General features: G+C 33.3%; 4 protein-coding genes across 5 annotated transcripts; 2 read left to right on the top strand and 2 right to left on the bottom strand.

Annotated features, from left to right (window-relative positions):
• The first annotated feature begins 5,874 nt into the window (after nucleotides 1-5,874).
• Nucleotides 5,875-48,961, top strand: LOC115444686 (RYamide receptor). Its single transcript, XM_030170556.2, has 11 exons — nucleotides 5,875-6,554; nucleotides 18,297-18,388; nucleotides 19,320-19,522; nucleotides 25,297-25,445; nucleotides 38,928-39,049; nucleotides 40,559-40,653; nucleotides 42,256-42,381; nucleotides 47,668-47,768; nucleotides 47,976-48,066; nucleotides 48,331-48,408; nucleotides 48,483-48,961. Exons 1-11 carry the CDS (start codon nucleotides 6,544-6,546, stop codon nucleotides 48,858-48,860), a joined length of 1,446 nt encoding a protein of 481 aa, XP_030026416.1. The 5' UTR covers nucleotides 5,875-6,543; the 3' UTR covers nucleotides 48,861-48,961.
• Nucleotides 48,962-49,968: 1,007 nt separating this feature from the next.
• On the bottom strand, nucleotides 49,969-64,336 carry LOC115444685 (glutamine synthetase 2 cytoplasmic). The gene is made up of 9 exons (XM_030170555.2): nucleotides 64,117-64,336; nucleotides 63,466-63,525; nucleotides 62,333-62,506; nucleotides 61,006-61,167; nucleotides 58,212-58,425; nucleotides 56,823-56,895; nucleotides 56,258-56,442; nucleotides 54,255-54,394; nucleotides 49,969-50,168 (listed from the first exon to the last, which is right to left on the bottom strand). The coding sequence occupies exons 2-9, from the start codon at nucleotides 63,494-63,496 to the stop codon at nucleotides 50,020-50,022; spliced, it is 1,128 nt and encodes a 375-aa protein (XP_030026415.1). The 5' UTR covers nucleotides 63,497-63,525; nucleotides 64,117-64,336; the 3' UTR covers nucleotides 49,969-50,019.
• A 22-nt stretch (nucleotides 64,337-64,358) lies between these two features.
• On the top strand, nucleotides 64,359-74,245 carry LOC115444684. 2 transcript variants are annotated; one of them, XM_030170552.2, is made up of 6 exons: nucleotides 64,359-65,989; nucleotides 66,352-66,574; nucleotides 67,827-67,956; nucleotides 70,513-70,614; nucleotides 72,302-72,443; nucleotides 74,047-74,245. In XM_030170552.2, the coding sequence occupies exons 1-6, from the start codon at nucleotides 64,727-64,729 to the stop codon at nucleotides 74,167-74,169; spliced, it is 1,983 nt and encodes a 660-aa protein (XP_030026412.1). In that variant the 5' UTR covers nucleotides 64,359-64,726; the 3' UTR covers nucleotides 74,170-74,245. The 2 variants fall into 2 exon arrangements, with proteins under 2 accessions (XP_030026412.1, XP_030026414.1); XM_030170554.2 differs by lacking the exon at nucleotides 70,513-70,614.
• A 5,628-nt stretch (nucleotides 74,246-79,873) lies between these two features.
• LOC115444680 (tryptase) lies at nucleotides 79,874-111,759 on the bottom strand. Its single transcript, XM_030170549.2, has 12 exons — nucleotides 111,616-111,759; nucleotides 98,556-98,662; nucleotides 98,109-98,202; nucleotides 97,693-97,825; nucleotides 97,307-97,361; nucleotides 97,024-97,133; nucleotides 96,218-96,339; nucleotides 93,780-94,003; nucleotides 92,606-92,808; nucleotides 89,742-89,898; nucleotides 87,320-87,478; nucleotides 79,874-80,316 (listed from the first exon to the last, which is right to left on the bottom strand). Exons 2-12 carry the CDS (start codon nucleotides 98,619-98,621, stop codon nucleotides 80,200-80,202), a joined length of 1,440 nt encoding a protein of 479 aa, XP_030026409.1. The 5' UTR covers nucleotides 98,622-98,662; nucleotides 111,616-111,759; the 3' UTR covers nucleotides 79,874-80,199.
• Nucleotides 111,760-122,555: the final 10,796 nt, after the last annotated feature.

Raw genomic sequence — 122,555 nt, 5'->3', positions numbered from 1 at the left:
ATGTGTGTATTCTTTGTGAATTAGCGCTTGCTTTAACGGTGAAGGAAAACATCGTAAGGAAACCTGCATACCTAAGAAATTCTCTATAGGAATTTTCGAGGGTGTGTGAAGTTTACCAATCCGCAGTAGGCCAGCGTGGTGGACTAAGGCCTAATCCCTCTCAGTAGTAGAGGAGTCCCGTGCCCAACAGTGGGACAGTATATAATACAGGGCTGATATTATATTATATTATGTTGTGTATCGTGTAAAAGCACTGGGAATTATACATCAATAAAATTAGCTACGTACAATTATATACCTAAACTACACTATTATTACTAAATTAAGTCTATAATCTCATTAATATTTAATAGAAAATAAAGTAGTAAAACAAATAATATAATTAACTTATCTCTTATTACTGCCTAGCTGGGCTCCATGCGATATCTTATTCCTATCCAGACATGGGTATTTATACTACTCCAAATTTTAAAATATTTTTGAAAACCAGCCATTTCAGAAAAATATTCAAAATTAGTTTTTAACAACTTTAACGCATTTTCACCACCCAAATAACCATTTTTAAATAACTGTAATGTTATATACATTCACTTTACGCCGACCTATCTTTATTTTATTTGGGTATTTCTGCTTTAATAAATCTATCCTCAAACACAAAGCATTATAATTTTCAGAACTTTGTTTGGTATTCAATTCAATTTAATCATTTATCAAACAGGTCAATCGCAAATAATTACGTAGTTATTATTCCTAAACGTACCTACAATTCACAATAGATTGTATGTATGCATTTTGACATGGACGTAATTTGATCGGAGCGTGTGCAGAGAAACAATCATTTATTATACTAAATTTAAATTCACGTTGTTACTGGCTGTGTGCATGGTGCTATTAATAGTTTCCATAGAATATTATAAGCCTTTTAGGTGATGAAGTTTCAAACATTATAATTCTCATATGTTTTTCTTTAAAAGCGGCGATAGCCTAGTTGGGTGTGGAACGGACTGCCGAGACGAATGTCCGCAGGTTCAAATCCCAAGGGCACACACCTCTGACTTTTCTAAAATCATGCGTGTATTCTTTGTGAATTTATCGTTCGCTTTAACGGTGAAGGAAAACATCGTGAGGAAACCTGCACATCTGAGAAGTTCTCTATAGGAATTTCGAAGGTGCGTGAAGTCTACCAATCCGCACTAGGCCAGCGTGGTGGACTAAGGCCTAATCCCTCTCAGTAGTAGAGGAGGCCCGTGCTCAGCGGTGGGCAAGTAAATAATACAGGGCTTATTATTATTATTATATGTTTTTCGGGCGTGATAAATCTAATTATAATTAAGTACTTCATGGCACATAATCTATAGCAAAAAATATTATGAAAAGTACTTATGAAGAGTTTAAATTGCACATTTTTATTTGAAACTAAGTCAAGCTTGCAGCTTCGCCCGCGTGAATGAGTTTTCCGGGATAAAATCCCTTCTATATATTTTCCCGGAATAAAATAGCCTATGCCCTTCAGACGTTCTCAAACTATTTTCTCGAATTCCATTCGGAAGTTTAAGGCTAACGCGGTCAAACAGACAGCCGCGGCAAGGGGTTTATTTGTTTTATAATATATATGCACTCTAAAGTTAATTAAACACTGTTAATTTATTATAAACGTTAACTAAGTGTAATAATGAATAAAAACTGATAATAAAAGATGTATTTATTTTTTTATTGTGATAATAACCTTTAAATTTAAATATTATTCAGTGCCAATAAAACACTACGTATCTGCCGATAGCAAGTCCCAGTTATATGTAAATAATAACCTCAATTGACACCTTTACATATACGGAAACTACATATTAAGTTGTACTTTTGTTAATTTTATGAGATTTTGTAATTAAGTTCGTAAGTATTTAATTTCATATCATGCATATTACTACTTTCATCTACCTAAAATGGAGAATATTCCTGTCATTTTCATAAATTTATAATGTTACATTATTTTATTATAAATGCTATTTCTACTTTTCTATTTGCTACAGAGTTTCTATGCAAACCCAAGATTGTGAGAATAATAATTTAAATAATTTCCACGACAACTGTAAAGAAAAAATTCTAACGTAAAAATAAAAATGGGAGGATCTAAAAATTTTGTAAGATGTAAACTCTAAAATCGTTTGACGTATTTATATGAAATTTGGAAAACGGAGAGACTATGTCCGGAATCAGTATATATGTATAATACTTTTATCCCATTAATTTGCTCCAGGAGTACCTAAAAATTTTAATTTTATTTTTCGAGAGAAGTCGCTATGTTCGACGATTTACGGACTTTTGCAGTAGTAAAGGTTTATCACGTGAGCAAAACCGCTAGTAAACCTAGTATTTCATAAATTTTATAACTGACGTTTACAGTTTAATTATAGATTTATCAATAAATATCTAACATCTATGTCTCAAACGACTTCCTCTTATTCATTATACATACAAAATAATTAAATTAAAGCTGTAACATAATTTGAACTTCAATTATTTTCCGAAATATAATATAAATTATTTATGGTTACATGTTGTATTATATTCTCTACTATTATCCTTGATAGGCAATTAACTAGTTAACTGAATTGATGACGTCCGCCCAAGTAATGGCCGTGTGTTTGAAATAAAATAAAAAGGTACAAGATATTATTTATTTTACCAGCTTTCTCTACAGAATGTGATTATGTACTGCGTACTATTTTACAATAAAGTAGCTTTATTAAGCTTTGTACGTCAAATTTTTAATAAAATCATGGCTGAAAGCTTTCTCAAAACCTACTTAAGATTAATTGTAGAGAGAGATTCAATTAAATAAAATTAAGAATCAGTGAACAGATTACGAAGATTCGCGTTCGTTGCACTAACTTTTATTGTACAATACGCGATTTTTCTGAAATTAGCTACATTTATAATGAAAGCATTATAATTACCGGACTATAATCGAACGTACCAGCAAACGCAGAGTTACAATTTCGCCTACAGTTAGTCAGACGAACTCTAAACAGGTACTCAGGAACGCGCTGAATGCATGCTGCTTCTTACAGCTTGGTCTATACTAGTAATCGTTAGGGCAGAACTATCTTCAGCAATGGTCTTCCATCTTAATCGAATATCTAGTGTCGAGGTTTATTATAATATGAGGTATAACCAATCAAAAGGTATTTAGTTCCATATAGAAAATTATATGGTATATTTCTCGCATCGTATACGAAGCACTACGAAGTTTCAAAAATTTTTTCTTTTAGTATACGTATAAAAATCTTATATTCTATTGTTGGTATTCGCAAGCTGTCTCTTTTTATTGTATCGTGGATAAATAATATTGCCTCTCTACGATGGGTTGGGTCAAAGGTCACAGGTATCTTCCGAGTCTGCGAGTTAATATTGAAGGTATAATTTTTATATTTCCTACTTTCCATATTTTATGTAACGAGAATATGTTTTTGATTGATATTCGGTATATTACATAACTAGCTTTTGCCCGCGGCTCCGCCCGCGTTATAAAGTTTTTCGGGCTAAAGTATTCCATTATAAAAGTCACGCTATATATTTTCCCGGAAGTCTATGTTCTTCCCAGGGTCTCAAACTGTCTCCATACGATATTTCATCATAATACGTTGGTTAGTTTTTGAGTTTAACACGTTCAGGCAAACGGATGCAGCGGGGGACTTTGTTTTATAATATTTTTTGTAGAACTATTTAAGAGGAACAATCCCGTCATACATCATTGTTGCATAACTTTAACCTTTTACGCAGCACACGCAACGGAAGCTCTCAAAACTAATACATTTCCCCCGTTTTTGCAACATGTTTCATTACTGCTCCGCTCCTATTGGTCATAGCGTGATGATGTATAGCCTATAGCACTCCGCGAACAAAGAGCTATCCAACACTAAAATAATTTTTCAGTTCGAACCGGTAGTTCCTGAGATTAGCGCGTTCAAACAAACAAACAAACAAACTCTTCAGCTTTATATAATAGTATAGATATGAAAAACATATATAAATGAATATGCACGAATCTTTTATGTAGAGCAGACAAAACATATTTACAAATTCATATCATACTTTGATCATTAAAATGACAAAAGAAGGTTCAGATATATCGAAGTTTCCACGATAATGGTGCAACTGATATTGAAAGCTTAAATCCACATACTAGACGTACATTATTTGATCTTTTGTCAGTAAGAATTTCAATCAGTAGAAAATTTTCCGAAACTAAATTAAATTCGTATTCTTTTATTAGATAGGTACTAGATTTTTCAAATAATTGACTTGCCTTATATAATTAACGATAAAATAGCTTATTGAACGTTCTAAGAATAAAAAAATAATAAGATCTAAAAGCAAATTGATTTAATTCAGTCAACAAGAATCAATCTACCTATACTAGGTAAATGCTATTCAGTCAGATTCCAGTGAATGCTTCCATGAGTTGAAATTATAGTCAACGATTACGAGTGTTAATTTGAAAACCAACCTTTAATTAATCGTTTGTAATTTCTTGGAATTGAACTAATTGAAAATAGGAGTAGGAAGAAAATTCAATACAATGTCTATTCAAACGGAATAGTTTAAAATAAACGACTATGAAACGCTCGTGCCAACTAAATCTAATTAAATGTGTGAAGCAATCATATCCATTTAGAATTTTGTGATGAAAATACCGCAGAATAAATTTATAAATTCTATTAGTTGTAAATCAATAAAAAATAATATATACTAACATATATTTAATATAAGTTCCTAATTATAAAGGTTCTCCCTCTTTTGAAATTTAGCCTGCCCCGACAGGGTTTATGATTATGTCACGAGTCTATTAAAAAGTAACTCTTTTATATAAAATAATTGTGGAGTGCAATAAACTTTGAGTTTAAATTAGATGAACGTTAGACTCCATAGTTTTTGCATAAATCAACTATATGTTTTAAATAATTTCAGATGTTTGTTATTCGATTATCCTAAATTTTGTTGAAAAATTTTGCTTCCATATAATATAATTATGATTTTGAATCGTCGAGTAAATGGTATCCATCAATTATTTATATAACATATTAATTATACCTTGAAATATGTGCTTATGGAATATAATAGATATGATCTATTATACACATCGCAATAATTATTATAAATGATAGAAACACTCGGGTGTTATGATGTTCGCACAAAAATCACAAACACCGCTGTTGTAGATCTGGAAATCAATCCAAGGTAAAATTTATTAAATTATTATGGAAAGAAAATAGAATAAATATATTATAGCTCAGGGCCTACAATAGAGCGAGTGGATCATTGATAGTAAGAAATACTTGCCACTGATGAAAGCCTCAACCTCAACCTTTGAGAAAGAAGGGGAGATTTTGGGTAGAAGAGGACATGGGTTTCTAACAATCACCGCTCATTCGACACGGAATAGAAATTATTACTTCGCATCGGTTTTCTATGTGGCAGGTTTACCACTCAGACCACAACGGGCTATTTTCGCACAGTCAAAGTTAAATAGAGCGCATTCTACCACAATAAATTAAAAACTTTATATCCGACCATTTTGAAAGCTATAGATACGAACAATATCTATACAAAAGAACTTATTTTAAGTAAGAACCTTTAAATCACGTATATTATGTAAATGATGAACAAAACAAAAATTAATAACATTGGACACTATTAAATTAATGTGATATTTCTTTCGACTGCCGTACTGTGTCCATTGTAACACAATTAGCGTCAATGTGTGCAAGCTAATGGACATGTCTACACGGCAAGTTGACAAATAATATTTCATGAGACGTGCAGGGGGTAGGTGTAGAGCGTTGTGTAGCAGAGCCGTGAGCGAGCCGAGCGCGCCGCGCGTCTTTTGTAGCGTGTAGCCATTCGGCTCCGACTGCGCGACGCGGCGAACCGCTTCCGCCGCACCACCACTCCTGAAAACTTTGTCTCGCGCGTAATATTTGTGCGATACGTAAAAATAAACGCATCGAGATATAAATGTACAAAATATTTTATAGTAATCAATGTATGACATAGTGTAATTTTTAGGTACATTTCTAAAAACTCTGCGCCAATAATTAAATTAAAATTATAGTATTATTAAATTACATATTAATAATAAAGTGCTAATTAGTAACCTGTTCGCCGTCGGTAATCGCTAACACACCGGAGTGATGTGTCCAACATATTGTTAAGATAAATAAACCTCATATCAAATGTTTTACGAGCATAAACATGTCATTCAAAGTGAAGTGATATATAAAAATACCAAGTAAAGTTTACAGAAGTAATTTCTATGTGAAGGTTAAAAAATCAGTAAGTGCGCAATGTCAACTTTGGGAGCGGGGACAAGAGTGCTAATCGTTTTGCAAACAAGCTGTAAAGCGGCGGCGAGCTGTGTATGCTCGTTGTGTGTCGTGTGCATTAGCATTGTGACCTAAGAAGGCATTAGTGAACAAAGAACAGATACAGTACTTATCAAACGCCAACATTCTGTTCCGAATCGCAACATCCGCCTTCTACATCATGGACACCAGGTATTTACATATATTCACCTTATCTTTATTATATAAACCACATTTCATTTTGAAGCCATAAACAAATTCAGCAAGGTAATAATGTGTACACACGTATGAAGATAATTTTTTATATTTTCGTATTTTGCGAAAGTTTTTTTAATACACTGCGGTAGAATATTCTTTATGTATACAAACGCAATATCACCGTCACGATACAAAGTCCAATTGGAATATACCAAGTTATTTAGGTTCTTTTTGAAGATGGAAACCATTATGTTTTCTGGAGTTCATCGTGAAATGCACGGTGTGAAGAGTCCTATTTATATCACACGCCTCGTAGGCAAGGCTATATGCATTCTTCATAATCAGACATTGCTACGTCAAGTTCATAAAGCTTCGTTCACATTACAACCCTTTTAATATTTTTTTGTTACCTTTAAAGCCGGTGTTTTAAAGACTTAATCTTATCCTATGTTCTAAACATGATATAACATAAAGGATCCCTTGCTTTATGCCTTAGATTATAATGTAAAATAATAAATGTTTCTAATATAAAATTATGGGAAAATCTGGTCCATATGTGGCTTCATAAGTAATTGGTTCTTAAATTGAGAACTCGTAGAAGTCCTTATACAAATAATTAATTTTATGTTTTCTCAACCAATCAATTTTTATAAAGTATCATGTTAAAGTAAAAACTATATTATTGAAACTCAATGAAATATTGATTATATACAGTTACAGTATATCGTTTAATATTAAACTAGCGATGCACCCGGCTTCTTACGGATAGCAGAGCATAGGATTATGCCTAAGTTTTTTTCTATCCTAGTGTCTCACAGCGCTTAGTATCTCGGCTTATATAGTATTAGTGGGCGACCGCGGACAGCGCGTGACCTCTTGGATGTACATATTTTCTCTCTTCTAGTTTTATTTATTCGATAACTTCAAATTATCAAAGTTAATTATATGGTGTTAAGAGTTTATAATATACACGAAATAGTTTAAGTAAATAACTTATTTAATTTGGTAAGGATTTATTTTAGAATCCGTCTTAATAGCTTTTCAATTACCCATATGCCATTGCGGACTTTTCTGTAGATATAAAATAGTAACTATTTCATAATACATTATTGTTATAATCAAATGGATGAGGCAGCATTTTCAATGAAAGCTCCCAGTCGGCTTGATTTTCCCACAACGTCAATAATCATCAGCATATTTCATCTATTTACACAAAACTGTGATTAATTATACACATAAAATTTCTTTTAATCACTACATCTATTGGTGAATGCGTATGAAATTCAATTAGGTAGTTTTTGAGTTTATTACATTCAGACTAGCCGATACTCAAACACGGCCGGAGACTCTGTTTTATAATATGATGTGATATAAATAGTAATAATAATATGAGCGCTGTATTATATACTGTCCCATTGTTGGGCACGGGCCTCCTCTACTACTGAGAGGGAATAGGCCTTAGGCCACCACGCTGGCCTAGTACGGGTTGGTAGACTTCACACACCCTCGAAAATTCCTAATTGAGAATTTCTCATGTATGCAGGTTTCCTCACGATGTTTTCCTTCACCGTTAAAGCAAGCGATAATTCACAAAGAATACACACATATTTTTTTAGAAGAGTCAGTGGTGTGTGGTCTTAGAATTTGAACCTGCGGACATTCGTCTCGACAGTCCGTTCCACAACCAACTAGGCTAACGCCGCTTAATGATATGATATACTTCAAAGAAAATACTAACATGAGTTCTTTGAAAGCAATATTTTAAGTACCTTTTATATCATTTTTGGTGTTTATAGCAATAAACATTTAAACAACTAAAGGCGAATTAAGTACACATTGTTACGTCATAAGCAGTTCGTTGTTACGCATGAAAAACATTTTCTGAAATAAAATTCCCTTGTTCATTTTCTAGGGTAAATTTATTTGTGCACATAAAATCCGCGTCTTTCAGCAGTATGTTATATACCAACAAAATACACACATCACGTCTTTATCTCCGAAGGGGTAGGCAGAGGAGCACCTTTAACTCTGGTAGCAACCTAAAACACCTAAACATCAAAATGTCTACGATTTCACTTATATTAGGAAAGACTTAAAATACTGAGATTGCTTCACCTTCTTTGGCTTTCCTTGTTCATGTTAAATACAGAAAGCAAGAATTAGTATTGGGACAATACGAGAATCACATATACAATGAAAAGGAGCAATAATATAAAAATATATCACAATTATATCTATGTGGCAACAATTGAAAGAAAGTATTTTTACGTTGAAAACTTTGCTCTTACTAAAATATATTCCATACATATATGAGCTCACGCCTTTATCCTAGAGGGGTTAGGCAGGGACGTAACTAGTGCACACACATGTATCCGATCTTATATCTGAACCGTAATAGGTGGCGAGCCTATCGCCGTAATTATTGCACATAAATACCACAGCAAATCAGATAAGCAACTCAATTTAATTCTGAATACAATATTTTTTTTTTTATTAAAGCAACCCAAATTATGTTTAAAAAAACGTGGAGAAATTGTCTGATACAAATTAAATGATTCTGTAAAAAATATTATAACTAACATTTAGAAAAGAGTTATTGAAACGTAGATTTTTTCATTTATGTGACTGGATTCTATGTTATATGAAACAAAAGTAAAATAATAAACAGATACACATATTTTCAGTATCATAAAATAGGTCTTACAACTTCCTGAATATAATATTAAATTCCAAAAATGTTATAAATCACCAGATCTCAAAGCTTTCATTAGTGATTAATTAAAAGCAATTAACTAAGTAGGTAGCGGCGACAGGTTAAGATGAAGAAGAAAAAAGCTTTGAAGGAAAATTTTCCTAGTGACAGGAAAATAATTCCAACTGAAATTAAAGCGTTGCGTTATTTAGTTTTGCAAATTATTTATTGTTTCATAAGCAAATACATCTCAGCACAAAGACGTATATAATAAAACAAGCATTTTATGATGTATGCCATGTCAGAACAAAACATTGTGAATTTGCAATATGTTTTATCCAAACAATTACTGCTTATATGTATTGTTGCCATAAATATTTGTCAATTTCTTGCAAGATCATACCAAAACACAACTAAATGAGATTCTCAAAAATGTTTACGACTGTAGTTTGGGAGATAACTTTATTGATGTTTTTACGGCTTTGTATAAAAACAAAGAAATAGAATGGAATTGTTTTTCAAGGCGTGACTAATAATAATATAAAGACTGTTAATACTTGTTAATTGGATATCACTTTTTGTTTGTTATCTTTCATTCGTTGTGATACCATAGACCCTCGCGAGTATTATTTTAATAGCTATTCGTGAAATTTAAGACTATTTTTAAAATCAAATTATCGATTTTATTTTAACAGTAAAAATACAATATGATTATTGTAAATACTATATAATGAATAGCGAATGGACTAAACTTCACCTTCTCTAACTCTACTTTTAAAATTCGGTTGTCACATTAATCACAAGTGATAGAATACATTTTAAAATAATTTATTTAGTAGCAGATGTAATAATAACACAATTTAGCAATAACGAAATTCAATGTCACTAGTAAAATGTGAGAACGAGAAAAATCTGTATTTGCGTTCACAAGCACTTTCCAACCAAATAACTACGATTAGCAATCGTAGAATTGATATTTTTGTGTTGAGTTATTGTTTAATGAATACTATATTATTTGAAAATAACTTCTATATTATAAAGTCTCCCATTTGCCCCTACGTAACACCATTGTGGGATCACTTCGGCGCAGCATAACACTTTTCTAAAGTGTTGCGGACAACATTGATTTTATTTAACAACCAGTTTCCACCTGACGTCAACCGCAATTTAAATCTATTTTTATTATAAAATTAATAGTAATTGTTAGTTCTGGTAGAACTTATGACTTCAACATATTACTTCTGGTAGAAGTAGGGTCGAAAGAAAATATTTAATAAATTGTTTTATAAATAGAAATAGTGACTCCTACGGGATTAAGCTAATTTTATAATTAGATGCCAAATTAATTGGACGAGTGTATTTGTCCCAGCCGCATAACTAATAATTATATTTGCTAAATTCGTATCAGTTCCCCCGTGAAGTTTAATTGCGTACGCTTATTACTCGCTCTAATCAGCAGAATATTCCTATTTTCTAGAGACCACATCTCAATAATAACGTGCAAGATGGAAAGTGACAGGAAAAAATATGTTCTATAATAGCATTGTTGGATATGCTTTAAGGCGTTGGCTAAATAACAAATTTAGAACATACCCGAAGTCCTTGGTAATCTATACAATAATTGCTTCGATAAAAGTTCTGTCTTTCGAACACTTCCGCAATGTGGAAGCCGACAGCTAATTTCGCTTTTACTTTTGTAGCTGTCGCTCAAATTCTTATTAAATAAAAAGAAATGTAAAGCATTTTTGGGCTTCTTATTTATTTGATATATAAGTCGCTTTTAATCTACAAGATTACGCCAGCCAGATTCTGTAGGCTCATAAATAGAAAATACATTTAAATGAAAATATTTGAAATGTTCCGAAGTTGTCTACAAAGAGCTTTCTATAACAGTTGTAGTGACGTTTTAAACAGTATGGAAAAGCTTATACTCTAATAAATATGGTAACCAATAAAACCCGCTCTAGTTCACAAAACTTAGGTAGTCTTAGACAAATTAATTCCAATAGTATATACGTTTTTATGCTCTAGTATATTTTAATAACTAACAGACGCCTAACAAACATGGCATACCAATAAGAGTTACTAACAAGAATAACTCAAGCATAACACACGCGGTAAAAATACCAGGAATCATTTTATAGCCCTTTCATAAAGTGAATAGTAGATAATAAACTTCAAAGCGTTTTTTATTTATACTATATACTATTGTTTAATGAAATATGCTACTTTTTTTTTGTGTTTAAATAATCTCACATTTTCTTGCTGTTGTAATTAAGAAATTACTGTTTTAATATAGTTATTTAAAGAATGTTAGCGTCGTTACGAGTTAACAACCAGGTAAATGGTTAAAATATATAAGCTGAATATTATAGTCTAGTCCAGGTTCCTGCTGCAGCCAAAACTTTGTTCCTTTCAAGTGTTTATTTTAGTTATGCCTCTCGCAAATATGAGAAAGACTACAGGTACAATCAGTAACAAAAGTAGCTGAACAAATTCAAAACTTCAAAACGGTTTTATATATTTATTTCAATCGAAATATTCTCTTTTCTTTATCTGTAGTTTATGTTACGGAAGAAAAAACAATTGTTTGTACCGACACAAAGGTTAAGGGCGATTAGAAATTTTAAATTTATTCAGCTACTTTTGTGGCTGACTGTACTTTACGACTGTATCTTTAAGTAGTAGTTGACCTTTCCAAACGTATGACAATATTAGAAAAAAACGTATGGTACACATTTGTAACTTCATTTTTTTGTTATTAATTTCTTTACATATTAGCGCGTGTAAAGGCGAATAACTGACGGTAAGGCTAGTCCATAAATTTAAGGTCGCGCAGCGGGCGATGGAGCGAGCTATGCTAGGTGTCTCTCTCGCGGATAAAATCAGAAATGAGGTTATCCGTGAGAGAACCAAAGTAACGGACATAGCTCGGAAAATAAGCAAGCTGAACTGGCAGTGGGCTGGCCATATCTGTCATAGGACCGATGGCCGCTGAAGCAGACGAGTCCTAGAGTGGAGACCGCGTCTCGGTAAGTGTAGCGTAGGACGACCTCCAACCCGCTGGTCCGACGATATTCGTAGGATCGCCGGTAGACGCTGGATGAGGAGAGCGGAGGACCGAACAGCGTGGCGCGCTTTAGGGGAGGCCTATGTTCAGCAGTGGACAGCTGTAGGCTGATGATGATGATGATGATGATGAAGGCGAATATTGCTCTTTCATTTCCTAGAAACCAACGAGATTCGAGAATATGAATTATTACGTAGATATCGCATTTAGTTGCTAGTCCTAGTTAATTTATCCCATTGAGCCGGCAATATACTGCTAAAACTGTGCCTTCCCTACATTTTTCCTGACAATATACTTCTTTTGAGTCAGCGTTTTGTAAGCAATGCGCCCGAAAACTGATCTTATGCCTTTACAATACAGTTTACAGTCGATTGCAAATGTGACGCTAGCTTATATTGTTTTGTATAGATTTTGAAGCAACAGCTTCCAATTTGACATTATTACAAACTTTTCTTTCTAAATATAAATGTAATAATTTCATTTGCTCATTTACTATTTAAAAATTGAGAACATTAACGAAACAGCATTCAAACAAACAACAATGTTAGCATTAATTTTATAACACTAACTCCAGGCGGGGTGAAATGGATTTTATATCTCCATACTGACATCCAAGATAAACATACTATAAAAAATGTTTCGGATTCAGATGAGCAGAATGCCAAACTAAACAAATAAAGTTTTCTACGAATGAAGAAGTGGAAACATGAAGAAATCATGAACTTGAAGACGTATAATTATGGTGTCTACTGTCTAGGTAATAGAATATAACATTATCTCGCGGCCTAGACTCGAAATCTTTGTAACATTATTTATACTAAAGTTTGTGAAGAAGTTCGGATGTTTAGATATTAATAAGGAAGGAATCGTCAATCGCTGAAGGGATTTTGATAAATATATCCATGATCCTCTATTTATTTTGGCTCTGTAGAATGCTACTATTATAACTCAATTATGTCATGAATATCATATCAAAGAAAATTATAGAAGCAATCATGGATGCCAACTGTTCCCATTTGTTCTGGCCATGTTCACTAGCATCTACAGCCCAAACAGGAATATTAAAAGTGTTGAAAATAATTATATATTTTTAAATATATTTTATTATCTTATTTCCTATGTTCAATAATTTGTAAAGTTGTGGATTTTAATTTATTATGCGTAAAAAACGTCGTAAATATGTGTCATGTCATCATAGTGCGAAATACAATCATAATACATCACGGTACGCTACCGCATGATCTATGAACATCAATGTTGTTATAAATAAGTCTCATGTATTCGCAGACTATAAATTTTATTAGTTCTACAGAATTTTTATGAATGCCATTAATGTTGTTTTTGTATTTATGTGAATGAGCAAATGTCAATTGGTGTAAAATTTATTTCTACCGTATTAAGATGTCAGATATTACGCTTCATTTTTAAAACAGACGCGTCAATGTTACTCCATTGTAACTGATGGTAAGTGGAGCGGTTAGCAAGTAGAATGACGATGAACGTTAGATGCTTATCCAACCAGTCGGTATATTTATATTGGCATATTATACTAAATCGAATATACAAAGGCTGATCCCGAAGTCCAATAAAGTTACACGAGTATGTGGTGGTGCAGGTGGGTGGTATCTGGACGTATACAAATATCCCATTTCCTGCGCACGTAAATTTAATTCCATTTTTCCCACTACAGTCTTTCTAATAAATCAAATTTATGTATAACGCTACATGCAGCTGCCTGTCAGGTACTGCATTGTTACGCTGTGCACTAAAGCGGGGTGGACCAGTACAGAGCAGGGGTAATAAATAATAGCAAGTAGAACGTTAAAAAAATCTCGTCCATTTCCCATCCGCCCAGCTTCGGCCATCGCTTCGTGTTGAGGTTCGATTTTTGTACTCCATTCTACTCGCTCTATCCATTTATTTACGCTTTGTAAATACGAATTGTAATTCAATGTTGCGATCTGTGTTCGATTCTTAAATAAATACTTTTTTTTTATTCTGTGTAGTTTGATCTAAAAGTAGTGGTCCATTGTCAAGCCTTCACTACTATAATTATTTATTACTTGAGCAATGGAAATTGATAAATGAAACAATATGTAAGGAAAATCTAAATGAAAGCAGAATTATATTATATCTTTACTTCATAACATCTCAATCAAACATGAGGAGCCAGTCCATTAACATTTGGCTTTGTAACTACTTAGAGACTACAGAAAAGATCATCCATAACGTCGATATAACTACATTTGTAATAAATCGAAGCGTGAGATACCTATTCGCCGTTATTAGATATTATGACACATGTTTACATATCGTGTTATATGTATGTAAAAAGTCTGGATATGTTGCTTATTCTTTCGTTCTTAACACTAATAAAAGGCCATGAATATATCAAATATATATTTGATTATTTTATTGTGAATCTTTATTCGTTTGCTGTATACAATAAAATAAATACAATATTACGTAAACATCTAATCTTACATTTGCCGATACAAATTTGATTTACCTTTTTATGATAAAGGATTTGACTTTAGTACAACCAATATGAGTACACATAACTCAGCAATGATTTATATAACTTTACCATATTATGTTGAATATGGTAAGCCATTTAGATCGGGCAGATTTTTTTCTTCAAGTTTTGCATAATAATACATTTCGGAAATAAGAAGCAATTTTAATGATACATTCTTAAAGGTTCGAGCAACTATGCCCGATTTGGGGAACAAACCGAAAATAATACCGTCCTCTTTCCTAGTATACTGCTGCTAAGCCTATAAGGCGAATCAACTTACACTGTGTAAAAGCGAATACGCGTTTTCTCAACTAACAATACACATAAGATACACAAAATTATTAACATATACGTGCAATTCACGAGTTGTAGTTAAACGTCACTGTGGAATTTTATTGGGATGAGCACACAATTGCCAGGTTAATAAATAAAAAAAATATATAATCAATGATAACTGAAATTTATTTTTTATGTATATTCAGATATGATAATCCTGTACATTTATGAATAGGCGATTTACGTGGATGGATCGGAACGAGGCAATAAATAAAATGCTATTTGAAACTTCTAGCTAGTTGATAACTTTTCCTAATGCGACAGATCGTCTGGACAAATACAACTTAGTCAATAACTGAGGCCACCACTGTTTAGTCCATTTCTCCCATGAAGCCGTGTTTATACATTATCGTGTAAGCATCAGGACTATTTTCACGATATTTTAGTAAACTGATTTGCTCGATTTTTACTTATAGAAAATTTTAAAAGTTATAAGCGTAACAATAAGATTTAGCAGAAGCTATTTAGAGTGAAGGTGTTCCTTAATAATTTTGTTTACTTCAAATTCTTTTACACGCGGATTCGTAGGCGTACCTAATCCTACCTTATTATTCGTACAATTTATATCCAGTGTTCTCTCGGATTATCCTTGTAATATTCTTAGTAAACGATTTGAGAGCTTTCACTTAATTTTGTTGTTTATTGTGATAGAATATATTATTATATAACTATTCACATTTCATAGAGTGAGCGATTCTTTGTAGGTAAATGCACAAAAATTTGGAACATAATAGGGACAGTGTAAAAAATATGGCTAATCGGCAAATTATATTAATGTAATGGTACCTATACTATGTAAAATAAGTTTTATTTTATAAAAATAGAAGCCACGTAAGTGACTCCATGTACGCTGAAATTTATCAATTTTTTTTAATTTGGTCAATTTTGAAGTTTTGCGTGTGTCGTTTTTATTCGCCATTTGCTTACTATAGTTTAATTTTACTGTATGAATAATAAACCTACATGAAAATCCGTTAACTATTTTTCGTAAAGGGTAAACTTTAGAAAATATTGAACAATTTATTAGAAGCGTTGTGGAATTCATTAAATAGTATTGTTCCTCTTACATCAAAAGCCCTTGATGATTTAACGTGCGTCCAAAATAAAACACGTCGGCTGAAAACTATAAAGATCAAATCGTTGGTGATATTTTTAGTTTTATCGCACAGCTGATTGTGGCGTATAAAAGAACATAATCTATACTATACCATACAACGATTATCATATTAATCATTGAGTTTGAACGATATCGGAAAGGTTCATTTTCATAAGTTTTTTATTAGCTTTCGCTTTTCATTTACCATATGACTTGCATATTTTAATATAAATTCTTTTATAAGTTGTTTTCAACGAAAGTCATCTTATATTAAAAAAATCATATACGAGAATAGACGGTTCGACAACCGCAAAAAATATTACATGTTGTACAATATGGCGTGTATTTACCACTTTCGGAGGGGTTAAAGAGCGTTTAAAATGACATTAGGTATTTATCAGTGCTGCATTTGTTTTTCAGAATATAATAGCATCAATATCTTTTGTGTCTTTTCACATTCATAATTTCTAAATAGTTTGTTTACGTCGCTTGTATGTTAAGTGCTGCACCTCTGACGGCTGTGAAAATGTTTATAAAATTTGAAGTAAGTGGAATAGTCTTTTATGCCGTGGATTAAGAATGTACCAACCCTCTGGCAGCTACGGTTTGATTTCCAGACTAATAAAACACATATTTTAGTACATCAGAAGAAGCTAGCGCGTTGTTTAAAATATATATGCATCAATGAATCAGTCTCTTTTTCACTAATAAGATTACGTTGTCAGCATTATATGGATTAGGATACGATGGGACTGACATGTCACCTTTGGATAAAAGCCCCTAAATAAAAATAGAAAAAAAAAAGCATATTTTGGTAGATTGCGAATATTTATATATGTATTGTGAAATATATCTAGTAGCTTTTATAATTCTACGACACAATACCTATAACTCAGTAAGGATTCATATAAGATCTTCCATTTATTGAAGTCAATTTGCCAAACAAAAGAGGTATATAGTAAAATAAGAAAGAATTCTAATTGAGTAACATAAGTAACTAACGATGGACTGTTTTAACGTTCGTGTAAAACTATTGTTGTTAGTTTTTCATAGAAAGAAATAAAGTGACAAACTTGTCGTTGTTTTTTTAGTAAGTCTCACATTTTATTAAGTTTTGCCATTTTTGTCAACTAACTTTGATCATCCGAACAGAAAATACAAATTACACGAAATCTGCGACATTGCATCAAAACCATATTTAATGGAGTTTCTTGCTCAGTTGCAGAAATAAATTGCTTTTTAAAAGGTAATAGCAGTTTTTATCAAGTTCTTTACTGAAGCAGATGTTTTATTTTGGGCTGTGACTTCTACATTTTAGTTTTATAAATCGTTTAGCCAAGGTCCCTTACAAAAGAAATTATCTCCTTTGTCAAAAGAATAACTTAAACATCTTGATAACTTATACATCGTTTCTACCACTAATATTTATTTTATCTCTAAGGAAAATTTAATTTTTCAAGTAAGATGAGCCGTTTTATTTAAATATTTGTAATCTTACCATAATCTACGTATTTATAGGCATGGTTTTGTGTAGATAGTTAATGTAGATTATCAAAATTCATAGAAACTTAATTAATTTTTGAAAGTTATACAGTTACTGTAATGGAAGTAATTGAAAGCAACAGTTGGATTTTATTCGTCATTGTTTTATTTATGTTGTGGACGAAAATTACTAATCAGTGATTACTAATATTATAACTACATTAGTACCTAATTTTGAATCACGATAAAAGTAACAAGTTATAAGTTATTTCCCTTGGTGTACTATAATCCTTTTTTTTATGTTCCCATAAAGGATATTGTATGCAATATGCATCAAGATTGTAGTAATTAATTTAATAGTTGTATAATTATATTTAAATTAATATCTTAAAATACCTGTAGGAAATAGCCCCTTAACTACATACCTTGGTGAGTAGATACATTACACTTAATGTTTGTTAGGTGCAGTTACAAACTTTTGAAGCGGCCAGGATTTCCACGTGGAGGGATCACCAAGAGTTAATTGATTAAATTTGTTGCAGTACGAGTAATTCCACGCAAGACGATGATGCGGACTGGTCACGGAACTCCACCTTAGATCTTGTACAGAATGGCTCGGCTAATGATACTTACGGTACGTAATTTAAATATTAACTTCGTTTTAAGGGGTAGACAGAAATGCATCACACTTACTTTTCATCCAGTATTCTATTTCATTCGGTTGTATCTTTCCAATAGGAATCTCAATTTATTGTCTTATTTCAAAGGGGTTTGTGTTAATTTAAAAAGTAGTGTTTGAAAATACTTCACTACGGGATACGACTCCGTCACATAAAAAAGGATCTCCGGAATAAAAGTCCCATTATGTAGATACTTTCCCAGGATAAATACTAGTCTTTAGATTAATCATTATTTATCTGTGAGCTAAATTCCAGTCAAATCCGTTCAGCGGTTTCTGCTATCACTTGTAACAAACGTCTTCACAACCTTTGAATTTCTATTTTTTAAGCAGTAACTAAGATATTATACCTTTAAAAGCTGGGGACATTGATTAACGACCGTTTTCACTTAGTTCGGCTAGCCTTCACGAGCTCGGGACTCCTAATGATGAAATACAAATCAAAACGATGCAGGCAAAGCTTAAGTAGGGCGACTGTTTTGCATCCCTTTGATCTCCGTTGCTTGTAATTAGAGGTAACCATAAAATAATGGATAAAGCGGAAGTAAATGTTTGATCATTTCATTAATTGATTCCTGATTTTAAAACTTTATAATTCCTTTTTCTAATTACCATACATTTGTTACTTTTTACTTATGTGGTAAAGGCGAAGTTTGTCAATTTCTTTCGAAGTTTGAATGTATTAAAATTTCGAAAAACTGAAATACCTGAATGGGTTTGAAAAAAAATTATAACACAAATAAATATTGTTCTGAATTAATGCATAGACTACTGTTTATCCCTGAAAACTATATATCGGACCTTTTATAGCTGAATGATCTATCACGCAAGCAAAGATCTGAGCAACACCTGATAATTAAAATAATACGAATTTAATTTGTTTCAGATACATTATACCCGGTGCCGACGGGGATGATAGTACTGCTTTCTTTCTTATACGGATCTATCTCAGTGCTAGCAGTAGTCGGCAACTTCTTAGTGATGTGGGTAGTAGCGACATCAAGGCGGATGCAGAGCGTCACCAATTGTTACATAGCAAATTTAGCATTAGCTGACATCGTCATAGGATTATTCGCGATACCATTCCAAGTAAGTAGAATTACATGACAACACAAATTCAATTCTTACTGTTCAATCAATCGAGTATAAAATTGCAAAATTACAACTAAAATCATTTTTTGTTAATTGTTAATATTATTAAAATTATACGTCCACTTCATCCATTATGACACGGGCGATAACCTACTTGGGAGTGGAACAGAATCCCGAGTTAAACATCCGCAGGTTCAAAACCCAAGGGCAGGAACTTCTGCCTTTTCTATAGGTAGAGTAAAGAGTTATGTGTGTATTATTTATGAATTATCGGAGGAAAACATTATAAGGAAATCTGCATATCTGAGAAGACATACGAATTTAGAAGTCTATCTAATTAAGAGTCTGCCAACAAGCACTAGGCTAGTGTGTTCGACTTAGGCGTCAAACCCCACAATACTAGAGAAAGCTCGTTCCCAGCAATGGACAGTATATATATACATATAATACACGGTTGATATTAATATCTATGAAAAATCTATTGTCATGGAAAAGATTTGCCTATTATTTTATGTCTGAGCGCGTGCGTAAATATCATGTCCCAAGAGGGTCAGAAAATAGATCTTTATTTTTATCTCAAATTATATGTTCTCAGTAAGAAAACGTTACGAGATATAAATATTTTTCATGGCATGGTTCTTGACTATGAACATAGGCTGATATAATAAACATAACAAGAACTACAAAAAAATACACAATACGCCTTTATCGGCGAAGCGTAGAAAGGTAAACAGAGGACAAACCAGGGCACCCACTTTTCATCATGTGTATTTCGTCCCTTGATGTGACAGGAAGGCGAACCTATTGACATATAGGAGTCAAATTCCTGTACCTGATCCAGGATTCAAAACTGGGACCTCAGAGTGGCAGTTGCAGCACGTACGCATTACAACTAATTCACCCAGGCAGTTGAATAACTCAAGTCAGTTATTATCAACTATTAATACTTACTTTAACGACATTGACGGCAATTTATAACAAAGTAGCACAAATAGAATCGCTAATAATTTTACAGAATATATATTATAATATATACCCTTTAGATTTCTTAAGAAATTTCTCTTTCACTCTCTGCATACACGAATGAGTAACATGCCCGTTCCAATAACTGGTCAGTCGAAACTTAACCTGCGTGAAGTTTCAAGTACATGAAGCTGATAAAATTATAACAGGTCGTTTATTATTGATTCCGAAAATACACCTGTTTGGTTTCCACCGTCTCACAACTTACCCAAGTTGAGTGAGCATTATCGTTCTTTAGCTTTCTATTGACGTCGTTTTGTTATCGCTCGGCTCCAGACACGTGAAACGTAAAATCATATTAATTTGGTTTATACATAAAAGATTTTGGAACGTTTTTGTGAGATTTATTGAATTATAACGATGCTAACATATTCAAGCTTAAAATAAATCTTAGGTGCATGTTATTAAGTATCTGTTTCATTTTACAAATTTCCTGCAAAGCTATTAATGTCCATCGACACGCTTAATTGAATACTGACATGAACATGACATTTTTTAAACGGTCAACAATTGTTCAATTCAATGTTTGGGTTGTATCGTCTCAGTAATATTTAAATTACGAAAAGAATTATTTTAATTCCTAAATACACGTACACCGGAAATAATGAGTGACCCAATTAATCAGTTAGATATGTATATAGACATTCCTCAAGTCATATTTATCTTTACCGTCAATAACTATGTCATTTATCTCCTATAATGTGTAGAAAGAAAGAGGAAGTACCATTTACTTCCTATTATGTGTCCATACACATGACAGATTATATGAAAACCATTTCCATCTAATTACTCTTCCACTGATGAATGACGCTGATAATCATTATATATACAATGATTCCTACAAACACTAGTGTGGTATATTATGCTAAGTCCATTTTATATTTGTAATGAAAATATGTGTATAAGGAACAATCTTTTATTAATTACATAATATCATTGAACAAAATATTTGTTTTACCTAATACCTACAAATAACTACCTATATAAGAAACAATGTGCATACATATTAGTTTAATTGAATTACTACAATGATTATTGTTATTGCAAATTTGATATTACAGCAGCAAAAATATATCGTAACTTAAAAAAACGTGCGATAAACATAAACCTTGTTAAAGTAAATTAACACACATGCAAAAACAAAACTGCAAATGCTTTTAACAAAATCTTTTGTCACCCTACAATTAACAGAGATTCACACGTTGTTGTAGTTAAATTAAATAATACCTCATCTTACAAAACCTCTCGCCCGATAATACACTGCACGCTCGCTTGTTCGCAAAATGTCGACGGCAAATTGTAAACTGTCTCGTCTCTTTGTGTATCGTCCGGTTCTGGAGCTCGAGAGCGTGTACATATTCTCGATCATAGCCAGGTTAATTAAATTATGTTGGACCTGCGATAATAAATACAGGAGTTAAACGAGAGAAGCAAACGTTACCAAACAATGTTAGTGTATTAAATTTCTGTAAGCACTCGAGGTATTTCGTAAAGTTACGAACTTTAGAATATGCCAACAGCTACACGAAGTGGATTTTCAATTATGACTATTATCTCGTCACGTTGTTTGCACCAATCATTTCCACGTATATTTATTGCTGTTGTGGGTTCCTTTTGTAGTATTTAGTTGTTATCAGTACTGTCAATACAACTGATTCTATTGTGGCTTATATGAGAAAATTGGTTATTCAGAAACCCATAGAAGCTGAGTTATCATTGAATCACATTGAACCTCATATATATTGAAATACTAGCTTCCGCCCGCAGCTTCGCCCGCGTGGATTTCGGGTTTCAAAAATGGAGAAGGTGCTCAATTTGTCGGGATGTTTTTTTAATTTATGGTGGTATGCAGGTGGTCCGATTGTCCGGTCAGGGTCTGATGATGGGATCCTGGTGAAATTGAAGGAACTTTTAACCATTAAGGTTGCACACGAAATGACGGAAGCTTAAAAATGGAGTAACTTCTCCCGTTTTCCCAACATTTTCCATCACTGCTATGCTCCTATTAATTGTAGCGTGATGAAAAGTATACTATAACCAGCTCAGGAGTATGAAAAATAATTGTACCAAGTTAAGTTAAAATCCGTCGAGTAGTTTTTGTTTCTATAACGGTTATACAGACAGACAGACAAAAATTTTACTAATTGCATTTTTGGCATCAGTATCGATCCCTAATCACCCCCAGTTATTTTGGAAATATATTTCATGCATAGATATGCAAAAGTAGCTCAAAAATTGCCCATAACGAAAACATGCATTTTAAAGTAAAACAAAAGAAATAATATCGTGAAGCCAACCAAATAACTAATGATATATTAAATTTTGTGACTGTTCAATTTAGTCGGGTCCGCGATATCACTTTTGTTGAGTTTCAGAACGCGACATTACATTATTATATTCTGTGCTCCAACGCACACTGCTTTGATGTTAGGAACACACCTACATTGCTTAGACAACAGTGAACTTTATACAATAGCAATAAAGCTCAAATTGACTCTACGTATTAGTTAGAAAACGTTTGTATGGGAAATAGAAAAATGCTGTTTTCAGGATTTTCCCGGCAATTATTCGAATTTTTCTCACCTTTTAAACCTTCCCTAGACCTCCACGAATAATTCAAGACCAAGATAAGATAAATCCGTTCAGCCGTTCTCGAGTTTTAGCGAGACTAACGAACAGCAATTCATTTTTATATATATAGATAAAGAAATAACAACGATCTATTAGTCACAGTCGCAACATAAACAAACACACTGTACTTTAATTACAAATAATAATTAAAAATGGCTGGTCGCGGCTGTGACCGGTAGGTGAGCACTCAGCATAATGTTGCGATGTGGTGCAAACTACAACACAACGCTGTTTTTCAGTAGTCACCTTAAGTGACGTATCGACAGGTCCACAGGACAAGGTAAACCAATTAACAAGAATAATAAAATATAAAAAAATAAAATTTATTTCAGGTACGCGAAATGAGCCGTCGAACAACTTCATTTTAATATATTAGCATCAGGGCAGATATTATAGATACATTACGTGTCACTGGTTTTACCTTAGTTCGGGATGGCGGGTAAAGCTACATTACTTGCTAGTTTTGACACAGCGTTATAAGTCATGTCAGAACTCCCCTATATAGCGACGTTTAGCAATGAAGGTCGATGCCTTAATATTTTAATATATTCTGGAAACCTGTAAAGCAAATTCAAATGCAAATTACAAGGATTTAGCCGGATTTTCTATTTATTGTTTAGTAAATTTTGAAATTTGATGTGATTTTGAAACCCTAAAGTATTTCTTAAGTAATTGGGAAATCATATTTGTAAATGATAGAATAGCTGTGTACATTTCTTAACAACAAGGACAGTCGCCACGAACGCATTTATATCGCTGTCTCACAAAAACAACGTAAAGTAATCAGTTCTCCTGATGAAATTAACCAAGAGTGCAAGGAAATTCCCTTTACTTGGGTTTTTACTTGAATTCTAGTAATAAAAGAAGTCGCTGCTCCTCTTTCTTTGATATTTATATTTAGCAAACAATGCACCTACATTTTACCATTTTCTATAACGAATGTAAAAAACATTTACTCTTAATCGAGACAGATTTTAACTAACTCTAAAGTTTTAAAAATGTATGTTTGTATTGGAGATGTTGGCAAACATTTTAGAGAAGACGATCACAATTCTATAGAGGATTTGGGCACCTGGCTAAACTACTACTAGGTCTACGTCTATGATACGGGTACAGTGTTTGCTACATTGAACAATAAATAATTCTATTGCCCATTATTTATGCGGAAGAAATTATCTAATGAATCGAATAAAGTGAACGATTGGTTACAACGAGTATGCAAATAGCGCTCACCGCCGTCACCGTTTGTATTAATCAACGCCAGTCAAAAAACAACAAATAAATCTCCACGTCACGCGGTGAGATTAACCAAATACGATTAATCTCAGTGTGTGACGGATTAACGATTTAGAACAGCATCGTTTAATTTGTTAGGTCATATGAACGCTGAATATGAGTTAATTTCAGACAGCAAAAAACTCTGAATATAAATAATAATAATAATATCAGCCCTGTATAATATACTTGCCCACTGCTGAGCACGGGCCTCCTCTAATACTGAGAGGGATTAGGCCTTAGTCCACCACGCTGGCCTAGTGCGGATTGGTAGACTTCACACACCTTCGAAATTCCTATAGAGAACTTCTCTGATGTGCAGGTTTCCTTCGATGTTTTCCTTCACCGTTAAAGCGAACGATAAATTCACAAAGAATGATGACATGATTTTAATCTGATCTGAATATACATATATATACCTTCGAAAATTGGTCAATATGTCTATATAATATTTTAATGCTGAGGGAATCATTAATAAGAAACTAAATGAAAAAAGTATTGTCATATTGTTTTAGAACCTAATTGGGCTAGATTTTTGATAGATATCAGTTGGTCGTCATTAGGATGGAGGAATATTTTGATTGAAATGCAATGAAAAGTAAAGTTATGTAAATATATGGATGTTTGTAATTTACACTAAACAGACTGACCTTTACCATCAAACCTGAAGCCGAATCTGCTGTCTTGAAAACTAAATCCCTTATCTACAGACACTACAGAACAGATACAGAACTATTTCCCAGAAAATGGATCCATTTTGGTATTTTATTTACTTCAACAGATCCACTTTAGCTAGTTTTACAAGCAACTACAATGTGTATTATATTTACTATCTTTTACAGTTTCAAGCGGCTCTTCTACAACGATGGCTCCTGCCGCACTTTATGTGCCCCTTCTGTCCGTTCGTGCAAGCGCTGAGCGTGAACGTAAGCGTGTTCACTCTCACAGCCATAGCCGTCGATAGACACAGAGCCATCATCACACCTCTCAGGTAAGTGTTCAAAATTAATGACATATTGAAAAATAACCTAAAACCTGAATACTATAATCATAATCAACAAGTGTTGATACAGATAATAGGGGAACTGAAATTTATTTGATTATATTTTTATTAGAAAATAATATAGGTATTAGGTAGAATCATAAATACATAGGGCGCGATAGGTGCAAGATAGGGATAGCATGTTAGCGTAGCTCGTGGATCATTCATAAGATTACGGAGTTTTTTGAAAAAAAAACAACATATTTTTAACAATTCGTAATAATTAATAGGCATAAATTAACATTGTCTTATTTTAGTCTATTAAAAATCAAGAGCGTGGTAGAGGCCTTGTGTTATTTCATTAACACAACGTAGATGTATATGTTGAGACAATATTGTCTTAAAAGATTAGTCTGTGGCTTTTATCGATAATGACGTTAGCAGACGAAAACAAATAAAATCGAAATGGTGTAACGTAGTTATATCAAATTACTCAAATAAATCGCACAATACTCGTATAGCGCGGTATTTGGTGAACCATAAAACGTTAAAATCCGAAGTGGATCCATCGTAAACTTTTGTGTTTATTTATAGAGAATATAACGAGACTAGTCTCGGAGTCTCTACTCTCGTGTAGGGAACAAAATAATAGGATTCTTAGGTAGCCTAGTCAATAAAGCGGAGCCACGAAATATAAACCAATAAGAAGATTTTAATCCATGTGACGTGTGGATAATATTTCGTATTTCTGTGCGCCTACGATGCACTGAGCGTTGATGGAGTTAAGTCCCGACTACAATCTCAGAGTTTATCAGCTGGGGAAAAAACTATGTTCTAGTCTAGTGCTATCATAACATTAATTAAAGCTATTTCGTGCAAGTAAAATAAGTTTGTTTTTGCACTTATCTTAACCAAATTAGCCGCATAAATAAAATGTAATTTTTTTTCTGCATTGTTATAGACAAAAATATTTATACATAGTAAAATTTTAAGATATGCAATAAATCTAAAACATTTTTAAGCATGTTATTTCAAAGAATAATAATGTATATACCGCCTTAGAAACAATCTCAATATAAATATAAATACAGTGATTATCTTGCTACGAGTATGCTAAGATTTAAGGCGAGAGGAATCTAAATAAAACATTAAATAACTTTAAACAGTAATATTATGATCAGTATATACAATAAATCGTTTATTAAGCCTCATATTGTATTTTCTATAAAAAACGCATCTATAAAAAGAGAATTGAAAGTAAATATTCCTTCCTAGTAATTATAAAATAGCTTGGGTGTCTTCATCTATTTAAATATTCAATATCATTTTAGCAGACGTTTCGATATAAACTTGTATTCTAGCATCAGTAATTTTATATTTCAATTCATGATATACAGTAAAATATTTCGTATAGTACTAGCTTTCGAACGAAATCAAATGCGGTCAAGATTTTACGTTTGTATATTTTTAGAACGCAAATCAAAAATGATTCAGTAAAATTACTTTCACAGACTTCCGACGACATGTTTACTAATAAATCATGTTAACATCCATACAGTATTGACTTGGAAAAATTAGTACACGGAATATTTATACTGTTTGGTAAACATACGTGTTTTCATACCGGATTGTAATGTTGCATGGAACGGAATCACACCAGACACAAATATTGTATACATTTATTCATACTTGGTGCAGTGATCCTATGAGATACTCAAACTGATTTATGAGGAACATAATATTCTTCTGTTTATTTTTGATGTTTATATCTTAGTTAGTAGGTGACTAGTGACTTTCTTTAAAATTTTAAATGAACAGATTGATTCGGGGTTGCAAAAACATCCCCGATGTTTAGTCGCAGAACGGAATTAGAATTTGGCCGCTTCAATAATCTTCCTCAGACTATAAGATTTTATTAGATTCCTTGAAAAAATACTTTATGGTTATTATTATGTAACATTAGGTTTTGCTCACGGCTGCGGCTCACTGCGCTCACGCGGAGTGGTTTTTCTACGAAACTCCTCAAATCATTGTAGTTGTCCATAGCACCATCAGTACGAAGACCCATCTATGTAGCCCCATCTATTTAAAGAAATTAGATTAGAAGTGTTTTCTCCAGGTGCATATTACCGGGTTTAAAAGTAGCCTACATGCTAATCCAGAACATGGTCTGTCCGTATGCAAAATAGCCAAATGGGTTCAGGGGCGTCTGTGCTTACTTCTACTAAAGACATCGAAACATTTTTATAAAGTTTCGCATTTTAAACACCAGTAAAATTAGATAAGATATTATTATAAAGCGTATGTACTAGGCTAGGTGCTAGTAATATTTAGATTTCTATCAATTCATTTAGTTTAACGTTTTCAAACACTGCTTTCCAACACTCAACGACTGTTAATGCCTGTTGAAACTGATTTATATGATTTCTAAGCATCGAAAGAATTTGCATATTTTCTTTACAATTTTAATATTGTAAGTGTTGCAATTTTGCCATATTCTCGCTGGCAAACTAAGGCTTTGTGTATAATGACTACTACGTACCTAAAATACACTATATCAATTGGTAAACACTTACTGAGTTCACCCATAAAAATTATATTCACATTATATGACATATTTAAGAAGGAACAATATGAAAAACAGACTTTCGTAAACGGTTCTAAGCTCACGTCCTTAACGAAAGCATGTTACATATGACAATAGAAGCATTCCGGTTATTTATTACTGCCTAAATCTGCGATATTAAAAGTTGAAGCGCCCATCATAATAGTTCAAGAAGGGTCATTTATTGCGAAACTTTTTTTCATATCCCGAAGATCTCATGTGTTATTAATAGCTGAATATTTGTAGAAATATGTTGGTATTCTAGAAAATTTGTTTATCTTAGGAGAATTTAGTATATTTTGATTTCGGTAGATATATTATTGGAAAATGAAAACTAATACGCGTGTCGAATTTAGGTTATGAAAAAATACAATATGTAGTATATTCAAGCTAAATATTAAAGATTCATGTAGTTAAGTGTATGTAGCAGAGTCCTTGATAAAAACAAACTTTAGAGTTTTGCTAAAAATATAACTGTCAGGCGTTTTGCTAAGGAAACAAATGTTATTTATTTAAGGTACTGCGCAAATTATTTCAACTTTATATAACAAAATTACGACATTCAAGACGACAGCAGCCTGTCAAAATTGTTTTCACACAATCACTATGAACGCCGCGTTGCTTGCAAAATCGGCAACGTTGACAAATTCAGCTTTAGCGAAAAACAAATATGTTTCAACTTTGCTGCACATACCTACTGACAACTTTAGTAGTTTTCATGAGTTCGGAGTATTGACCAAAGATTATAAATACGAATAGTTGCGACATTTCTATTTATTTTATGCTAATTTAAACTGTAGTTGGCTCTGATTAAGCGAAAATGTAGAATTTACCAAAATATTTATAACACGGAGTGATTATTGAAACTTACATTGTCGCAAATTGACTCAAAATTGGGGAAAATATCCAACCGAAAAGAATTGACTCGAGATAAGTTCTAACGTTCTAGGTAAGAGTGATCCAATCATTTATTATTAAAAGCGGTAGGTATACAACAAGAAAATATACATCTAAGTAATTATATGCTATTTATAACTTTTTGTAGTAAGTATGTTAATTGAAATTTACTGTTGTAAATAGAGGTACTTACGAGTCTCTTTTCATCGTAAGTATTATTCTATTGTTCTACTTTTAAATTTTACATTTGTGTACAGCCAGATCTGTTCGGCCGCATGCCAAAAAGTATGTAGGCCACATTTGTAAATATGGAGTTTATTTTAAATAGGTACCTATAGATAATATTTTTTTACATCTATAATAATATAAAGATAGTTCTATAAGCGGAGACGTGCCACGCTACTTTACCTAATCACTTACAGATGAATAGACAAATCACAGGAGAGTATAACGTACAATTGGAAAGACGCTCTCCTTCAATTTTATTATTTGTTTAAGTTCTTTTGTGCGTGTACTTTATGCAATTACTAATACAAGACAGTATTACCGTATTTATAGGGAAATAATGTAGGTAAACGGAAATAAAATACGTAAAATAAATTTAATAATTGAACTTCATTATTCGATCAAACATTTTCTTTCTTGTTCTTAATATTATTACAAATCCGAAATTTTCTGAAAATGTTTGGATATGTGTTAGAAGTAAACTCAAGCTGAACGGATTTGGAAGAGAGAACACACATTTAGAACGGCAAAACTCGGGAAGATAAAAACTTTTGAAAGCGCGTACTTTCATGGACATCATTTATGAAAGAACCTACTTAATGAACTGCTATTATATTATTTTCATGCACACATAATCCTTACACTTCCATTCTGAATGTCAGTACCTAAGTAAGTATTGGTATCTCCTTCCCCCCATATTAATAACCCAGGAGAGGGCAGTATAGAGAAACGATTAAGGGGATAAAATAATTGCAGAGAGACAGACGTGACACGTCCTAATGATCGATATCTCGCTCGGGGGTTAATTTGTCGATATTAATGTTGGACATATGAGTAGATAAGTTACGACATAGTAATGACGTACACAACTAACAATACGCCCGTATACTGAGACTAGCCAAATATCTCATTCAACACGACCCTAAGGAATATACTATCACCTTTTTTATTTGGACCTTACTACATTTATTACTCATAAATGTTTACTTCGAGAGTATTACCCCCTGGTTTACTCTGCATTTATTGTCAGGTAAAGAGTAATTTAACGAGTCGAGGAAGAAAATGTGTTTTATTATTCTTTACATTAACGGAACTTTCAACACTTAAAGCAGTTACGGAAAATCATTCATAGAATTAAGTATCTTGTAAACTAGAGGTTAAGGTTCAATTAAAGTAAACTCATGTAGCTAAGACTTTAATGAGAGCAAATTAAGATTGACCTGTTATAAAATTATATTTGAGGGTAATAGTCCTTCTGAATTTTATTACTTTCCTAGGGATAAAGTACCAAATGTTTTTAAATTGTCATTTTACGTAGGTAATTGAATTATGTAAACACAAACTTATTTTCTTGCTTCAAGTTCGAAGTTTTAAATGATTTTATATTATACGACGCCGAAAATATATCGTAAAATTATCCAACATTTTATAAGTTTATACCTACATAAATGACATTCAATATATTATGGGCTACCCAAATCTTGTAATAAAATCCTGGACATAGCCATTTCTTACAGAGACTTTACATGTCTCAAATTGGTTCTCTGGAGATTGCGTTGGACCCGAACAAAATTGGAAAGAGTGACGAAAAATGAAGATTTGTACGACCTACATTCATCATTAGACGATAGACAATAAATTTGCTGAGCAAACAACACGCTTACTGCGAGCATTTTTCTGTTAATCCTGTCCGGCACGGCAAGACTGCGGTTATGTAGTCTGTGGTGAATTAAGTTGAAAACATTAATTATAACTTTATTTACTGGGGACGAAAATAAACTACTATAGTTCACCGGGCAAGTTTTTATTAGACAGATCGACATACATGCAAGTGGGTCACCTGATAAAACTACAATATCAGAAGAATCATGAATTAAAATATGTTTGTCACTTACATACATACATACATACATAACATCACGCATTTTTCCCCGAAGGGGTATGCAGAGGCGCAACTAGGGCACCCACTTTTCGCCAAGTATGTTCCGTCCCATGATGTGATAGGGGGCGAGCCTATCGCCATATCAGGCACAAATTCCAGACTCCGGGCTGATACTGAGCAGAAAAACCCAAATATCACTTTGCCCGACCCGGGATTCGAACCCAGGACCTCAGAGCGCTAATGTACCGGACATGGAATACAACTACGCCACCGAGGCAGTTTGTCACTTAGACTCAATTATTCCGTTTTTTCTTTAATTTCATGACAATATTCGTATTAGCTGTCGACAGCCAATGTCGATAGTGTGATAATGCCTGTAACAAGGAAAAGCTAACTACCAGGTATCGTAGAGTTCGTAAAACAGATTTCAAACCTGTGATTTCTGCACTTTATACTTCAAATTTTTATATAAAGTCTTTTTCAAAAAGGTCATTACCGTTTAAATAACGATCGCAAATGCAATCGACTAGGATTTTATAAAGATATATTTTTATCCAATTCAGCTAAATTGCCAAATCTTGTGGAAACTGCCTTTTGTTCTCGTTACTATTTCGCTGAATAGGGATTTTATTCCGAATCCTTACAAATGGCGATTAATATCAAGTGATATTGTAATAGTGCTGAAATTATTTCAAAACTAAATTTTAAACATATAATTTTTTAAATTTTAACTTATGCCAATTACAATTTATTAACTTGAAAATTATATTGTGTTCCTTAAAGTGCTTGTGATCTTGGTACGACTGCATAAATAATTTGAACGTTAATATTACTGAACAGTTAGTTACACATAGATTCTGTAAGCCCTTCGATCGATTCATTGAGAGATCGTAAAACTTTAAACCGATCATCCAATATCGAAAAGCACTATATTAGAAATCTTTAATCTTTTAACTTTATATGAATCTGGGGTTGCTAGACTCTCTTAATACGAAGTTTTCGTATTAAACCAAGCTCAATTACCCGTAACACGTATTAAGTTAAGTTCAGAAGATGTTATGAGTTGTAAAATACACATTATTTGATATATTGCGTAACGATGCTTGTCAAGACATAGAGAAGTTATCAGTTGCGTTAACTTCTTTATAAATCAAACCTGTTTTAGCCAAGATTTTCTTTCCAAAACTTACTCCTTCTGCTTGCCCTATTAAATATCTTTTTAAAACGAAATGTTGTTTACATTAATAAACTAATGTGCAGTATCGGTTCCTTCGTGTAGGAGATCAGCCCGAACAAACAAAAAACAGACAGAAATAATTTTAAACACTTGTTAAGGTTTGACTACAAGCAATATACGAATGGTCTTATGAACTTATGTATTTGGAAAACTCCGAGTGTAAGCAGCAGGCGATCATGATGGCTGGAAAAAAATTATGCGAGTAACATTTATGTGAAATATTACTGGTACACCACAACGCCTGTTTTTAGTTATTGTCGCAAAAGCGTCATCAAAACCATCAGTACACTGCACTTTCTCCACTCCAACCTAATTCATCTGTCAGTTTTGTGTTCCACTATGGCTGCGGCATCGGTCTTAATATTCGTTCTAGTAAGTACCGCAGCTTGTATTTGGATACCGCTTAGATCACCTTTTTTAGTGAAAATAAACCAGTCAGGTAAAATCTATTTGATATTGAGTCAGTGAATGTACTGGAATTTCAATATTATTTATTTGTTGTCGGTATTGGAGCAAGTTGAAATGAATAAAAATATGACATGGAGATAAATATGATGCTATGTTGTTACAAATTTTATGTTTGAGAACACAAAACCGAGAATTTGAGACTTTATTAACTAATTCACAACCAGTTAACCTTTCTACAATATATATTAAAAAGCTATTGACTTTCGTTACGGTTGAGCCGAGCTATTCATATTGGCTGGCAGCGGAGTCGTTTTACCGCCCATCATGAATTTTCTGCAGCCACGATGATCAGCAAAATAGGGACTGATCGATCGTGATTGCCACGCCGGTCTACGTAACTGGATATTTACTGGCTAACCCCGTAATACGATTCAAGTAGATTAATCACTGTAATGGGTTTAAAAGATGTTTACAGCACTGTCGGGGCGAATAAAAGAACCCTAAGTAGTAAAGAGTGTTAGCTAATGTTATATTAAGCTAAGATGTTTTTATTACATAGATACGTTATCCGAGCTCAATACTGGCAAGACGAAAGTAAGGTAACTGCCCGACATTCACTTAGTCAACCTCCAACCACTGTCGCGACTAGTCGGCTTACTAACTTTTTGTATATTTATAAATAAAATGCCTTCCTGTGTTTTTAGACGATGTACACATTATACTCCAACTGTGAATGAAAAAACGTTTCATTTTATACGTTAGTAATAAGTATACACTATTTAACTTATTTTTTAAACTAATAAATGCATTTTATTCGACAGTCATGGCGACGGGGCGGCCGACGCTCGGGCCCATTCGGAACCACTCGGGCTCGCTCGGGCCGTATCGATGCGAGCCGCTAGGGCTGTGACTATAGTAAATACTCCGCTGTTTTTATGTGCAATTTTGTTAGTGTATGACGCGTCTATTTGTAAAATGTCATTGATATTAAGCTTTGATGTTATTTTCGACGTAACGATAACCAGGTTTAACAAGATTTTAAAGTGGGTAGAAATGGAATGACTTGTTCCAAATTTATATTGTTAATGGTAGCGGTTGCTAATATTGTCAGTTGACGGCATTAAAAAAACATTAATTTCTAAGTACTTAAATGATTTTTTTACAAAAAAGGACTTCATTCTACAAACATTACTAGAGCTATCTCTTTTATTAACAACACTTTGAATGAATAATTTATGCAAAACATACGTCTCTTTTAGCATATTTCAAATACATGTAATGAGATGCGACTCAGACTATTATTAAAAAAAAATCGTTTGTACCATTTTTGAAATAACCGACATGTTTTCATAATAATGTTAATTCAATCTGTCGTTTTTATTGTGATATTATTGAAAACGGCAATTTTTCAACACTATTTTAATTCAGGAACCAAAGGAAGGTATAATGTCAAGAACGCAAAATATCAAAAAGGAGAAAATCAGCATTTACCAGTATGCAAATAAAAAAACAGTATCGAAAACGGATTAGTACGAATCTTAGATTGACGCAGTGTACTATCCTGCAATACTTTGTAATTGTAATTTATTTTGTAACATAGGAGTGATATACTACTTATTACTTTCTAACTAGAAACCGAAACAACCATTTCGATTCCAATAAAGAAACAACAAACTTGAGTTTTTACCAATTCTGTTTGTTCGCTCAACCGTAATCGAAACGTGCCGATGTTACTTCGCACGAGGTTTTAATTAAGCTACTAGATTCCTATAAATCTCTGACTAGACCTGTCATTCGTAGTACATTCCCGCACAGCCTATTCATGTCATGTCAGCTCAATTTAAAATGGTAGCGACGTAACTTCTCTTCTAACTTACTCTAATGTCTTCATGGTTACAGACAGGGTGGAAAATATAACATGACAAGTGTAATACTGAACATAGACATCTCATTTGCATTCACGGCGCCCCAAGGAGTATCTTGTTACATGAAAAGGAATTGTAGCAAAATCTTAACGTTTTTAAGACGTAACAAAATATTAATTGTTCAAATTTGTTAGTATGGGGCGAATATGCGAAAATTAGTAGTTGGCCATGATATATTATTTTCCCTATAATATTTAGTTTTTTTTTTTTATCATCGGACCCCGCCGTCAACATTTGAGGAAACCTGCGAATGGGATACTGGAGTCCCCCGGCTTAGCGACTACAGGGCCCTGGAGGAAAACTGGGAGGAACTGAGATATCCGGGGAAAGGTAGGAAGAGGAAACTTCTTACGATTTTGGGGTAAATGTCAGGAAATTTTCGCGAGCCCTGTGTAGTTACAATCATAAGGTGTATGTACACTATACACACTGGACTATATGCCTAGGTCCGCGACAAATGTCCCTAATGAAATCGGTGTAAAGAACGAGTGCAAGATAATTACTTCAAGGGGGATAATATTTAGTTTAGGACACTTCTCGGTATCAATCTATATTATTGATTTTAAAAAAAATCAGTCGTAATTATTTAAATAAGCTAATTTAACATTGAAATTATTATTATTCAGTTTTATTCCTTGATGTCATGTTGCTCTTTTGAAAATTTTGTAATTCTTGTTTTAAGCATTATCTTCCCTACATATTCTTATTTTTATTTAAAACAAGGAATTAACAAAAGTAACGGTCCAATTTACGCGGCTTCTTATATTTTAATTATTTTGTCAACAGTAAATAAAAATATTTCTTGTATGGAACTGTTCTATTTATTATAAAATGTTCAAACAAAAATACAAGACTATAAATAGAAACACAAATAGTTATAAGGTCGGAACATCGCAATACAGCGGTTGGATAGCACCTCAATAAATGGATTAGTTGGTGTATTCCTAGTATTAATGAAACAAGCACTAATGCTCGACCAGTGCAATAAAGATGAAACTATTTGCAGTGATTAGCTGTTTAAATAAAACAATGTTCTGTTGCAATGTAAAAACAGTTAGGAAATCACTGTAATTCAGTTCAAGTTTAGTCTTCCTGTTACTGTTTTTCTTATTAGCTTTCTACCAACATGAAAAATAATTCCGTTAGAGTCCGAATATAGATTTTTTATAACACATTTATAAATATATTTTAGTTCAATATAATTCACAAAATATGAGACCATAACATTTAATAATATACAAGCAACTTCTATAAATAGGTATATTCCATCATGCCTTTTCCTTTCCAAAGGTATATATGGGATATGATATAACACACATTTCCCCACCTACATATCACGTGGCAAACGGCTTCAACCTCTTTATATGTTGATTGTGTTTATTCCAAATATATTTAGTCTTGTAAATTACGAAAATAACATCTGCTTCTTAATTAAATTCTATATGAATAAAAATAATAATGATAGCGCGAAATGATTTAATGAACTTCCATATTTTACGTTTTAACTTAAACATCTCAGTTATATTAATATTTACATTTAGATAACTATGTTTCTTTCCAAGATTAAAATTGATAAAAACGCCCGTGTCATTGGGCTACTGTTTGTATGTGATAGTAGTTTTAAAATGTCTTGGAAGAACACACCTGTAATGTTTACGGAAGCTATGGTTATTATTATGCTGGCTTTTTTATAGGCTTCGTCCGTTTGAATATCTCCTGGAATAAAAAAACCTATGTGTTAATCCAGCACATGATATATTGGTGTGCCAAGTTTCAATTCAGATCGATTCATCTATGTATGATGGGCAAATAAACACAAACATCCAAATATAAAATATATAACATTCACTTAAGATAATATTATTGTAACTTTGAAAGAAAGTATCTACTTTCTCAAACCAAGGCGGTTGAATAACATTTTTAGGTCGAACGAATTCAGAATTTTCCTTTCGTGTATACATTTTTTATATACAAAACTGAATCCGTACAACAATAACCTGACCGTATATTCCCGGGCACGTTAATATTAAACTTTATGGTCGCTCCGTATATAGATTCCGAAAGCAGCCAGCTCAGATAATGGATCTAGTGCACACTACAAATGGCTATCGTATTCTCAAATCGAAAATGGTCATGGCGTCTTCAATATAAAGAATCATAATAGAGAATCGTTTAACTTACAAACCTCTTCCGGAACATAAGAAATAAAAAATGATTTCACACATTCTTCGCGTCTAGGAATACGCTCAATTTAATATATTATGTTACGAGAAATCTGCTTCTTTGTCATCAACTTTATGGAGAAATGTGTGTTTAACCGAGCATGGTGGAAATATATTGCCTTCGTGAAAAACAAACAATTCAAATAGCTAAAAGAATATTGTTTTTAGTAAATGTACCTTTTGTGATTGTATACTAAAACTGCCTACTATTTCTGGAGTATTGTTGCTCTTATGAGATATCGTAGTAAATAGTAGATTTACCAATATATGGCTCAGCATGACTAGACGGGGCCGGGTTTAGTAATTCAAAGCTTAAGGCAGGGTTGCTGTTTATAGGCAATCGAAATGTTTGCCGTCGAGTTACTCGTGACGTCAATCAGTTTCAATAAGAATGTATTATAACGACTAGCTTCCGCCCGCAGCTTCGCCAGCGTGGATTTCGGGTTTCAAAAATGGAGAAGGTGCTCAATTTGTCGGGATGTTTTTTTAATTTATGGTGGTATGCAGGTGGTCCGATTGTCCGGTCAGGGTCTGATGATGGGATCCTGGTGAAATCGAAGGAACTTTTAACCATTAAGGATGCACACGAAATGACGGAAGCTTAAAAATGGAGTAACTTCTCCCGTTTTCCCAACATTTTCCATCACTGCTATGCTCCTATTAATTGTAGCGTGATGAAAAGTATACTATAACCAGCTCAGGAGTATGAAAAATAATTGTACCAAGTTAAGTTAAAATCCGTCGAGTAGTTTTTGTTTCTATAACGGTTATACAGACAGACAGACAAAAATTTTACTAATTGCATTTTTGGCATCAGTATCGATCCCCTAATCACCCCCCTGATAGTTATTTTGGAAATATATTTCATGTACAGAACTGACCTCTCTACAGATTTATTATAAGTATAGATATGCAAAAGTAGCTCAAAAATTGTCCATAACGAAAACATGCATTTTAAAGTAAAACAAAAGAAATAATATCGTGAAGCCAACCAAATAACTAATGATATATTAAATTTTGTGACTGTTCAATTTAGTCGGGTCCGCGATATCACTTTTGTTGAGTTTCAGAACGCGACATTACATTATTATATTCTGTGCTCCAACGCACACTGCTTTGATGTTAGGAACACACCTACATTGCTTAGACAACAGTGAACTTTATACAATAGCAATAAAGCTCAAATTGACTCTACGTATTAGTTAGAAAACGTTTGTATGGGAAATAGAAAAATGCTGTTTTGAGGATTTTCCTGGCAATTATTCGAATTTTTCTCACCTTTTAAACCTTCCCTAGACCTCCACGAATAATTCAAGACCAAGATAAGATAAATCCGTTCAGCCGTTCTCGAGTTTTAGCGAGACTAACGAACAGCAATTCATTTTTATATATATAGATGATAAAAAATGTTAAGGGTCCTATCAAATTATACTACATTTTATCATACATCAGTTAAATTGAGCCTTGAGAGCAAACAGTTATTTCTGATTGATGTTAACGTCTATTATTTTTCTTTTCCTCGTTATTTATTTTAAAATTTTTATTGTACATCCTAGACATGAAAGGCAAATAACAATAAAGACTAGGCTTTTACAAGAAGAAATATAAATGGTTTATTTAAAATAAATGGTTAATTGGCATTGTTATTGCAAATTTCTTCCTTTTATGGGTTAAATAATAAAATGTATTAACTTGAATAAAATATGTAACTTAACTGCTATTAAATGTATATCGTCTGTACACCCTAAGAATTCTTTGATCTCTTCTGAATCTGAAATAAGTATCTCCCAAAGTTGTTTAGTTTCCTTCGACTTGAAAATTATGTCGCAGAAAAGAGAAATTAATATCGAATCACATTTTACTGACGCATTCTTTTTGCACATAATGAAAATAACGAAGATAGTCGATACGTAACATTTTTGTAATAATTAAGCATCAGTAATTTTGGATGTGGATGTAATATGTATATCTTAATAAACACTATTAGAAAATGACTAACATTAAGTCCGCCTATATACTTCTCTGTATATAAAGTGTAAAGAAATAAATAAATAATATTTGTTTGATCTGATGGGATTTTTTTGTTGCAGCGCCCACACTTCAAAGCGGGTCGCTAAGGTGATTATTGTACTAATATGGCTCCTGGCATTATCACTGGCGGCTCCGATGGCCATGTCATGGGTTGTGGTGATGGAAGATGAACAGGATCCAGGTAAATAAAACATTGCATTAAGGCGCTTTTCAATATAATTTTTGATTTATTAATAATTTAAGTTAATTTGAGTTTCATCGTATAAACAGATAATCATTTTATTACCATTTATTTTTGAGGCATAGATTAGAATGTAACTTGTATTTAGTCGGCTTACACATGTACGTGACGAGTAGCATATAATCAAAAGGTATGAAATAGATTCAATGTAAAATATATAAAAGTTATATGCAATGCCTCTTTAATAAATGGTTATAAATTGTACTATATAGTTTACAAGATTCACGTTTGATAGTAAGTCGTGTAATTTATAGTGTACTTATTTAAATGGAATTGCTAGCGTCGCGTTACGGAAGATGAACGCCGTAAATTACACCGAATAAGGGTAGAAACATATTATTAATGTAGAAGAAACTATATTGACTTAAAAGTTTATTAATAAAGTATAAATAAGAAATGTGGAATATTATAATAAATGCTTTAAGAATTTAGTTCCCAAACACTCTAGGAGTTATGATTGTTAATTTTTTTTTGAGTTACTTATTGCCTATTACACACAGTCTTAAGAGGATTTGCACTGTAATTTAGATTCCACAAATATGATTTGGCAGGTCTCTCTCGGCGATTAAAGTACTTGAAACCGTTACAAAAGTTATTATTAAACTAAAACAGGATTAGTTACGACTAGTAAAAACTACTAGGAATTTAGATCTAATTTATTCTAAAGTTAACGGTTTCTTGTATTATTTATATAGAACAAACTTAATGAACAACTTAATTTAATAACGCTATTAGTTATTATACTGGTATTGCTTTATTAAACTTTAATTACTATTAACTTGTTTGTTCTTTAAATATTTATAGTTTAAAATCAAATTTTGGTGCAAAGGCTAGCCTTGCCTGAAGTGTTAATTATGTAAAATATCAACATATTTACGCTTGTGATTTAGTTTTCGAGTACTGTCTGACCTTTCGTAAGATTAAGTAAGTGCGAATCTGCCGTCACTTCATCTACCGGCGTCTAAATACTAGAGAAATGGATTTCGCATTATAATTACGTTATTTATGTATATATTTATTATGCACGTAATTTGCAGAAAGGTTTTAGAGAAATAACGTCGAATTTTAGACGCCATATTTTTTTTAGAATGTCAAAGTTATTCGTTCGGGATATTATCCGATATAAATGAAACCGTATCAAACCCTAATTAAATGGAACAGTCCTTTATATTTTAAAACAAAAAGTATCTGAATATAATAGCATAAATCTCTTCAAATTTAAATAGAAAAGATTTTGTAGAATTTTACACAGCCGCACTTCTGTGAATGCTTTTTCTTAGATGGCTTTAGGTTTAAAATGGTTTTAAAAGCATTAGAAGAGGATGGTGCGCTCTAAAAGCCTCGTTTTACATTATTGCAAATTGTTGTTACACGCCAACGCCTATAAATATATTTCAGGGAAAAATATTAAACTTTCAGTCGACTGAAACGTAATACTTATATTTTCAGTTACGAAAGTTTTTTACAAAAAGCCGTTTTGCGCTCCCAGTGATTTTGGTAATCATTCGCTGGCTATATACAGGCTACTGTTGTATATATTTCAGGTGAGTGTACTAGCATTCCATATTTTATAGTCTATTTTTATTCAATAAATAATTTGCAGCAATTTACAAAGGTTTTAATAAACAAACAAACTTTCGTTAAAGTATTTCGTCAAAATATCAACTGCATTCATGTATCTGAATTCATTAATATTTGAGAGTTTGCAGTTGATATTGTGACGAAATAATTTTCAAAAGTAAAATTAATTCTGACTAGACAAATTATTCTAGTTTTGGTCAAAGTAATTTATGTAAATCTCTCGTGAATATGCTTTTTATAATGGTCCCTGAAGTGTGTTAACTTGCCACATTTAATATGTTATATGCCAAAGATACCTTATTTAGTACACTGTAGTGATAAGTCTTTATAAATTGAGAAATCTGTAATCAATAAAACAGGTAAAAAATAATTTAGCAATCCATTTACACTGATATTCAACAGTAAATCTATCTATATATTGAAATTCTATCTATATATTATATAAAAATAAATTGTGTATGTATATTTCCTATGGACTAGAGAAAGGCCGGAGCGATTTTCATAAAAAAATTTAGATTAAGCCAGTGGGTGACCCCGTTAAATGTGGTAGCTATCAGACCACCAGACGTCATCTGGCTATAAATAATATTAGTGCTACCCATGCGTAGCGGGGAGGGTGGCTAGTTTTATATATAGTGCCCCCTTATTCATAGACATTATTAATTTAAGGACGGAGCATTGCTGTGATAACAAGCCTGTTTCTCAGTGTTGCCGGCATGGCAGCCTTCGCAGTGTGTAGACTTAGGGCCGTTGTGATTGGCTAATATTAAGATACAACTTGAATCTACTTGGCTGTCAGATAAACAAAGCTGAGAAACAGACTTATCACGGCAATGCTCCGTCCCTAGATAAATAACGTCTATGAATTAGGGTGTGTATGTTTAACGATGTGAGTCCTAGCAAACATAATATTTCATGTCACTAATTTTAAGTTATATTTGAGTATAATAAGGTAAAATTGCATCGCTATGAATAAACATTTTATAACCTCTAAGAATTTAATCATCAACAAACATTTTATAAGAAGTTAATAAATTCTCTGATGAACGTTAAGTCAACAAAGCAAACTTTAATATAGGAATTTGATTTAAACAAAAGTTGTTTCTATAAAAAGAGTAGTTACTTTTATATATTGTTAGTTGCGTTAGTTGCTACATTGCGCGACATTTGCTACGTCAGAAATTGTTTTTTTTTATCTCATCGAGACTAGCTCTGAAATATTGCACAATTATTGCAGCATGAAGCTTAATGGGAGGCCCACTGTTGGTGCAATAACTGCTTATATGTACAATATATAATATAGGTTTTTATATATATTGTTCCCGTATGCCTTATTGTTACCATACTAATTCTTATCTATCTATTTATTATTTCACAAAGATCTGTACACTGAGTTGTAAAAGAGTTGAAAAAGATAAAGCCTATTTAATATAAAATATTTACTAAATCCAACCCAGAATACCAATCGGTATTCAGAAAGTTCAAAGTTGTTATTTGTATTAAAAATGGTTTATTTTTTATGTTTTCAAAATATTGTGATGATAACACATTTTTCCATTCAACAGTACATTATTCCGCTATGCGTAATAACATTCGCTTACGCACACATGGCAATGAAACTGTGGGGGGCGCGCGCCCCGGGAAACGCGCAAGAACTCAGAGACGCAAATCACATGAAAAACAAAAAGAAGGTAAGGTTTCCTTATTTACATTTTAAGCTTTATTTAAACGTTAAGCTTACGACTAGACCCATTAAATATTACAACTAGACCCATTGAATATTAAACACAGTTAAGCTCTACTAGCCAAACCTTATTTTGACGAAAGATCTCTCAAAGTTGTTTTTTTATTACACCAGCCGATTTAAATTGAAAATTGAAATCCTTACATATTATAAAATTAACTAGCCACTATTCATGATTATTTAATTAACTGTAAATTAGCAATGGTACGTCTCTTGTGTCAGAGCTACCGTCCGTGACCCCAATGTTTTACTCTTAGAGTGAGACTGATTAATCTTCAAAATATAAATGTTTTAAATTAACTAAATACACACCAGAATAAATACAGAAGTGCAATAAATGAACCAAGTTGCATTCGTGCAATTGCGTTACTTAATTTGAATAATATTTATCTAATCCAGAAAAATTCTAATCAAGTAAAATATAGTAATCCTAGTTAAAATCAGCTCTTCGGAAAGAATAAAATGAAACATAAAATAATGAATGAATGGAAAGTTATTCTCAGTCCTAAATCAAGATTTAATACAATTCATCATTAACTATTGTCGCTTCGTTACAATACACGCGTCTAATCTAACCATATTCATGCAAATGAACACCGCACTCTACGATCTGTGTCAAATGCTAGTTCCAGTAGTAAGGATATAATAATTGCAATATGTTCAGACCGCAGGCTGTGTAATTTCACCGCATTTAATGGACATATTCCCCGAGATTTGTGTGTTGAACTTAAAATAGAATTGCGCTTATATGAAACTAGAAAATATGGTTCTAATAATTGAAGCATTACTATATTATAATTATGTTTAAAAATTAAAGAGAGGCTGAATGTAAAAAAATGATTAAGAATTAAACTATTAACAACTTTGGTCTCTCTTTATTATTTTATGTAATATTGTGTGACGCTTAAAAAGGTCATCAAAGCCAATTTAAAAAAGTAAATAGTAACTCATCATACGTTTTTATACCAAATAATATATTTTTTCAGAAACAAATCATTTAACCTCCACTAAAAATAAATTGTTAAATGTCGGGAATGTTTGCATTCCTTTTCATTTCATGATTCTAATTCGATAGCAATTAAAAATCTTCGTTAGACTTTTTATGTTTCCCAAACATTGAACTTTCTGCATGGGTTTGCTTTCAGAAAATAAAATTAAATGTAAAACGATTAGTTTACGGATCACTAATCTCTCGTAAAGTTTTTGAGTGTAATGGCGAGTACACAAATAACCTAATTACTGCAGTTGGCGGTAAATATAACACATAGAAATATATAGAGAGAATCTGTCTGCCAGTTATTAAATATCACACAAGCATGACTGATAGAGACGACGCTCTACCAACGCAGTTAAACAATTATTTTTATATATTTCAATGTGTGATATTTCCTGTCAACCACTGTAAGTGCATTAATATATTCCAAAGACATTGAATTATATAGTTAGTTATATACCGAACGTCAGGGTCAAATTTTTGCTTCAAAAGTTCTTACCAATTGGTAATAAGTCGCTGTCTTATTTGAAGTCTTGTTTGACAAGATGTCACATCGTCCTTAGATATTAGTACACAAATAATATAAAAACAGAAAATATGCTAACATTCGCCATAAAAACGTGCAAATCATGACATGGAATTAATATGAAGTATTTACATTGAAGTTTTGATATTCCATGGTAGATTGAGTATCACATAAACGCAAAATTTTGTATTACAGTCTTCCCAATGTCCGCTGTGTATAATCTTAGAACTCTGATATATTCTTATGGTCTCGACTGTGAGGTATAGACAGACAGCGGACGGGACGGGGCGGCGATTAAACGCTAGCGGGACGTGAAGAGTTTATAAGCGCATTGGTTCTATGCATCGATATGTATGTACTAAGTACTAGATTTGGCGTTCCGAACATTCACTGTGTTTAAGTGAATTGAACTGCAATCCATTCAAACTGACTAGTATGGTCAATATTTACAGCTTGTGACTCATGATATAAAAACTCGAGTTTAAGCGTAAACTTGGATTTGGATAAAAAATATTAGTCAAATAAGTTAAATTATTTGTTGTTTGAATAACTATATTATAAGAGTGACATTTTGGTTGCCACTTTAGTTCCGATTTTAAACAAATGTCAATGGTTCTATCTGAGGTTCTATATGACTTATTCTATATTAACTAGTAGGTATATCATGACTGTTCAACGTCGTGTCGCTGTCCCGCCCCGTCCGCTGTTTGTCAAAACCATAAAAGAAGTTTTGATAACCTCAGTGGCACAATTGTATTGCGTGCCCGGTACGACATCCGTCATCTACCTTAGGTCTGAGGTTCGAACTCAGGTTAAAGAGTGATTTAGATTTTCCTGCTCAGTATCAGTCGGAAATTTGTGCCGATATGACGATAGGTTCGCCTCTTATCACATTATGGGACGGACCGCACATGGCGAAACGTGGTTTCCCTGGTGCCCTCTGTCTCTACTCCTTCAGGGATAAATGCGTCATGTTTTGTTTGTTTTTAGTTATGTAATACTGAAATTGGCGGTAAACGATCACAATAAAAGTGTTATGCCCAACTGAATTCGTTGTACAAAAAATAGAATAATTAGCGAAATAATAAAAACATGGAATGAGAAGCTCTACAAAATCACCTTCTATATTTGCTTATAAGTAATTCAAAAATCTTCCGGATTATTGTAAAATTTTAATGCGAACTGCTTTAAACACAACTTTGCAACTACAGCTAAACTGTTAAGTCCACAGTTCCTACTTTGTACCTAAATAGGACCGTCAGGTTTTTAAAAAATTCAATGTAATCTTGAGTCTTAAGAAAAAGTTATATTCAAACACCTGGGCTGATTTTATTTATTAAAAAGAAGCTAATGTTTACAGAAATTTGACAAAACATTTACATTTAAATCATATTTGAATCATGGGAGAATAATAAAATTTAAATCAAACAACAAAATTACCAACTATAACTGTAATTAATTACAATAATTATTATAATGAAAATACTCAACAAAATTGTCTTATGTTTTATAATAGCACTTTAAAGGTTCTATTTATAAATGTTTACCTTTGTTAGAGGTAAATGGTTGTCAACAATTTGTTTGCTTATTGTACAGCACTACACGGATAGGCTATTGTGTCGATAGTCGATACTAGACTATTCTCGTATCAACAGAAATACAACAGCTTCTTCGTTTTAACAATGACCCATTTGTGAATGCAGAACTTAGACTGGAAGTAATAATTTAGAATCCATTAACGAAATAGCTGTCGGGAAATCACAAGCCATAAACTTTGTTGATTATATTATCTATTACGAAATAGATTTCCCCGTCATTTATAACACCAATATTTTATTGACAGCCTTTAAAGATTGCGTGTCTGTATAAATACAAAATCATTTAACAACGTCCTTCGTGGCATGTTTGCATTGAATACGAGGTATGACTACCGCTTCGAGATCTTTTGTTCAAATCCCAGGCAAAATTTTATAAGGTTTTTCGCTAAGTATTAACACGGAGTGTTGAATTTGTGCCTGATATTGCTATAAACTCACTTCCTATCATGTTATGGGACGGAATACATACGGTGGAAAGTGGGTACACCAGTTACGCCCCTGACTACCCCTTCGGTAATAAAAAATGCGACACTGTGTGTGAGTTAAGTTGGTTACAATTTATTTATTCAGTTAGAAAATTCTATTTTCATTTGGCATAATTTAAACGACTTGCGCTTAGCACTTGAAATTAAAGACCTCTTAACAGCCCGCTGGCTACCAAAAGTGTTCGCCGTCAGTGGATATTGTCATGCTCTCTGACAGCTTACATTACTACTCTTTTGCAATTACCTACCTACACTAACTAATTAATATTATATATGCCAAAAAATATCAAATCGAGAGCGAAAATGAAACTGTTTTAAATTCTTGTAAAACTATTTTGTTTCGTTCTAAAAAATATAGGTTTAACGTCTTGTAAAGTATTTTCTTTATAAAATAAAAATGGATATATTTTTCATGCTTAGTAAAAGATTTCTCTTCACTTCTAATTGATTACCGTCCTAGAAAGTGAACAGTTTTTGCTCAAAGCTGTAGTGAACAAAAGCTTGTAAAGCGACGATCCATGCACATAAAAGAGTAGCGGCTGCTATTATACATATATCAAGGTTTCGTTTCATGCAAAGACATGGTAATAAGTATTGATCTCTTTTATAAAGGTTTACTCAAATAGGTTAGATAAAAGTAAGAGACTTCTTCAAAAATATTTTTTATGTATACTGATTACGCAGTATTATTCCTCCTTTATGAAAAGTACGCGGCTTTTATTTTTGGCTTGATTCGTAGTACTAATTGTAATGTAATCATTAATTTTTTTGGGCCGAAACTCTAGCTTTCCACACATCTAGTACTGAATGTTATTACTATGCATTCTACGTTTTTTCTCCACCCTTCTATAGAATTACTACAAAACTTAAGTACCTAGTTCAAGTTAAAAACCTAAAGCACACATATCAATTATTGTTCGATCGATTCGATCAACGGTGAAATAAACGTCGTGTATAAACCTACGTACCCCAGAAGTTTCCATAAGAATTTCGTTGATATGTGAAGTAGTGCAACCCGCACTATGTTAACGGTTTGAATTAAGGCCTAAAGCCTCTAAGTAACAGAGGACGCTCGTGCTTACTAGAAGGCAAAATACTTTACAGACCTGATATTATTAAATCTTGTCTAACCTCGAGGTTGAAGCTGTTCAATTACCATTTATCTAAAGGCTGCATATAAAAATATAAAGTTCTTCATTTTCGTATCCGGAGATTAAACAAGGTTAACCAAGATAATGAAAGACAGGCTCTCTTATATAACAAAAGGAAAACCACTTCTAAAGGCACTTTTAAATATAGTGGTTTTACCACTATATTTAACAAAAAATCTTTAAACACACAAGCAATATTATCTTATTTCCAATTGGTGTATTTATGTTTATATACATATTCAAGATTTTTTTTGTCTGTCGGTGTCTATCGTACCGAGATCTTGGCTTTGATCCTCAGGAGGAGTAGAGTAGATGTTTATCGAATATCATCTCGGTGACTGGAATTTCGTCCACTAAAAGCAATAGGCTCGGCCTCTATTATGTAGAACCAAACAGTCGAAATGTAAGCGTAATACACCTCAGGCTTCTTCTCAAGAAAAATATATTCATGTAAGATCTAAATTTAAAATATTTTTCAGGTAATAAAAATGCTGGTGCTTGTGGTAGCATTGTTCGCGCTCTGCTGGCTTCCCCTTCAAACTTATTTACTGCTTATGTCGTTCTTTCCATCCATAAACGAGTAAGTAACTTTACACTTCATATAAACATTACGACTGGTGTTAGCCAAGTTTTACTGCAAAATGTATTTCCAATTCAATTTTGTTTAATAACGTTCCGTTGGTTGTCGATTAAATAGATTCGAAATAATTTATATTGTAGTTCTCATGTTATTTAACAATAGACCTTCTTGTTGTCATCTATACATATTGTGTCATATTGTTTTCAGGTACAGATACATAAATGTGATTTTCTTCTGCTTCGACTGGTTGGCTATGAGTAACTCATGCTACAATCCTTTTATCTACGCCATTTACAACGTAAGTGTACTACAATTATAGGTTAAATGTTTTATAATATGCTTAAGCATCAATAATTATGGCTTCGTCAAAAGCATTTTTAAACAATATGAAATACCAAAGCTATTATTGAAGCAGTCATTAAGACGTCATTAAACCGCAACACGGAAAATCTACGCATTGGCTGAACCTTCTTTTCTACGTGCTTCCAATATTACTTTAAATATTGAAAACATGAAAGGCATATAAAATCTCACAATATTAAAACCGGTAAATTTATTACAGGAAAAATTCAAAAAAGAATTCAAACAACGTTTCACGTTCGGAAAGAAACATAATAGATTTGCCAACGACAGCTACGAGGTACGTCATTACACTCAATGCGGACAATATTGATCCTTTAAAAAATGCTATTAAGATACAATATTCCATTCCAGGACGGTCAATCGTATCGCACTCGGATTCTTTCGTTTAGGTCGACAAATGACCGAAGCGTTTATTCAGCTAGGAAGTCTATCAACATGGCCCCGGCCGACAACCTTAGATGCTCCAAACGAAACTCATTTCATTACACGAACAATCAAAATAGAGAGAATGGATTCGATTATACGAATCGTGATGAAATAGACGGACGTCATAACAAAAAAATCATTAATCGAGACAATAGAAATTCTGGTTTACGGAGACCTCATTCAAAAAGATTGTCGGAAAGGGAAGTATTGCCGATAGGAGATGAAAGGGTCAGTGAACTGTACATATTCCCCAACAGCAACATAGTGGAATTCCGTGACATATCATACGATGACAAAGTGTAAATACGTTGATTCCATAAATTATTCATGTAAACATACGATACGATAGAAATAAAAAATAGCATATACGTATTACTGTATTAAAAAATAATTATTTATGAAACTATATGTGTTTTTCTTACTATAAAAGCCTAAAGATTTCTTTACTTAAATTGCAACTAGGTATTATTTGAAAATACACACAAGCTTTATTAATATTATTTTTACGTCGATATTACAAGGGTGCCTCAAATTATAAATCTGACATTTCCGTAGTCCATTAAGGAAACAAAAGCCTAAAAGAACAATGAAATTCCTATTGTGAAAAATATTGAACTTGATTATTCAAAGTTCCATTAGGAAAAAAATAAATAAATTGAAAGTATTAGTTCCAAGACTTATAATGAAGAGTTAAAGATATGCTTTTTAATAAAATTAAGACTTAGAACACACGCACCCATTTGTAGTCAGGAGGTTGTGCAAATAATTTTTCTTTGAACTCCGATTGAATACTGTTAAAATCAACAGGTCTAATGACGTACGTGTGCGATCATGTTCTCATACAATGTATATTCTCATATTTTTTTTTTGTTTTTTTGACAACAGGCGACACCGTCATACCCGAACCATGCATGCTATATTTGCTGAACCTTTCATTGGATTGTTGTTTATTTTAATTCTGTTATACAGAGTGACATGCAATACATAACACCTGCAAAACCATTAAAGTCTATTGTCACGCTCACATCGTCGCAATTTCTAACTTGAAATTCACATTAGTCGAGCGCACTCGATGAATCGAGGACCAACTTCGAGTCAATATCAGGCGAGATCGGCTTGCGTTGGCTTTGCGATAGTAAGCCATCGAGTACTTAGCGAGCTACTACGCCGATTCCAGCAAAAGTCACTTAGAAATAAACATCTCAAATCTTAGGAACGTAAAGACCTCGCGATGAAACAACTACATCTTGCTTCTGTTTCAAATTAGTTTTTGTTCTTTCCAATAGGTACATTAAGAAAAGACAAAAACTTTTTGACTTGCAAAGTGTAGTCTATTTGATTTTACATTTCAGTCATAAATAACATAAAAATGCAAACATAAATATATCAATCATAAAGAATACCACAGAAAGACAATGTAAACAAATTTATTTTCATCAAAAACACTTAAAAGTAATGTAGACTATTCATCAAATATGCAGGTTCTGAGCAAGATGCATATGACCCGGTACGGATCAGCGTTGGCGGCCGGTCGTCTGTCTTCCAGATATCCTCGCTTGTCTTCCGACACCTGACGCGGTATGCGGACACTACAGCTGCGATTCGCCACACCTGATACACAATATTGGAATAAAATATTACATTCTTGTTTTATATTTATCCAAAATCATAAAACTTAGCGAAGTAGGTAATATTTTATCGTACGTAAGTGAATATTCTCTCGGGCAGTGACGCCATAGATAATTTAAATTAGAAATTAATAAACCGTAAGGAGAGTTACAACAAAACACTCATTGATTCTCACTTTACTTATTAATTTATGACACTTCGTAAATGTTTTCTGTACTTTTTCTATTAAAAACAAATTTTCAATGTATTCTGGCGTGACCGTCGGGAAAGTTTTAATGTCAAGGTATTTAAGTTTAAATAATTAGAAAAGAATAAAGTCAACACCAAGTTCCAACGTTACTTTAAACCAACAAAGCAGACATTCATAATCAATTTATAAAGGGTTTGTTGTGACATTTGTGGAGTCAGAAAAAGTCTTTTCATAAAATCTATTTTTATGTAGTTCAGATATTTATATTTCTTTTTCAACGTTTTAAAACCAACAAGTTTGAATTTCACTTAAATTAGTATGAGGATTAAAACAGAAACTGCGGGAATAAGTATCAGCTTAAAATTTAAACACTTGAACGAGACTACCGGCTGTCTAATTTCGCTGCTGCTGCTGACTTACTACGAGTGAACGTATTTCAACGTGTGCATTATTCATTGCAATGCCAATTTACATATAAAAGACGTGAAATAAATATGTGTATATCATAAGCATTTTAAATATTTTGCCACCTATACACATTTAGCACAAATTCCACAAACTAAAATTTAATTTCTTCAAACTAGGTCATCTTTAGAATTTATGAATATAATACACTTTCATCGCTTGGCCTCAGCGACGTATGTGTGATGACTGATGACTAATGATGTTACTTCAAAGTGCGAGTTCATTAGTACAGAAATCATGATAAAACGTCCATTTTCAGTTGAATGTAAAATGCCTAGCAAAATCTGGTTTAATGCCGACTTTAGTTACTTCCGTTGCAATACTTACGTTCTATTCAAATCGTCGGTGCGCACAGATTTTCTGTGTAAAACACGTTCGCCTAACGTTCAATATTAACGGAATGCCTTATAAGTACACAACATACAAAACTTGAACTGAATGGGCATCAACAATATACTTTTACCGTTTGCCGTCATGCCAGTCTATTTACAGATACCTTGACCATTGTAAGTAATGCAGTACCTACATCTAAGACTCTCTCAAAAAACGTTTCTAGTACGATTTTTTGGTATTCACAAAAAATCATAAAAGATACTTGTATTGATATATACTTGGATACCTAATAAAATTATAAAGTACCAACCTCAACCTACGTGACATCATAATGCAACATTGTCATTCCGAATGCATGTGTCAATAAGATAACAACACTTAATACATCTGCGAACCGCCCTCATGAGCTTACACAGACAAAAACAACATGCATCATCCGCTCATAGCATTCATTAAATGGCTCAGCATAATATTGATCATCGTAATACACACGATGTCGCATCAAGTTTGCATATTAGACGTAACAGGAACAAAACAGGATCATATCACTCACCGACTGATATACGTAAGCCACAAACCGATAAGTCGATTTATATTCGGATGTTATGCGCTTATCGGAAACGTGCTATTCGAGTGTTATTGTATCCGAGTGCGGATAAACAGTATCCGAGCATCTTGTTGCAATATTTGAAAATCCCACGCGTATAAATATCACTTGTATACAGTAATTGCTAGTATGAATAATATAACGATTCAAAGAACGAGTTGAATGCTAGTGATTATTAACACATGGATTGCAATATTCCAGATTTATGATATTTGCAGTATTGTTTCTGTGGTTGTAATTACTGATCGTAAATTAATCGCTGATAACTTTTAGCGCAGCAATTGGATATTTATAATAATACGTATTGCACTAAAAAAATTGACAAATGTTCACTTTCCACATATAAAAGTTGCTTCTTACTGTCTGCCGTCCATCAAAACCAATAAACCCGTTCAGATAAACTTTTTTTGGGATTTTCTTCCCTTTTAATATTAAAGGTGCTAAAAAGTATTTACAAGGCTTGGTCGAAAATTTCTTTCGTAATAAGGAACTATTTTCATCACAAATATTTGCTTTTAAGTCAAACACTAACGTCGACATACGTCAGAACGCAATGTCGACCCATTTTAACGTTGTCATATTGCGACGTCACACCACTATGATGTTTGTACCCATTAGAGGTGGAGTTAATACGTAAGAATGAAATGGTTGATAAAGCGGACGCCAAATAGTTATTTATTAAGGCCAAGATATTATTATTTAAAGGCTGGCAACACATCTCTATGCCACCTGAGATATTTATGGAAGGGCATGTTACGTACCATCAGGTAAACCGTATGCTCGTTTGCCCCTATTTCATTTAAAAAAAAAGGTAGTGTTCTGATCCTTGTAATTTCATATCTGACTATAATTTAAACTTATAATTTTGTAATTACCTAAATAAGACATGATAATTTCAAATGAAATATAAGAAACATAAATCCCCTATTCTCATTTCCTGAAGACGACTATGTAGGAAAAACTGCGTCGTAATAAATCCCGTCTGGAAATGACATTTTAGAAGTAGCAAATTTCTTACTTTGTTTCTTCCTGGATGTTTAAATATTTACAACGAGGAAAATGAAACTGAAATTGAATCGTAGCACCTATTATCGGCGAATTTCTCTGTGAAAATAAGTTGACTTTAAATCGCAACAATTTCTTCGTGACAGGAAATTATTCACTCGGATAGCGACCACAGTACTCAAGGTCCCAGTCATTAATAGTCCACGTAAATATATCTCGTTCCGGGGTGATATACGTATATATCACGGGCAATGTGTATTTATTTATTTATTTATAAAGATACACTAAACAGATTACTGACAATGATAATCTAAATTACTTTACAGTGGATCTAATGGCTAGTCAGAATCCAGATAGAAGTGTATACTACTTATTCAAATTGGGTGATACGTACATGTTATTTAGTTTACAAAATAATAGTTATAAATATAAAATATGTTGGCTAAGGTAAGGCAGACGAAGTGGGAGTTGTATCTGACTTGGGTGCTGTGGATATGTACTTTACTGAGCGTCGGAAAGTACCATATTTTGAACTGTGAATATCAAGTGCGGGATGATTTTATAGATAGTTCATTATATAGGCGACACATTTCTATAAGATGATTATAGAAAGATGTATTATTTTTGCATACTTGTAAGTTAAACATCCTCACAGGTAAACGGGGATAATACTTCGTGTTAAAATTTAATAAGCTTAATATGTATGATGAGTCTAATTTATTGCGAAGTAATTTATATAGATGTAATAGATCTTGTTGCCTGCGACGATTTTCGAGTGGAGTTAGATTAAATTTTATTAGTCTGTCACTGTGACTAATGAGTTCTCGACCAAAGCAACTCTTGTAGCTCAGAATCTTAAGACACTTCTTTTGTGTATATTGAAGGCATTCTATATAATGCTAAAACAATGTATAGAACGCCAAGTATACCCAGCCAGACTTATCAGGCCAAAAAACGTTTTTGAACAGACCGGCCTATATTGGATTGCCATCACTTGCCAACCGATACTATTGGAGGCATAATAATTTCTCATCGTCTTTATTGATCACATAATTCTAAGTTTTTCAATGAAGATTTATAATAATCCCGAAACATACATACAGGGGGAAACATGAATTTTATATTGTGTTTTCAAATTTTTTACAACATGAAATTTTTATTTCAGTTTTGCAAAATAAGTAAAAATCAACATAGTACCTTGTAGGCAATGCAATCTCGTTCTTTATGAGATCTCGCGAGACTGGATTCATGGTCTCGCGAGATCGGGATTAAGTCTAAAATTTCGCGAGATTGCATTTCGTAGTACCTAGTAATAGTGTGCCAGCGACACATCACTTATCGGAATAGATGCCATTATACTTACCGTGAAGCCCAGTAGTCAATTTTCAATGGCAATTTAATCGGCAAAGTATACCATAAATACAATAAATGAGTAAATTGATTGTAAATCATATTGAAACGTATTTACCTGCAGTAAAGTCTCGTATGTGCGGCATCCCATTCTTGCCCGTGAGCCGTCGAGCGTTGTCCGCCCCGTTGTTAGCGTCATACTCGTTGATGTGTGCTCCGTGACGGCGAGCCAGCTTATCTATCGCACGCTCGATCACTCTAAACAACAATAGTTACGTTCTAACGTTTCCTAATACATTTTTTGATACTGAAGAATAAGCCAACTTGCATTTAAGCATTGGGTTTTGGAGTATTTTTTTCAATAATTTAACGTCCGAATATTATTTTAATCTGTATAATAACAAATAAAACTGAAAGTGATTTGTTGGTCTGCTGGTATTATTCTAGTTTCGTTTTAGAAGTAAGAGTTGTCGATTAGTTCATAATTGATTTCAATGGTCATTAGAAGCAACAGCAATACAACATCCTATACATAGAATGTGAAAATAATATCATATCATACAGATAAGGCTAGAAACCAGGGCAAGAGAAATATAACCCTTATGTCCGGCGCATATAGTATAGTGGAGCGCAGCGTAGAGAATTTTTTACTGTCAAACTTACATTTAGAGTAGGCTCTAAATGTGCGGGTCAAATTATTATCGACATCATTTTCATTGAAATAATATTCAAAATCAATTAACACAACAATGTAATGTAATTTCTTGTTGAGTTAATGGACTTTGATTATTTTTTCCATGACGACAGTGTTGATAATAGTAAAAAATTATCTGCGCTGCGCTCCGCCATATCTGTGCCGGTGCTTAGATTAAAAATACTCGTAATTCTTGCCGTAAACTCGTAAACTTCTTATCCTTTAACTTTCTTTTCGAATACACAAACACTACGACGTATGTAGTACAATTAAATTCACAACTTAATTGCCAATAAATTGTTTCGTAATTTCCGCTAAAAACGTTTAGAACTACCTCTTCTTTGCGACAGTAAAAATTCAGTTGATGAAAGGTAATTGTGTTTATGACGTCGTAAACACAATTACCTTTCATTAACATATTCCGTAACTTATTGGTTTTGGGAGCAAGGACATTTAAACGAAACGAAATATTCGTAACTCACATCGACTACTTGTCTGAAATTATGTCTTCGATTTAGAAATTAGGGTTAACATAATTATTATATAGGTACAATGCAAACAGTAATACATAAAAAGGTATTACAGTTTAGGAAACATAATGTGAAAGTAATTTACTATAGCCACCTGTACTTCAGTCATCAAGAACCAATACCTTTATACCCTCCGTTTTGGAATATAGGGTACTCATATGAAATTATACTCTAAACTAAAAAGCAATACAAACTATCACGTCCTTTTAACCAACATTAAAATGAAATTATTTTGGAGACGAACTTTTCTTTCGAAAAATAAATAAACTCGGTGACTCAGCGTTCAACAAGCAGTTCGTGATGCTTTGACAGTTCTTGATGTATGACCGCCCGGTGTGTAGCGTAACATTTTTGTAGGGTTATCTCAATACCGCCTACAGGGAGACAATGTGTTACTAATTTCATTCGTGGTTTAAAATGTCATTAAATTACGCATTACACGATTCAAGGGTGGTTTCCATTTATGCGGATACTTAAGTCTCATCGTTACTTGGAGATGATTTGCGCGCGCTTTTTATATACAAATTAACTAGAAAATAATACTACGGCGAATAAGACATAGGCCGAGTAAATGCGCATCCTTAAGCAAATTCGCAAAAAGAAACGACTCATCTCATATTGGAGGTACTTTACAGCAGATAATAAAAAGTTTTTTGATAGATCAATTACAGCTAATATGCTATTCGAGGTATTGAACTTAGGATAATACGCTTTCAAACGAAGTGCGTCGCATATAGCATAAGAAAATTCTAATAGAATATTCCATCCGTATTCGTTTCTAATTAGAGTAATGAATGTTGGCTAGAAATACAATATTAATTAAAAATCTTGAACGCACCCTCTATGCCGTTCTTCAGTATCTGACTAAAATAATGGCATAGAATACGCAATACTCACATTATACCGTCATCTTCCCTCATATCTTTAGATGAGAAATAGACAAATGTCCCGTTTCCGGGCCAATCCGGTACCGGCTGGGGCTCAAACGTAGCTACTGTCCCGTACTCTTCAGCCAAACGAGCCAAAATATACCGAGCCATCCATAGGTCGTCGGCAGCCCTTAGGCCCGGGCTTGGTCCAACCTAATTTGGTATTCAGAAAGGAAATTTAATCAGTCGTGATATACGGAATAATACATTTTATGGAAAATGTTATTTATAGAAAATACGATACTCATGGTTGTATAGAAAATTAAATATACAAGATCATTTCTCAGGTGACGAGTTGGAAATTAAGCTACGGAGAAAATATTGAATAGAACTCATCAAAACAAGTAACAAAAATTGAAATAAACATTAATTTATAACAAGAAAAATATACGTTATAATATCTTTGTGCAAATGATGGTGTACGGATTGTTATCCGTCCACATAAACTTTTTCAATGCTTTGCATACATTGCATACATGTTTATTTCTTCGAACCGAAATATAACGTTAGAAAGTAGGAACATATTAATTTACCTGGAAATTCCATTGAGACGGAGTAGTTCCAGGATTTATACCATTCAATTGGATTCCAGCAAAGAGGCAGCATCTACATAAATTATATCATATAGAGTATACTACAAGGAAGTTTATTGATATAAAGTAGATTTATACTAAACACCCAATAAAAAACAAGTACTATAATGTGTATAGCATACTTTATCGCGGAACATAATACATTTGCACCCAGTATTTTATTACATTTATTGTGTAAGAAGTTTATAGACAATAGCTTTTGGTCGCGACTTCACCCACGTGAATGAGTTTTCCGGGATAAAAGTCCTGCTATATATTTTCCTGAGACAAAAAGTAGCCTATGTCCTTCCCGGGGTCTCAAACTATCTCTATACCAAATTTCATCGAAACTTGTTGGGAAGTTTTGGTGTTTATCTCGTTCAGACAGGTAGATAGATGTGGCGGGGATCTTTGTGTTTTAATATATTTTTTACATCTTTTTACGAGAAACAATGCTGTCATACATGATTGTTGCATAACTTTAACCGTTTAAGCACCGCACGTAACGAAAGCTCTTAAATGGGTTAAATTTTTTCAGTTTGTGCATCATTTTTTATTAAGCGCTGCTCCTATTCCTCTTAGTGTTATGATATATAGGCTTCCTCGATAAATGGGCTATCCAACACATTTTTTTTAATTCGAACTAATACTTCCTGAGATTTGCGCGTTCATACAAACAAACAAACTCATCAACTATATATATTAGTATAAATTTGGTGAAAAGGCCGAGAGACTCAAGGATGTAATAATGTACGCGACAAACACATTTATTTATTCATGACTGAAAACAGCAATTGTTTCTGCTTATGAGCTGCGGAGAAGGGCTGAAATAAACATCCAAAAGCTACAAACGGTCGGATTCAGTCTAAGACAAACGCAATTTGACCTACAGAAATCTTTATAAAGCTCAACGTATATTATTAAAAACAATATTTCACGTTTAATAGCATCTGGAAAAGACATTTGTATTCAATTATTTTCGTACGACAGGCGAATATAAGTAATCGTGAATTTGATCACCCCCATTATATTTCACCTTCATTTGTTTCCGTGCCGACGTGATAGATAACCGTATAGACGGGGCAACCGAGCTAATGAATAATGAAACGTAACACCACAACGCTTAGAGTTCCACGAATAATTTTGTTAATATAACGATACTAGCTTCTAACAAACTACCTACAAACATGCAACATGCCTTATTTTTAAGAATAAATAAATAATACTGAAGGTGTGAAATGATGTTGCGAAGTCTTGTAAATCGCAAAAACTTCCACATAGTTGCAATCGTAGAACCGTGGGTAAAAACTATTAGTTAACATAACTTTAAAGCAATTCTTATTAAATAACCTGTAAAACGCCTCCATGAGGTCCCTTGCGACTATTTTGTTGGCCCCGATAGCGCAGTAGTATGGGCCAGGTGGGGCCGGGAACCCGCCAGCCGGCCACCCCAACGGCCGCCCATCAGTCGTTGTGAGAAAAAACTCTTGATTAAAACCGAACCAAGGGTCTTCAACTTCGCCTTTTTCACATAACATTACGCAGTTCTTTCGATAATTGCTTGCTGTCAAATATAAATGTGTAAAGTTCATGGTTTAAAAAAATATAATTAGTTATCAATATGGTAGGTAGGTACAATTAAATTTAAACTTCATCGATACAGAAGCCTGTATGATGGATGTGGTAGAAGGAATTGAAACCACCAGTGATCGAATTATTAAAATTACGTTTCGTCGTGTACAATTTTCATATACGACGATGGGATCGTAATATGGTATTTCTGTGTATTTCAAACTTTATCAAACTGAATCCATGGTTTACTAGTTCTGTCTTTACAAACCTCCAAATAACTTCACGAACTTTCACTTATTTTAATCATAATATTACTAGGATAAGTAACTATTTAGTAAAATAATTGTAGATCATTTAAACTTCAAATTCCTGATAGTCTTTCATGATAATAACAATTTCCTAACCATTGTTGTCGACTGTCACGTCAAAATAGTTCATAATATTCGTGATACGTGCAATAATCTACAAAGTACAAAGCTATATTACAAGACGTTTCCTACGCGAGTTTGCTGGATTTATATTAAATTTTATATTTTAGTTTGCCTCGGTGGCATACTTCTTTTAGGTATGCGGTACGACACCACTCAGAGGACACGGGTTCGTAACCTGAGTCGAGCACAGTTGTATTGTGTTTTTCTGCCCAGTATCAGAGCGTCTGGGGTTTGGTCCTGATATGGCCATAGGCTCGTCCTCTATCAAATCATGGAACCGACATACAAGCGAAAAGTGGGGCCCTAATTACACCTCGGCCTACCACTTCGGGGATAATGGTATGATGTGTGTTTTGTTTTATAAATACATTATAAATATAATATATATATAATATAATTAAATTGTTTGTCTAAGGATCGTTATAGTAGCGTAAAACAAGCGCATGATGTAATAAACTATTTTCCTTATTACACACCTGGTGAACTAGTAAAAGATTGAATAAATCATACACGCGTGTGAACTCCATAAAACTCCGTTTTGACTCTTTGATATAAAATTCGCAAGTCAAACCATTGAAACATAAAAGTGTTACCCCTTTGGTAATAGTAAATGTAACCAAGAAGTTTCTAAAATGGTTCGCGTTTAACAAAGTAGAAAATCAAAGTAATACTTGGTGAGTCAAAGCTATTTACATTGAACGGACTACGTTTGAGCGGGTATTGACTTGTGCAATTCTCATTTGGATCGGAATTTTCTCGCGCAGACAAGACCGACATTTGCTCTGAAGGTTCAGTCAGAAGCGATCGAACAAGTTAGTTTACTCTTTAACATTATGATAATATAAAGTATACTTTAACTTGCTCCTGTTTCCGTAACAGCTACGGTTCGGTATCGGTAAAAACCTACGCGGAATGAACCCATAGAATGAATGACTAAATATAGATATTTTGGAGATATTCTAAATATATTTAAATAAAATAGTCATTAATTAATGTTGTTTTTTAATGCTTTGTTATTATCTGAGTACGTGAAACAGATGAGAATAATTTCCGATTGAATTTACCAGTACGTCACCGTTAATCAAACGTGGAAATTACCTAACGTAGCATCTGCTGCAGAGATTGTAATACATTAGTTAGAGCTTTATTCGGTTGCCTAGTGTTAATGATGGAAAATAATGTGCCATTACAAGAATAATTACCCCGCTGTCGACACAATGTAGATTTCGACAAATTTCAGTGCCTGTAGAAGACAATAAAGCTCTGATTTAATATTAGATCTCCACAGATCTGTTATTATTGTAATAGCAATATAAAGTACCAAGCGGAGGAATCAATTATTTCCTTTAACATAATATTCTTTGATTTTGTATTTCTTGTTGTCTGTGTAAAATAATTACAACATTATCGTGAAATAACTTTCAAGAAATTAAATTGTGGCGTACGTAGCATTAATACGTTTCCCAAGGGAATTCTGACAATGATTTTTAGATTCCGTATAATATAAAAAAATAATCAATTGTGCGCTGCGTGTCGTACGCATCCGAGCTCTCTGTCACACATGGAGCTTTAGAAGGATTTTAAGATGCGTGTTACTACATCAAGTAGGGGTTTTTGAGATGATTTATTAAAGGTTTTTTCGAGCTTTTATGGTGGAATAAATATATTCCTTTATAGTTTTTTGTTTTAATAACATTTTATACATAGAATTTGGCCTTGTATAGTCAGTTGTCTAGGCTGTGAAAGGATCGCCTATAAGATCCAATATAAAGATGAATCGAACAAGCTATTTTAATAAAAATACCTGTGACAAAATATTCTATTACTCTGTAATCAAGATAAACTGTCAGAACAAGGTCAACTTCAACAGTTTATGCCCAAATTCTACAAGCCAAATTGTCAGTAGTTAAATAACACAGAGCGAAACAAGAGACCAAGTAACTAAATACAGCTTAGGTGAGCACTACAATGGGCAAACTTGGCCACAACATCCATTTTCCTATTCAACAAACTTGCCACCATCAAGACAAAGATTTGATACGAACGACTGACATCGCGCGAGCACGAACGTGCCACGTCCATTAGGCCGGAGCGATCGTCGAGTCTTTTGTAATAGTGAATTCAGGTCGTGCGGTACTCACCCGTGGGCTGGTAGTTGTGCTGGTACGTATCAGCGAGCACCAGTATGTGGCTGCCGCGTCTAAACGGATCGTGGTAAATCACTTGCGGGAAGATAAACGTGTCGGAATTGTCGGCATTAGCTTGCGATGTGTTGCTGCCGTCAAAGTACCAAATCGGCAAGTCTGAAACGTAACGCGCAATAAAACGGTTTAATTAACATCTAAACCGTACAAGACGATAAACACAAATGTTCTGACGATTTCATACGAAATGGTGTCGAAATGCTTGATGATTAAAGTCTTTTGTGTAGTTATTTCACTGTGTCGAAATTTTAAGGGATATAATCTACTTTTAATCAGGTAGATATGATTAGAATATTTAGGATAGTTGTACAGTCGTACGGCGTATAGCAATTAGACTATGAAATGTATATATGTTTTTAATAAATGATGTTTTATAAAACATATTGTTTTCACATTTTACATTTCATACTGTTTTCTATGCTTAATCATTGTCTGATGTGGTGTCACTGCGACACACTTTTTTAAAGATATTAAAAGAAAGGATTTATATTTATTTTTGCCCTAGACCAGATCTGGGATTTTAAAACAAGGCCACCCGGACCACAGACCACTGTTGTTATATCAAGGACTAAAAACCGTACTAAAATAATATCTCTTATCATTACACAGTCTCATAATCACGCTTGTTGCTAGTGCGTTTATGCCAAGATCGCCTAATAAACATAATACATGGTTTACCAATCTGCCGCCAGCATAATCAATCCTATTTGATATGGACTTAAGTTGGGATAAACTGTACAACTGGATACTGATATACTAATTGCAATGGCCACCCTTGCACCAAATATGGTCCGGAGCGGTTACGTCAATTAGGTTTAAGAGAAATGTTTACAAAAATTATATTCGAAATTTAACAAATTTATAATGATTTATTAGTGAACAATTAATTGATTCGTCGAAATTAATAATTAAATGCTGCATAAATATTACTATAATATTAATATCTATTGTTTCAATAATTTATTTATCTTGGGGACCAATTAATCAATTATCAAAATTCATTTATTATTTTATAGACATATCAAAGCTATCATTATATTACCACAATTTTCTTGCGTTAAATTGATTAAATTTAATTACCTTTAAATCAGTAGCGTAGGGTCCATATCACTTGATTCCTGCCGGCATTCCTTTCTTAATTTACGTAAAATCTAATTATCATTAGAATGTTTCGCGGACCGCGTTATTCATGTATTATATGTTGTGTCGGATTCCCTTTTAAAAGATTTCACCCTTCGCCACTGATTGGCTTAGATTTAATTACCTTTGTGGCTCTTCGGCACGAAATCGAAAGTCCTATCTTTCGAACGCAAGTTGATCCCGCTTCCATCCACCCACACATAACTGGCAAGTATAGAATCGCATGGGACCTCAAGGTCCTCATACTTTCGCATCGCAGCCTTATTCAGGGCAACCGGAGTGGAATTCATTGTTAAACCTAAAATTACACGCTACGAGAATCACAGTTCATCGCATTTCATTAGCATAAAGAACATGTTACTGAACCGTCTAACAAGTGATGTTTTAAACTTTGATATTTAAACACAAATTTGATCATCAATAACATTTGAATAGAAATTCTCACAGAGTAATAGTAATACATATTCTTAATGTCCAATAGTTTTAAATTCGGATATGGAAGCTCCGGTTAAAAAGCAGTCCATGAACAAACCGGTTATCAAGATCTAGGAATGTACTTTTTCCTCGTTCCGCCTTCCAATATAGCAAATAAACTCGGATATAAAGACGTAATCCCCAATCTGAACTACTTAATCGAAATTAATGGCCAAGGATAATCATCATGGAGTAGAAAGCCTCATTAATTTCGGTAATTGTATACAAATTAAGTGGTGTAAATCCATTTCTTATAATACAAACTCTTTTCGCCCTTTTCTATATCAGACGTTTATTGATAACGGCTGTAAACAATGCGTTAACAACGCAGTAGAGCTGACCATAATAATATTGAGTTTATTCAAAAATTGCGGTAAATAAATTAAATTTTAGACAGTAAATGATTTACATATCATGTTTTTTATTATTTTTGCAAGAGCCTATATTGGCGTAAAAAGCTTGATTAGAGTAAAACCTAAGTCAGTATAAAAGTAATGTACTCTACACAAAGTACAAGGCATACTCAATGTTGCCAAACATATTTCACGTAATGACAATTATCAAATCATTGTAGACAGGGAGACAGACTCACTTTATGTTTATGATATTACTATGGATAAGTATTGATAGCTTTAAAAAATATAAATATGAAGATGTAAAGTCACAATTTCATTTATGTATTCTAACTTTGAAATCTAGCGAAAACTGCGCGGCTTCAGATGGCCAATTGAGAATCCGTTTACGGTCAACAAAACTTTCAGATAAAATATAATATTTACTTACCTTCAGGCTTATACGATGGAAGTTCACACATAACTTAATTGCGTTGTAAACAAAATAGACCTGCAACACATTTTTCTGTGTTTAATTTGTGAAATTGCTGATTATTTTCTACTGTTTACAAGTTAAAACAGATTATGGTACCTATCCCAAACTACAGACATAGCTTAGTTAGAGTACCCCTAGTAAATACTTTATTTTTGTTTTTAGATTTTTTTTGTTAAACCGCTTTTTGTAACTGTAAATAACATTATGTAATTTTTCAATAAAACTTATTATTATTATAATTTATGAGACCGGCAAGTCATCGTTTTTAGAACACGCCCCCTTTAACAAATAAAAACAATTATTTCATTTGGAAAAGTCTACTGCCTGCCCAGTAGAACCAGGATTGTCAAATTGGTTAACCTTATGATACCATGAAGAACTTACATCCTTATATCACAAAAGTCCCTATGCGATATAGAGCAGGCGCAGTTTCCAAGATTGACAAGATTTAATTCGGAACTCTTGGATTTAACGGTGGAATTTTGTGAGGCAGAGGTACTTCTGAACAAGTCCACGCATAAATACTGTTTCCCTAATATGTATATCTTCAATGTGACTTAATAACTAGAACATTATAATTAAATGATTTTATAAAAGTTTACTTACTCAATTGTTAATAAATCAAACTTATAATTTTTCATTAATTTTGTAATTTTCCTGTGTCAAAATGGCAAAAATTGTGACATATTTTGTTACATCCTCTTAAAAAAAAAAATACAGAATAAAAAAGTATCGCCCACAAAAGAGGTGATAGTTCTGTTCTGCTAAACAATTCTTGAAACACATGATATACAAAATTCAGGAATTAATAAATTATGTTGTTCATTTCCGATTTATTATAACCGAAGAGTAAACCGTATCCACCAACAATAATACAGATTGAAAAATGATGATAGTACATTAAAGTATTTTCTACCTAGTACATATTATATATCGATGTGCTTGGATGTGACAGTATCAATAAAATTCTGTTTGGTCCCAAAATATGTCAGAGCAGAGCTTTCCATATATTGTAATTGTCTTTGAAACATACTATAAAACGTTGTGATTATCTCAGAACAATGATTATATTCTCTTTGACATACTATGAAAATGTCAGAGTCAGTCAGAATTTTCTGGCAAAGGAATATTGTTATTTAATTATTGAAATGTAGAAATATTATCGTGACATTGTAATTGTTTTAAATTGTTCAGTGTTCAGATAAGATTCATAAACATGAAGAAATTAATATTAATCAAAGCAATTTTATTACTTTTTGCCCTTGCAAAAATTGACGCAAATTCAATCTACAAACAACAATCCAAAAATCCTAGCTATTTCATGCAAATGTTGCGACCGTCTGATGATATTAAAAACCAATTTGCTTCAAACAACACAAGAATAAATGGAGACAGTCCCGATATGTCTGTAATATCTCATATTAAAAAGCAAAATGTAAACAGAGTCAGTCAAAAACAATATGAAGTTATTAATATGCTTTGGAGAAAAACAAAAATATTTGTCGATATAGAAACTAGTACTGCAAGTTATCAACCACGACATAAAACAATACCAAGAAAATTTTACAGTATTACTAAACACAGAAATCCTCTCCAACTTTCCCTTTCTCGCCCAATGCCACAAATATCTACGCCTAGCTACATAGAATTCTACTATATACATGAAATTGATGAGAGAGTTAAAGAAAAAAAATCACCCAGCTGTAATATCGATATAAAAATTGCAAGTCAAGCAGGATTAAAGAACAATACTGAATTAGTTGCAAATAAGACTTTGCATGGATTCAGTAATTTTTATAAACATTCTGTTATTACTCCGCATCAACGATTGTCCCATAATAACTGGAAACAAAAAGAAAATATTAATTTTATATATTACGTAGATTTTTTTACACACAAAAAAGCGACGCTGTTTAATAAATCGAAACCAAATGTTGCAAAAACTGGAAGTAACAATAAATACCATCAGGAAAAAGTTACATCGCTCGATACGTTATTTGGAAATGAAACATGTCCATATACTACACTGCAAGACGATGAAGTGACTTTGCGAAATAAGGATACGGTCGTAAATACCATAAATGTAAAAAGCCATCACACGAAACAACTTCAAAGTAATATAAGACCACCAGAAGAAAATAAAAATAATTATGAAAGATTACTATTAGAACATGTGGATCCAAATACCAGACATGACTATGAGTCAGAAAATAAAACCAAGCATTTTAAAAAACACATCGCTGCACGAGAAAAAAATACAAATGATATACAAAATAAACACATGAAGCAAGATCCCAAGCTAAACACGATGTTATTGAACGTTAAAATGAATAATGATATGAAGTGTTTAAATATATCTCCTAGTGATGAATTAAATGCTGAATTGGCAAACCGTAAATTATTATATGATTTTGTGAATAGATCTGTTTCGTGGTCAGAATACCGCTTTCTTGGTGTTTATGTGTACGAACCTCTGCAGGTAAAATAATCTAAATAATACATAATACAATTATATCTATAACAGTTCAGTTGTGGTAATAATTACCTTACTGCTTACCTTCTATTTTTCTTACTTTTTATTTATTAATATTGTAAATTCAAGATTTTTTGATAGTGTTTGGATTGATACTACCAGTGTAGATTAACACACAATTGATTTGATCTGAGTTCAGCGACAATACTTTAATAGTCTGAACCTTCTGTAAGATATAGGTCATCCTAAATCTTCTTAACAAACAGGTCGGTAGTTGAATATGCTCTCGGAAACTGGCTCGAAATCTTGAGATTTTATGAGGTATTAAAATTTTAACACCACTGTCTTACGTAAAATGTTACTTTAAGGTACACTGCGATGCTGCAGGGATAAGTCCGCATTGGCTTATAACAGCTGGATCTTGCCTCGCCCGCCATCATAAAAATCCTGGAGGAGATGGGTTATCAGCCTATGTGACTTATTGTGGTGATAACTGGTGGAATCCGGAGAGGGTGTCCTATGTTAAATATAGTCTTGTGCATCCAAGATATCACCCTAGGAACAGGATTCGACGACATTTATATAATATAGGTTAGTACCAATAAATAGATATTTTTAATGTTGTCTTATGGGATTTTGATGAAAAATTGCTGTAATAGGTTTTATTTGTTTGTAATATATAGGTACCCACCTATTTTATCTCATCTATGTAGGTTACCATGACGATGTATCTCATTCATTCAGATACTTTATAATTACACAAAACGATTCAAGTAACGTGAGACATTCTGACAAATTAATATTACAGTATAATATGATAATATTGGTGTCAATACTGTTTTCTGGGAAAAATAATTCTATAGCGATTCCGCGACACACAATTTATAAAAGGCCGAACAAAATGGACAAACAAGATTACAAAAAATCGCATAAAGCTTAAATTTGAATTACGAATGTTGGCAACACCGATAGGTATAAACAAAATGTCGAAGTTTGAAATGTGCCATGAGCCTGCTCTATTATTATCACTAGATATTATTATTACTATTTTTCAGTTTAATGCGAATATTTGTACCGTAATTTTCCAAGCTAACTCGAACGAACTTTAGACAGTTCAGATATAATCACTTACTACGAGAATTTAAAATAACATTTATTTGAAAATTACCAAACAAAAGCAAAATATATTGCTAAAACACACAGTATACACGATGTTAATTCGTCCATTTCAAGGCGTTTGCAATCCTCAAAGGAATTGCCGGTGATCTTATTAACAAATGGGAACATATTTTACCCCAGTTTTATTGCGTTGGCTTGCTTCTAAATTACAAAATGTATATTACTTGATTGTTATGCTTCAATGTTTACGGAAATCTCTTTGAAGATATAGTGTTCCGCAAATTTGCACATTCTTATATAAGTAAACTGTTGTTACTATGATAATACTATTTCTTAAATATTACAAATATTCATACACAAGTTGTCCCTAAAAATAGAGTCAAGCGGAGGTCCAGAGATAGAGCACTTTTGGAGTATTACTTGAGATAGTATTTGGAGTATTATTACACGACATGTGTTGTAAATCGTACCTATAATTACGTGAATGACTCATTTAATTGTAAATAATTATAAAATATACATTTTTATGTTAATGCGAATGATGAACACCAAAAATTATACTATTTTATCGCGGTTTTTGATATTTAAATGTTTTCCCGACGTTTTGACGACTTAACAGTCCGATGACCATTTAAGTATAATACTAAAATATAAAAAAAAACAACACGATAATATCTGAAAGCTGTTACTATTATTTAGCGTGTACTTATTACTATTTTGGCAGGTATAATCCAGGTGGTTAATTCTATGGTGTCGGCGTGTCCGGGTTGGTCGCCAGTGTCATTGATGTCTCATCATTTCTCTGCAAGCGGCGGCGGCGCAAGAGCAACCGCTATTGGATGGGGACTAGACAGGTGAAATATTAAAAGCATTAAATATACTTTAAATTTTATTGGTCTTGCCTCTCTTAATCTAATAAATATAAATGCAAATATGAGTGAAGAAGTTTTGACGTTCAAGTGTTTAGATGTGTGTGTGTGTTTTTTAACACGAACGCCTTAACGGCTGAACCGGAATAATTTATATGTACTAATATACTTTTTCACCTGTTAAGTACAGAATGTTTTTTGATGCTCGGTTAGAGCTTTAACTCGAAGACAAAATTGCGATCGCTCCTAATAACATATAACTCGCTCTGCGGATACCCATGCCCATAAAGCTCAAAAACAAATTAAATATCATTGCATACAATTCTCAACGCCTCAACTAATGGAATTCTCAGGGTTCGGAACACGGTTTACTTAAGTGTAATTATAAACGTGAGAAGCGTAGAAATGTTTTCATCTGTTTGTTTTAATAAGTTATAAGACTGTTGTTTCTATTAAAAGTGGGTTTATCTATAAAAAGCTTTTATAACAAATTCCACCGGTTATTTAATAATAACTGAAGGACGAGGCCGTATACCGCTCCTCTCATAGTAATCATGATAGTATTTTAACTGTTATGTTATTAGGAACTCTTAATATTACCACAGAATATATAATATTACTACATACCTACTTACTATAACAGTCAAATTATATATTTAAATTCAAAAGTTATGAGTGGCATCTTGAATTTTAAATAAATATAATAGGCACTATCAATGGCTTCAATGTCATTCTAATTTAAGGTACACATTACTTACCGTTATGAACTCTCGCGAATTCCTAATTACTTGTGTTGCACTAACCACATAATTGTTAGTGTAATTGCTATCCGCTTTCACTAGGCGACATTGCATGTTCATCTGTATTGTTTTCTGATCATCTTCGTCTTCGCAAGTATTTGCATCTCAATTTTGATTCCATACTAACATTTAAGTACTACTAGATATCCACGCAATTAAATATGTATTATTCAGATGGTTTGAACAGTGAACTGTATTTAAGGTAGATGAATGATTTATATCGATCGTAATTTATGTACATAATATTTCAAGAACAGTTCTGAATACATTGAGTGGCTTCCTTACATTACAAAACAAAATTCCTAACCGCGTCTGTCTATCTGTTAGTCTGAACGCCATATGCTCAAAAACGACTGAGCGGATTTGGATTAAATTTGGTATGCAGATAGTTTGAGATACTGAAAGAACATAAGGAATTGTATATACCGGGAAAATACATAGAAGAATTTTTAACCAGAAAAACTTTAACCCAGAAAAACGTCAGTGTTGTTTTAGTGTATAAGGTAGTGTGGCCGAAGTAAAAAAGTAGTACAAACAAATACTACGATTTTTTTGTTACTTATTTTATTATCAAAATTTATAATATATAGCATTTTAATAAAAAAAAAACTTTCTACTTTTTCATCAGACGATTGTATGAAGATTAAAAAATTAGGTGGACCTTCATGGGTTATGTTATCTTACTAATAGATAATTTTTTATTTTCAAATTCATATTTTATTATTATACTAGCTTCCGCCCGCAGCTTCGCCCGCGTGGATTTCGGACTTCAAAAATGGAGCCGGTCGCGAACGTTCGAGAATGTTCGTTTTACGAAGCTACTCGCTAGGTGATTCGCTAGCCTCTAGGTGCCAAGCAAGCCTGCCTGTGCGTTCACGATCTTATATATATATATATACAAAAATAATCCTTATAGCATGATTCAGTATTCACGCATGATGGCTTATTATTAGCGTATTTCATGTATAACTTTGGTGTTTCTATACCGATTTCTATGATTCTTTTTTATGGAATATTTAATAATGTTAACTTCTTTAATTAGGGATGACTGAGAGTGTTATAAACGTAAGAGTAGACAAATATAATGAGAAAGCTTCGAACTGCTAAGCTATCGGGAGTTACACGTGTTATTGTGAGCCAACCATAAAAGATAGACATATGCTGTCGTGGGATATTTTTACATAATTTTAAGGAGAACATTTCCGTCATACATGATTTCTGTGTAGCTTTAACCATTAAGGTTGCACACGCGACGGAAGCTTAAAAAATGGAGTAACTTCTCCCGTTTTCCCAACATTTCCCTTCACTGCTCTGCTCCTATTAATTGTAGCGTGATGAAAAGTATACTATAACCAGCACAGGAGTATGACAAATAATTGTACCAAGTTTCATTAAAATCCATCGAGTAGTTTTTGTTTCTATAACGGTTATACAGACAGACAGACAGACAGACAGACAAAAATTTTACTAATTGCATTTTTGGCATCAGTATCGATCCCTAATCACTCCCTGATAGTTATTTTGGAAATATATTTCATGTACAGAATTGACCTCTCTACAGATTTATTATAAGTATAGATAGATATAGATTAAAATTAATGGATATCTGATATTTTAGGGACACGAGCGCTCTGTAGTGTTACGCAGCATATTTTAATTCAAAGATCTTCTCATTATATACAAAAAGGAAATTACAAAATAATAAATTAAAATACTCATTTTAATATTATTTTTACAACAGATATGACGCTAGATATGCAGTTACGGACTTGCCGAAACACACTATTATGATGTACGACGCTTTATTATATTCCGATTCATGTCCTGGGAATATTGGATACAGGTATTTTCTTTCTTATGGCCAATAATCAACAATTGTATGCGTACTATTTAAAAATGTCTCTGACATCGGTTCCTTCAGTATAAACGTCGACTCATGTATGTAAATTGATTTTTATTACTTATATCAACGGTGAAGGAAAACATCGTGAGGAAACCTGCACATCTGAGAAGTTCTGTTTAGGAATTTCGAAGGTGTGTGAAGTCTACCAATCCGCACTAGGCCAGCGTGGTGGACTAAGGCCTAATCCCTCTCAATAGTAGAGGAGGCCCATGCTCAACAGTAGGCAAGTATATAATACAGGGCTGATATTATTATTATTATTACTTATATCAAAATATTCCTTATTTGTCAGCTTATCTTAAATATGTAATATTAAGTCAACGATGTGAACGAACCTTCCTTTGATGACGTTGTAAGGGAAAACTAGAGCTAAGAAAAAAACACGTCCTTAACAGTTTGTTTGAATTAACTACTTTGAACAAAAATTACCTAAATTTGATTAGTTTACTCCGCCGAAACGATCATTACTTACTTAATAAATAAGGTTTCTTAGCTTTTAGGTGAAATAGCTATCAGGATATGCTTCATTGTTTCTTATTTCTGAGAAAAATAAATATTGTGTCGAGAATTATAAATACGTCGATATTTAATTTAGTGTAATGGAAGTATTTTTGATCTGAATAAATCTGCGTTTATTATGAATGAAACAAATTACTTTAAAGTGGTACGGTATAAAAAACACTTTTAACATATTTATTGATTTCTTATTCAGAGGAATTAGTGTAAAATCTAACTGTAATTATTACCGAACAACTAATAATAAAACACAAAGCGTAGCTATATAATGATGTGCATAAACTAACCGCCATCTAAATTGGAGTGTTACGCACCAACAATTTAATCCACAATCTACTAAAATCATTGACGTATATTCTATAGACACGAACGTCCATATAAACTATTTATTCAAAATCTGAACTACCTACCTAAAATGGCTACCAAAACGTTCTTGTTATTCACTTGAACAACAAATAATTTTACTTGTTTGACTAATATTTTTATTCAAGTCTAGGTTTACACTTAGACTCGAGTTCTTATATCATGAGGGCCACTCCGTACACAACCACAAGCTGTTAATATTGACCATATTAAAGTCAGTTTAAATGGATTGCAGTTCAATTCAGTTAAACACAGTGAATGTTCGGAACGCCAAATCTAGTGCAGAGTACATAATATATTATATATCGATGACTTAAAGCAAATTCTGATTTTCAAATATCGAAAATGATAAACATGTTCTTACGTAACAAAAAATATTTTATTATATTGTGTTGTTATAGCCACACTTAACACTTTGTTACGTCATAGTACCTATAGTTTATTTATCAATAGAGAATAGAATCAATATATACTTAAATATTAACAATAAATTACATATTTTATATCATTTTGTTTGTAGTCAGTTATTTTAATTAGTACAGGCACTTTAAAACTCACAAATAAAATATCACCTGCCGCAAGTTACGCTTTGTTTCACTTTAGACCAAGTTGTTTTTATATTGAATTAAAAAGTAAGATTTTCTAAACTTATATCTCGTTTCACTTGGTTTGACATCTTATATAACTTTTTGTATTTACTGCCGTAATTTTTAATAAAGGCTACTACATTGATTAAAAATGTTTTTAGCAAAGCAAGACAACTTGAAGACGAAGGTGGAGTGAGGAATGTATATTGCCTGGCACTGCCGCCATACAATGGCGAAGAAAATGATCCAATACACGGAGGGTTGCTGATGGTCGGAGAGAAATTAATAGCGTTGTACTTACAGGTACTCTATAAATTGGTCGCTTTGATATCATAACTTGAATTTGGGTAAATAACAGTACCTTAATTTGCATATGGTTGAGCAAAAACTGCATAAAAAACCGATTTAGTGCGAGTTGGAATCGTGCCGAGGGTTCCGTATCAATGTTTTGTCTGTATGCTAAGTAAGATATCCACCACTATAATACATTCTAGTTGCATAAGGGATCGTGTCGCTGAACGAAGGTAAATTAGCTAAACAATTTTAGAAGCTCCCAAAATAACTCTTGCGAAATTAAATTTGTATCGCTCCTTTTGAGGACAGAGTAACTAAACAGTTTTAAATAAATTATAACTGAAAAATGAAATAATATAATTAATTAAATCTCGATAAATTTTATACATCTAACAAATAATTAAGTTGGTACGAGAAAAACTCTCGTTTTTCACGAAATGGGAGATAGAAAATACCTAGATAGATTAAAAGTAGAAGTTTTGTAAACATGCTTTTAATTAGCATAGCCCAATTACCAAGTTTATTTATATGAAAAATTTGCTTTTTATAAAATGCTTTTGCAGCAACCTTAATTTAAAGATGCTTATCAAGGGCATAACATACCTTTTAGAACCTCTCCTTTTTTAACATGGAGGAATTGAACAAGAAACATAACTTTTACAACCTTTACTTTTGTATTAACATGGAGAGATCCGTTCATAGATTTCTGCCGGACTCGCCGGTATAAACCGTCCTACCGACTTAAACCCAGCCATTCAACGTTCTCTCCCTAATATCGAAGGACGCGGGGTGCAAGTGCATGCCGTAGCTTTAGAACCTCTACTGAAATACATCCGAGACACTACATAAGATATTTAAAATTTTATCAAGCACATATATTATTATTGAGCTGTAAAAAAATTAATAAGCAAAAATAGACTTAATTTCATAGCTATTAAACTCATTCACAAAGGGCTGCCTGCAGCCGCTTATCAGTTGACGGTAAATGGAATGGCCGATGTTAAATAGTCATTTAACATCGGCCTAATGCATTCTTAATAATAATAACCCTTTCTTGTTTATTCCGCTGCCCAGTTTTGCATTGCATATTAGTTTTTCTTCTACTTTCTTCGAGGTACAGGCGAGCCATACATCATACTTGCTCTCAAGGTATTTAGATTAGGTTTTATCCGATAGATGCCTACCCTGCCCGAATATATCTACCCTCTTAATTAATATGTTACTATATGTACCCACAATGTCGTCTACATGGACATATCTCCGTGGAATCTCAGCTTATCTGATACCCCTAATTACAAACCTTCTCATGACTTAGAACACACGCAACTTATGTGGACCGTCCCCTCCGTGTGTAAATCCCCGACTTACCCTTCAATGTTACACAAAATAAAGCTCATTTTTTTTCATTAAGTAGATTTTCATTCCAGTGAGTAGTTTTGCTTTGAGCAAACAGCCATACAAACAGACAATAATTCCAAACTTATATACGTTCCGTTAGATACTTGTTCCTCACGTTTCCCAGTATTTTTTTAAATAGAGTAGGGTAAAGGTTTTTTTAGAAACTGATTTATAGCTATTATAACATTTTGCAGATGTTTTTGTTTATTTCCAGGAGGAGCGAAGGCCTTGGGGCGAGCAGTCGGCTCTATACACCGGCACTTGGCGATTGGTACCGTGGGTTCTGGACAACGCTCGTGAATCTGAAGAGTCAGATATTTTTACAGTTGATATATAAAGGCATTTTTTATGACATTGTTTGGTGTTATATTTCTTAAAGCTTTTATAAATTATATTTTATTATATCCTTGATATTCAATTACAGTTTTATTTTTGTTTCTTACTTATGTTTTTGTGACAATAAATGGCGAAACTTTTGACCGGAAAGTAATTTTTACTTATTAGCTTCTGAAAAGCCATTACATTATAAACTGCTGACACTAATGTCGTCACTAATTAAAGGTGTTTGACGCAATATTGGTACCATTACACAAAGAGCCTACTCTAATACCTAATTACAGTGATAAATTCGTACAGGCGAATATTATTATACCTTATTCAGCCGGACTCTGGGATAGTCTCTAACAATAATCCATCACCTAACACTACATCTGTGATAAGGTAAATAATGTTAACCGAACAGCCAACGTGAAAACTTTAAAATAGAACTTGAGTAATGTCCTATAACGACACTTCAGCACATTATACTGGCGAAAGATTGGAGACACATTTATTAGGTCACCAAGACGATCGTGATTAGGCCGTTTGGGCACCAAAGGACGAGGACCAAGGTCAGTAGGCGATGATAGATAAGGTAATTTAGGACACGACCCTACTAGTTGAAAAATTTGCCGGTAGTTTACTGTTAGGACGTGATTAGAAAAATCGCAATAGTTTAAATGTACCAATGGAACGGCGATTTAGATAAGTTATTTTCAAAATATAAATGATCATAACATTTTCTTGTTAGCGATAAAAATGTACATATAGTTGAAACAATTGATTCTATTTTTTATTGTTAACTATAACCTATAATGAGCGCAGTTTGTGAAGAGAATAACCGTGGCGATTAAGTCACATTCTTAAACAAGGCGGTTGTCAATATTAATATCTCAGAACAAAAGATGACCCAGTAATTGTCGCGGATACGAGATAAGTTTGCGGGATTGCGTCGCAAAAGCAATTTGCAGGCACCCACAACCATATTCCGTGTGACCGCGCCTTTACACTAAACGACTATTGCGCTATTGTGTCAGTATATAATCGGCTTGCATTGACTTTTGATAGTTTTTTTTTTTTGACAAGTTCTTGTGAGGCGTTTTTGAGGCGTTTTTAGTCTCGTTTCCGAATCTACGTTTTTACTTTTTTTTCCTTTGGAGTCCAGGAGTTCAGTAAACTGGAAAAAGATATAATTATAGGGCCGCTTTGACATTGCGTTGTTATTGAAACTATATACTTGTCTTCCTAAAAATAACAGTTTCTGCAAAGTTATTCCAAGTGTAAGTTTCGAACAAAATAAAACGTAAATTTAATTTCACACGCCCTTTAATTTTAATGCCACTACTAGTACGCGAAGACAATTTGTCAGAGCGATAAATTCGCACTTTCAGAAATTCACTTACACACCATATTCGCAATAAACTACAAAATTTAAAAAATCTGAAATTTAAATAAGGGTCATTTGGCACAAAGTCAGCAGAGGTAAAAACGAACATGTGCTTTATTAAGTAACACTATGTCAAAATGACCCTACATACTGTCGATAACAATGTGCATTAAACATATTTTAATATACCCCTATTACTTACTTAGTACAATAGCACAACGTCGTCTTCCCTTTTCATGAGTGGGCATATTGTAACATCTCCACATTTCTCCAGTTATTTTAGGTCCGATGTAATTTGAGGCGAGGCAATTGGCGCCTATTGAAACCTGTTTTACGCCTTCCCTGCATCTTCATGTCGATACTTCGACTACCTACTCGTCTAGCTTAAAAACGGCTTCAATTTATCGTGTTAAAAGCAACAGCCAGTTTAGGAACCTTATCGTATATCGTCTCACGCAGCTTCATAGTCCATAACGTATGACGATAATGCCCCCCACGCCTAAGTATATGGTGAGTAAAAAAGGAAGCTTTGTAACGATAGTTGCACGTCTGAACCTAAGTGTTGGCATTTTAATAAGATTATCATTTGCAACACATTAAAAATATTAATATTTATATCTATGGATACATATTATTCTGTTTATTAAAAATGGCGCCGGTGGACATAAAGAGAAAAGGATATGAATACTAAGAAGAGGCAAGCGCAGTTTGACTCTCAAGATTCTTACTTACCATACGAACAGCAAGGTTACGTGTCCGTCTTCTGTGAGTAAGTGTTTATTATGACGGTAAAGAAATTCATTCGTGCTGAAAAAAAAATCTATATCCACTTACCACTTACAATTTATATGCTCAGTTATAAAATGCACATATAACAAAAATATGTAGTAGTTATATTGAACATTGGTACCCAAGATAAGATTTAACTTGTGTTATGGGTACCAAAGCCATTACAAGTTTTGCACAGTTGGTTATCTATACTTCTATACTATTATATAAAGCTGAAGAGTTTGTTTGTTTGTTTGAACGCGCTAATCTCAGGAACTACCGGTCCAAACCGAAAAATTCTTTTTGCGTTGGATAGCCCTTTGTTCGTGGAGTGCTATAGGCTATATATCATCACGCTATGACCCAATAGGAGCGGAGCAGTAATGGCTAATCTCAGGAACTACCGGTCCAAACTGAAAAATTATTTTTGCGTTGGATAGCCCTTTGTTCGTGGAGTGCCATAGGCTATATATCATCACGCTATACCCGATAGGAACGGAGCAGCAATGGCTAATCTCAGGAACTACCGGTCCAAACTGAAAATATCTTTTTGCATTGGATAGCCCTTTGTTCGTGGAGTGCTATAGGCTATATATCATCACGCTATATTCAATAGGAGCGGAGCAGTAATGGCTAATCTCAGGAACTACTGATTCAAACTGAAAAAATCGTTTTGTGTTGAATAGTCCTTTGTTTGTGGAGTTTCCAAAGTTATATATCATCACGCTATATTCAATAGGAGCGGAGCAGTAATGGCTAATCTCAGGAACTACTGATTCAAACTGAAAAAATCTTTTTATGTTGAATAGTCCTTTGTTTGTGGAGTTTCCAAAGTTATATATCAACACGCTATGACCAATAGGAGCGGAGCAGTAATGGCTAATCTCAGGAACTACCGATTTCAACTGAAAAATTCGTTTTGTGTTGGATAGCCCTTTATTTGTGGACCGCTATAAACTATATATCATCACGCTATGACCAATAGGAGCGGAGCAGTAATGGCTAATCTCAGGAACTACCGGTTTCACCTGAAAAATTCGTTTTGTGTTGGATAGCCCTTTATTTGTGGACCGCTATAAGCTATATATCATCACGCTATGACCAATAGGAGCGGAGCAGTAATGGCTAATCTCAGTAACTACCGGTTTCAACTGAAAAATTCGTTTTGTGTTGGATAGCCCTTTATTTGTGGACCGCTATAAACTATATATCATCACGCTATGACCAATAGGAGCGGAGCAGTAATGGCTAATCTCAGGAACTACCGGTTTGAACTGAAAAAATCTTTTTGTGTTGGATAGCCCTTTGTTCCTGAAGTGCTATAGGCTATATATCATCACGCTATGACCAATAGGAGCGGAGCAGTAATGAAACATGTTGCATAAACGGGGTAAATTATTAGTTTTGAGAGCTTCCGTTGCCTGCGCTGCGTAAACGGTTAAAGTTATGCAACAATGATGTATGACGGGATTGTTCCACTTAAAAAGTTCTAAAAAATATATTATAAAACAAAGTCCCCCGCTGCATCTGTCTGTCTGAACGTGTTAAACTCAAAAACTACCTCACGTATTAAGATGAAATTTGGTATGGAGACAGTTTGAGACCCTGAGAAGAACATAGGCTCCCGGGAAACTACTACTTTTATAACGGAAAACTTTAGCCTGAAAAACTTTATAACGCGGGCGGAGCCGCGGGCAAAAGCTAGTATTGCATACAGATAGAACGTGATCTGTGGTATGCTATCCACTTACAACTCCATATAAAAAACAAGACAAGGTAAATTAAAGATCTAAGTAAAATCGTACTCCTATCATACAAATAGCTGTCCCAAGAATCTAATTATTAGCGATATTATCCTATTCTAAATGCCATTGGCGTAACTATACCCCAAAGGAATCATGGCCAATTATTTCATTATAATGATAATAATAATATCAGCCCTGTATTATATACTTGCCCACTGCTGAGCACGGGCCTCCTCTACTACTGAGAGGGATTAGGCCTTAGTCCACCACGCTGGCCTAGTGCGGATTGGTAGACTTCACACACCTTCGAAATTCCTATAGAGAACCTTTCAGATGTGCAGGTTTCCTCACGATGTTTTCCTTCACCGTTATAGCGAACGATAAATTCACAAAGAATACACACATGATTTTAGAAAAAGAGGTGTGTGCCCTTGGGATTTGAACCTACGGACATTCGTCTTTGCAGTCCGTTCCACACCCAACTAGGCTATCGCCGCTAGGCCATTCATTATGGCCTACACTAACATGAAAAATCTGTACCTATATAGATTGTTCTTGCGACGTTATTTTAGCTTCCAATACACAAAATAATGATTACCAGATTTTAGGGTCCCAAGGAGCTGAAGTCCCGTGGTGTTTAGCCCATCATACCATCCTATAGTCAGTACTGCTAAATGCATTTTAATACCTAGCCGTTAAAACGATCGAATTTAATCACTCAGTCACACTTACCTTATTACCTATACCAGGCTGATTTCATTTACTAAAATATCCATTTTTGGAATTCAAGCTATGTTCAAATAAGTGTTCATCAAAATTAATTAATATTTTTTGTATTATTATTCAGTGAATGTTTATGCTGTCTAAGAAATATCAATTTCATATTATTTCAATTAAGATATTCGCTACGTCCACTAATTAATGTTTAAGATACACACAAAGTAAATAAAAATGCATTATTAAAAACATAGAGAGACTGTATATTTAATTTAATTTTTTCTCATTGGTTTCAATTAATATTTTCAAATAATAGTATTGGTATATACAGGCGCGAATCACGTATTAAAAACTTGAAAATATTAGTTGTTAAGTACAATACTTTAAAATAGTTCAGCACCAATCTATTTAAACAACTTTTAACAACAATAAAGGCAATTATTGATCATTAAAGGCCACAATTAATTTAACCCAGATGAGTCAAACGATGCATAAAATACCACTAAAATAATTAATACGTAATTAATTCTTAACCAATTACATTACCGGTGCAAAATTATTATATTGGAAATAAACAGTAGCGTAGCGTGGACTAATATAGACGTGGGCGACGTCGCATCAGCGAGCCCCCTATTCTTTCGTTCCCAAGATCTACCCAATAAATTTATCTTACCAAGTTTTTTTTTAAAACGACATACCTATAATTAATGGACTGCTTCGGTGGCGTAGTTGTATTGCACGTCCGGTACAATAGCGCTCTGAGGTCCTGGGTTCGAATCCCGGGTCGGGCAAAGTGATATTTGGGTTTTTCTGCTCAGTATCAGCCCGGAGTCTGGAATTTGTGCCCGATATGGCGATAGGCTCGCCCCCTATCACATCATGGGACGGAACATACTTGGCGAAAAGTGGGTGCCCTAGTTGCTCTGCATACCCCTTCGGGGATAAAATGCGTGATGTTATGTATGTTATGTAATGATAATGATAAAATATAAATGTGCGGTAGGTGAATATTGAAGAAGCCTCGCGAGGCCCCTTTAAGTGCGAGGCCATAGGCAAGGGCCCACTTCGTCCACACCTAGATAGGCCATTGGAAATAAAACCCATAGTGTCGTTCACATTATAACAACTCGTAGTTTTCGATATTTGCCCATTTAGAGCTTCAATTATATTGCTTATACTTATCGTTTGTAAAACTATTCGAAATAAAATAAGAAGGAAGAATCGGAATAGTAATAATTTTTACACACATTCACATAGTGTGAAACAAAGATATCTCGCCCGTAAATCCCCTCTTTCAAAAGCTAATACCTTCGCAGATTGAATCTCAGAAACATGCCACCTCACACCTGCTGATACAGCGTAATGAAAAACCACATTCTGACATTGTGGTGACAAGTTTATATGTTCGTTGTCATCCATACGTAATGTAGGTTCAATCGAAGTATCTGGTGTTCATGACATCTCTCATCCAAGTCACGTAGCCGGCAGTCCGCGTATAAATGCCGTACTTGCCGCGCTTGCCGCAGCCGTCTCCGAAGCTGGTTATGCCCTGAAAATTTCAAATTACTCGAAATTACAAATTATATGTGCTGAACTCCATCGGTAGTAAATTTGATGATAGAGTAGAAAAATAATAGTATGTATGTAAAATTTTAAAGAAAAAATATACACCATGCTTATGATAAAAACACAAATTACAAAGATTATTTACAAGTTAAATGACATCGCTTTCTTAATAGGTCCACCTAGTTATTGCTTCTCTAATAACGTGATTTATTCCTGAAAATACCTACAGTGCACTTGCTCTGAACAAAAAGTAATATAATAATAGCGTACAATATGCTGACAGTCAAATGCATTAAAGTCCAGTCAGGGTTTAATGGGTTAACGTCTTACAAAACACATTTTGTTCTCAAACTTTAACATTTGTAATATTCGTAGAATTGACGTGTATTAATGGAATCCAAGACTTTTGTTGTTAAATTAAAAAGTCGAGCACATTTATCCAAAACCAATCCTAGATGCAGTAATTCAATCAATGGCTTCTCGTGTCGACATCGTAGCATTAATATTTGGTATTTTAAGGCATTTGAATCAGATCGTATCGTGTGTATGGCACTTCTAGCTTCGTCGAAAAATAAAAATTTCATTGCGTGTTCTTTCCACCGTGTATTTTCACGTGTGCACTAATTAAACTGGTCTGCAATGAAATCCGCCTTTAAATAAAAATATGATGAATATAAACAGTTAAATCTGCTGAATGTAGCTTTGCCTACGGTTTTCCCTATCTATATATTTTTCAATGCTTTTATAAAAATTGTTCCTAAATAATTCCCATTACGTTACTGCTATTTTATTCCGTTTAGATCGTAATTGTTTTATTCCATACAAATTGTGATGTAAAAATTGGCTTCCGAAAATATACGTAATAGTTCTAAAGGACGTTGAGAGACATGTCTCGAAGGAAGGCAAGTTTCATATTCATAGTGAATTTTTCTCAAATAATTGACATAGAGTAAGTAATACACTACAAATAAATATTTATTTAATTGTTTATATAAAAAATATAACATTAGCTATGCAGTGTAACAATTATTGATTGAAGATTTTTACATTCCGTGTGAATCGTCTGTAGCAGTTAATATATACAGCTTTATACTATAAAAACATATTTAAGAAAAGAAAACAGACATCTAGTAACCAAAGGTGATCTAATAACAATTGATTTGGTTAACAACTTAGAATTCTAACGCATTTTTTGCATACATAGTTGTAGGCGTCTCATGAAAAATGTCAACATCGTCAGATAGTCTATATCGCATTATATGTGAATTAAACTATTAAGTTGAACATTTTTATCAAAGTTGTTGTGACAGATACGGGCTAAAGACTTTCGCAATAGGTTGTCTAGGAATTACCCTAAGTACCCTTAGATTTATTTTCATGAGAGTCTAAGGAGTCACTGCTTAGCCATAAATAAGTTTATTAAGTTTTAAAATCAATGATTTCGCGCCTCTTTCCCAGAAAGTCTATTTAAAGTGATAAATACAAGTAGCGTAGTCTGCCCTATAAGAACAGTTGCAGTCTTTAAAAGCAAGAAAGCGCGTAAAGTTACGTTGTATTTGTTTAATTCTTAATTTTATAAGCACCATCAATAGTTTTGCTACCAATATCATTAATTTATTCCTAATTTACTTGGTGGTACCATTACGTGTGAGAGTCAGCCTGGATAGGTACCACTGCACTGTCTACTCTGCAGCCGAGCAGTATGCAAGAATTTGATCTGGTTGCAAAAATATCCTACTCACTTAGCCAATGAAATAATAAGCAGAGTAATCCTTAATACCAACTGTCTCTAAATTAAGACTGCAATCCACTACCATGTGGGGCTTCTTAATACCATTTATGCGGTGTTGCTACCGTCTACAGTCTGCCATGACGCTTACGTAAGAACAACTTGCTCGTTTATTATTCATTTGTATAAAAACTCAATAAAAATTAATATTTATAGATTATTGACTATAACATTGATATTACGTAAAATATAATTTTTCTAATCAGACTCTTTAGAGAATACGTACCCCAAAACTCTTATAACGAAAAATACCCTTTCAGACTTCGAGATATTAGTTTAGGGTGTATTTGTAAAGTCAACCTAGGCACCTGTTTGCTGAGCAATCTCAATAAGCATCGGTTCCATTTAGTAAGTATACTGTATTGAAAATGGTTTATAACTCTACTAAGAAATTCTCGCAATTGAAATACGGATTATCTAGACTCAATATTTATCGTCAAGCTTTGATTCAACCTTACTTGGTATAATACTCAATACCTTTATGAGTTATAAACTAATCTATAGGATATTCTAAACCAAAAATAGTCTATACATGTATCAACTGTCAGTGCCCCAAATTCGCTGAATGCTTTTGAGATTAACACACAACTTAACCTCCTACAAAAAATATCATTATAGGTAAGACAGCAAGCGGAACGTGGTTACCATGGCAGTAGTTCGGGGTTCAACACCTAGACTACTAATACTATTTAAGTGGTAGTTGGCGTCAGACATAACTTTAAAAGAGTCTAGTATTCTGGTAATATTCTTAAAAAGTTACATTACGTCAACCCCACATCGATGTGTGTGCGAAATAAAAGAAGAAAGGTGGTTCCTATTTTAAAGCATTTATATTGTATGTTAAATATATATTTATTATTTATAGTGAAGAGGAACAGCTTCACTGGTCGTAAATCAGCGTCTTTGCGGCTTACGCAAACGACCAGGGTCCAATTCTCATGATGTTGACTTTTTATATAATAGACATAACATATTACGCTGGAAATATAAATGTTAAAAACATACAAAAACGATGCCGTAATATAGAAACAGAGAAGAGTATCATACTGCTTGCTGAAAAAAAAAAATGTAGACCACTCGCAATTTAATTCCAAGCGCCGACATATTACGTCTATTAGACAGAATTATCTTTGGGGAGAATTCTACCTTAGCAGGTTTTCCTTTTCTACGGATGATGTAGCGACTCAACTGCGCCTGATTGTAAGTGAAGTAGGGTACAGATAGAGTGTCGACTGATGAAATATACCCTGTACCAGTCGATACAATTATGTTTGAAATCGGATAGAACCCAGATAACCAGAAAGATAATTGTAAAGTAGTAATCATACGAAAACTACTTGCATTATAATTATGAATTTCTGTTTCTGTAAGTTAGCTTACAATATGCAAGGTGTGGTCAGTGGAACGCGTTATTTATATGACTTAATTATTTTCTTAGTGCGTCCTACAATATGTCATACATTTGAGAATAGTCCCCTTGTTAACGCTTTTCCAAGACTAATATTGAAATGTGTTTGCCACAAAATATCAAGCATTCGAAATGTATTTAGCTTATTTCCTGTGTAATTTAAAAGTTTAAAGTAAATAATGAAATTAATTAAATACAGTGGCTACTTATGGAAATGTTAATTTAAACAATTATCTTTATGTCTTACTTTTATTAGATGTAAATAGGTTAATAAAAAACTGTATTGAAAGTGTAACTGTCTGATATCGTGTACTCAATGGAATCACCCATACCCAGTAATTAAATATATTACGTACCTACAGGTAGTAAAAAAAAATACTTTTTCATGCCTCTATTTTCTTGAAATATGTAGATTACGATAGAAATTTGCTATAAATGTATCTATAAAACCACGCAAAACTCAACCTTATTTACTTACACATATTTATTGCTATCATTGAAGTGTTGTGATCTTCTTATTCCAATAATCTAAAAATAAATCTCTACAAATAATTTGCCATTAAAACTTGTTACTGTTATTTTTAATGAACTTGTCTCAATATTCTTTTGGAATTACAATTTGTCGCTCAAAATAGCTACCTTTGAAATAGCGGAGCGTTCCTAAGTTAATGAATATTCATGATTATAAGAAGTTTATTATGTTTACTTTTGAAAGATAAAAGAAAAATCACTAAGATCGTAAAACTTTCCTACAATCTCTACCTGTGTTTGGTTTAATTAACAAATTCATAGATGACTTCAGTCTTTTTAAATAACTCAAAAGTTTTCTATGTTTAAAAAGGAAAGAATTTCTTATGTACCTATTTGTCCTTAATACGTAAAAAATATATAAAATGTTTACGGTATAATTTGTTTTTCTCCTATAAAACTACTTTAATTTTCTTTTAAGCCCAAAACGACGCAGTCGCTTCGTAACGAGACTATACCTAAATATTAAACGATATCGCAAATTTTACTCAACTGAATTTAGAAAGGCAGTAACTTTGCTTTCAAACTATTAACGTACATGAAGCTGTATTTGAGGCATCCGTTAAAAGAGACACACAAACATTTATGCAATGTTCATCGTAGAAACTTTGTAATCTTTTTGCAATAAAACAATTACATTTTTTATATGTCCACGGAAAGGTGACCCACTGTCCCTGGTAGTAAATGGAGTGGGGTCCAATAGAATGTCGACTGACTAGAGATGATTACCCCTAAACAGTCGACACAATTATGCCTGTTAGAACCGGATATGCACATGCTGATCCCGGAACGTGACACTCATACGTAGACTACTATGGTGGATGGTTGCTATCGGCGCGCATATTGCACGATTACACCGATGTACTTTTTTTAAACGTATTTTGCCCAGTTACGTTTTGAAAATGCATATTGGGGAATTACATATATTGCAAACATGTTCCACGGTCACATGGTTATCTTGACAGATGTACACATTTTGCGCCGGGAATAATATTTATTTTGCACGCTTTACGTTTTGATTTTATGGATACGATTAAACAATCAGCTTGTATTAAACAAAACTTAAATTTTTACAAATAGGGATACACAAACATCTGACGTAATACCATTGTAATAATAATATTATGTTGTTTAGTTTTATTCACGTAAACTGCCACATCGGTCTTGTGACAGCGGATTTGAATACGAGGTTTTGATTTCGATTATCAGATGAAACGAAAAATAGTGGGATTTCAATTTAAGAAGACCTGAGTTACCAAAGATTTGAATTTATACCCAATGTAGCGAATAACTCACTAACACGCCATAATACATAATCTCGCTACAATGTGGATGCTAAAGACACTTACGTATCTACCTAATACTTCAGTGAGAAATGCGTGGGTTTATGTATGTATTCACATTGAGGCAGCTTCCGGGAATAAGCTCGTACTAACATCAGGGATAAGGAAGATTACGTTTATAAATTGGCTGATAAACATTCGTCTCCATAGAATATTTATGGGTATATTAATAATATCACTCTGTATTAAGTTGTGCCATTGCGACACTTAATTTCACATCTAACGAGGTTAAATGATAATCCTTTTTAACCGATTTCAAAAGAAGGAGAAGGTGTCAATTCGACTGTATGTTTTTTTTTTGTATGTTTGTTACGCGATTACTCCGCTAAATGTGGACCGATTTTCAAAATTATTTTTTTGTTCGAAAGCAAATGCTTCTGAAGTAGTCCCATAGGCACCAAGTCAGGATCTGATGATTGGATCCTGAGAAATCAAGGGTAATCGTCAAATTTTATAGGCTCATATATGGTAATTCGTAAATTTTATATAGATTTATATTGGTATTTACTTCACATTCCTTCAAATCCGCAACTCACAGATATCAGGTACTCTGAGACTTATATAGGCAATAGTATAGTGTGACTATCAACCGTAAAAAAACTTCTCAGAACCTGGAGAAACAAACTCATTCTGGCACATAAGATCAGATTTCCCAATATTCCGATTTGACTAGTTTCGATGCATAAATCTAAACACAATATTGCGTAAACATTGCTACGTGATCGCATATACAGAAGGACTGTCGCATACTAGTTCTATCACCAAGACCCAATTTCGAGTAAAGACTGCTTGCTTCTGAATAACGTCATTTTTAGGTTTTCGGATCTCAAAAGGAAACCTTATAAGATCACTTTGATGTCCGTATATGTCTCTCTGCCTGTCAAAAGCTTTTGTCTCATGAATGCGTAGAGGTATTAACTTGAAATTAATATTCAATACTCGAGTGTACAATCTCTTCCAGTTATGAACAAATCGAACTTATAAGTCAGCGCTATTAAAAGTTTTAACCGTTTATGTCGCCTGTTTTAGCATATTTTGCGATTTCACAAAGGAATCAAAACCTATAGTGCACTTCTCATCGACCTAAAATATTGCAATAAAAATAAACAATTATTGTTCTAAATTCTAGGTGCGCGAGTCCACGTCGCACTTGTCCCGTTTTTCTGGTCCAATGTGTTTAAATTGTTAGATGGACTATTATTCAATGTTGTTTAGAGTGATTTGAATTTGATCTATATAACGTCACCCTATTCTATGAATCGAACCGATAGCAACGTTGGTAAAGCGGCACGTACCACATTTTTTTTACATAAAAAGGTTGGGGACTGCCTCATTTACCTACCGAAAAAGAAGAACAAATCATAGGGCCTGTTTAATATAATAATAATAATAATAATAATAATAATATCAACCCTGTAATTTATACCGTCCCACTGTTGGGCACGCGCCTCCTCTACTACTGAGTAACCCTAGATAAAATCAAATACTGTACATAAAGTTAAGCAAGCTGACAAGGAAAAGTAAAAAACCGCGTCGCATAATTGTACCGGAAGGCGAAGTCGAGAAATCCGGAGTCGGTTTTTCATTTTATAATATAATTTCTTTCACGCTCTCAGTTCCATGCTCGGGTTTCATACCTCTTTTAACATTTAAATTATGACTACACGATTTTCAAGATACCAAGAATATTGTTTTTGAATTTTTTTCGACTTGTATTTAAATATAGTTAATAACTAGTATCAACGCAATAAAGTGAAAACTATAAAAATGTAAAATGAACATCGTACTTAGTAAATAAGATCAAATTAACATAACTTTTTGTTATCAAAAATGAACAAAACTGAACCTTTTTCGACCCTCAACCCATCATCGAAGTTACGACGCCGTAAAAGCTCAAATATTTCCTTGATAACTGTACCTGCAAGGCATATCTCATGTTCCTGTCTCGGCACAGTAAGGGCCCTCCTGAGTCCCCTGCGCAGGAATCCCGCCGCCCCCTGCCCGCGCACACCATGTTATCAGTTATCGCGTATTGCCAGTACGCTCTGCGACACACGCCTTGTTGAATTGTTGATACCTGAAATATTTATTTATTTGACATACACAAAGAACAATAACATGAAAATAAAAGCTTTTAAAGTCAAATAAAGTAAAATACTTTTAAGTGAAACGTTGTATTTTGTTGGAATTATTCAATATTCTATGTGGTAATAAATAAAAAAAATATGAATAAAAAAGAGGTTTATTTTACAAAGAAACCAAATTAACTATAGTTTAACATTAATAAAGTAAAGGAAAGGGGAATTAATTTATTGAGGCGTAGCACGCCATGACAGGTCTAATCATTTTATACAAAAATAGATTGTGCTCGCCGTTCCGTCCGCCTTAAAGTTACTTATCACTCAGAACTGAGGCATAACGCTTCCTATTAGCGAAATACTGTTTTTTTTGTCGGAGCAGTGGTTTCATAAGTAAGGGCATTCAATATAGTCCATACAAAAGCAGTCTTTACAGTTAATGCAATACAGTTCCTCTCTGTTACCACTTAACGCATTTCACTTAGTGTGACACACTTATAGAAAACGTAAATATCATCTGACCATGTTGCTTTATGGCCAACCACACGCTGTTAAAATATAAGATATAACAGTACCAAATTATAATTTAACCTCCGCATGTGATTCCATCAGCGTATTGAATAGTTCATTTCTTATTATTTCGTTGCATTTTACGGATATGTGCTCTGTTACGGTTGTTAATAAATTGGTAGAATCCAGCTGGTATGAGTCGGCTCAACAGAGCAGTACCATCCTCCGACATTAAAAACTAAATAACAGATTGCTACTCCGCTTCACGTTGGTTAATCTCCTCCTATAAACGATCTGATTAGCTAACATTGGACTATCACCGGATTTATACTTTTCTTAAATATAGACCACTGAGTTTGTGCCGCCCCGCATGATTTATAGGACAAAAAAGGTCTCCAATTACGACCAATTTGTATGTAACATGCTTTTTAGTTTAACAGAGTGGTGACCTAAAAAAGGTGCTCAGCTGAGGTACATAAAATCTCAAATGTTCCGCACACTAGGCCGCAGCCTATATAGCCTATTAACAAATCCAACACTACGTCAGATCCATTACGAAAGTGGACCATTATGAGTCCATTAGAAAAAGTTTGTTCAACATACAGAAACCGGATGAAATATTTTGATTGATTTATTTTTGCAATTAATGCGTACTTAAGATATTTTATAAAAATTGGTCGATAGCAGTTTTAGAGGGCATACCACCACCCAATCCTAACCTAATCTTTTTTGTATTATTTTATCTTGAGGTGCTTGTGGAACTATAAGTATTTACTCAAGTAGTGGTGCTATTTTATAATTAAAGTTTGGATTCTAAAATCACAAATTTGTACCAATTGGCAATATATTATGGAAAAGTTTATATTGTTCGACTGTGCAATAATGAACCAATTCAGAAAACGCCGACATAATTTATGGAGAGGAACAAATCGAAAATGTTAATTACTATGGAAATCACAATTATTTTCCTATCTGTTCTCAATTCGGTGGCAATTAATTTAAAGTAGCAAATTCGTTTGTAACAAGATTAATGTTTCGATTTAGTAAATACCAATGTTTCATCTGAAGTAACGATTAGATTTCCAAAACCATAAATTAAAAGCCACATAGAAAGCAAATAGAGAAAACTTATAAAATTTTGATGTAATTAATACTGCCTTCATAAATGCGAAAAGTAATAATGTTGTTAGATCATTTTTTTTTTACCGATTACGAATATATGCCTGTTTAACTCGATTTTAAATAATTAAAATGCGTCTTTTTTCATTATAACGGCAGAATCTGTGACGTATATTTTTTTAGGCTTAGGATATTCTGTTAGTGAAATAGTTCTTTACATTGAATAAATTTAACTATGCTTATAGGTCTACCTATAACTCACTTCCGAATGGAATCGGCGTAACATTTCACTGTTTTACTAATATTGTAGAAACAATTTTTAAATGAACCCCTTTTCCTGACGTCATGCTTCTCTGAAGGAATTAATCCCCGGCGAATTAGGTTATAAAACTAACAGAAAGCGTTGTCCAATCGAATAATCGAACCTAGGGTCTTTCAGCGAGCGGCTTGGCTTTGCCCCTGGTATTACCAACGTGCATGAGCGATAGACCACTAACCATCAAGTTGTCCGTTAGCTTAACTATCTTTTGATGCAATATAAAAACAAAATGATGACCAACTACACTAAAAGGTAATAGATACCACAAGAGACAAAAGAAAATTAAGTTTTATAATACAATATTGCTTACACACCTGAGCCTCGTGTAATATCCGTGTGCCGTGCACGTCGGTGGGCCGCTTCTTGCCCCAGCCGAGAATTACACACGACGTGTGGGGAGGCAGGGTCTGGTGTGGCCGAGGCAGGCAGGCGTACCCGTGCCCCAGATCAGACCTAGCCGGGCCTGGTAACCTTTGGGGAATATAATTTGATTAACCTTATTATTGGTAGCATAGTATATGTTAAATACCAGTTACGTATTTGTATACGTTCGACTGAAATAGTATAAAGTAGGTTTTCCGCACTAAACGTAATTATAAACGCAGTGTAATATGCTCTGCGTTTATAAATACGTGTTATCGATTATCGTTTATTTATTTAAATATTTCGAAACACCGCTCTTTTGTATTGTTATTTAATTCAATTTTCAACGCTCACGTGTACGGAAAGAATACATTTTCCGATTTCGTCGCGTTACAGATGTGTTGATAGCGCGTCTTCAGAGCGTAAAAATACACTGTATGTATAAAAACTTATTAGTTACATATAAGAATATAGCCAACAATATTGATGTATCTTTTGTGTTTCATAAAATTTATTGTTTTTCTTATCAAAAACACTATTTTAAGATAATAATTGAGTTTATACTAAGATATTAGCGGATTTTAAGAATGTTATTAATTTCATATTTTTCGCTTTTATCGGCGCCTTATTTGAATATGTTTCGTATGTTTGTAATTTACAAATTATAATATTTAAATTTAATAATACTGAAACATCTTCAGTTTCTTCAATTTAATCGCATTAATATACAACAGGCTCCGTAATACAAGACAAATTCATTTTGCTATTTTGTGAATGCAGGCGCATAGTACACTTGACCTTTTTGTAAGGATTTTTTAAAAATATATTGTACATATTGGTCTAGACTACTATAACCGCGCATTGTCTTTTTCGTCGAAGATCGCGAGAGCACATGCAATTTCAAGCAGGCTCTGATTATCGTGCACGCTCTCCAATACCGCGTATTCTTACCACTATCTTAGGAGTTAGGACGATAATTCGTACGGTGACGAGTGACCCATTTAACAGTAGTTCATCTCGTATACCGTCCCACTACTGGACACAGGACTCCTCATTTTATAAGTATTAGGCCTACTGATCATGTGATTGAAACCACGGATGAATATTCAAAATAGGAGCAGGCTCAATGGTCAAGTCTTTGAATATACAAGGCAAACACAATATACGACAATCAAAATAACACACATATGCTGAAGTACATTACTCTAAAAAAATCACGCATTAATGAAATCTGGAACTCATAATAGTTACTGGTAAGAAGAAATATAGATAAAAATATATTTTCAAATCCACAACGCATTATGCAAACCATTTTAAGTTGAATAAAAGACAACATTTATGCCGAGAATATAATATAGATTTCCCTAGTAATGGAATATACGACTTTATTTATGTTAATTATACCGTTACAAGTATTTTGACATATTATAAATCGTATTGAACGTAATTTAATATTGTACATTGTGTATTCATATAATCGTATCTCTGCAAAGCTGGGCTGTCTCCAATTTAATTTCGGAAGTATAATTGGGATCATTTCGTCTACCAATTATAACGCCGCACTTGTTGTACATATCAGTGACTATAATTATTGTTTAAAACTAATGTAACTATGTGTTACTGTTATTATATGTACAATGTGGCAGTGCTAATAAATAAATAAATAAATAAATGGGAAGCTTCAAGCGACTTGACCAGGAATTCATAATATAGTTAGGTACCTAGGTAGGCACTACTGATACGATTAACTTTGTAAATTTTTCATTGATACTACTACAAAAAGGACAAGCAGCATCAATATCAATAAAAAAATAAACTTCGTATGCAAGTGCACAAAGAAAGAAATATAATCTCTGTCTATAGACAATAAATAGGTATGAAGTTTTGAACGAAAAATAGCTTTATATCAGAATTGAATCCATTCTCTACAGAAAACCGACATCATAAATTATGAACAATATCTTCCATTCAATTTAACGAAATGGTCCATAACTTTTGCACATTTAACGATCATGGCAGCCTGTAGTAAGATAAGTGGCAAACAGTAGGAAACATTAACACACTGAATGACAATAACGATGTAGTGATTTTACTGGTGGTAGGCGAATAGCATGCGAGTGTCCGGCTGGGCTCCTGAAGTCGCATCAATTCTTGTCGCTCGAGGCATACCCAACATTTGCCGTCCCTAGGCACCAGGCGAACGCAAAAAGATAAAAAAATACAAAGATAAAAATAAGTCACGCATGCATCTCCGAGCCTTGCAACAAAAATCAAAAAAATGTCAGTATCACCCAAACTATATGCTACGCCAATGGATTGGGTGTTAGTTGTTACCAATGTAATTTTTATTTCTGCTGCTAAACATCATTGTGCTACCTCTATTGTGTTTTGAATTGAAGGATAATCTAGCCAGTGTCATAATGGGCATTTTGAGATTAAGATATTCTAATGTCTTACAGTGATGTATGCAGTACAATTCTTCATAGATATTTTGAAATCTAACAACTTATAGTTTACTTTTAGGCGAGTGACTAGCTCGACTCAACATTTTGATTCTTTAGGGATAGGCAGAGGTGCAACCATTGCACCCACTTTTCGTCAAGGAGTTTCCCTTTCATGATTTGATAAGGGGCGAGCCTATCGTCATATCGGGCTCAAATTCCAAAATGTAGGTAGATACTGAGAGAAAAACCCAACATCTCTTTGCCTGACTTGGGGTTCGAACCCATGACCTTAGAGCACTGTGGTACCGCGCATGCAATACAACTACGCCATTGATATTTATTAAAAAAAATAATATTGTTAGCGAGTTTACCGTAGCATAGCGACATCATTGATGACTGTGTCAGGGTCGTATCGTGGATGTATGACCGCCTCGGTGACCTTCATCTCCACCTCCCCGTGGTTCCGGAGCAGCAGGTCGTGCTCGCCGAGACGCACGTACAGCCGCCGCCGCACGCAATGAGCAGCCGTCACTACCCACCGAGGCGCGACGAGGGTGCCGCCGCAAAACGCCTCCTACAACACTTACATTTATATTTATTCGTAAATTACACCAGAAGAGTTGTATACGGCTTCGTAATTAGCGCTTTTGTTACTTTATACATTTATATCTTGATACATCCAAATAAATAAAGTTTAATTTACTTATAAAATTATTTACTAAATAAGAATAATATCAGTTCCGTATTATATACTGTCCCACTGCTAGGTACAGCTTTACCCACTACTGAAAGAGATAGGATCTTAGTCCACTACACTGGTCTAGTGCGGATTGGCAGACTTTACATATTCTTAAATTTTTATAGAAAGCTTCTCTGATATGCAGGTTCCCTCATTATGTTTTTTCTGATAATTTACAAAGAATACTTACATTAGTTTAGAAAAATTAGATGTACGTGCCCTTGGGTTCGGAACCTACGAATATTCATCTAAGCAGTCCGTTCCACTCCCATCTAGGCTATCGTCCCTTATATTACTAGACTTGCGCGCGAAAAATGTGATCATTCCATTTTCGAAATGTCATAAAAACATACCTTAAAATGCTGAATATCAATAAAAGTAAACGAATCGCAATTTAACTTTTCTCTGTAGCCTTATTTATTGTAATTTTATCATGTTTAGCGACTAATCAGTTATACAATACTTTAATATTAACAAATTATCAACACACCACATCGTATTACATCATCGAGCATATAATTATCATTACCTAGAGGCTAACGAGAGCTTTATGTTCAGCTTAAAATGTAATAAAGTTAGAAAAAAAAACAAGCTTTGACTATAATTATTGGTCCCAGACGGTGTCTTCATTAAGTCTAGTGCATTGAACCCAAATATAATAGTTTACCCTTTATGGCTCTACTGGTCTTAAGAAATAAGCAAAACAATTAGATAACCTATCCCAACTTAAATAAAGTGGTTGCTGTTATTCGGCGAGACGAATAAATTGGCTATCATGATAATCTTTCCTTAGTCTGCTTCCTTACCTTATATCGATTAAGAACAGCCACTTGCCACGGCCATTTGCCCAGCGGGGCGGGTCTTCCACCAATAATTCTTATCATGTCGCGAATACGACTTTTCCTTCTTGCCGCTGCGGATCCTCGATACCGACCCAGCTTCCCGCAAGAGTCCATCAAAGGAGATGGACGAGAATCCTCAGGATGAATAGCGGGCGGCGGCATCGGCATCGATTCAACGGTCATGTACCCTGAAAAACAATATTCGTGAGGTCGACATATTTGCCTTCGATTGTATACATTTCTGAGGTCTGTTTGTTTTCCAAGATAAGGGTAAAGGATACAATGTTTGGACAAGTATTGTTTCGATACCAAGTTTCATGTGCCCTGTTAACGAAGTTTCAACTGAGAACCGGCGGGTAGAGACGATTTATAATATTCACTGTATTTTGCTCGCGGAATTGCCCGCATGAAAGATTTTTTTCGGGATAAAAGTCCCGCTATATATTTTCCCGGGATTAAGAGAATATCAAATATTAACAATATTTGTTCGGTAGTCTTTAAGTTTATCATGATCAGACAGACATACGCGGTGGGGGACTTTGTTTTATAATATATAAGGATTATGAACATTAATGGTATTAAAGAAATATAACATTAATTATGTTTTAATATCTAACTGCATGAATTATTTTGTTATAAAACCTGCTCGAGGTCTTAACACTAGATAAATCTTCATAAACACTAAGTAATGCTGTATCCCTAGCGGCAATTATTCACGTATTTGAAGGAAACTTGTAATAACATAATCAAAGTCCTTTAAGTCTAACACCCACTCGTCCTATTCTAAACTGGTCCCATATCAATGTCAGAGGAAATATTCCCATTACATTCATTTCTTGTGATAACATTGGACATTCAAATTATGATCCACGACATATTGGTATGCAGCTAAACTCACAAGAAACACAATACAACATAGTATAATTACAATTTATATAAAAAAAATAAAACCTCTTAACCAAAAGCAATACCGTCTCTAAAGACCACTATAATCTAAAAGATAATTAAACTTTACACACACAACCAACATAATCTTCCCAATTCGTGTTTTTACGTTTATATGCACATTCAATATTTATTGGAGACGGTGCTTAATTCGTAATAGATGTAACGGAGGTCATATTTTAACCGTCCTGCGTTTGATTTTGTACATTATTCTATATGTAATGGTTAATAATACGAAAAAGAAACCCTCCTGCGAAAACTGCATTAAAATTGTTAAAAAAATGAGCCAGTAATTCATATTTCAAATATTACTATGTGCCGAATTGGGCGCGAAGTGGGAATATCGCTTCATCTCTTTCTTTCGTACGCGTCGTAATGCCCGATGACGTCACACGTGGGTATTGCGCCTCTTTTCTGTTTCTCGTTACTTACCCCTTCTACCGAAATCGAAAGATTTATAACTTGTTGATTTTTTACTGGATTTAAATAATTCTTTCTGTGTTATAATTAATATAACGTAAATATTTGATAATAATAAAGAACAAAATTAGTCCGGTCCCCTATTATCGCAGAAATAAACATAAAAAAATAATGAACAGCGACTAGAAATAAAACTTTCTCTTTTGGAGTCGATTTTAAAATACACTATCCTAGGTATTCCTAATAAAATAGATAATGATAACACAAATCAAATAGTTGGGATCACAGGGATTCAAAAAATTAAAAACATTAGTGCATATGTGTTAAAATTAGTACGAGCAATTACCACCACCCTTAAAGATATATACGACTAACAATTTCATGCTATTGAACAAGATCCTACGTGTCATTTGCCTATTACTTCAGTTTAAATTGTAAAAACAAATTAAGTAGTTCATTTGAAACGTAGAATCTCAGACTACATGTCTATAGTGTAGAGTCTAGACAGGGTGTTTTATGTGGTTCGTACGCAAAATACGCGCATCAGAAAATGTGGTGAGAAATACCAGAGCAGATGAAGTCACGATAGTCGCCGTCACCGTTTGCAAGACGTAGTTATTAATTTATTTAGTGTATAAATTATACAGAGTGGGGTCCACGCTAGGCAAAATTAAGTCAAATCCCTTCTACAACTTCAAAATGTAGCGGTATTAGAATAGGAAAAAAAAATTGTATGTTAATACACATTCACGCCTTTTACCGTCGAAAGGGTAGACAGAAGGAAAATAGGTGCAACCACTTTCCGCCGTGTGTATTCCGTCCCATGATGTGATAGGGGCGAAACTATCGCCACATCAGGCACAAATTCCAGACTTTGGGCTGATACTTAGAAGCAATATCCAATATCACATTGCTCGACCCAAGAATCTAACCCAAGACCTCAGCACTGCGATAGTACCGTAATACAACTACGCCACCAAGGCAGTAAGTCAGTAGTATATAAATGTTGTTAGCTAAGTACCTATGCGCTATATCACCTGGGTCCTGTCGCCTCTGCATCCTGTTCCGTATCCACAGGTGGCAATAACTGCCTTCCATGTAGCAGTATGCGGATTGTCTCACAATTTGTCGACCGCATATTGTTCGCTTTCGACAGCGCCTGGGGAAAGGTATGGCTAAATTAAATTTTTGCTATGAATGGAATGCGAGATTTCGCCAAATCTGTGGGTACAGTAGCTATTTTCGAGTTTGCAATGTACCTATTTTATTGTATGTTTATTTTGTGCAGTTATTTGCTTTTACTGTAAGAATAGATGTCGTTATAATAAATAGTTCGTAATTTTACTTCAGTTGTTAACTATTGGATTTTTTTTGTGAAATTGTTGAATCCCTAGAAAATCTTAAACCGACCTCCATAAAGGCAGTTTCGAATAACCAACCTATTAAATGTTACTTATTCGGAAATAACAAATGTGTTTTTTATGTTCTGATAAAGTTTTCGGAAAGAGCAACGCGTTTTGTATGTATGTATAATGTAGGTGTATATTATATGTGTAATTATGTATGTAATGTTTATCAATTGTTTGTTTTTTTTTTATTTATTAATATAATATAATCCACTGCATTACCCTCTCTTTCTATTTCTCGTTTTTATATCCATCCCATGGTTGTCTGGAAGACATTGCCTAAAGCGATAAGACCGCCATTTGTACATGTGCCTTTTGTCTCTATTTTCTTCTTTCTATAGTTTTTTTTGTGTTTTGTAGAATAAAGCGTAAATTAATAAATAAATAAGTAACGCGCTTCGAACACACTTAATATAATATAGATTTCGATACAATACCGCTGTCTTATGGTAGTACATTTTCTTGAGCAAGAAGTCCATGGCCCCCACGGGGAGAATCCTTTGAACCTCTTCTGCACATCTTCGGACTCTAACAAGCGTCGTTCAGGCTGACAAGTTTTATCAAAAAATATTTAATTTTTAAAAAATTTGATTATATTACAATGAACGAAATATTCATTATATTACAATTTAAATTTTTTTGTGAGTCAGTAATGAACATAACAGAACACAAATTTCTATAACTAGATTATCTATTACTACATATAATTATTTAACTTACAATAACCATATGTTGAAATGTTCCTTTGCGTAATTTCTCACTATTCTGCTTACACCTGTAATAATAATAATACATAAATCATATTCGCATAGAACTTATGAAGATAGTCCGTTATTAAAAATAACTAGATATGTACGAAGTTTGTTATCTCCACGTGCATCAGCAGTAATTCCTTCCCTAGTCTATTATTTACTCAGATTATTTACAAACATAACTGTGTCGCTCGTCGCGGAATGTTGTAACTTAACACTAAATGTCTGATTGACAACAAACACGCCTTTTCGTAATAAAATCATGTCCAATTTAAACAAGTTAGAGAAATCTCGTGCGTCTAATCTTGTACCTACATAAGAGAGGACGGCACAACTAAAATATTCAAATAACACCTTGTAACTTCTACTCGTAGTGAATTCCCGCATATTCGGCGATGTATGCAATGACGTCGACGGGTCTTATGACTCCCTTGGCACTCACTCCATCGGCTCCAAGGCGAATATGTCTGCTCCTTCAAATGTATGCCTAAAAGTAACCAGATATATAGCTGTAACCATAACAGTTTTGCTAGTACCTATCCTTTCAGCATTATTAAAAGTTTTCACGAATATTGACAACAATTTTTTTTTGTTATAATAAAAGGGGGAACAATCTGGTTTTCGGGTGTTATTTCGAAAATTAAAACAATTTACCCAGCCTAGAGATATCATTTGCAAAACTGACTTTCATAATATTCGTTTTAATCTGTATCTCGGACAAATTAACAGACTAGCCGAGTTAAACTGCAAACAATAACAATACAACGTACCTCTTTGCGGCCCAACAATTTTATGTCTGGGCTCTATGCTATTCATATCTAGCACATTAAGGTAATGCGCATTCGACGTCGGGTCGTTTTCAGTCTGTAACGTGCATAAAAACATATCACAATATATCAATATTAACAATACATAATAGCACCGAGTCACAATCCGTCACTCTAGTAGATAAGTAGGTCAATCCTTTCAAATCCCATAGCTTCCGCACAATAGTTGCAGTCATTTGATAAAGCAAGACATATTCCAATTTGGCCGGTCGCCAGACTTTTTGTGATCGATAGTGCATTGTCTGGTAAAATTCTAGCACCGAATTTCCTAGAACCTTTTAGAAACGCCCACAGAGCGGTATAATACAACGCTCTTACTAGAATCACATACTGATTCTTGTAATACAAGAAGAATGTATTGAATAGTTTTATGAACAAATCTATACCCACGTAATGTGTCAACGATGTCTCGGCGATTAGGAAGCTTAGAACGATGATACCTCGCGACCACTTCATGTTCTTTGGTCCTGTATTATGGTCCCATCCGATCTCCGCATCTAAAATATTGAAATAATTGAAATTAATTGAAAATAATTGAACAGTCTTGAAACCTATTACTAAGGGCATTGTCGAAAGTTATTATTTATGTTGAAAACTTTACGCAGTTTATAAAGAGAGTCTCAAAACAACAATAAATCTTGCTTCTTCCTCACACTTGAGAGTTTATCCTTATTTTAGGAGTACAATGTAGTAAGTATTAGACACTGCTATTAGTGAAATAAGTAAGTATTAATATTATAACAGTGGAACTGATAATTACGTTGACAATGAAATGCGTTTTACTAACTTGAGAACTTCAAAAAAATAAACTTTATTAGGGCACAAAAACTTTAAAAGGTTTTTCGATTATTTCATTAACTGTTTAAGGTGTTTTCACTGTTTAAAATAAATTATATCAATATGTATTCATGTTTTTTACGAATATGAATAAGCTTATCATTAATAATCATATATCAGAATAAACAGATGATACCTATAGGTCCCATAATAGGTACAAAACTCTCGATGCACATTAATTGTAATCCATAAATAGTCTAAAATTAAGGTCATTATCCTTCACTTAAAATAAATAACGTTAATAATTAATCACCACTATTCTCTTAAAAATGTGAACATAAAAGATCATAAATCTAGAAAATGCTTATAAGTCATGTAGACAACAAGAGAAATTTTACCCCGACTAGCAAAGAAAAAGACAATTAAAATGTCGTAAACAAAGCAAGATTAGAGATATGCAGCATTTTAATGCAGTAAATTACCTAACAGAGCTTAGATGTCTTTTATACTAGCAAGGACTATGTGCATACATAGAACTGCAATTAAGATACTGGAACATTCGTACAACACCTCCGTCTACGTGCCATATAAAGTGCCAGAGCCATGCCGGTATTGTTAGTCATTTCAAAATGTCACTGACTAGTGACTATATTGTTTTCACCCAAAATGGTCATAGGTCAAGTATAAAAGGTTTTTATTTAAAATGAAACACGATCAGGCTATTTGCGTTCAACAATAAGTTTAATATTTATTCACACTCATACAGATATATTACAATTCACTATTTTTCATAAAGGTAAGTACATCATAGTATTTTGCCGTGATAATCGAGAGGGCAGTAATTCAAAGGCGGCCATGTTCACCGTTCTGACTCATATATAAAACATATTGTACTCTCCAGTGAACTTCAATCTTGTTTAACACGATGAAGATACTTGTGATATAAGTGCAGCAATAAATTTGATTCTAAAAGATTTCAAATTCCTTGTAATTAGTACACGAACTACGTTAGCGCTAATCAGAATAAATGTTTATCGCTTAACACACACAAATAAATATGAAGATTTTATACAATGGAGCTGTTATAATAACATCGAAACCCTCTCAAAACTCGAAGTTCTTCCCGTACTTGACCGGTTTAAATCTTTTAATAGCACACCAGCACAGTATGAAAATTAAACTGTAAACTGGCCTAACCTGTTATACCGTAGGTCGAAATTTACGTGTTGATTTCCAGTTGAGATTTCAAGCTCTGTAACACCAGTGGGTTGTACAAAGTTAACGTAAAATATCGCACAAATAATAAAAAAAATCTTCTATTGCCCATTAAGCTATTAACGTTGGTGTCAGTAAATTTCTGCTGAGCATTATCTTAAAATGTTGTAAATGCGAATATTTGTGATTATGTTCTAATGTTTGTTAACAGCAAACACAGAAGTTTTTAAAGGATTTGTATGACATTTGGTTCCCAGATCTATCTGAGTCTGTCAAACCATTCATTGTTACAAGTTATTCCAAGTTATTTTTTAACTCACAAAATAATACAATGAGGTATTTATTTCGCTAAAGGTTATTCCCACAGGCGAAACTGCAAGCGACATCACTCTATTAAAATAATATTTTTATACGTGAATATACAAAAGTATTTTTATTATTTTGATGTCCAACTATTTCTGTGGAAATATTTCACAAACGATTCTACAATCATTCAACACAGTGCAAATGTACACATTAACGAGACACAATTAAATTGAATCATACGTAATAGTCTCTTTATTAATAAATCGTGTTGAAACTATACTACATCACCTTTAATTTTATCCCTTTGTAACGTCTCACCTCAAGAAGTAGGATAATTTACCAACTCTTTTAGTTCTTTTCCGTTAATGCTATAAATCGTTTCTTCATTGTAAATTTTATTTATACTTTGTAATTACAACAGATTACCAGTAAGTAGTAACAATCTAAAACAAGGATATTTAATATGTTGTTTTCTTTGGTGAGTATAAAATGATACGTTTATTAATACTATTGCACTTGCTCATACACGTTTAGTTAATGATAGAGTTATTTAATATGTTGTTTTCTTTGGTGAGTATAAAATGATTCGTTTATTAATACTATTGCACTTGCTCATACATGTTTAGTTAATGATAGAGCCATTCCTTCATTTCTCTTACATTAAGACCGGCAAAAGGAGCAGATTTGGTAAACTTTGTTATGACAAAGTTAGTTTGTGCATTTTCCTGGTGTTTGATTCCTCCTTCTGCCTAAATATCATACCTGTACCTTAAAGTTCGGCGATATATTCGTAATTCATGAATGTTAGAAACACTCGTGATCAGTGATGACTTATGATCAATTACGAGGAGCAGCTTGTTTGCATCGACCCTGTACCAAAGCCAATAAACCGTAATGTGCTTATAATGCAATAAATCATCATCATCAATCCACAAATGGATAATAGACATATGACTATATGATTACTGGCTCTCCAAAAACTCGCCACAGAGATCGACTTACGGCTTCATTTTCCTAAGTATTTAGTGCTTATTGTTGCTAACCTATACAGGTGTCAGAGTTCTTCGGGAACTTATAATACCTAAAGATTCGTATTTGTCTTAAAAAAATTTTTCCGATTAATATTTTGATTTCTATTAAATATATAATATATTTTAAAAAACAAAGACTAGGTATGCCGCGTAGTGTCTGAAATTATAATTATGAAAATGTGGCAGGATCACATCAATAATTCTGTATAAGAGTAGTACATACACACATAAAAAGTAATCACTAAAAAAAATTGCAAAATATATTCGCTGTCTCTTTACCTCGGAAAGTGGCTTAACGACCCCAATTGCGGCTCGTGCAAGGAGTGAATGAGAAAGGGATCCATGTCTGCTACCCTAATCCTATAAGATAAGTAGACAAGATCGTTCTTATAGAATCGTTAAGGAAACTAAACTGTTCTTTCTCGAGAAATTTCGTTTCACTGACCTCTTATAAAAAGAGGTGTCAACAACCAGCACCCTAATAATATTTACTGCAAATACAATATATTATCAGATAAATAGAATGACCTATAAAATGCACGAAGAATATAACTGTTCAGTGCCGTTGGAAGGACGCGATCATAATACCGTGTTTTATGGTGGGTGTGTCGCGTGTGATATAAGATTACTTCACTTCGGTGCCACTACGAATACAGCTTATTCCTTCATTCTCTTTATTATTTAACTAGGAGTTAGGTCACGCTACTCAAATTAGCTATAATACAAAGGACCATCTCATTTAACTATTGATAGAAAGGGAGGTAAAATAATGCTAATTTATATCAATGAATTGGAGTCAATGTTAATTCAAAGCAATGCATGTATATATTAATAGCTTCTATTTGTCGATTCATCTATACATTAGGCTTTTTCTGGCAAAATCCCTCTGCATATTTTCAGTATCCAGGTAGCATATATGGAAACGTAGGATGTTGTGTGCCAAATTTCACCAAAATCTAAGTAGCCCATGCACAATTAAATAATAAACATTCAAAGACCAAACATATTCACAATTCTTCACATTTCATATTTAATAGATGTATGATATGAGGATAAAACAATCCGCTTTACAATAGCATCTTATTTCCCACGTTAGTTTACAATTTACATCCCTCATAGCAACAGCTGTTTTTTACTATGTTATAGCATTCTTTTAATATCAAAGTTTGTTTCACCGTGAGATAATTGGTGGATTATTCGTCTGATCTATTTTGTTGAAGCAGGCGTTAATAATCTCTCCCATATGCTAATGTATAAGCAAACAGATTTTAGTACGGATGTGCTTACATTCTTCTTTAACTAATTGTTTCCAATCTGATAATTTATCAAACTCGATTATTTTTATTGCGAAGTTGTTGGCCCATTTCTACTTACTAGCACATATCAGTAATTAATTAAAAGCTTACCTACTCTCTTTATTGGACAAATAAATTAATAAACGAATACTCGTTATAAATAAAAAATGGCGCTGCGGTTAATGACATTCCGTCATAATACTTCATTACACAAATAAACGTTTTGTATTTCACATAAAACTCTGCACCTTTCGATAAAAAAATCTTGAGTTAAACAAGTAGACGTGGTCGCATTTATGCTTAAATCATATATCGATTATTTTAATTTGAATGCTATGATATGGTATCGAATCTTCCGGCACGTAATTGCATGAATGGAACCCCTAATTTAAATCGTTATAGATTTATTTGTATATAATTTTACCTCATGTATCATTTTGTGCACGCCAATTCAGACTATACCATACACGCCCATTATCGATGGTTTGTATATAGTTGTATTACTTCCTCCAAATTTTAAAACATAGAGAACATACGATATGTTCGTGAAAGTGTTATTCCGCTGGTATAAAGATACCACGGTAATTCACTAGTGTAAATTTAACTAAATTACACTAATAAAACACAATTACAAACTAAGTAACTAGAAAAGCAGTACAGTAAAAGCCCATTAAATTACCTAGTCAAACCAGTTAAAAGCAAGGTGCACAGCCAAAAAACTAACGACTGATGTTGGGACAAAAGGATTTATTACTCAAATGTAGATTATGCGACCAAAGAAAGTGTGAAACCGTCCTATTATATGGTCAGATAAAGTAGTGAAGGTAAAATAAGCGCAAAAATTCATTAAAACATCTTATGCCAAACTATGTATATATATAGATAAATAATAAATATATAGATAAATAATAAAAGTTAGGATCCATTTCTTTAAAAAATCATAGATTCGTATCAAACTATGTTACTTGTCAAGCAGTGGCGAAGGGTGAAAATTTTCAAAAGGTAACCCGAGGAAATATTTTTTTCTACAGTTAACATGTAATACGCTGTTCACAATAAATTAAAATCAATAAAATATTATAATACATAATAATTTCCTTCTTACATAAACATTATTTCTAAACTCTAAATTTAACAAATAATCACATATTTTGAACATAGGTACTTATTTAAAAGAGCCCAACAAAAATTAATAACCCACACTATACACAAACACTAATATTATACATTCTAAATTATTAAAAAATTTCGCGCCAATGGCCTAACATTAAGCCGCAAATTCTCGGGTTACCCTGAAGTACACATACACGCACGCACACATGTATTTTTACGTCACTTCCAAAAGATTAGACAAAGACACCGCGCTGCGTGTGAAAGAGACAACAATATCGCGAGGGAAGCTATGCGCGGCCGGGTTCACTTCGAACACTATAAGGCGCGAGCACTGCGCGCGAGTTACGATTTAACGAATTGATAATAATATGAACTATGTACCGTAATTGTTGAAGTATTGATTTAATGAAATAACTATAGGATGAATATACTATTATTATATAGTTAAGTATGTTTTTCATTTATTATTTTAAGTTAATTTACAAAAGGTAACCCGGTAGGAATCGGCTTGTATGGACGCTTCGCCACTGTTGTCAAGCGAACTGTTCATTTTATATGCATAAAGCTATGAAGCTTGGAACGGAAATTGGCGAAACGGATTTCTTGATATATAAAATACACTATTTCACTTTTGATATAAGACATATTTTTATTTTCCTATCTGAAATTGTAATCGCCTATAACAAATTTTGGTAAATGCTACTGGGTCATTTATATTATATAAGACGCCGAAATATAAAAGTATGCATGTTTAACAATGTCAAAGTACTTCGTCAGCTAATCACAGAAAATACACACGCGTAGCTTGTGAATGTTTTGTACACGCCAGCTTTCTGTAATCGACCTTTCTTTGATACTTGAAAAGGCAGTCAGGGCCGTAGCTAGGGAGGGGGCATTGTGGGGCAATGCCCTACCTTAAAATACTAATGCCCTACCTTAATAATCAAAATATATGGAGCAGCAGGTTTTTTATTTCACGATTTGGAAGTTGGTCCCATAGTAAAAGTTATTCGTAGTGATGGGTGAAAGAACCCCCTCTCGAGATTTAAGGGATTTTTATTACAATCTGTATATTACCCTAACAATTACGTATTAACCTGACTTATTTACGTTCACAAGTCAAGAAAGCCAAAGATCGAGTGACCGGATCAGATCTAGTAACATTTTTACTTCCACCACAAACCACAACTTCCCTACCTTAAATTCAAGTCTAGCTACGGCCCTGAAGGCAGCGCTAAATAAAATTAAACAGATTGGAAAATCGCTAGACAGTTATTTCCTGGCTTTAAGCGATCTTTATAACAGAGCAACTGAGAACAGAAGTTCCTTTATTTCTATCGCTCGTAGTAATTTAAAATATCGGTACCTACTGTTGAAGACTAATAAAAAGGGTGATGTACTTTTATTATTTTTCACTTTATCGTACCTACTCTTTTTCTTAATAAGTTGCCCAACGAGGAATCTAATCAACAGTTCATGTGATATAAAGCTAATTTATATTCATATTTATGGATGCCCGGATTGTGCTACGTAAAACTATGAAGCAATACAAGGGTCTATATCTAGCTGCGCTTGCTATTATTTGCCCAGTTTCACGAGTTGCTTTGCCTTAATTTGGTTTGTGGCTAACAGAACAATATAAATATTTTACTACTCATAAATCACGAAATGTCATTGTAATGGTTGACGAGTAATACAATAAATAACACGCACTTGCCGGAAACGCGTCCGGAGCCCTACAAAAAGGTCGCGGATCACCAAACACAATCCACGCCTAAGAAATTTAGACCGGGATGTATGTAATACAGTATGGCAGTATTAAGTACTTTAGATTGGTATGCCCAAGATAATATGGAAATTTTACCCTTCGTATAATTTATTTTGGGTATAAAATCCTGTAATCAAATAAATTTAAGAATTAACTTTTAATTTTGCAGCAGACTCTTTTGTGTGTAACCAAATTACTTTAACGTGGCTTCAAATTATAAACTTTCGATTATTATTATCAGATATCATCACTCGTGAATAAAGTAAATTCTACAATAAATAATAATAATAATATCAGCCCTGTATTATATACTTGCCCACTGCTGAGCACGGGCCTCCTCTACTACTGAGAGGGATTAGGCCTTAGTCTACCACGCTGGCCTAGTGCGGATTGGTAGACTTCACACACCTTCGAAATTCCTATAGAGAACTTCTCAGGTATGCAGGTTTCCTCACGATGTTTTCCTTCACCGTTAAAGCAAGCGATAATTCACAAATAATACACACATAATTTTTTAGAAAAATCAGAGGTGTGTGCCCTTGGGATTTGAACCTGCGGACATTCGTCTCGGCAGTCCGTTCCACAAACAACTAGGCTGTCGCCGCTTACAAGCTTAATTCTACAAGATAAACATTAATAAATGACCAGCCAATACATTTTTATCGCAAGTTTAATATTCAATTCATAGTTTAACTACTAACGCGGGCAACCTATTTAGGTACCTGCCAGTTGTTTATAAACTATCGAATCTTATTTCAATGTCTGTTTAGATTGGAAAGATTTGCAGAATATGTCTTTAACTTATGTTGTAGGAGCCTTTACTTGCGGCTCCGCCCGCGTGAATTTTCTTTCCGATGTTAAAGTCACATCGTGTAGATTTCTGGGAAAAAGTGGTTGATCCCGATCTTGTCTAACTACATTTCGAATTTCATAAATACCAATCGGCGATATATGCTTTTATTTAATTATATTAATACAACGTACTGTAACGAAGTCGATTACCTAATAAATGTTAAGAATATTAAACTGTACTTATAGGTAATTTCCGACAACTTCTGCTGTTTATATTATGTCCTTTTCCGAAGAAAATGCGACCTTGGTTACTTTTTAAAAGACTATCAACTAATGTAAGTATCTTTAAAACCTATTCAATAATTTACAAGATTAGCCTAAACTCTAGAATCTAGAGTCTAGATAAACACACACACGCACACAGATACTTTAATTTTATATACTAGTACTGACATCATCAATGGTACGTGCGTACGTCCCGAAACCAGACATGCTGTCAACACAGTCTGACAGTCGTCGCCACTGCGTCCCGCGACACTAATGAATAATTGAACGCTAAAACGCCGTTTAACTGAACCATGATTAAAACAGTGTCGACACCGGAAAACCAACATTAGACAGTTTGATTAGATCGGTATAGATTATGATTAAAGCAATTTAATGTTTATTTAGAGGCTGCATTTCCTAATTACCATATATTTTTGGAAACGCTCGATTGACAAACTTTGTTTCTGTCTACTATTGGTCCTGTACATACTTCGAGACTACATACCTCGCCCCACTATATAAGGGTCCTAACATCATAGCAAGAAATCAGTCGTCATGTGCGTGATTTATCCGAAATAGCAATAAGTTCGCCACGCGTCACGTCAGCGAAGGAGATTTCGGATAAAAAGGGTAGTCCTAACAGCTTTTACGAGTTCGATTGCGGTACTCTTACTGTTTTCCATGAAAGACTTAATATTATCCGGACACCGACTGACCGAACGACTACTTAACTGACACAATTAAGGACTTCTACACGCAAAATATTGATTAAACATGTTTGGTTCATTAAGCTATCCGTATTTAATTTCCTATTTGCCACTCGGATAAACGAGGTTCATATTATAAATGTATATTTTTTTTTTGTACAAACATGTATATTGTATACACTTTGAATATCTGGTCAGTTTGTGTTTATATAAATAAACACAAACTGGTTTTCCAAACAACTATAGCCCTTAAATAATTAATATAATTCGAATAATCCACGATCCATTGAACGTCCGGTTAATTTATGTTTTAATAGCCGCACACGAAGTGAGATTAAAAATATAAGTATGACTTTATCGTTATCTCGATCTGCCCTCTACTTATTGGCATAATTGGCCATAGGGCATGGCGCAAAACGCCAAGACCTTGCCTGTCGCGGCATGTCAAGGGCTATTGTATATGCCTTATAATTCTTGTTCTTAAATTATATAAGGTAAATGAGATTTGATTATATCGTTACCACTCGTAACCTTAATTACAGTTGAGTAATTTCGGAAAAAGAAAAATTATACGTAAAAATAATCTGAATATGCCGTGCTGAGGGTTGAATCCCACTGTCGGACAATGTGCAATTGAGTTTAACTGCTGAGTATCACCGCGGAGTCTGGAATTTGTGCCTGTTATGGCAATAGGCTCGTCTTCTATCACATCATGGGATAGAATACACACAAAAGTGGGTGTCCTGGTTTTAAATATATTGCTGAAGACGTATAAAAATGTTATATGCCTACTCACATTGCAATTTACGATTTTAATAGCATATGTATTGCACATACTTTTTTAAAATTAATCAATTGAATATCGTTTAGATTTACAAATAAAGTAGTTACATTATAGTCTTTTATGAAATTAAGGTTCCATATTTTTGACAAAGATATGGATGTAAGTATCCATTTATATTTTAACTAGTTCCGAATGTGATTTTTCTATCGTACGTCAACTGTGCAAGGGCACTGTTTGCAGCCATGCATAAGCATATTTTGATCAGAATATAGGAGTGGCAGTTAGTTCCAGACTGTGTGCAAAGCGTTACAAAATACCATTTATATTGGGGAACTACTTCGCATTTAAAGCTTGTATTTAATAGCACATAATGAATTATTGTGTGCCGCATTTAATACCATGCAATTGGTTTAACGAACTTTGAATGGAGTATAGTTGTATAAAAGTTCATTCTCCTATGAATAGAATATTTTTTCCCGTATCTATCACATCAATCACAATTCCGGACTATGGCTGCAATTAACTGGACCTTGAAGCTAGAAGTCATCGTCTTCTGCATGCATTAGTCATAAGTTAATTGCCTCCAAACGCTAATATCTATAACAAGCCAAAATTAATTTATGTTCTGTAAAATTATTGTCTTCGTGTAGATCACACAATTACAGTTGATTTATGAATATTTTTCTTCGTTCGGGATAATTAATTGCGAATGTTGACATCGCGTAATTGAAATTCATTTGAGTACCGTGTCATTCCCGCGACATATGACATCTTCTACATATATTTTAAAAGAAGTGGAGTACTATTTCAACATTTTATTACCCCGAGAGTACCTGGATACAGTTAATTGGAAAAAATATGTTGTACTCTCGTAAAAGCAACGACAACAAAGAATAACGTTTAGGTACACTAAGCCATACCAATGTGTTATGTCCTAAGTACTATATGTGAGTAAGCCGGCATGTTACTGTAAAAGAGCCCTTGGTCGCCTTACTCTAAGTAATTATGCATACCTTTCTTGGTTTACATCCATTAGCTGGAAGGTGTTACAAGTCGACTGAACAGTCGCAGCGTTACCATGTACGATACTGAGATGCACACCGCGATCATAGAACATACTCGCAGTTCGCACCTACTATTACTTCAACTATACACACCGTAAACTAAATACACCATCACAGGAAACTATTGTATAAATGTTTACGTTTATTTATGTAATTCTGCAATATCTGAGAGCGTCAGCACTTACGTATTCATCGTTAATGTAATCGGCATAGAAATCTCTTAGCATATTTTTTTGTCTTGTCGTAGTCTGACACAATGAGTAATACCAAGTGTATTTATATCACATAAATATACTTTTCATGTATATCGGATACGAAAATGAACTCTAACGTACACTGATAATAAACTGTGAACAGTAAATTTCTTCGCCTGCCAACAAATTCGGTGAAGTGGTTTGCTGGTGGTAGGATATATTTTATATCCGCCCGCATAGCGACCACACAAGATGTTGAAACCCGCCATAGTGGTCCACGTAAATGTGTCCGCGTTCCGGGATCAGCCTGTGTGCATCCGGTTCCAACAGACCGGCATAATCATAATGAAATGGAATGTAATGAAATGGCTCATAAATGTATTGAAATAAATTGTTAAAACTAAATCTGTATAACATCGCATTCATTTCAACTGTTATGGTGTTATAATATATGTATAAATAAATAAATAAATAAAAATAATCATGTCGGCTGTCGAGAGGTAATCACATCTTGTCAGTCGACATTCTATTGGACCTCACTTCACTCACCATCAGGTGTAGTGGAATCACTTTGCACTGTCCGTATAAAAAAATTATGCAACGGGAATACCTAGTATTAATAAACTTCATTACATAAAATGTTTAATCTAACCAGAAGGTATTATATAAATCATATAAACATTTATACTAAGATGCTGTTTTAAAAATAAATTTATCCAAAAAAAATGATAATAACGTTTACCGACAGCTTATTATATAAAAATATATATAAAAGTAATATTTAGGCAACCCGGAGACGGGAACCAGAGCACCGTAATTAGAAATAAGATAGACGTATAAATTCAAGGTAAGGTTAAAACGAGATCTGTTATAGCTTTTAAATAGTTATCTACATTCGCCAATATTTTTCACGGACCTTTCCATTTACCAACCGCGTTTCACACGGTGTACCACAGTTAACGACATGCCTGATGAATGGCGCTACTCTATAGACGAAACAATAAAAGCCCATAGTGGTTACCGTTAGTACATCCGTTAGCAGTAACTTTAGTTTCGCATGCCATCAAATTTGCTTTGTTGTGGGTATTAGCAGACCATATGAGTGTTGGAATTGCGCATTTGTACCATCATTAGCCCTACAATTATCTACACATACGTACAAGTATTTGGAAACTGTTATATAATGCTACATTTTTAACATTTTTGGTTTTCTTTTGTACACCTCTAAGATATTTATGGATAATAGAGAACTAAAATTTATCGTCGTAAATTATTCTACCATACGGCACTGGAGGCCTACAACTAACTATATATGTGAATAAGTAAACATCTTACAATGAAGTAGCAGTAGTAAGCAATGGATATATATCTGTGACTGCTTATTGCCAAAATAAAATTATATATTTTTGGCAGTTCAACAAAATCGTACCCTTTATATTAAAAGGTACAAAAAAAATTTACTGACTAAGCTTTAAAGCAGTCAATTAAATATTGAGTATAAAATTATAATATCATAGTAAAATAAATATATTACGTTCTTACTGGGTTCTGTAGAATGTATCTTCATTTGTTTATACTAATAGTTTTCAATTGATCATTATTGGGAATATATTATAAAATGGCATACCTGATAAATAATCACACATAATATTTGCAAATTAATTAATAATACTGTATTTTATTTATTTATAAGTATATAATGCAATTACGCGCGGGGTCAAATAACGATACACTTATTTAGTTGATCTTGACCTGTAGGTATACCGAACGCATGCAAAACGTTATTTACTAATATCAAACTTTTATATCTGATTGCCCTAATTTAAACATATTTTGTTTATTAAAGTTTTATTTAAGAATCCAGCATTTTTCTCTATCGCAAATATTTTCCCGAGCTGATAAATTTAAAATCATATTTCATTAGGCTTTCTTGCTCTATACAGTATACCAAAGCCTCTAGTTCTGTATATCACGGGGTTCATATTGAATTAATTCATTTATTCTTAAAAATAAGTAAACCTTTTATCGAAATTTTAGGAAAATATGAAAATGTTCACCATGACTCAAATCTCTATAAGCTACATATTCAATTCTGAAAGAGAATATTTTAATTGAAAACTATTCTCACTCCACTCACCTCAAACGATACGCGATGTATTTGTCCGAAACATTAGTGATAACAGATAGAGAAGACTGCGCACCGGCGACCGACGCACCACTGACACTATGCGCACGCGCCGGCGACTCAGCGCTGTCTAGCCGGCATGGCATGCAATATCTCCGCGCTCACACGCTCATTATATTAATGTTAATCGTACAACTTTTAACCCACTTCTGTGTGATAATTTTTAATGGTTAAAAAGAGTCGAGCACAACGCCGGGCCTATATTGGTGAAATTTGTTTTCCTATGTCCAGCTATTTTTACGTTTCAAAATTTGTAAGCAGATTAAAAATTAAAGAGGAAATTTCTGCGTATTTTAACATTTGCCACTAGAATACAACACCAACAAAAAGTTTCGTTTTCCGCTAAAACTATCGTGCGAAAGTTACTCGTAAAATGCTAATTAAGTTAGAGTTTATATTCATTAAGACTGCTCCCCACGCTAATGACTTCAACGATTTAACCTCTGCAAACCTTTACAACAAAACTGCTTTAACAAGGGCTAGCAGCATGAGAACTTTCATCGACTTTTGTTGTTTGTTACCAAATTTGGCTTACGTATTATAGGTAAGTATAGAACTTTCTGCTTGCATCAATAGGATGATTAACTTTATACAAATTGCGTCAACAATAGTTAGCTACTTAGGTATAACTTGTTTTTATATGTATTATGTTAGGTATACATATGTTATGTGTTCTTTCTAATTAAATGTCATTTATAAGAGTTCGGAACGTAAAGTTTCCCAACGAAGCCAAATTGGATGTTTCGTAAAAAGAAAACCTTGCAACTCTACGAATTTTTTTTAGGTTTCAGAAATGTTCCATCTTAAATTACAAAACAAACTCGACATTTATCTCAAAACTTTTTCATTGATTTCAACCGTTATTTTCGAGAATTATCAACTAACGTAAAGATTGACATCTTTAGAAATATATTAGTCGATAATATACCCAATAAGTCTTTAAAAAACTAATTCATCCAGTGAAAGAAATAGGGTCCTTAATCGCTATTACCAAATCGACCACACCTTGCTTTAAAGTAGAATAGAGCCAAGCCACATCTTACTTACATCTGCTTTTAGCTGTCCAATAAAATTCTAATTAATTATTTTCAAATACAGACACGCTCAGTAAAATCTCAACAACTCTACATCAAATTAATGAAACAAAAAATGAACATTACTGTTATATAAAAACTTAAACGGTTTTTTGTATGAGTCTATGTCTATTAAGTACTCGCCAGATACCGAGAAAGTACTGTTTCGCAATTTCGTTTTTATTAAGCATCGTAAATATAATTAAAAACTAATTATTACTTGCTCTTTCAAATATAATTTTCCGAGTTGTTTCGCAAAAGGCGGTCCTTGTTTTAATAAATGAAGCATGGCTAAATTAATAATACCTAACAGATTATTTTAATACATACGGTAAATGATAACGCCGAGCGCATTGACCGTACAATCAAATATTTATTCAGCTTCACCAAGATGTTTGCGACACATGATAATTTACCTACAGTTTTTTCATGTAACACATCAAACTGACGTGTGTTTTTAATTTCATTTTCAATAAATTTATAGGATGTTAGTATTTATATTACGACATTATAAATTATTCTCTTAGCGATTTATTTCTGTCTAATAAAATACCTACTAGCCGCATTCAATCACGCGAGGTAAAAACGATTAATTGAATAGAGTTAGACCGCTGCAGATAGCTATTTTGACGCGGCTTAAATACAAATCGGCTAATGGTCGTACGTTACGACGACGCACGAGATTGTGCGCCTAAGGAAATATTTTACTAACTGTTCCATAATCTTCCATTACCTTTCTTATATATAACAGTAATAAGATTAATTCTGTTTAAAAATCCGCTTTTAGTTGAATTCTTCGGCACTAAAATCCACAACTTAATAGGTACAATTCAAGGTAACTATTTGTATTATTACAACTCAGGATAAAATTATTACAACAATAAAGAAATGTTACGTATTACTCTAGAGTCAACGCTTTTGTGTCATTAACAGTCCAAATACTGACCGCGCTTGTAATTATTAACCCCAGACTGAATAATAAGAAATAAACATTTTCCTCCTATACGGGAATCACAAAAACGGATATTTTATAAGTTATTGGTTGTCGAGCCATGATTTCGTTTTTGTTATTAGAATTCGCCACTTCAAAACACGTGCTTATTATGGTCTTCATTTTACCTGAGACGAGCTGAATTAATATCGTATTATTCACAAAAAAAGTTTATTAAAGAAAGGAATTTCTGAATTGGCGTGCGCTAGTTGCGCCATGTTGGCGAGATTTTGTAACAATTTATGTTAATTCAAGATATAGCTCAAGCTCTACACTATACACTGTACAAAAATCAACTCAGACTAAAACGAGTGAATAAACAAACAGAAAGCAAATAAAAATCATAGCTGCGTAGATACACATTATGTAACACTTTCAGCTAAAGCTTAGGTTACTGAACCATCCAGAAAAGATAAAAACAATTCCATCTTTCCCCGCTTAAATATTTGAACTGTAAAGGATGTGGCCTACATGTGCGACGTCTAAGACAATATTTATAGTGCACACATATCATAAAAATGCATGAACTGTTTACGTATATTTTTTCTTGCACCAATTCTTACTAAATCTGAGATGAAAACATTAACCGATATTACACAAATGGGCGTGAAATATGAATATTACCAAAACTATTTTAAAAAACAAGAACATGGTTGTGTAGGCATTTTGAACATTTTTTAAAAAGGAATCTAACTTGGAGCTTCATAGAAGACTTACATTACCAATTTACTTAATTTAAAAAAAATGTATTTTATAACAAAGGAACGCAAAGATTTTTAACATATCAAGAACAGTTTCAATCTTTATATATTTGATTTTTTTATTTTCATACTTATAAATTATTTACGTAACACTTAAGCAATGTATACAAATTAGAGATCAGTTTGCTCCAATTTTCAAAATGTGATGAAAATCCTCGGTATTCTTTTTTCGAAAGTATTAAAGGTACGATAGTTGGTTTCGATATTGTAGTAGGTAATCTATAATGACATAAAAAATGTATAGTTAAGGTTATAGCTTAAGGTCCATTTTTCATACATTTTGTTTCACCTTTAATCTGGGTAACTAAACAAGTATTGACAAGTAAAGAATTTAAATTCACGTCTAGTTAGTGATTAGTTCTCGCAGTTGAAAGAAAAACGTAAAAATAATTAATAATCATGGATATTTCGGCCTTTAAAATTTAATATGACGAAATTTTAAGATTAAAGGTGAAACAAAATGTATGAAAATGGACCTTGAGGTATCGCCTTAAGCTATAACCTTAAGCTATAATAACATTTATCCAGAATATTAATATTATTTTTCATGAAACTACTGACAGTATGCGAGAACCGTCTCAGTGGGTTCTTGTGAAAACTCTACAAGTCCATAATAATATACCTAATGTAATATTATTCTTTAAAAGATTCACTACAATACGGAAAAAAATCTAATTTTCCTTCCAATCTCGGCAAATTTTCCTCGAACTCTCCTTAAACTGTTTGATTTTCATTATTCAATAATCCGTACTTATCTCTTTAATAATATATTTTTCCAATATTGCCAATATTTTTACTTAACAGTCCATAGCCGTAATCTATTTCTTTGTGATTTACAGTAGTTGTAATTTTTTAAAGTGGGATTTAGTTTACGTTACACGATTCTTATACTTTGTCTACAACAATATAACTATCATTTTCTACAAATTGTAACAGTTATATTTCGGTGGTTATGATTCTTCAAACACGAACCAAGTAGCAAAAGTTTAAATTTCTTTTAATATTACTTTCACTAAATTTAAACTCAAATAAGACTCATTAAGGATTTAAAATTGTATAATTTTAAGCTATTATTTAATGTTGCAAGGGTGTAATTAAATTTTCAGTTGTAAATCAATGAAATGCCTCATTATCAATTACCTATATTTACAAAGAATATAAAAATAATTATTTTTATTTTTTGCTTTTTTGTGTTAGTAAAAAATATACCATCTCAATGGCATAGTTGTGTTTCGCTCACGATACGACTATCGCGCTGAGGAGTTACACCTCTGAGTACCACTGAAAAGGGGAAAAGGTGTGATGCTATATGTATGTAAGAAGTAGATTCAAGCAAATCTAATGCAAAAACACAACTGATATATTTGGCTCACAGTACAACTATCGCGCTGTAGTGTTACACCTCTGCCTACCCCTGAAAAGGAGAAAAGGTGTGATGCTATATATATATGTATGTATGTAAGAAGTAGTGTCAATTAAACCCAACCCAAAAACACAACTGATATGTTTCACACACATTACGACTATCGCGATGAAATGTTACGCCTCTGCCTACCCCTGACACGGGGAAAAGGTGTTATGCTATATGTATTAGTATGTGAGAAGTACAGTCGACCAAACTCAATGCAAAATCATAACTAAATACGTCACAGGAAAGCTAAATTCGCAATTTCGTTTTCTTGGACGACATAATTATTCTAGTTTATTTAATTTTAAAAACAAACTACCGAAGCGATGATGAAAAAATTTTATGGGACCAATCTGGAGAGAAATTCTTTCGAATAAAAAAAGAATTTTCGAAATCGGTTCATAAATGAGCGAGTTCTGAGGTAAGAAACATAAAAAAAAAAAATTCACGACGAATTGATAACCTCCTCCTTTTTTGAAGTCGGTTAACAAATAAAAGACCGTGAAATGTAATTCCAATTTCAAATACAACTACTGCTTGTGAAATTAACCCTTTGAAGTCATATGTTGCGACTTGAAACTCGAACCGAAAAATGTACCAATATTATATTATTTGCTTTTAGTGAAAGTGTAAATCGAATGCGCTTTTCCCGTAACTTGTGATGCCTCGTACGCTCACCGAACAAATAGAGCTTTAGTAGCGGTGCCACAGTAAAAAAAGGAAATACATAGTTGGTTCAATTTATCATTTTTGAATGTTTTATAGTTTCATAACTGTATATAGATATTTTGGACAAAGATGTTTACTTCAGTAATTAAACGAAGTTTTACATGAAATTAAAGAGCAGTTAAACAAATCGTTAGCTTACTATTACAAGGTTCTATGTGTTTATTACACAAATTATACCCATGATTTATTTTCTTTTCAAAGTATAAATGTAATTTTTCCAACATTTAGTAAATATTGACATTAGGACCTTTAAATAGTGAGCCAGCAAAGTATATTATATATCTATATTGTTTTATAGTTAGATATAAAGTATAAGAAATAACGGTGCAATACCTCAATATAAACGATTTAAAACTTTATAGCATTTACTTAAGACATGTGCTATTATAATCGTCACGATCAAAGAATAATATAATTTACGACGTACATTTTACGATGTTTTATTATTAATTAAAATAGTCTTTAAGTTCATGTCGTTATGGTTGTACTTATATTTAGTATTTCTATCCTTGACTATACTACTTAAATGGATTCAGGTTTCAGATTAATGGTCCTATTAGTGGTATAAATGTCGGATATTGAATTATAAACTATGTGCAAGAAAGTGAATGCGTTTGTAAGCATTAGGAACCTTAGTGCAAATATTAAACAGTCATTAATTATAACTTCGTACGTTTAAAATAACTAAATATTGACCAATAATTAATATTTGGCAAAGACATAAACAAATTAGTATGTACCGCATTAGACCATTAAACTCTCTGAATATTAAAATATTAAAATATGATTAATCGCCTAATAGCTTTCTTCATTCTGATAATAGCTGTGTTTTTTCTCTTTACGTAAACAAACATTTGCACCGTAAAACACATTTTGTGTATCTCAGAATTTTGCTAAGTAATTTACATAAGCACTAATGTAATTATGTTACTATATAACTTTAGTGTGGTTATTTTCCCAGCCTAACAAACCAGGATGATTAGCTCCCAAGATGTTTGCCTGGATTGGGAATCCTCTCACGGTTCGTAGATCTTAAACCCCGCCGGCCTCTACACCAGTGTAGCGACAACAGCCGAATAAAGCAGACATATTTAATAATTATTTTAAATGTAGTTATCTATCATTCTACTCCGAAATGAATTTAACCACCAAACTCCTGCTCTAGTATTAATTAGAAATTCCTTATGTCCATTTATAACAAACCTTAACTAAATAATGCAATATTTTAAAGCAACATAAAATGCAGAGGCGGAATTATTAAATAATTCATTAACTATATTTATTTTTATTTCGTTCTCTTATATGAAATACTTCCAAATCTGTACGGCATTATCTACAAGCTTTATTGATTTACATTTTCTTTTAGTTTTTGACAGATATTTAATAAATTAATAAAATTATAAACTTCCACTTGGAAGTGGGACTCAATCTTAGTGAATTTCTCGACATCAAACTGTTAGACAATTGTTAAGTGAAATAACGCTACCAAGTCCTTTTAACTTTTTGGTATAATTCATGAATAATATAGAATATTTTAAACATCCCCAGAACTATTGAAATAAAATAGATTAACAGTTTGTAAATATTTAACAAGTCAAAACAGGCTATAAGTTTAAGATGAGGTTGAGTGTTTAATATATAGTACATTCTTAATCCCTTAATTCATTATTATCGTATTAATACAGAAGAAACAAATTATAATACTTTAACAAATATAGGATTATTTTGTGTATATTTTATATTTCATATAGTTACCGGCAATCTGTATAATTCTATACAATGCCTAAGTAATATAGAAAATACCTTGAGCTTTCTGGCAATAGAAATAGATACTAAATTGTAGTATGGCGATTTAATACTACATACTGTTTTGTATAACGTACGAGTACCTATTTATTAACATAAGATATTATGGTATAAAATATTCATATAAACGAGCACCGGTCATCTCGTTAGAGAAAATTATACCTATTATAATAATGTGCTATTGGTGTTTTCTGTGCGATAAGTTGAAACTTTTGACTAAATAACCTGTATACATAGTTTGCGGTAATAATGTTACCAAACTTGTTACAAAACTTAAAATTTAATTCATGGCACAATATACCAGCTTCTAGCCAAACAATTGTTTCGGTAAACACCTCCTGGAGAATTTCTCAGAACCGAAGTAATAGTGAACTCATTACTTTTATATATGAAGTAAACGAAAAAGACAACGCTCCACACACGTAGTATTTTTAATAAAATTTCCTTCATTTAGCCACAGTAACGATGCAGTCTCAAGAAATATTGTAGCTTAAGGCCGTTGTCCGAGCAAGCGCCCCAAGCTACTAGCTAAATAAACTAAACTACCAATACTGTTGTATTGGTTATGTAAGTCTATAGCACATGGGCTTAGCCACATTACAAGCAGTGTTGATATTTTTATCGCCGTAATGAACAAGTGGTAATTATTATTTACATGCAGCATACGGAATTTTTGTAGTAATTAATTGGACCCGTGATGATTACAAAGTATATAAAGTAAGGATTTTTAACTAGAAGAATAAATAACTGATGCATGTCCATGTATAAAATATAAACTGTTAAAAAAAAGTCTCGATTATCTAAAGTGAAACGGGTAAGCCCCAAGAATAAGTAAGATATAATGTGAATCGAAAATCCGATAATAATCATTTTGCAGTCTCGCCGGTTGCCTTCAGACATCTAATAGGAATCTAAGATGAACCAGAGTTTCATAACCGTTTCGCTTCAAGCTAGTCACATTGCAACGATCCGCGGTAAAAGAGTTTTAAAATATAAAGTGCAACAAATATTTTTCGTGTACGTCGCTTTATTATGAGTTTAAATGTAAGTAGTACCTATGTTTTTAGATTAAACAAGATTAAATAAAAAATCTATATACGAAAAATTGATACAGTTTCAATTATAACTTTTTAAATTAAATAAACGTTACAATAAACACTTATAACCTTTTAATAAACAAAATTTAAATAAACTTGCCTACCCCTGACTAAACTTGTACATACCTAATAGTACATCTGACAGTGTATTTGAATATAAATCCATAAATAGCCTTTATATTGTTTACTGACAAAACACGAAATAAATTTGTACATAAATAGGAGTCGTTCTCGACTTCACTCGCGTGAAAAGCCTTTTCCGCTACAAAAATCCCTCAATGTTCCATATCACTATTGGCTATAGCCATAGCATTTTTACTATTAGCGCCATCTAATTAAACTTCGTTAAAAAATCAACTATAAAAAAACTCTAATAAGTCGGTGACAGCGTACCTAAATACTTGATAAAATGTACTATAAGCAATATGCTGTATCATTTAATTGGCCTGATTGCTGCGGTTTCCGAACTAAACTAAAATTAATTAAAATTATACCGTGTTTGAACGCGAACCACGCTGAAACGCTTACATTACGTTAAGTACTTATAGCGATAAGCAAATACATTCGCAATTTACACTGTCACATCGATGCTATTTTCGTAACAGGCAGCCAATTTAACTAATTTGTTTGATTTCAGTATCTTTGGCAATTTCATTGTGCTATGTGCAAAATTACTTGAAGTATTTGTGTAGGTATACTGTAATAATATGTACTACACATATGGTTGTGCCCGATGTCCTGAAGAAAATAAACCGTTTCTGGATCTGGATTTTCGAATTCGAACCTACGGAATCCAACTAGTAAAATCAAAATATCGTTTCAAAGCCCTTAGAAGAAACTGCAACGCCCGGTCATAAAGAATTTCTCTTTTAAATATCGATTTTTAAGGGTGGTACCTACTAATTGTACAGTTCAAGAGAGCTATGCAGCTGCACACTTACGGTGGTCAGTCCATGTAAATTGAATAATAATTCTTACCAACAAATGTCAGTCGATGCCAAATTATAATAATTAGAAAGCGATAACCGACAAAAATCAATTGTCGTAAAATTTGCTGAATTAAGCTTTGTCTAGACAGCCATACAAGGTCTGAGCAGTACTGGTCTCGAACATTATACACGACATTCAGCGTGTTATTTTTATGAGCAGTGACTAAAAAGTCACTCTTTCGTAACAAATCATTTTTATGTATTTATTCAATAACGCTGCAGAATTGAGCACGTTGACTGCGTTTCGATATATCAAAATCCGATTTATTTCTTAAAACAAGTCCTTTGATACTGAAAGCAATCTTTATATTACAATCGTTTTTCTACATTTTATTTTTTAATATATCTTGCAATCTTTCCGTGAATAGACAAAATAATTTCATTACTAGTATTTTTTTTATTTCATTCATAACACCTAAACGTACTGAATTTAATTCAAGATAATCGCTTGTTTTATTTCATAAGCTATCAGTTTTGGAAATTACTACTGCTAGGTATTACTGACTACGAAAGTCGCTGACGATAAGACATTTGCATATTGCTACATGAATTTTAAATCTGTTGTCAACCTTTGAGTAGGAGTATTGATTTATTAGACCTTAGACACTTTCACTGATTGTACGAAGCCTAAAAGCAGAGTTGGCATTTACCATTTTCTGTACAACAGTAGTACCTGTAGAAACGTGGATAACAATTTATAAAAACCGATTAAAAATAGATTAACACTCAGGAATAAAAGGTCCATTTACATATAATGTGAACGGTTAAATAGGCACGATCGCAATAATCGAGCAACAAACATGAAAGCTGTCTCGTCGCGTTGTATAATATTGGGATATTTCCACTGAGACTATACCGAAGAAAGTGCTTAGTAACATTTTTAATTACGTTCGTGCAACAAATGAATGTTGGCCTTAATGAGCGTGTTTTGTCGACGTATTTTCGGGGTATTAAAAATAGTTATTATAAGGCCCATAACTAAGGTGGATAAACTTTAGATTAGGCGAATCATCACTTTAGTTCTTACCAGACTGTACCTTTGCTTGTACGAATGCTGCAGGGGATAAAATTATAATTTGCTTTACTGTCGAGATACCATGTAAAGATGTCTCTATCGTTACTAAGGTTAATCGCTAATCTAGCAATCTACCCAATTTAAAAAATCGAATTAGTTAGAAGCCGATTATCCTATGTTACATTTATTTAGTACCGACCCAGTTTCTACAGCATGAATAAGTATGACACGACTCGGTTCGAGTTTTCTGGAGTTCCAATAAATAATTATGCCTCTTTCTCTTTAATATCCATTTGTTTTCTTATACGTAGGTACTATAGTCTTTTTGGTATTCATAGCTAGCAATGATCGTTTGCCACCAGCTAATTTCATTCAGATACATTTGTCGTATCATACGTCATAAAATAGGACGAAGTATATTGCAACAGCTGGCAGAACAAGGTCCTGCCCCGTTTTGAGAAGGTAAATCAATTTTTTACATTGTTCGTTTTGCCATAGAGGGAATTCGTAAGACCCGCTCAGGCAAGACAGATTACTAATATCCAAATATCCAGTTGAAGCTAATTCCTCATCACGAAGGTAATAGTATTATACTAATTTCTACAAATCATAAATCTAAATGATAAATGAAGAAAAGATTTGATATTTTGTGTCATGGTTGTTTGTAATAAATAGCTCAGAAACCACTTAACCGATTTTGAAAATCTTTCACCAATAGGAAGCTAAATGAAATCCGAGTGTTAAGAGTTCTTTTTATCCCGGGAACAGACAGAGTTGCAGGCAAATATAGTTTTATTGAGAAAAGACGCACTAATTCCGAAATAATCTATAACAGCAGGTGCAGCGCATGTTTTGCTGTCAACATACGCAAACAAGCCTACTGGCCATGTTCTGGTAGGAGAAACATTGCGGATACTTCCCTAACTGTACAATTTATAAACCAATTAAGTACTCATCTTTCTTCGTCAAGTATTCCTCTTACTGACTCCATGTAGTTATCCAGAGAGTGTGTACTTTCTTGAT

The sequence above is a fragment of the Manduca sexta genome, chromosome 26 (assembly GCF_014839805.1).
Source record: "Manduca sexta isolate Smith_Timp_Sample1 chromosome 26, JHU_Msex_v1.0, whole genome shotgun sequence".
Classification (NCBI taxonomy): domain Eukaryota; kingdom Metazoa; phylum Arthropoda; class Insecta; order Lepidoptera; family Sphingidae; genus Manduca; species Manduca sexta.
Note: the sequence above shows the minus strand (reverse complement) of the source record. Positions and strands in the feature narration are given on the sequence as shown.

Bases quoted from the DNA above. Each gene is read 5' to 3' on its own strand.
- LOC115444686 (XM_030170556.2), top strand. The intron at 40,654-42,255 runs GTGAGTGTACTA...TCCATTCAACAG, and splicing joins TACTGTTGTATATATTTCAG to TACATTATTCCGCTATGCGT. The intron at 47,769-47,975 runs GTAAGTAACTTT...TATTGTTTTCAG, and splicing joins TTCTTTCCATCCATAAACGA to GTACAGATACATAAATGTGA.
- LOC115444685 (XM_030170555.2), bottom strand. From the start codon at position 63,496: ATGTGTGAACTTCCATCGTATAAGCCTGAAG. The intron at 58,426-61,005 runs GTGAGTACCGCA...TATATTTGACAG, and splicing joins GCACAACTACCAGCCCACGG to CAAGCAATTATCGAAAGAAC. The intron at 56,896-58,211 runs GTTATTTAATAA...TAATTTATGTAG, and splicing joins CTCATGGAGGCGTTTTACAG to ATGCTGCCTCTTTGCTGGAA.
- LOC115444684 (XM_030170552.2), top strand. From the start codon at position 64,727: ATGAAGAAATTAATATTAATCAAAGCAATTTTATTACTTTTTGCCCTT. The intron at 66,575-67,826 runs GTTAGTACCAAT...CTATTTTGGCAG, and splicing joins ACGACATTTATATAATATAG to GTATAATCCAGGTGGTTAAT. The intron at 70,615-72,301 runs GTATTTTCTTTC...AAATGTTTTTAG, and splicing joins CCTGGGAATATTGGATACAG to CAAAGCAAGACAACTTGAAG.
- LOC115444680 (XM_030170549.2), bottom strand. From the start codon at position 98,621: ATGAAGTGGTCGCGAGGTATCATCGTTCTAAGCTTCCTAATCGCCGAG. The intron at 96,340-97,023 runs GTATTGTATCGA...ACCTTTCCCCAG, and splicing joins TGTACTACCATAAGACAGCG to GCGCTGTCGAAAGCGAACAA. The intron at 94,004-96,217 runs GTGATATAGCGC...ATTGTTTTTCAG, and splicing joins GCAGAGGCGACAGGACCCAG to GGTACATGACCGTTGAATCG.